This window comes from Cyprinodon tularosa, unplaced genomic scaffold (assembly GCF_016077235.1).
Source record: "Cyprinodon tularosa strain WSP-4 unplaced genomic scaffold, ASM1607723v1 ctg813, whole genome shotgun sequence".
NCBI lineage: Eukaryota > Metazoa > Chordata > Actinopteri > Cyprinodontiformes > Cyprinodontidae > Cyprinodon > Cyprinodon tularosa.
Window position 1 is genome coordinate 124,673 of NW_024039578.1, and position 141,031 is coordinate 265,703.

Sequence of the window (141,031 nt, forward strand, 5' to 3'; positions counted from 1 at the left end):
GAAAACCGATAGCCTGACTTCAGACTGCAGGAGCGTGTTTCCCTTTGAAAGGTGAGAAAGAAAAATGGATTTTAAAATGCTGACGCTTGGATCAGGCTTCATTTCAATTTAGTTTATTTCTATAGCTCCAATTCACAACACGTCATCCTAAGGCACTTTCCAGTTCACCAGATCATCCAGTCAGATTGATTCAAAGTTTTCTATCTAAGGAAAACCAGCTGATTGCATCGACTCATTGACTCTTCAGCAATCCCTCACACTACACTGCAAAAACGATCTAGAAATAAGTAAAAAAATGTTTAAATTAAGTGTATTTACCCTTAATTTGAGTAGGTAAATAAGATGATTTGCCAATGAAATCAGTATCTTTAGTCTTAAAATAAGATAATTAGAAAATATGAACTTGAAATAAGACAATACAATAGTTTTTTCTTATTTTCAATGTAAATTGCCTTGTTCCATTGGCAAAGTGTCACTTTCATCCTCAATTCGAGAAAAAACGCACTTATTTTAAGAAAAAAATGACTTGCTTAGATTTTCATTTTTTGCAGTGTAAGCATGCTTGTAGCGACAGTGGAGAGGAAAAAATCCCTTTGAACATGAGGAAACCTCCAGCAGAACCAGGCTCAGTGTGAGCGGCCATCTGCTGAGGCCCACTGGGGTTCAAAGAGACAGAAGCAGACATAGAAAAAGAAGCATAGATACAAAAGGCAACTGTCAACCAGCTCCACAGGCGGCCCCGTCCAGGAAACACACAGCCAGGCAGACGAGCTCCGAGCCAGCTCCCATGTCAGAGGATGAAGAGAGCACATCCAGTTAGTCACAGTCAGAGAAACAGGACTACACTGGAAAACAGGCCAAGCTCCAACATCTAGAAGCAAAGGTGTTGATGGCAGCAGCACAGCTGATATTTCTCTCCAGGATGGAGTCACAGCCAAACAGGAACAGACCAGATGAAGCTACTGTGACACACAGAATAAAAGCTACCTTTATAAATGCATGTCAGTATTCAATATAAAACTGTACACAGATTACTTTATTTCAGACAGAAAATCAACCATTTCTAATCTTAAAGTTTCTCCAATGTGTGAAAATGTCTGGCAGACAAAAGGCATTTTATTACATAGTTATGCTTTAAAGTTTTGGAGCTGAAATTTTTTATTTAATTGTTTATTATCCTGAAACTTCTTATAGTTTTTGAAATAATTCAGGAAAGAGAAACTAAAGACTTATGGAATGTTGCCTCATATCTTAAAATTAAATTACAGCTCAGAAACGTGTTGTTTTGGAAAAGCAAATACATTTTTTTCTCTGAACAAAACAAAATAAACTATATATGAAATATATATTGAGTTTTTCTCTATTTACTAAAACATTTCACAAAGTTTTAACCTTCGTTATAAAATGTATATACTTGTATTGTGTTTACTTTCGTCACACAATAATATATTTATATTTAGTGTATTTTTTATTTATTTGTATTCCTTGTGGAGCCTGTTTCATTATTTAGTGCCTGTAATAAAAATATTAGAAACAAAAAATAGATTGAATCATTTTTATCATGTTATTGCTCCAAGCTGCGTGGTGGCTGTTGTTGCCTAGCAACAAATTCCTGTGCTGAGGGCTTTGCCTGTTCTTCCAGCTTCTCACAGGGTACGGTTTATTTTTAAAAGAACACATTTCATCTCATTGAAGGAGCATCAGAGCAGAAGCTGAAGTTCAGGTCTGTGCAGATATGGACCCACCTGATGACCTTTAGACGCGGGTCTTCCTTCCAGAACCAGAAACTCAACTGAAGGGTTTCTGTTGGTTGATGTGCTTCTGTTCTCCAGCAGAAAGGAGAAGAGAACCTGAAGGACGGCGTCTGCAGACGGCGGCAGCCGTGGTGCCGAGGCCCTGAGTCTTATCAGAGAGGTCACACCAACAGATCCAGAGGGGAGGAGGACGGTTCTGCTCATGTCAGGTCATTAAAACAGCTGATTATTTTCTTCTGATGCTTCATTCCTGCAGAGCTCCGGGTTCCAACCATCCAGCTCCCAGAGCGTCTTCTGCTTTGCTTCCAGATCAGCAGAGTAAAATCGCCTGGTTCCAGCTTGATAATGACCGTCTGGATTTGGATCGGCTTGGTGATAATCCAGCTGAGCTCAGCTCAGGAACCGGACCAGAACAGAGAGGCTCAGGATTCGGACCGGATGAGAGGAAGAGGCTTCTCCCTGCAGGTGTGGCAGTTTGTTAAAGGTGAGAAAGAAACGCCTCCTGCAGAGTTCTGGGTTTTTATCTCGGGTCGGGCCCACATCAAAGAGTTTATGCTGTTTATTCCAACAACTGAAGCCATGAAGTTCGGACCTCCTGCTCCTCTAAGACAGACGGAACCAACACTGAGCAAAGAAAGCCGGTTCTGTCTTTAATCAGCCTTCAGTTCTGGTTCTAACAGCATCGGATTAGAACCAGTCACTGTTCAGATTAGGAGATCTGTAAAGAACCGTGGAACAGTGATGATACCTCCATAACTTTCAGACCTGTTGGCAGGGGGGGGGCCATCAGAACGCAGAACTCCACCAGCTTTAAATCTAAAAACATTTACCTTCCTTTGTAAAACATCAGATGTTCAGTCAGATTTGATTGGAAAACATCTATAAAAAAAACTATTAAAAACATAATTTCTCCAGCATCCTCAGTCTGGAATTTACGGAAGAGGATTAGGGCCAGAGGAAAAAATAAATAAATAACTGTTTTTTTAATTTTATTTCAGTTTAGTATGGGAATTCTGACTTTAATCTCAGAATTCTGACTTTAATCTCAGAATTCTGACTTTTTTTATTGTCAGAATTCAGACAGAATTCTGAGATTAAAGTCAGAATTCTGAGATTAAAGTCAGAATTCTGACTTTTTTCCCATGTTAAACTGAAATAAAATTTAATAATCAGTTAACTTTTTTTTTTCCAGTGGCCCTAATCCTCCTCCGTAGGAATCTGAATCAGTTCTGACCTACGTCATATGTTCTTGTGATGATTCTCAGTCATCCAGGTCATAGTCATTCCAAAACAAGTTTAAAAAGTAAAAAAATAAAAATAAAAAAATAAACACTGGACTTTGTTTTCAAACTATGAAGACGTTTTGTTTCCCATTCATGAAGCTTTTTTAATTCAAAATGTCTGCCGGTTTTACCAGCATGGGAAAAAAAATGTGGTGATCAAATGTGATCATAAGATCCACATGTGATCAAAAGTTTTATTAAACAAACTGATGTCATTTTGAATTGAAAAGTCTTCCTGAATAGGAAACAAAATTTCTTCAAACTTGGAAAATGAGGCCCAGTTGTTTGTTGTTTAACTTTTTTACTTTTTTGGTATGCCAGCCTCTTGTCTTCCAGGATTGTCCTGATTTAGCTCCACCCATCTTCATTACCTCTGACCATCATCATCATCATGTCCCACAGCATGATTCTTCTTGTCTTTACTCAGGTCGTTTCTTCGCTCTATTCTTTCTCCATGAAGGAGATTAGATTTCACCATTAATAGTTTCCTATATAACGATATAAAAGTAAAGATCTGGACAGACAGAAACTTTTTTTTATTTTTTCTCTAATTCCTGTGATTTTTGACATGCATTACCTCTGCTATCCACCTGGTGGCTTTTTGACATCAATTCCTGTAATTTTCTGTCTATTCCTTTTGTTTCAGACTCTGCAGGTGATGCAGACTTCAAGGCGCCGCAGTTTCTCTGCAGCAACACGTCTCTTTCTGTTCGCTTCTCCCTCATCAGACACTCTGACCTTCGTCTCCAAGGTGATATCATGAATGCAAATTTCTTAAAATAATAACTGATTGGAAAACAGCAAACATCTAGATTTCCCAGAAACATTTTAAAGCTGATGTAGGAGAGCAGTTTTTCAGGTTCTCGGAAGGTCTTTTAGAGGAGGGATTATTATATTTATTTATTTTTTAGGGATTCTATCTGCTGATGTGTTTGTTTGGACAGTGAAAGGACAGACCCATCATGGTACACTGATCAATTCAGAGTATGTTTGATAACTTTTAATGTTTGGGGTTTATTATTTATCTCTGGGTTCGTCTCGAGTCATTTAGCAGAACCTTCCTGGGTCAAAATAAACAGAGTTTGATCAACATTTCAATTTGATCCGTGACTTGTATAAATATTAGACAAAGCTGAATTGGATGTTTTTTCGACACACCTGATCTTAATAACCATGTGATTAGCAGCTCTTAGTGGCTGTTAAATGGTAGCAATCATTAGATCTAGGTGTGCTGGAGCAGAGAAATGTTTATATGCATGGCAAAGCTTCTGAGTTAAACATTTATTCATTCTGATAATCAAGAAGGACCAAGGCTCTATCGTTGTTATGTCAGAATAATTTCATTTTTCTGACACGTTCGCTAACTAACGCACATAAACCTTTAAAAAAGTCCCATGAAGTTGACATGTGAAACCCAATAAACATGAAGTTTCCATACCTAATAACTCCAGGACTCTGCACATGTCTTACATGTGAATCAACAAGTTGAGGTTTGAACCGACAACCATTTAGCTGCAGGGGAAAGTACTGTCTTCTTTACAGATTCGACTGCGGTCCATATCAGTGTACAGAGGCACATTGATGGCCATATATTTAGTTTATTCACTGCAAAAAATCTAAATCTTGATAAGTCATTTTTTCTTAAAATAGGTGCATTTGTCCTTGAATTGAGGAGATAAAAGAAACATCTTGCCAATGGAACAAGACAGTTTAGATTTAAAATAAGAAAACACAATTGCATTGTCTTATTTCAAGTGACTATTATCTAATTATCTTATTATCTTATTTTAAGAGTAAAAATACTGATTCCATTGGCAAACTATCTCATTTAACTACTCAAATCAAGGGTAAATACACTTAATTTAAAATTTTTTTACTTATTTCAAGTGCTGCCAAACATTCTGGAGCGTATTAATGTCAGTAGAATTGCCCTGTCCTCTGTTTGTGTTTCAGTCTTGGTAAAGACAAAAGATGAATTAATAAAACTCGACTTTTTTTCCAAGTTTGAAGACGTTTCGCTTCCCATCCAGGAAGCTTTTTCAATACAAAAGCTTCCTGGGTCGGAAGCGAAACATCTTCAAACTTGGAAATAAAGTCCAGTGGATTTTTTTTTTTTGGCATGACTATGACCTGCATATCAGTGATATTAGCCTCAGAGGATGCAGAATGCTGATGCACGTCTTTTAAAAAGTACAAGCAAGTTGGATTATATTTCCTCTATTTCAGCCTCATTACATTGGCTGCCAGTACATTTTCAGCCTGGGTGCCATTCCGAACTTAGTCCCGCCCACAACGTTTGAGGTCGGGAAGTTCGGTCTGGCATTGCTCTACAGTAGCGCGAGTATGCTAGCACAATATCTGGCGGGCCAATCAAATTGTCAGGGCGGGCTTTATACGATGATGGACAGATGATCAACAGTAACGTAATCAACCACGTGACCAAAGCGCGCTTGGGTGACAACAACAATGGCTGCCGCTGGAGAGTTGAGGTGTGTAGATTCTGCTATTAGGTCTGTTCTAGAAGATATCGACAGCAAATTAATTTTAAAAGAGGAACAGAGAAACGCGATCAAGGCTCATCTTCTTATTCTAGGCATTTTAAAATCCTTTTATGTGCTTTTTCTTACTGGTCTTGCCCCACCCCTACCTGCCTGAGCTGCTTCTTCCCTACACAGCGTCTCGCTCCCTTAGATCAGCTCAAAGCTCAGAGGAGATCCTGCTTTTTCTGCTGCAGCCTCTAAACTGTCGGATGACCTTCCCTTGGCTGTTAGACAGGCCTCCGAACTTTCTAATTTTAAATCTCTTCTTTAGACTCATTTCTTTTCCTTACCTTTTAAAACAACCTGAGATATTGTCTTATTATTTTATTATAGCTTTTTATATTATTGCTACTTTTATACACCACTATATCTATTGTTTTTCTCATTGATTATTTGTGTTTTATGATTGTGTATAGCCCTTTGGTCTTGCTCGGTGTTAAAAATGCTTTATAAAATAAATTTGCATGGTAGGAAATGAGCTTCTTCATATGGTTTACCGCTTTCTTCTGATGAAAGAAATCCAAAGGCCAAACAAAACAGGCTTTATCCCTTCTGGATTCTGAACAGAAACCTGGAAGATAGGATGCATTTTAGATCACAAGAAGAAGAACGTCTCAGATCATTTGAGACTTAAGGACATAATATTGATCTTGATGTGTCTCTACAGATGGAAGAAGGTTGCTGTTGCTGCCTGACGGATGTGCTGGTTCCATTCGGACCTTTAGACTGTGGGTTCTGTTGGAGCTTCCCTTCTCCTGCAGCCTCCTCCTATCACAGGTAAAGCAGCTGCTGCCCTCTTTCAGGTTCAGCTGATCGGATGCTCTGATGTTTCGTAACGTCAGGCTCTGGGAACCCGAACAGGAAACGGAATCAACGAAAATCTCAGTCAGGATAACTCAACCATGATCAGCAGGTTCTATTGATGAAGAGGTGTGAAGAAGATAAAAGTTAGAATACGGCAAATCTTCACTTTATTAGGTAACATTTTAGCGACACAGAGAAGCGACCCCCTAAAGATACATACAATTATTTCACTCAGAGTTTATATATAAATATTCCGTAAGGCAATAATTTTGAATAAAATTTCTATTAGAACTTTTTTTTTTACATTAATGGAACATCTATTTATTTAGTTGTGCATTTTATGAAGAATTTAAATGAGATCTAGATCTACTTATTTTATGGTACAATTATTTATTTTATAGGACAATGGTATTTTTGTTTCATGATATATTTTGGTGCCTGATTGTGAAAAAGTCATATTGTGAAACCACCTTTGGGAACCCTGATATAAAGAGCCAAAGGGACAAAAAGAAATTTCATAAGAATAAATTACCATTTTCTATAGCGATGGTTCCAGACCCTGGTCCTCGGGCTCCTTGCCTGCATGGACATGTCTCCATTCCAGTGCCATGATTTATTTAAAGGTCTGACCCAAAATGCAGAAGACCAACAGAGAGACCAGGGAAAAGTTTAACTGGTTTATTAAGAATATGGTGATAAATCCAGTGCTGCTCAGAACACTGTCAAACTGGAACTGGAGGGTGAAGGAAAGACACTGCGGTTAGTTCAGGCTCAGTCAGAAATTAGATTCTTAGGCTTGAATTGGAGGAATAGGTTGCAGACTTACTTCTCCAGAAAATGTGTCCTTTATGGATTCCAGTCTGTGTGGGATGGTTCCAGTGATTGTCTTGTTTGGTGTTGGGCGGACAGGGTTTAGTCAGACTGTGGTTGTTCCTTGGTGAACGGAGAAGCTGACTGCCACTCAGATTTCCTGTGGTACTTGAACGGGCTGCGGTGCAGATGTAAACTTTGCTTGGTGTGAAGCTCAAACGACCTCTTGGGGAAAATGGATCCAAACTTCCTGTTTGGAACCCCAGCTCAGTTAGAAGCTCAGTTGATCGTTCCAGAAAGAGAAGGCCCGAACAAATCCAGTTTGCAGGATGACTTCCTGCCGAGAGGCAAAGACAAGAACAAAGTTAAGACTCATTTTGACAAAAACTCAGTTTGACTCAACAAAACTCAGCTTGGCTAGAGAACCCAAAACTGGCAAACAAAAACTCAGGTTAGACTCTGCTAAACTAAGCATGGCTAAAGTACCCTGTCTTGGCAAACACTCTGGCGTTGAGGTAGGGGCAGTCAGCAGCTTAAGAACACTCCACAGGTAATGAGGCAATGAGCTGCAGGTGTGCAGGGAGACCCAATGAAGACCGGGCCCCACCTGGTGGAGGAGGAAAGGAAACACAAAAACAGACCACACAAACTGGATTCCAGAAAATCCAATTTAGATTAATGCATTGCCTCCTCAGCAACCATCAGGGGCTGCAGAAGCCTGTTAATCTCCAATTAATTAAAGTCAGACACATGGCAGCAAAGAGACACCTAAACCATGCAGGACAGGGCTAAAGTCACTGAAACCACCACACACTGTCTGACTATTGGTGCTGACAAACTTGGTTCTCTGTATTGCAGTGTGAGATCAAAGAAGCACAACATCCAGCTCTAAATGGATTTTAAATTTTATGAACTGACCTTCTGAGTCTTTCCTTTATGATTTTATTTTCAGATGTCCAGTGGAAACTCATTTTACCAGCTGTCTCTGCTCTACTACGATCACCTGCTGAAGAAACAAAAAACAGCTGTTGCCACTTGCAGGAATCCTACCGCCGGCCAGCATCTAGCCTCACCAGATATGAGCCACCAAAATAAAGATGTTACCGTAAAGCTACCTCAGGTGAATTCTTCACTCGAAGAAAGAGAAGGTGGACGAGAACGACGACCAAGAGCTCTGCTGGTCAACCCTGTTAGGTCAAGCAACAAGACATTCACAGTTACCAGTTTTAAAACTTCAACCGCCTCCCCTCCTCAATCTCCACTCAATCCAAGTGCCACTAACATACCGACCTCAAGGTCAATGACGCATCTTTCTATGTCTTTATCTACCTTGAATAATAATCGCACTATGACTACATCAATAGCGGCCAAAGCTGAGGTAATGTCCACCACAGGCTCAACTTTCCCCTGTAATCCCTGTTCAACAGACTCTCAGACAACAACCTCTAGTTTTCCTATGATCTCAAACTACTCTTTGACCAGAAAAGAGGATCAGAATGCTGACAAGCATGATTTAGCTTCAACTACCATCCATCCAATCTCTACCAGTAACAACTCAGTAGACTCTGAAAACTCCATCATATCCTCCGATGATCAAACTAGCATCTCTGCTGAGCCAACTTTGACCAAAGCCTCCACAACCAAAACTACAACCACATTAAGTAAAACCAGTGATGAGTTGAAAACTTTTACATTCCCCTCAAACAACTCGATCCTTCCCTTCAGTCACATCAATAACGGCCAGTCTGGCATAAGTAAAGCTTCTCATTCTATCCCTGTTGACACCTCTACAACTGGCCATGTTACTGGAAGCAGTGGAAAAGGGCTCCCAACCAAACAAGATGTTCCAACTACAACTTTAAGGTCCATAATACTTAATTCCATTCATTCTACTGAAGCTCGAATTAGCATTAAGCAAAATAAAAAAAGTAGAAAGGTTCACATAAAAGCTAAACAAGGCCTAAATAGTGACTCTCAACCTATAACGGCAAGTTCTAGTCTCATGAGATATCTTACCACCCCTAGTTCCACCGTTATCAATCCATCAAACACTTCTGATGATGGCGGTACACCAAAGCCAATCATAACATCCCCAAATAAAACCTTTGATCAGTTCTTCTCCAGTTTACCTTCCAAACCCATCACACCATCCCACTCCATCGGTGCTGAATTAACCAACACTTCTAACGGTAACTACCCTGACATTCTAGCTCAGGATAATACCTTTGGGAGTAACATGACGGCCTCTACACCTGTTTCTAGCAAAGACGGGATAAGCATTGGTTTGGTAAGAGGTCCTGAAGCAACGACTGAGGGTTATGCAGCCCTAACCCCAAGTTATGAATCTTTGACATCAGAAATAAATATCATCAGTAGGGATAAAGAAAGAAACAGTCCTAGTAGAACCACTCCCAATGCAGCGACAACCCTAACCTCAACTATCTCCGAAAAGCCTTTAGCTAAGACCTCTAAATCTCTGGTTGCTACAGCTAAGCCTCTGCTAAAAACTAAACCCAAACCGACTACCCCCAATTTACGCTATTTCCCTCCTTACAACTCCACAGCAACAAATGTTGCTGTTTCTAGCAAAGACGGGATGAGCATTGGTTTGTTGGCCTACAATAAAATCACAAACAAAATCCCAACTGATGCTAACTGGAATCCCCCATTACCCAGTTTGCCTCATATTGACCCTACAAATAAGATGGTGGTTGCACCATTTAATGTTATAACAGAGGCTCATAGTGAGAAAGTTAAAAATTCAAATTCGGACTCAACGCAAAACAAAACCAAATGTTTTTTCTCAACGTGTGCAACTGATGTCCTGAGAGGGATAAGTGACTCTGATTCATTGGACTCTACAACAAATGATATTACAGACGATAAACCAAACGCTGTCAGCACAGCAACTCACAGTATTTCTCCAAATGTAAGAGGTCCTGAAGCAACGACCCCAGGTCCTGCAGCCCTAACCCCAACTTATGAATCTTTGACATCAGAAATAAATATCATCAGTAGGGATAGAGAAATAAACAGTCCTAGTAGAACCACTCCCAACGCAGCGACAACCCTAACTTCAACTATCTCCGAAAAGCCTTTAGCTAAGACCTCTAAATCTCTGGTTGCTACAGCTAAGCCTCTGCTAAAAACTAAACCCAAACCAACTACCCCCAATTTACACTATTTCCCTCCCTACAACTCCACAGCAACAAATGTTGCTGTTTCTACCAAAGACGGGATGAGCATTGGTTTGTTGGCCAACAATAAAATTACAAACAAAATCACAACTGATGCTAACTGGAATCCACCATTACCCAGTTTGCCTCATATTGACCCAGCAAATAAGATGGTGGTTGCACCTTTTAATGTTATAACAGAGCCCTATAGTGAGAGAGTTAGAGATTCAAATTCGGACTCAACGCAAAACAAAACAAAATGTTTTTTCTCAACGTGTGTAACTGATGTCCTGAGAGGGATAAGCGACTCTGGTTCATTGGACTCCACAACAAATGATATTACAGACGAGAAACCAAACGCTGTCAGCACAGCAACTAACAGTATTTCTCCAAATGTAAGAGGTCCTGAAGCAACGACCCCAGGTCCTGCAGCCCTAACCCCAAGTTATGAATCTTTGACATCAGAAATAAATATCATCAGTGGGGATAAAGAAAGAAACAGTCCTAGTAGAACCACTCCCAATGCAGCAACAACCCTAACTTCAACTATCTCCGAAAAGCCTTTAGCTAAGACGTCTAAATCTCTGGTTGCTACAGCTAAGCCTCTGCTAAAAACTAAACCCACAGCAACAAATGTTACCACCTTTAACAGAGGAAATGTCAAACTGTCGTCAACTGCTGCCGGTCAAAAGAAAACATCTAAGTACAAGATCAAAACTTTAAATCTTAAGTCCACCGCTGTGCCACAGACATCGACTACTGACCCTCAGGCTACTCCCATTAACAGTTCAGCTGCCATCCTCTTTCCCACAGGCTCTAAAGTACCCCATATCCTCAGTGGTAAAAAAAAACCAAAACACACCAGAGTTAATTCAACAATCCTAGGAACAACCATTAAAGACTTCACCAATGCAACAAAAAGTCCTCTAGTCTTAACCACTGCCATTCCAGCAGTTATGTCTAACCATGAAAAAACAACTCCATTTCAGTCAGATTTTACTTCTTCCCATAGAAAAAACACCAAAACTCCAAGTGACAGTAAAAGTAAGCTCACTACCCAAACCATCCATAGAGATACCTCTAAACTTACTCCTGCCACCCAGGATGTCATTGCCACATCTGGCTGTAATAACGACACAGGTCACTCCGCTAATGTTCTACGTGAATCTCTATCCCCAAGCTCACGTACCAAAAATCTGATTAACAAATCAAAGAGGTTGTTTGCCCAAATTTTCCGGACAAACAGAACAAAACCCATTGAAACGCAGCTACCTTCCAATAGGCCAGGTTCCACCAATAAAACCACTATTTCGTCTGGGAACTTTTTAAGGGCTCCCGCCTCTAACCCATCAAGCACTGAACATCTTACAGACAATACCAGCTCCTTAAAAATCACCAAAACAAACAGTTCTGACACCTTGAGTACTCAGGCAAACTGCTCAGTTGTGGAAGACGACAAGCCTTCCAGCTCCCATCTAAAGGCGATGGCAGGCTTTCTTCTAGGCAATCCAGGCCCCTCCTATGGTCAGCCATCATACCCCCTTCAACCCAGATTACAAGGTAATTTCAAATCGGAACAAATGAACCAAATCTATCCTGTTTTACCATCTCCCACAAATTATGACTTTATGCCACTAAGTCCCACTAATAGGGAGGCTATGTACAATATTAACCTAAAAAATCCAGCTTTGTCTAATGCTAGACCAGCTTTCTTTGCTAAGCACGAGCAACCGCTTCCACCTTGTCCTCAGCCTTCCTCTTTAGGGTTCCCTCAACCACACCTTCCTCATTTGAACACCTTCCACCATGTATACTTAAGGCCTCGTCAATCTTTGAATTCTGAGTCTTCTATGTACCGGTGGCCAACTTCCTCTCATCAAAAACACTCTCTGCCGCTCTACCAAAATCCCCTTCATCCATCCATCCATCCATTATCTGACATGCTTGTCCCAAGTGGGATTGCAAGGGGTGCCTATCTCCAGCAGTCAATAGGCGAGAGGCGCAATCACCTGCATACCTTCATTAAATCTCTTCGTACTTCCTCCAAGCCTTCTCACCAGGATCTTTCTGGATCATCCCACCATATCTCCTATGGTCTACCTCACACTGGTTCATCCAGTCCATTTCACTACGGCTTCTATGGTCCTCATTACGCTGCCTTTGCAGGAACTTCCCACCATCGCTTCCATGCTCTACCTACCAATGGCCTTTCCAATCCAAAGATCCAATCTCACAATCGCATCTCTGGTCCTCCCAAAGCTGCCTTTCCAGGAGCGTCCCACCATCAGTTCTCTGGTCATCATCAGTCTGCTTTTTCTTGGCCACTTCTTGCCTTGTCAGGAAGGCCTCGACTTTCCTTTGCCATCCCGCAGCGCTTTGCTCGGCCTCCCCCGCCTGCTTTTGTCAAAGTTCCACAGCGCCTGATAACAAAACTGGCCGATGGAGGCATCAAAACCTGATCGCTGGTAAATGGGAAGATACAAAATCAGACCATCATCAACGCGTTTTGTTGAATACATACAGTATTTTCTCCTTTATATTCAGAACTTCCCATCCAGATCCTATTAGTTCAGATTCATCACATCTCTGGTGGGTTTGATATATTTTGAAATGATGCTTAAGATTCATGTGAACTACTGTCTTTACAGACATCCATAAATAAACAATTTAATTTTGACGCAATGACAAATTCTGTTTTTAAGAGAACATGAAAACATTTTATTCCTTTAAAGTCGTAGGGAAATCATATTTAAATGTCAAATCATTCTGTCTTAAATATTTATATAAATGTACTCTTTATCAGACGATATCGTGCCAAAAGTTAGAAAATTTCTATTTTCAAAAAAATCCTGTCTTAAAATCTGTGGCTGTTATGCAGGCCAGTTAGTTCTACGTCAGCCTGAACACCTAAATTCAGCCAATCATATATCAACGGTCATCTGTCAATCAAATGTTTTCGGTCATAGCATCTTGATTCATATGTCGCAGCTAATATACGCAACGGTTGGAATCAGAAATCAGAATCCTTTCCTTTCCCATTGAGTTGCGTCCCAGTGTTCACGGGGATGGACGTCTGTGTCTTCGGCAGGCGTAGAGCTAACAGAACTGGCAGCGTTGCGAGGCAAGGGCTCAAACATGTACGGCTGGAAGCCTTCTACACCAAACCAAGCTTCTGCCGCCCTGGCGTCCTCTTCCACAACATCTTCGTCCCCGCTTTCCTCCTCTAAATAAAAAATGGATGACGGAGGAGACTCATCCACGACCTCCGACACTAAACTCTCCTCCTCTTGCATGTTTCCTCTGTCCATAGCGTTCCTTGACAGCGTCGTTTCTAAGTCCCCAATTTAGTGCTACTTGGTCCCAATGGAATTTCCCATTGGGAACCTGCTAGCATTAAGATGCTAACTGGTTAGCAAGATTCTACTGACAAACCGGCCACAACCAAACTAGCTTGCGAACCTTCTGCCACAACAATCCTGCCCCCTTGATAATGGACCAATCACATTCACTTTATTCACTCGTGTAAAAGTCGTGCACAACTCGGGAGAATTCGTAAATGCAGCGGTTGGAACAGCCGCTTCCCTGCGACTTTATCAGTCATGTAACCCTTTGACACCCATCGTTGCAATTATGCAACAAACCCTTTTTATTAACCAGATATCATGTCCATTCCCTCAGTGCCAGTTATTACATTCAGTGAACAGGAACCTTTGGCAAACTCTTGTTTCTAACTGGCCCCTAACAGTGTATGTTATGATATATGCACACACACTTATATACATATATATATATATATATATATATATGTATATATATATATATATAATCTGACGTCAAGGGGTTAACCCCTCATGAACAAGGCTTGTTCCTCTATGAAGACATGTACTTTTCTTTTTAAACGTACTTTGAATTGTCAGAATTATTTTACAATTTTCTTTCTGATTTCATTGTTTTAATCTCTTTCAAATGATCCCCCTACATGCTGTCTTCCTAAACATTATTGTGATTAAATTCTTCTGTAAACATTGGAATTTTACTGCTAATCCATCATTTCTGCTTTCTTTACAATAATTTGTCCAGCTTTTGTCTTAATGAAATAAAAACGTGTGGTTTCAGTCATGTCGTTGGTTTTCTATGTTTGGATATAATCTGTGATTCCAGGTTTCGTTTTAGAAGTATATCGGAAAACAGTGACAGGAAACTTCTGTAACACTGAATTTTAAGTTTTAGTATCTTAGATATTTCTTTTAGTTTTGTGCCTTTGTGTCATTTGGGAAAAATTAAGGAATAAAGATAACGTGTTTGGTTCCTAAAGACAGGTTTACTTGATTTAAACTGAACTACATTGATATTTGCAGTTTTTCCATTTATTTCTTTAAAAAGCTCTTATCATCAGGCAGGGCCACCAATGTGCCTAACCCTATCTGTTATGTAGCATTTTTAATCTTTTATAAAATATTAGACCAACACTTTGGTTGTGAAATCATCAAGTTGAGGTCATTGGAGGAAAACCGTGGAACACAAACAGATAAGCATTTATAATCAAAGCAGTTTATTTATAAAACAACATGTCCTCTCAAGGCGCTTTACAGATTAGATATTCTGACAGAGTGAAACATTCATCCCTGCATAAAGGATATTATACAACCTAATTTCATTGAAGTCAAGATGTTTAAAACGTAAATTAGATCAGAATACAAATTTCAAACTGACAAATGTTTTGATTTATAACATATATTGAGTGATTTTAAAATTGTTTGCAACAGGATCCATCTACATGTTTAGCTATGCATAATTTTTCCTTTACGAGTTTGGGGAATTATTGGTAAAGCTCTGTAGGTGGAGTTCTGTCAATTGCATGTTTGATGAACAACTTCCGTATTTTGTGCTTCACAATGTGCTCCATTTCTACTGCAGCAAGGTCTGGACTGAGGAAAGCTCAGTCTAGATGGGAACTCTGACGCCTCGTTGTTGGAAGGTGAGCAGAATAAGATTCTGCATTGTCTCCCTAAAAGAAGATGATGCTTTCAAACCTGGATGTATCTTTCAGGATAAATGATGCATTCATGGATGAGTCAGTTACTCCTTGGTAAAGGCACCATCACACCTCCATACCACCACAGATGCTGGATGATCGTAGCTTTGAAAACCCAGGAAGTCCTTCTTTTTGGTCCTGAGGACATAAAGTTCATAATTTTCCATAACTATTTAAAATGTGGGATCTTCAGATCAGAACTGGCAGCGTTTCTTGGTGTTGATTTAAAGGGAAAGTCCAGTCATATTTAGAATTCAAACTTCTGAAAGGATTTCAAATATGAAATTATTCCATACTGTTCATTAAATGATAAGTGTTTTTAAGATAAATTTTCATTTGAATGTGCTTTACTGGAGGCATCCATGTTTCAAATTTCAATAAAAAAATTTGAGAAGCTGGAGAAACCCTGTATATATGTGGTAAGGCTGAAGACCAGTCCAATACCTGATCCTAACCCAGGTGGACCAAAAACCTGAGATCAACGCATCTAACAGGACTTCATTAAGTTCCTGTTGGGACCAACTTCCAGTATGGATTCTAATAAGGGTGCTGATGAAGGTTCCCTGTCATCCAGGTCATAGTCATTCCGTAAAAATTCAAAAAATATCCACTGGACTTGATTTCCAAGATTATAAATCTTCCAAGATTTCAAATCTTGGAAACCAAGTTTTTTAAATTTTTACGGAAATCCGAATTAGGGCGTCGCTCCGCCCCTGCATTTCGATACTGTTACATGATGCAGCAAACCCTCCCAGACCATCATACTGCCTCCACCATGTTTGACTGTAGGTTTGTTTACCTTCCATACAGGTCAGTTTGTCTCCTCAGTTCAGAGAAGATTCCAGGGTCATTGAAATGTTTTTTGGGCCAATATCTGAACACTCCCTCTTCCTGGTTGACCTTTGACCTTAAGATGTGTATGTAAACAGTATAGAAACAGTATCACTGTCATCCCCCCACCCCCACCCCCCCGATATCATCTCCAGCTCTGTGACCAAAAACTAAATCTGAGACACTTTAAATTAGATTTATTTAATGTCTGTTACCATAGCAACACGGTGAATGTTAGTCAGAGAAGAAATTACAGTCATGATAAAAAACAGCTGATCCAGACTGGAGCAAGCTGGCTAGAACTGGTTCAAACCGGTTATGAGCCCTCTGCCTACGTTGTGGTCGGCTCCAGGACGGCAACACCCCCTTCGTCGTCATGTCAACGGCTCTCGTCCTCCTACCAGGGTGTCAGTTTTTGATTAAGGCAACATGTAGAGCAGACCTGAGGAGGCGGGGCCTCAGGTCTGTGGGCGGAGCTTGGGCCTCACAGTTTGGCCTTGTTCATGCGCCCCATCAGCTTCTCCAGTTTGATGGCGAGCGTCATGTCCCCTTTGATCCGCAGCTTCCCGGACATGAAGGCCATCGTGGGCTTCAGCTTCCCTGAAAGCACACGCCCATATGAGGCAGTCATTGCCATGGAAACGTCGCCATGTCGGGTCATCGCTTGAGTCGCTGACTCACCTGAGAACATTTTAGTGAAGTCACTGGAGTCCATCGTCATAACGACATCAGCCTTGACAGGGGGTTCGCCTTTCCCTGCGCTCCCGGAGCCGCTCTTCAGGTCAAGGAACCAGACGCCGCTGTGTTCTCCTGAGAACGACATGAAGATATGAAACATATCCATATATGGGCGTGTGTGTGTGTTGACTTCCTCCTGTTACCTGACAGGTCGAAGCGGTAGATGCCCTGCGTCGATTTCACCACGTCTTCATTCAGGACTCCTCTGATGACGTCAAAGGTGCTTTCTATTGGTCCACCAGAACGGGGCGTGTCTGAGGACGGGGGTTTGAAGGCCGGCGTTGCCCCTGGAAACCAGGAATAAGAGATTAAACAGGGCGGCAGGTCCTGTAGTGCCATGCAGTGTGTAGTACTGACCGTGTTCCTCCATGTGTTTGACCAGATTCTCTGGAGCTTCATCCAGGAAGAAGTCCGGCAGCAGAGGGTGGCCTACGGGCCAATCAGAGCCTCTGTCAGCACCAAAGGTAATGGAGGGGGACACAGCTGAGAGTTTGTTCAGTTTCTCTGGACTCACCTGGCTGGACGGCGTACTGGTCAAAGTCTTTGACGCCGAGCTCCCTGAGGACATCCTCGTCCACCAGGAAGCGACCCGTGTAATCCTTGGGTTTGGTCAGGATGGCGTAGGCGGCGTCTGCTATAATATCCGCCGTACGACACTGTTTTCCTACACCTTCCCCTCCCAGCATGTCCATGGCCGCTGTCTGGATGGCTAAGAGAACAACAAACAGTCAGTGTGGGCGGGGACTGTTAGCATGTAGACTACCTTTAAGCTAAGTGCTGCTTAATAAAAGAAGTTCTGGTATTTGAACCACCAACCAGTTTTAGGCCAGAGGGCGTTGACAGCAATTTGACCTCTGAACTCTTCGGCCATCCCAAGGACACACATCGACATCCCGTACTTCGCCATCGTATACGCTGCAAACCAACACAATACGACACATTGACGATGGTAACAACAAGACGAGAAGAAGATTTAGCTGCTTTCACTGGTTACCAGTATGATTCTTGAACCAGACGGGGTTCATGTTGAGTGGCGGTGAAAGGTTCAGGATGTGGGGACTGCGGCTCTTCAGGAGGTGAGGGATGACGAGCTTTGATCTGAGAGGAAGAAACAGCTGTTAGAACATTAGCAGGTTATCGTTAGCATGTTAACCGTAGCTCTTTAACAGTAGCTCGAAAACTAAAACTTGTTAACAGCAGCTCATTAACCGCAGCTCGTTATCCGGAGCTCGTTAACAGCAGCTCGCTAAGGAGCCTCCTAACTGCGGCTCAATAACGACAGCTTGGTAACAACTGGTTGTAAGCAGGTAGTTAAAGGATGCTACCTAAAAGCTACTGGTTTGCAGCTCGTCAACAGCAGCCCGTTAACACCAGCTCGTGAAACGCAGCTCATTAATAGCAGCTCATTAACCACAGCTCTTTAACAACAGCTCGTCAAACGCAGCTCGTTAACACCAGCTCGTTAACACCAGTTCGTTAACACCAGTTCATCCAACACAGCTCATTAATAGCAGCTCGTTAACCACAGCTCGATAACACCAGCTCGTCAAACGCAGCTTGTTAACACCAGCTCGTTAACAGCAGTTCGTCAAACGCAGCTCGTTAACACCAGCTCGTTAACACCAGCTCGTTAACAACAGCTCGTCAAACGCAGCTCGTTAACACCAGCTCGTTAACACCAGCTCGTTAACACCAGTTCATCAAACACAGCTCATTAATAGCAGCTTGTTAACCATAGCTTGTTAACAACAGCTCGTCAAACGCAGCTTGTTAACACCAGCTCGTTAACAGCAGTTCATCAAACGCAGCTCGTTAACACCAGCTCATTAACAGCAGTTCGTCAAACGCAGCTCATTAATAGCAGCTCGTTAACACCAGTTCATCAAACGCAGCTCGTTAACACCAGCTCGTTAACAGCAGTTCGTCAAACGCAGCTCATTAATAGCAGCTCGTTAACACCAGTTCATCAAACGCAGCTCGTTAACACCAGCTCGTTAACAGCAGTTCGTCAAACGCAGCTCATTAATAGCAGCTCGTTAACACCAGTTCATCAAACGCAGCTCATTAATAGCAGCTCGTTAACACCAGTTCATCAAACGCAGCTCGTTAACACCAGCTCGTTAACAGCAGTTCGTCAAACGCAGCTCGTTAACACCAGCTCGTTAACAGCAGTTCGTCAAACGCAGCTCATTAATAGCAGCTCGTTAACACCAGTTCATCAAACGCAGCTCGTTAACACCAGCTCGTTAACAGCAGTTCGTCAAACGCAGCTCATTAATAGCAGCTCGTTAACACCAGTTCATCAAACGCAGCTCGTTAACACCAGCTCGTTAACAGCAGTTCGTCAAACGCAGCTCATTAATAGCAGCTCGTTAACACCAGTTCATCAAACGCAGCTCGTTAACACCAGCTCGTTAACAGCAGTTCGTCAAACGCAGCTCATTAATAGCAGCTCGTTAACACCAGTTCATCAAACGCAGCTCATTAATAGCAGCTCGTTAACCAGTTCATCAAATGCAGCTCGTTAACACCAGCTCGTCAAACGCTGCTCATTAATAGCAGCTCGTTAACACCAGTTCATCAAACGCAGGTCGTTAACACCAGTTCGTCAAACGCACTGGTTCCTTATAAACCATTACAGATAGTTTCTGATTTAATAAGTAGCGCTGTGATAGTAATTATAAACATTGGATTTTATAAATGTTTAAGATAGCATGTACAGCTATAACCAGTGAGTATTTATCTGATCTGTAGTGATCTGCTGATTTAGCTCATTGTGCGGCAGGTTCTAGTCATACGTCAGGTATGTTCCTCTCAGGTTGATTCCCAGCATCAGGTCCACCTTCTTCATTGGCGTCTCCAGGGTTCCTGTCAGACTGATGGCGCTGGCGTTGTTCACCAAGATGTCAATGCCTGCCAATCAAACACAGCTCCTGTGTTGATGTCACAGCTAAGATAGATGACATCAGAGTATAGCTGAACCAATCAGGAAGAAGCCGTTTTACCTCCAAACGTTTCCACGGCTTTCTGAACAGCCGCTCCGATCTGCTGCTCGTCCCGGATGTCCACGACGCAGGGCAGCGCCTTCCCTCCGGCCGCCTCCACTGGGACACAAACACACAGAATCGGGTTCAGGTCATCAACAGAGATGCTGGAGCTGCGACACTCAGAGAGCGCTAACAGGTGGTCAAAGACTGTTGCTCACCTTCGTCTGCGGCGGTGAAGATGGTTCCAGGAAGCTTCGGGTGAGGCTCAGCCGTCTTGGCGGCGATGACGATGTTGGCCCCATCACGGGCGGCTTTCAGAGCGATGGCTTTCCCGATGCCCCGGCTCGCTCCTGTGATGAAGAGCGTGCAGCCGGCGAGCTTCCTGAGAGACAGCGGCTCAGTAAGATCATAACCACTAATAAATCATCCACTTCCTCTAAGCTCCTCCTCTTTTTAGTTACAGTTATGGCGTTTCTAGAGTTGTCAAAAATATCAATACCCCAAAAACTATCAATACTCAAACTCTAATAACAATAATTGAACCTTATTGATCTCACATTGGAGAAACCTACCTCTGCATTTAACCCATCCCCTTGGGGAGCAGTGGGCTGCCATTGTGCGGCATCTGGGGTTAAGGGTCTTGCTCAGGGGCCCAGAGAGGCAGTGGGTTTCAAACTCACAACCTCTGGATTCCAAGCTCTATACCCTAACCACTAGGCCGCCACTCCCTCTATTAAATTAGGATATGAAACTAATTTCTCATGGTAGAGATACTGAAGACAAGTGTGGTTTGGAAAGTTTTGGTTAATTTTAAAAACTTTTTTACTATATTTCAAAAAAATCTTCCAGCCATAGGTGGAAGCCATGATGATGCTGGTAGGGGTGAGTATAGTTATGGGTGTTGCAATACAATACTTGGGTCACGATACAATATTATCACTATATTGCAATATCACTCTAAGATGTGATATTATTCCTGCTATTAAAATTGAATGTATCAATAAAAATAAACCTCTATATATGTTCATCTAATGATATTGATCATTTAGATATTTTGGCATCCATGTTGTTTGGGGTTTGAATCAGTTCCCGTCTTCCACTGCGACCGCCTGAACTACAGATATAGTGCTGCGCCGCACAGCAAAAGGGCTCCACAGCGCCATCTGCCAGAGTGGCGGTGCAAAGGTCGCCCATTTTCCCTCCGTTTTAGGTAAAAAAAATTTTGCTTTAAAAAAAAGATAATAGGAACTAAAAGATCAATATTATCGATATTATCAGGCAGCCAAAAATCACTATAATGCAAAAAAATGAATTTTTTTCTCCACAACCCTAGATGTTGGTTTCCTAGCTCTGCACTTATCTACCAGTCGCCGTTTGTGATCAAATTCAACCTTGCAGACCGGATTTGACCACTGTCGTCACACAGAAGCACAGAAATAAAAAGCAAAAAAAAACAAAAAAAAAAAAAACATGATCGTTCATGATTTGATATTAGGAGCCTCCTGTGGCTTCAAACCGAAAGAGGAAAAACATCCTCAACATAAATTCTAATTAAAAATTTGTATTTCTGGGTTGAAAGCGTTAATTTTGTTTTACCCAAAATTTAACTTCCTTTGCATGGAAACAAACAGAAAAATAATAGTTAGTTGTAAAGTAAATCACTGATTCTTGAAACTTTGGCAAAAACATGTCCCACTAAGAAAAGTGCTAATTCTGTTGGAAAGAAATAACATTTTCATGAATAAAAACAATCAAGGTTATAATCAGGGGGTCCTTTGCACAAATGCAAGGTTCTTTTAAAGTTTATTTTATTTTATTGTTAATTTAATGATTATATGCTGGCCCATTGCCTATAAAATCAGTTGTCCTTGGATAGGAGATAATCATTTCAACTTCATTAAAAAAACAAAAAGTAATAATTGAATTGAATAATATCTTTACCAAATGAAAGGGTACATTTTAATATGTATTTAAAACTACAAACAGTGAGTTTTGAACAATAATAACCATTATTTTGTGATTGCTCAAAATGTGTCCCACATATTTGTCACCACCGTCAGATATTTATAAAACGCAATAAAATCAGGCAACTAAAAGGTCAACTACATGCCTGAGGACCCCATTTTCAAATCTTCAGCTCTACTGGATGCCTTAAGGTCACTCAAGCTCCTGTAGGTTTGTTATTTTCTCTTAAACTTGTTCATATTTTTGGACACTGCTAATGTCACAACCATAACATGTCAACACCGTCTCTTTTGTATAAAAAATATTAGATTAGATTATGACATAAATGTTTACTTTTTAAGAAGAGGTCTAAAGTAGCTAGCAACAGAGGGGAAACAAGATGGCTAATGGGAACAACTCATGCATATCATGTGAAAGAGTAGGATTTTGTCACCACCGTCAGACGTCACCACCGTCAGATTTTCTGTCTGACGGTGGTGACAAAAAACTACAAATGGTTCTCGATGGAGGCTAGAAAATAATTGTTGATCTGTAATGTTTCATTAACTTCTTTTATATTTTTATTTATGTAATTCCGCCTAGATTTCTTCCATATTGTATAACCCTAGGGGATGGGGTGTGCCTTCCCTGTCTCTCAATTCACTATTATGCCATGTTCATTTTGTTTACATCATTTGGGATGCACATAGTGCACCTACTACCTACCTACATAGCACATAGTATACAATATTCCTTGTAAGCTATGGCAGGGCAACATTTAACCAAATCTAACATTTACTGTAATTCCCCCCAATTTCATAGTCATTACACTCAACTTTGACTTTATGTATTTTAGGAAGTTATGGCTAGGAAGCAGCTATCTGTGAAGGAAAGAAGGAAAAGAAACAGGGAATATCAAAAGAAGTGTGAAGGCCTACTGACAAAAAACCTACATATATTCAAGCAATTACTCAGAAGGTTAAAAATTTCTACCATAATGCAGCACGAATGACAACTGACAAACAGGACACAATCACACGCAAGAAAATAAAGCATCAGAGAATGATTCTGACTGATAATGATATTTCTTAATTGTACCTTATATTCCTTGAAAAATATTTGTCACAGTGCTCATGATTGTTATTTTTTGGACCAAATAGTTAAATAAAGTTAATAAGCAAGAAACCATTAACTTGAATTGTATACAGTTTGGAATTGTATGTTGAAATGAGGCCACTGTCAACACCGTCAGTTCTAAAGTCACCACCGTCAGAGGGTTTTTATTCGTTTTAAATGAATATGCTTGCAATATGTTTCTTCAGTGCTGTTCTCTCATTAAAGTAATGGTCTCTTTTAATACAAAAATATGTTTGTTAAATAAAAAAACATGACTTTTTCTATTTAGGCTTAAAGTAAACGTTATCTGATGTTAGATATTTTAAAGGACTACACGTGAAACAGTTAAAAAAAATTAACAAAAATGAATATTCAACATTTAACAGCATAAATGTGTGCTAACAATGCCAGATAAAGATTTAAAAACTCTAAATACTTATTAGACCAAATAAATAAAAAATAATTAGCTTTTTATTGTGTCTGATGGTGTTGACAAAAACAAAGTAATAACTGGAAAAATGCCTATTTTATGAAAGAAATACAAAATGAGGAGGTTGCACCTGTACACTGCTTAACAGCCAAGACCTTGGTCTATAACAATATACCTTCAGATTTTGTAATCCAACTAACTTTTTATTTTCAAAATTAAAACCAGTTTTATCCAAATTCCCAAAAATCAGTGAAATATGTGCTTCAGTCAAAGGTGACGTGTTGCATGACCACATGATGTCACATGGGCTGGTGGATGTGACCTCATTGGCTGAGCCTTTGCTGTTCGCTGCGCCCAGAGATGCAACAGCATGAACGGAGTTTGTATTAAAAACATAATTTACACTCAGTTGAAATTAAATTGCATTATTTATTGCATTTTTTTTTTTTTTTTTATAAAATAAAAACTAAGTTATTTTAATGTGTTTAATATAAATAATGATCACAGGTTAGGTGCTTTATTACTAAAATGATAACTGAATGAAGAAAACTTAAAATATTCGGCCTGTTTCTATGGTCAACAAATAAATTAGGACCAAAACATTATGTTTATAAACCTTAATAAAGATTTAAGATAAAATAAAGAAATTCTCTGGTGTATAATGTCAAAAAACATTCATTATAGCTCATGTTTTTTTCTTTTAAATGAAAAATATCATAGTTAAAACAGAAGTGTAAAGGTAGAAAATGCAATAAATAGGTGCAACAATCAATTGCTGTGTCTGTAGCAAAGCAAGTCATCAACAGAAATATGTATTTAGTATTACGTCAGGTACAGGGTTCAAAAGGGGTCAGGACCAATTCTACAAGGGGAACCGGCCCCTTTTGGCCCCCATTTAGAACCACCCATGTTTTAGACGTGTGATCTTTATATTAATCAATCCATCCATTCTATCAGGCTTTATCCCTGATTGGCACCAGCCTGGATCTATGGGCAGACACCCTGGACAGGTCTCCAGAATTTATAGAAGCCAATTAACCCATCAGTCATTTTTTTGGACTGTTGGAGGAAGCCGGAGTACCCGGAGAGAACCCATGCATGCACAGGGAGAACATGCAAATTGCATGCAGAAAGATCCCGGACCACGAATCGTACCCGGAACCTCCTTGCTGCCAGGCAGCAGTGCTCCCCACTGCTCGACCGAGCAGCCTGCATAATTATCAATATGGTTTATAATTATATATTGCTCTTTAGTTACATTTGGTTTAAAAAAAATAAAAAGAAAGAATAAAGTTTAGCTTTAATTCAGCAAAGAAGGAAGTATGGGGACACCACAGAGCAAAGGTTCACCAAAGTAGATAGGACCAGAAATCAGGAATAAGCCTCAATATGAACTAATAGATTAGAATCAAATAGTTGATGTGTTTCCCCAGAGTTTCTGCTCCCCTTAGATCTGCAGCAGTTTCTGGGACAAAGCAGGGGAGCTATTCCTCCACAGAACATCTAGTCTCTGCTACCTTATTCCTTTTTAAAACACTAACTTTGTCACTGCAGTGGTTATACACTTAAAGTGGTTTGCCACAAAACATAAGAAAAGAGGAAGGTGCGGCTATTGCATAATAATAATGGACTCTGGACAAGAGAGGCCATTAAAAACCCCGGAACCAAACCTGTGTCTAGAACAGGCAAAGCAAGAACTTTAGCAGGAGTCCAAATAGAAGTTATTTGTTGATTTTTTTTTTTGTGATGTAAGTAATTCTTTCATAGTAAAAGCCTCGACAGAAACCCATCTGTCCACTCTTATTTTGAAGGAACTGCTCCTGACTGACAGCTGCTAAAGTTATTAATATCTCGGTTTTAACATTATTATTATTAAACAGGCAGTAAAATATAACATAATAATTTCTCTCTCAGATATGCTGTAAAACTACAAGAAGATATTTAAAAAATCCTAAGAGCTGCTAACCACTATGCTAACCGAGACAACCTGAAGCTACAGCTTAGCCCGAACTCCATTGAGAACGCGGACGGTTTAACTGCTTTGCTCATAGGTCTATCAGCAGAAGGAGCAGGACGGATTCAAACTCAGGGTAATATTCAGAACCGATCCTGCTTCGGTTCGGTTTTAGAAAACTTCAGGATTATGCAAGTGTTTTCCCAGGAAAGCCGATAATTTATCCCAGCAGCGCAGCAGCTCGGTAGTCTGCTCCCCCTTATTTCTGACTGTTTTTCGGTGCAGTTCTGTGTGCGAGCAGAGACTCACCCTGTGTTCTGCAGCATGTTTATTAAAGGTGAGACAATCCAGCAAACAGCAGCAGCGACTTTTCGTCTTTCACCTTTCACCCACTTCAAAGATACAAGACCCGTCGAGCCGGATGTTACGTATCATTCACCTTCCAATTGCTAAACTGAACAAAGATCGTGTATTTTTTTCCTCCGTTTTTATCCTTCCAAAGATCGTCTACAAAACAAGAGGCCTGACCACATAATCTTTAACCTCCCTCTTCTTCTGTCATTTGATTGGCGGGTCGCAAACAACTTATAGGTGCATACTGCCACCTACTGCACAAGAGTGTATAGCCTTATGGTTCCACCTGCTATATCCTATCTTATTTTTAAATTTGTATTATTTAAAAATAAAAATAATGCTTTATCAATTTTATAATTTCCCCCCAATCTCCATCTGCCCCTAAAATTCCTTTAATACTCAATTTTCTACCATTTTCAGAATCAGAAATACTTTAATAATCCCAGAGGGAAATTACTTTTGTTACACGCTCCAGTTACAGTTTTATATGATATATACACACATCCAACTATACAATATAATAAAGACAAAAAATAAGAATAAAAAGAGATAAAGTATATACACATATAGCTCTTCTGTATATATATATATATATATATATATATATATATATATATATATATATATATATATATATATATATATATATATATATATCTTTAAATATATCTATGCATATGTAAAAACTAAATCCAAATAAAGTCTAAACATGATGCACATTTCCTTTTCCCCCACAATCCTCACATAAATCATTATTTTTGTTCCCTAGCATAAACAAAAACTCATTGAAGTAGGTATATCCAGTTCTTAGTCTAGTGGAAATTATCTCTTCTTTTCTGCTTCTTTCTCCATAATTTTTAAGTGTTACAGATTTTTGAATCCTATATAAGCTTCTTCCTTTCTCATCTTCATCCCATATTTTTTTGCCTATAATCAGGAACCTGACAGAGTGAAGCGATTTAAATTCCTATGAATATGGTTTCCCAATGGGAAACCATATTCATAAGAATTTAGCTATTATCCACTAGTAGGTTAGTGCTAGTAGGTTCCCATTGGGAAACAAATAAAAACCCTCCATCTTTAACTACAATAGAAAAACCTACTGTCATCTGTTTTTTATACACGAGTGAGGCTTAGTGGGAACCTACTACTAAGTTGCTCACTGGTTAGCAAGATGCTTCCAACAAACCGGCTACAACCAAACGTGCTTGTGAACCTTCCGCCACAACAATCCCACCCCCTTGATAATCGACCAATCACATTCACTTTATTCACTCTTTTAAAGCCGTGCACCACTTTTTGCACGCTGAAGCTGCAAAAAGGATCCCATCTCAGTCAGGAAAAACAAACCAACAGTTCAACACACGGCAAATTCCAAACCTTTAGAGAAATGTCCAAAAATTGAAGAAGACTCACTAATTGTTAAAAAAGAGATTTTGTTCTATTCATGGTGGAAGTGATTAATTGTAGTGCACAGACAACAAGAAAAACCGAAAAAATAAAAAAAATAGTGAAGGCTGCAGAAAAATATCTGGATGTGAAAGATTTGAACTGGGAGATGGTTGGAAGCATGATGGGAGGACCGATGGGACCATCAGAAACTGGCAGAGTGACAATGACTTTAAGTTAAATTAAAATTATAAGGGCAAATTTAATTAAAAAGTATTTATTATGTTGGGTTAAGTTACACATGTTTGTTTGTTTATTTTGTTTCTGGGGTGAATCGTTTCCTGTTTCCTCGCTTTACTCCATATCAGTTGGTGGCGGTAATGCACATTTCACAAGTTTGCCAACTGCCATAAAACCTCATAAGAAGAAGAAGAAGAGAATTCGGAAATGCGACGGTTGGAACAGCCGCTTCCCTATAACTTTAAAGTCAGAATTCTAATTTTTTTCCCCATATTAAACTGAAATAAATATAAGATCAGTTAACTTTTTTTTCCCTCTTCCGTTGGGAAATATGGGGGAATATTAAAGAAAAAAGAAACTGAAAGATTTAAAGATAACTTCTCAAGGTCTTTAAAGAATTGTGTGTAGGTGGACCACACAGAACTATCAAGACATGATTGTTGTTTGCTTTCACAGAAGGATGAGGATTTTGACTGAGATAGAAATAAATTCATATGAACAATGAAACTTGTTTCTTTATCAAAATCTTTCTTAAAGGGTAGAGCATGGTAGATGTTTATAACTTGGTTTAAATCCAGCACACCGTCTCTTATAACATCGACACCTCTCTGTCCACAGACACTGATACTTTGTTAATGAAGCCATCCAACAGCTCTACCTCCTTAGGAGGCTGAGATATTTCAACATCACTGGTATTAATAATTACTGGTCACATGTAGAAACCTTTCTCACCTTCAGCAGTACATCCTGACAGTGTTGTTGTACTTGAGATCGGTCTTGGTCTCGAGACCATTTCTTGATGGTCTCGGTCTCGTCTCGGACTTGACCGCATTTGGTCTCGGTCTTGTCTCGGTCTCGGGCGCTGAGGACTTGGCATTTTATTTCAAGACCAGTCAAGACCACAACTGTGGAAATAACACTAATCATCAGAATATTATCAGTTTCTTTAAGATCCTTCTTTTTATTGGATGCTTGGATTCAAATTCAAGCAATAACCTGTCTCATTGGTAAATGCATGTTGTTTTTTTGTTTGTTTTCTTTTTTGTTTTTTTTTAACACTGTCCCGCCCACCCCCTTTCACCTGCGCGCGGGCTGCAGCACTTCGATTGAAAGTCACAAGTGGTTGTCTGAGAATGGGATAAGATGTCAGCCAAATCATCGGTTATAAAATTCGGCTATTTAAATCCCAAAGAATACAGGTGCTGGTCATAAAATTAGAATATCATGAAAAAGTAGATAGATTTCAGTAATTCCATTTAAAAAGTGAAACTTGTATATTATATTCATACATTACATACAAACTCATATATTTCAGATGTTTATTTTGTTTAATTTTGATGATTACAAATGACAACAAATGAAAATCTCAAATTCATCATATCAGAAAATTAGAATATTGTGAAAAGGTTCAAAATTGATGGCCCCTGGTGCCACACTCTAATCAGCTAATTAACTCAAACCACCTGCAAAAGCCTTTAAATGGTCTTTCAGTCTAGTTCTATAGGCTACACAATCATGGGGAAGACTGCTGACTTGACAGTTGTCCAAAAGACGACCATCGACACCTTGCACAAGGAGGGCAAGACACAAAAGGTCATCGCTAAGGAGGCTGGCTGTTCACAGAGCTCAGTGTCCAAGCACATTAATAGAGAGGCGAAGGGAAGGAAAAGATGTGGTCGAAAAAAGTGTACAAGCAAGAGAGATAACCGCACCCTGGAGAGGATTGTGAAACAAAACCCATTCAAAAATGTGGGGGAGATTCACAAAGAGTGGACTGCAGCTGGAGTGAGTGCTTCAAGAACCACCACACACAGACGTATGAAAGACATGGGTTTCTGCTGTCGCATTCCTTGTGTCAAGCCACTCTTGAACCACAGACAGCGTCAGAAGCGTCTAAAGAGAAACAGGACTGGACTGCTGGTGAGTGGTCCAAAGTCATGTTCTCTGATGAAAGTAAATTTTGCATTTCCTTTGGAAATCAAGGTCCCAGAGTCTGGAGGAAAAGAAGAGAGGCACTTCATCCACGTTGCTTGAAGTCCAGTGTAAAGTTTCCACAGTCAGTGATGGTTTGGGGTGCCATGTCATCTGCTGGTGTTGGTCCATTGTGTTTTCTGAGGTCCAGGGTCAACGCAGCCACATACCAGGAAGTTTTAGAGCACTTCATGCTTCCTGCAGCTGACCAACTTTTTGGAGATGCAGATTTCATTTTCCAACAGGACTTGGCACCTGCACACAGTGCCAAAGCTACCAGTACCTGGTTGAAGGACCATGGTATCCCTGTTCTTAATTGGCCAGCAAACTCTCCTGACCTTAACCCCATAGAAAATCTATGGGGTATTGTGAAGAAGAAGATGCAATACACCAGACCCAACAATTCAGAAGAGCTAAAAGCCACTATTAGAGCAACCTGGGCTATCATAACACCTGAGCAGTGCCACAGACTGATCGACTCCATGCCACGCCGCATTGCTGCAGTAATACAGGCCAAAGGAGGCCCAACTAAATACTGAGTGCTGTACATGCTCATACTTTTCATGTTCATACTTTTCAGTTGGCCAACATTTCTATAAATCCTTTGTTTTTATTGGTCTTCAGTAATATTCTAATTTTCTGATATGATGAATTTGAGATTTTCATTTGTTGTCATTTGTAATCATCAAAATTAAACAAAATAAACATCTGAAATATATGAGTTTGTATGTAATGTATGAATATAATATACAAGTTTCACTTTTTAAATGGAATTACTGAAATCAATCTACTTTTTCATGATATTCTAATTTTATGACCAGCACCTGTATATTTGTAAAGCAACATTGAGAAAAAAGCGTACAGCGCCATGTAAGTTCTACAGTGCTTCACTATCAGAGACGGTAGGGACTACGTCCGACTTATTACTTAAAAGATGTTTATGTTTATTCCAGCTCTGTGTGTTAAATATCTAGGTGTTTTTATGTGGTTGTGGGTCTTTTAGATAAATTTTAGTGATTTTGATCATGTTTCACCTTTTATTGTCACATACTGGCGCTGGTCTTGGTCTTGATTCGGTCTCAACTTCCCTCGGTCTTGGTCTTGACTCGGTCTCGGACCCTAAAAGTCTTGGTCTTGTCTCGGTCTCGATACACTCTGGTCTTGGTCTTGTCTTGGTCTCAGGTTAGGTGGTCTTGACCACAACACTGCATCCTGATACAACTTCATGTTAGGTACCCTGTCTGTGTGGTTTGTGTTTTGTGCGTTTGTCTTCATTCCTCCACCAGGCGGCGCCTGGTCCTGATTCACCTCCTCACACACCTGCTAAGGGTTACCTCATTAACGGAGTGCTCTTAAGCTGCTGACTGCCACTACCTCGACGCCAGAGTGTTTCCCAGTTTTGGGTACTCTAGCCAAGCTGAGTTTTCCTGATTCAAACTGAGTTTTTGTCAACCTGAGTTTTAATGTTTTTTTTGTCTTTGCCGCTCGGCGGGAAGTCATCCTGCAAACTGGATGTTTCGGACCTTCTCTCCCTGGAAGGATCAACTGAGCCTCAAAGTGACCTGGGGATTCAAACTGGAGGTTTGGATCAGCTTTTCTCCAAAGGATCGTTTGAGTTTCACACTGAGCAAGGGATTCATCTGCACCACAGTTTGTTCAAGTACCGCAGGAAATCTGAGTGGCAGTCTGTTTCTCCGTTCTCCTACAAACAACTGCATTCTGGGTAAACCCTATCCGCCCTCCATCAAATGAGACAAACACTGGAACACCCCACACCGACTGGAGTCAAAGAGTCAACCACTTTTCTGGAAACGTGAGTCTGCAAACCTTTTCTCCTCTTCAAGTTCGAAAATCGATTTTTCCCGCTGAACCTGAACTAACCGCAGTGTCTTCCCCTCACCTTTCAGTTCTGGTTGAGTGGTGTTCAGAGCAACACTGGAATCTCCACAAGCTTCTCAATAAACCTGTTAAACCCTGGTCTCTCTGTAATGGTTTCTCTGCATTTGGGTCTGATCTTTAGTTAAATCATGACACTTCATCTGCAGCTAACAGAAAATAAACCCCGTGTAGAAACATAAGGCTGAAAAAAATCAGTAGAAAAACAATACAGAACATCAAATCTTTAAAAACACATTTACAGCCTTCAGCAGAGGAAGAATTTAATTAACCAGCAGATTTTTATCAATCAATATCTGTATTTTTCGTGTATCTTTATGGGGTCCCATTAGTGGCAAAAATATATTTGTTTCTAAGTATGTGTTTTGGTGTATATCTTATGTGCTAAGATCTCAAAGGAGTGAATCAGAACCTCTCTGTAAATCTCCTGGAGAGGCTTGTTGTGCCATATTCCATTCCACATTTCATCTTGACAGGATGACCAGAGGAGAACATGCAGCTTTGGTGAATAACAGCTAGAGGACTTCTGCTAAATGTTTTATTCACTTCGAGGATTTGCATTGTGAATTGGTCTGAAAACATTCCAATTTCTTTAAATTAGTGAAAATCTAGTTTGATCACATCCCAATTATTCCAGATAAACTTTGGTTTCAAACACAGAATCCATCTTAAACTGTAAAGTGTTTTTCAACCGTTTTCCCCTTCCTCTTTGTACATAGTAGTTAGTTTAGTTAAGTTTTACTAGTCTTAGTTGAGAGTGTTAAACTGAAATATGTTTGACTTGGAGCTGAATTATTTTTGTTAATAAACTCTTATATTTTGAACAGAAGTTGTGGTGAATTTATTCCATGTATGTGCAGAATTAATTGTTTGACTATGATTAGAGCTCGAATCACTCTTTCATCTATTGTTCTAACACACAGTTAGTAGGACTGGGTGGCATAAACACTATATAACAGCTGAAAAAATGTCTGATTAAATAAGATATTTTACCACCCCTACCGGGGAGGGCAATAAACATCTTAAAAGTATCAGAAATATAAATTTCCAGCTGGCTGGGAATTGAAAAGAACATAAAATCACAAAAGGCTAATCCTGAGTCTACAAAGGAATATGAAGGAATATGGCTGTGCAAAGAACTTACAGTACATCTAACATCCAACATGATGGAGCTTGAGATGTACAACAAAAAACATAAGGGACACTAACTAAAGATTGTTGAATCATAAGCACCTAACACGTAACATATGCACTTCGCATAGAAATACACACATATAATTCAATTCAATTCAATTCAGTTTATTTATATAGCGCCAAATTCACAACACATGTCATCTCAAGGCACTTTACAGTTCAACCAGATCATACAGTCAAATTGATACAAAGTTTTCTATCTAAGGAAAGGAAATATAAGAACGTGCTCCTTACATAAGGACATAGCATAAACACCTTATTTGGACATAAGTGCATAACACATTCACAAAAATGCAGACAACATATTTATGACACTAATGGAACCCCATATCTCTGTGTTGCGTCTCTTTTCGGTGTCTTCTGTATGTGTTGAAGCTAAAGGCTAGTTTCTGTCACCCAGATAAAGTCTCTATTCTATTAATGTTTCTATTTATGCATCTATTATTCAACAGCATATTTCTGTTTTTGCTAAAGAGCAAAAAATGTTTTTCAAAACAAAATGCCAAATGCATGTAAGCAGATAATATTAATGTTTACAGTGTCCTGTTTTAGAATTGCCTCTCCTCAGTGCGGAAAAAAAAACAGGGCCAATCCTTAAAAAAAGGGCGTTGCCTCATGTGTTGAGTTGTAAACTCAGGAAGTGGAGAGGAAAGACTAAAGTTTGAAGACTGTCTTTATGAAGTTCTTCCAGCTGCCTCTAGAAACATCCGATCTCCTTTAATCCCATCACAGGTATGTGTTGGTAGATTATGTTTCTGCCATTTCTGTTATTCATAAAGCTGATTCATATGATAAACCATATACATATAAATATAAAGATAAAAGCATAATTGTTTTTATTTAATGATGATTATAGAAAATAAGTGAAAGATGCAGGTTAATAAGTGAAACTGGTTTTGAAATAAAGTGACTTATTTCCAAGCAATCGACGTGTTTAACAGTTCATGTTGAGGTTTTCTTGCCCTGACTTTTAGTTTCACTTTTCCTGCAGCGTCGATAGACTGTAAACAAGGATCCATCAGTATTCAGTCTGGATGTAAGGCGTGTGTGTGTGGGGTGTGGCAGTGTCATGATTTTGATCGGATTTTTCCCCCAGAGCCCCGGATCTTATGGAGAGATTTTTGTGTCTTCGGTTTGAGCACGCAGGAACCAATCTGAGCCCGCAGTGAGACAACATGCGCGGTCTGACTCGAGCTGATTTTTGAAAAAATATTCATTCGCTGACACCCCACCCGCGTCAATAAACTCTGTAAATTGACTGAATTGTTAATGCTATGTTAGTGCAGATTTATGAGGAAATAAATATCATTTGTGCTACTTTTGTTTAAGATTATTTTTAGGTCATCCAGAGGTCACGATCCCCCCATTTAAACTCAGATTTGAACCAAAGTGGTCTCCTTTATTTGTGCTTCGTTTTTGCTGATTTGTGCCGTTAAAACTAATATTTGTGCTGCTTGCATTTCCGATTCAAACTATATTCACTATACTATCAGACGATGATCACTACCGACTACATTTATTACACATCTACAACAAATTTCCCCTCCTGCTGTTTGTTGATTCAGGCCTTTTTTTATCCTGTAAATTAGTTATTAGTTAGTCATTTAGTCTGGAACAAAAGTAAACTATATGTCATTGCCAACACTGGAAAGAAGGGAAGTCTTTTTAAAATGTTTCTACTGATAAATGATTGACATTCCCCAAATTAATATGAACTAAAAACAAGCTGTTTCGAAGAAACAGCAAAGTGGGAATGCTTTTAATTATGCGGAATGAAAAAAGAAAAATTAGCTACAGAAACTGCATAAAGGAAAAGAAGCAGAAAATAGCTGAAAAACATGAAAATGTGATAGTAATCAGAAACTTCAAACAGCAGAAAACAGTAGAATCATCTGAAGATTTTGTAGGGTAGAATCATTTGGCAGCATAATGGCAGAAACACACTCATCTTAAAAGGAAAACATTTAAAGTTCATTAACCAGAAGAAAAAGTCCAAAAGTATCTGTTTACCTGGAAGTTGACGGAAGTAAAGCATCTGCTAACCTTATTAGCAGTGGAAATTTTAGAGCTTCATAAAGAACAATGTACTTAGGTGTGTTGTCAAGAGGCCTTGGTAGTGTAATTTGAAGAAATTTGTTGAGTTCGGGTCATTTATTGTGCCGTATGGTTCATAGTTGTGATTGTGCATAAGGAAAAGGCTTTTTTTTTTTGTAGAGTCCCTATAGTCCTATTTTGAAAGTCTACCATGGAGGTGTGTCAAGGGAAGGGTCATGCCCAGCAGAGATATAGAATCCATTTCCAAATGTGAAATCGCTTGTTTTCCAGGTTATTGTGTGAATAGATGCTGTGTTAGAGCGTAAATGGGAGACTTTTATTGTAAAGAGTCTGATAGAAACAAGCTGGTGGAGATTGGGTCATAATGCCGGTTCACCCAATAACTTCCGGTTGAGTGGACGCTGGCGTGATTTCTGGTGCCGCTACTCTCCGACAGCTGTGCTCTACAATTTTTGCGAATAATTTCATGGACTAAATGAACAATCCTCCACAACCCAACGCTTGGAGCTACTCTGAAACTTTGTTACGGATACTCTTCATGCTTCGTCAAGTTTCGGCAAAAGTGTAATCTTACCTGCCTCTCTATCCAGCCCTTCGACCCCCCGGACCAGCTGCTGCTACAAATGATGTGGCCTCCACAGATTTTCACCTGGACCGTAATAATCCTGATCTTCATGTTGCCTCTTCTCCGTCCTGGATTTGGTCTAATCCAGTACACCGCAACAGAGCTCCTCCGCATCCGCTCACTTCTGACTGAACCTCCGCCAGCATCTTTAAACTTCTACCCTGATATTGCTCTCCTACCCCGCCGGAAATACACACACCGCGGATCTCGCCGACTCTTCCATCCCAGCGACTCCAAACCTGTTAAATCCTACTGGTCCTCAACTCGCCGCTCTCAACGTAAATCCCATCGGACTGTGAACCACAGCGTGCTAGCCAGCCCAGCTAGGTCGGCTAAGCCTCCAGTCAAACTCCAAAACATCACCCTCAACTTCGGTCTCCTCAATATCTGCTCGCTTACAAACAAGCGTCATCTCGTCCAAGACATCCTTGTTGACCGTGAACTGGAATTTCTGATTCTAACGGAAACTTGGCAACAGCTTAATAACTATTCACAACTAAATGACTCCACTCCACCCGGGTTTGTTTACCTTTGCCAGCCCCGCGTGACGCGCCGAGGAGGCGGTCTCGCGGTACTCTACAACGAGAAATGGAAGGTGGTTCCCGTCACTGTGCCTTCCTACAACTCATTTGAATGCCTGTCCTGTACACTCTCTGGCCCTACACCTACCATTGTTGCGGCCGTCTATCGCCCCCCCAAGCCATATAGTGACTTTTTAAATGAACTAACAGATCTTCTAACCCTCCTCTCCTCTCTCTCACCCAATGTAATATTGGTGGGGGATTTTAATATTCACATGGACAATTTTAACCTTCCCCTCGCCAGAGATTTCCTATCTTGTCTGGACAATTTTGGTTTTGATCAGTTTTCCAATTTTCCAACTCACTCTAAAGGTCATACTCTTGACCTAATTTGTTGCTCTGGTCTTACCCCCTCTAACTGTTCAGCTGATGATCTTCACATATCTGATCATTTCCTCCTTTTATTCAGCATTTCCGCCCGTCTCTTCACAGCAAAGACCCCACGGCTCCTTTCATACCGGAACATTAAGAACATTAACTTGGACACTCTCTCTTCACACATCCTAAGAACTTTAATCCTGGATTCTTCTTCCTCACCGGATGAACTGACATCTCAATACAATAACTGCTTAAATGATATTTTGAACCTCCTTGCCCCAACAAAATCCCGGACTGTCACCTTTTCCCACTCCGCCCCCTGGTTTACCCCTGAACTCCGGACCATGAAGGCTAAGTGCCGTCAACTTGAAAGACTTAAAAAGAAAACCGGTTTAACAATTCACAGTGAAATGTATATAACTCAGATAACTCAATATAAAGAACTAATCACTATAACTAAATCCACTTACTATTCCAACCTGATCTCCTCACACGAAAGTAATTCTCGGACTTTGTTTTTGGTGTTTAACAATATTTTCAAATCCCCAGCTTCTCTTCCTCCCCACCTATGCTCAACCGACGCCTGCAATTCGATTATGCAGTTTTTCAATGATAAAATCAAAATAATTCACCAGTGCCTGCCTCCTATCCTGTCACCCCCTTCCCCTATAACCCCTTCACCCTGCCAGCCTTTTTGCAGCTTTTATCTCCCTACCCTCTCCGATATTTCTGATTTTATCAACAAATCTAAATCTTCCACCTGCCCACTTGATCCCATCCCGTCTGCCCTGGTTAAATCCTGCCTTCACGCTCTCCTCCCCTTCATAACTGCCATCATCCACTCCTCTCTTGGTTCTGGAATTGTTCCATCTCTTTTCAAAACTGCTATTATCACTCCTATTGTGAAGAAACCTGGACTAGATCCCAACAATTACAATAATCTCAGGCCAATTTCAAATTTACCTTTTATTTCAAAAATATTGGAAAAAACAGTCGCTTCTCAACTTCATTCTCACTTAACTCACAACAACCTTTATGAACAGTTCCAGTCTGGCTTCCGTCCCCGTCATAGCACTGAAACCGCCCTCTTAAAAATAATCAATGATCTTTTAATAGCAGCTGACTCTGGTCTAATTTCCATTCTCATTCTTCTTGATCTAAGTGCAGCCTTCGACACAGTTTCACACTCTACCCTACTCCATCGACTTTATACAATTGGCATCACTCACACTCCCCTAGCCTGGTTTCAATCCTATCTTTCTGGCCGCACTCAGTTTGTTCAGATTAAGTCATATCGTTCCAACTCCTCTCCAGTTACCACCGGTGTTCCCCAAGGCTCTGTTCTAGGACCCCTACTTTTTATCATCTACATTCTCCCCCTTGGCAATATCTTTAGGAAATTCAACATCAATTTTCACTGTTATGCGGATGACACCCAGCTCTATCTTTCCTGTAAACCAAACTCTTCCCTCCCACCTCCTTCATTAATCTCCTGCTTAACCGAAATAAAATCCTGGTTCACCTCCAACTTTCTTAAACTGAATAATGACAAGACCGAAATCCTCTTAGTGGGAACAAAATCTACTTTATCCAAAGCTGACAGTTTCTCCCTTTCATTTGACAACTCCATAATTTCCCCCTCACCTCAGGTCAAGAGTCTGGGTGTCATCCTTGATAGTACCTTGTCCTTCTCCTCTCACATTAACAACCTTACCCGTTCCGCTTACTTTCACTTACGCAATATCAATCGCCTTCGCCCCTCTCTCTCCACTAGCTCCACCTGCACTCTTGTTCATAGTCTGGTCACTTCCCGCATTGATTACTGTAATTCTCTTCTTTTTGGTCTTCCTCAAAAATCCATTCACAGGCTTCAGTCAGTACAAAACTCAGCAGCTCGCATCATTTCTAGAACCCCTTCTTTTCATCACATCACCCCAGTCCTGCAGCAGCTCCACTGGCTACCTGTGAAGTATAGAATTCAGTTCAAAATCCTCCTACTTATTTTTAAAGTTATTCACAATCTCTCCCCTCCATACCTTTCTGATTTACTTCAAATTTCTACTCCCTCCCGCACTCTTAGATCTTCTTCTACCACTCACTTAGTTGTTCCTTCAGCCCGTCTTAAAACCATGGGGAGCAGAGCTTTTTCACGTTCTGCGCCCACACTCTGGAACTCTCTCCCCTCTGACATCTGCAAAACAGAGTCTTTACCCGTATTCAAATCCAAACTCAAAACCCACATGTTCAAGATTGCCTTTTCATTATGATTTTATATTACTTTCCTCTGTGTAATTTGTGTTGTTTCTTTTAATTATGACGACTGCTTTTTACCATTTATTGTTTTTATATGTACAGTGACCTTGAGTGTTTTGAAAGGCGCTTGAAATAAAATGTATTATTATTATTATTATAATGCTGAGCCATTTTCAATGCACTGTCCAGCGTCCGGCGCTGCATCCAGCCGGACGTGTATTTGCCCTCCTTTACCCCCAGATTCCACATACTCCGTCAGCGCTCCGCTCACGTACGTCGTGCAGAGTACTTGTCTGTCATGTAAATCAATGAGATCTGTTCCACATCCTCCGCTCGTCACCGCCCAAGTACGTCTTCTCCGTCCTTCACCGTCAAAATACGGAACTGAACTATTTTTGCTCTGCTCCGGTCCGGCCAGATCAAGACCCGCAATTGCAATCGCACCAAACAGGAAAAAGAATGTAGAGAAGACCCAGTTTGTCAAATTAAATTATAGTAAAAACAGGTCGGTAACTAGAAATTAGAGCATAATTCATGTATATTTCCAAAAACTAAGAGCAATTAATTAAATAATTGGTTGCAGACTATTGGTGCTTCAACAGACCAGGAAGAAGTTGTTAGATTCTAGAGCAAATCTCACAACTTTAAAAGAAAATTCTTATTGCAGGAATGGATGAAGAGATGATGAGTTTTGAAGCAGAGAACAAACAGAGTTCATACAAACTATGGATGATCTTAGTTATTCCTGTTACAAAAATCCACAACAGAAAGAAAATATTTGGGCAGAAACAGAATATCTGCTGGATGATGATGGGGATCTTTTTCAATATGTCATATTAAATTAAACGCTCACAGGGTTTATACAGGAATGAGGAACTCTAATTTAATGCTCTTTTAATGCTATTAGAAATAATTTTAATGCCATCAACAAGTATCATGTACACAAGTTATTAGTTTACATGAAATAAGGAGCTGTAAGAACAGTTCCATGACTCAAGTTTGTATGTGTGTATATAGATAGATAGATAGATAGATAGATAGATAGATAGATAGATAGATAGATAGATAGATAGATAGATAGATAGATAGATAGATAGATAGATAGATAGATAGTCACGAATTCCTCGTTTCCAGCCACTTTTTGAAATTTGTATTGTCCTATTCTCTAGCTCTTTCTCCGCCTCGAGCTTCTTTTCCAAACAACTGCTTTATGATAAATTGCAGCAGTTCTGCGCAAGTCAATCGTGTCAAAAAATTGTCACTTTTTAAACACCACAATGTATTAAATAAATACAAATGCTGGGAACCAATTGTTTTTTACATCTCTTTAATATTTTGTTCTATTCAGCTACACAAGCATCATCTTTAAACTACTAAGAATTGTACTATAAATTTGACTTTACTCGATTCTTATGTACACCTTAGTAATTTATTGATATGCCATACAATGTCCTCCTTTTTGGTGTTATAGAAATGGCCACCCTAGGTAAAATCTCTTTGAAGCTCGGTTACCTTGACAACACTAATGAGCCTGTCAGTGACAGAGAGAAAAGCACAGCAGTATCGTTCCTTTGTTCTCAGGCTTTTTTGAATGGGAAAAACAGCTCCGAAAAAACGAGTGCTGAAGACAAACCGTAAATGATATCTAAAAGATTCTTTCAGTCTAAGCGACAGCTGTCCTTTGTCTCTGATTGGGGTAACTTTAATGGCTGTAGCTCATTCACAACCTTAATGGCAAGGAGAAATAAAAAGGTTTGTCACTCCTGCTGGTCTCATTAAATAACATGCAGCTCAATGGTAGAGCAGAGCTCTCAAAAACAAAACTTTCCCTCCGAACAAATGAGCGGTGAGCCAAAACCGTAAAAGGTATTCAAAAAATGATTTCACTGTTGGCGTCAGCCATCCTTCGTCTTCCACTGTGCCAACTTTCATGTTTCGACTAAAAACTATTCGGCCACGGTGACGATGTTGTTTTTTCTGAGTATGAGGATTTTTCTCAGAATAAACGTTTTCCTATGCCCAAACAAGTCAGCTAAACAGCTAAACCATAAATGATATTGAAAAAATTCCTTCAATTTGAGTGCTAGAAGGGTCTGGAGATGTTCTATACCAAGTTTCATGTTTGTACAACAAACAGTTTAGAAATGGCAGCGATACGAAAATATATGTTGTTTTGGATTTTCAGATGTGATTTGGCAAGTCTCTCATTGGATTTCTATTGGGGAAGTGTGGACTACTTCTTGGTCTGGGCCAAACCGCAGGAAAACCGTAAATCCCACACAAATGAGGGTTACATTTCCTGAATCCTGACAAAAGTCCCTGCGTTTTGTTGTATAATTTATTTCAATTGAGTGAAAAATGAGGGAGTGAGAACAATTTGTTCGGAAAAACCAGAACAGCTCAAAAGCTAGACCACGCACTCTAGCAGTTGAAGAATTCCGTCCATAGACTTCCATTATAAATCTGAAAATCTTTAAATTTTCTTTTAAAGTTTGAAGCTTCACTGAAGCAAAACTGTAAAAGTTAGCAAAAAGCTGAGTTAAACAGTAATAGCAGAAAGATACGGAAACATTTTAAAAGTTGAATGGTGTTTCTAGCTGAAAGTATGCTGAAGTAGTTAAAGGTTAAAGATGATGAAGTTTTAGCTGAATTTTGCTGAAATCTAATTCTACATGCATTTCAATGGGACAAAAAAAAAAACAGAAAAAAGCTGAATATCGCGAAAACTACAAAAAACATCTTTACCAAAAGACATAGACAGAATTCTCCCTGAACAAGCTAAACGTTTTGATACCAAAATTTTTGAAATTGGTTGAAAACTGCGGGACTAGTTAGAGTCAGAAAAATAAAAAGAGAAAAACAATAAGTGGGAATGCATAAGCATTACATTTATCCTAACCCTAACTATTAAATGTATAGGCCTATTCCTAAGCTTAACCTAAATCGTATTCACTCCTTACCTATAAAGAGATTCTATCTGTTAAAAATGTGGGTCCACCCCACTAGGAGGAGCCTTCGGTCCCCATAAGGTCTGTTAGGGTTCAGATGGTTAGTAAATATACCAGTATACCAACTTTCCTGAAGAGGTAACATAAATAAGTACATACTTTTCTCTATCTTTGCACAGCCTTTCCATTGACCATTCATTTCTAGAGCCTAACAGTGACCCTTACCTTAACCAGGTTCATACCTAACCCTAAACCCAACCTAAACTCAATTCACACCTTAGACCTAAGTCCCCACAGCCGGCACTCTGGGACCCCTGACCCCAACACTGCTCCCCCAGCAGCCCACTAACCAGTCCACTGGTTAAAGGGGGAGATTTCATTTCTCCACTGAGAAATTCAGTAAGAAGGACTGTTCTAACTCTACGCTATTTCTGACATTTTGAATTAAAAAAGCTTCCTAAATGGTAATAGAAACGTCTTCAAACTTGCAAAGCAGTGGATTTTTTTTTTGTGTACTATTTTGGAACACCTAATAAAACATTAATTTGTTTAACAACAAAATTGTTCCCATGCTAAATAAATAAAAACACAGTTTTGTGATAAATTCTGTATTTCTTTTGCATTAATTTATCTTTGATCAGGTAGTAATGATATAAGTACTATTAATGACATTAGGCCAGATGTGTGCGTAAGGCTAATCTTTTTTAAGTAGAGCTTTTTTATATATTTATCTGCTTTTAAAGGACTAATTATTTAACTGATCCAGGCACATCACACCAGGAGGAGGCCCAGGACACGCTGGAGGGACTCTTTCTGCCGACTGGAACACCACTAGTCTTTCTAGACACCCAGAGCTGGAGGAGGTGTCTGGGGAGAGAAAGTCATGGAGTCTCTGCTGAGGCTGCTGCCCCCGTGACCCGAGCCCAGATAAGAAGAAGACGACGAGTACAAGTAAATATATAAAAATAATTTACATTTCTTTTTTAAAAGCATTGTGTCCTGGTTTCATTTACAAAATTTGAGTATGTGCTAAATATTTTAGATGTTTAATTCATTTTTTAATGTAATTATGTCTGTTTTTGTACAACTGAGTAATTTTTTGTTTATCTCTGCTTATTTATGTTTTTCCTTCTTCTTGCAACACAGATTGCTTTTTGTACATGACCATTGAAGTTTATTTTGGAAATAGCAATAAATATTGCATATTAATAAATGTTAAATTTAATTACATTATAGAAATTACATTTGGGAACAGCTGATGATAAATACACATAGAAAAAATAAACAACCTTCTGGAGCTGTACTGAATCAGATCTCTGATATCAGATGGAGCTTGGCCATTTAAGGCTTTATATGTGAGAAGGAGGATTTTAAATTCTATTCTGGATTTAACAGGAAGCCAATGAAGAGAAGCCAGGTTAGGAGAGATATGATCTCTCTTTTTCATTTTCATCAGAACTCTGGCTGCAGCATTTTGGATCAGCTGAAGGCTTTTAACTTTGTGGACTTCCTGATATTCCTGCAATATTCCTCAGATGAAAGAAGGAAATTCTAGAAACCTCTCTGATCTGGGATTTAAATGACAGGTCCTGATCAAAAACAACACCAAGATTTTTATTTTATTATCTGAAATCAGTTTAATCCCATCCAAATGAAGTGACTGACTAATTTCTTTCTTTTTCAAAGACTCTGGTCCAAAGACTATAACTTCTGTTTTGTCTGCATTCAGAAGCAGAAAGTTAAGAGTCATCCAGGTTTTTATGTCTTCAGACATGCCTGTAGTCTATGTAATGGGTTAGCTTCATCTGGATTATAGACAGATATAGCTAATGATTTTATTTTTAATAGAATTAATCTTATTTATAAAGAATCCCATTAAATAATTACTGCTAAGAGCAGGTGGAAACGACAGTTCAACAGAGCTATGGCTCTGGGTGAGTTTGGCAACTGGATTAAAAAGAAATCTAGGATTTTTCTTATTCTCCTCTATTAATGAGGATAAGCTGCTCCTGCTTTACAAAGGGTCCTCTGATACAGCAGTAAAAGTTTTTTCCAGACTAGGTAGGATTCCTGTAGCCGTGTAGTGCGCCATGTTCTCCATTCTCTTATGTGAACACAACCCAAAAATAGTCATTTGAAATTTAAAAGTTTTAAAAGTTAAAATTAAATCCATATATTAAAATTTGAACTTGCAATCATGGATTTAAATAAGTTATAGTTCATCTGGATTACCTTTCAGAATATTTTTCCCCTAAAGTCACTAATGCAAAACACTTGGTTAATTAGGCTGCAAATTTGCTGCAAAACTGCTGTGGATTTATTCCATCAGTGAATTTTACTGTTTGACCATAAGAGTTTAAATTCTCTGTTGTCCCTCAAGCAGCTATCTGAGGGTTTTCACAGGACAAAGTATGATAGATATTCAATATTAGCATTAATGCAGTTAATCAGAATCAGGTCTCCACATCCTACCACCCACCATAGGACAATCCTATAACCTGGTCACCATGGCTACCAGGCGCCTCCTTAAACAGCAGTAGTAGCGCTGTAGTAGAGGTAGTGAATATTACTTTAGCGATAGTTTCAAGGTGTTGCTTTATTGTATATCTCGTACCGTGTCTTTTGGTTGTGCTTTTGTTTTTTCATCTCGTTACAGGTGATGAAGCAGACTGAAAATGTTTTGTCATTGTCTCCTTCCTATCTCCCCTTTCTTTCATCTTTTCTCTTTTATTTTTTTTTTCTCTTTTTTCCTTTTTCTTCTTCTGTTTTTCTGCTCTACTTACATTGCAGTGTCCATATAAACTGTAATACTCCCTGCATAATCATAGTAAAGCAATTTATATGCATGAAACAAGTGGAGCAATATGGCAATTGCCGTACTGCTAAGTAAAATCTGTTGGGACCTTTTTGGCATCAAGACAATAATTCTTATTGCCACATTGCCAGACAGGACACTGTTAAAAAAATAAATAAAAAAAAAGAGGTAGTGAGTTCTCTGATATTTGGTCTCTGTGTCTTTATGGACTGAGTCTATTTCAGATTTCTTTTCTCTATGATTTGTTCTTTCAGTGGACAGAAGGACTGAAGACGTGATGGAGCAGGAGGACATCCCACCTGAGCAGAAGGAAGAGATGTTGAAACAAAAGAGAAGTGGCAGTATGGACGCCCCACCTGAGATGGCTGACTCGATGAACAAATTGATAGCAGCTGCAGCTGAATTCATAGAGCAGTCTGGCAGAACTGAACCCGAAATGAGAGACATTGTGAAAGAGTTAATGAAGATTTCTGAAGAGGTGAAAACCGTACAGCGCTTTACCGACGCCACGAGAAAAGTTGGAGCTTCTGTCGGAGGTGCAGCACTTATAGGTTTATTTTTGGCTCCGTTCACTGGAGGTTTGAGTTTATTTGTTCCTGGAGCTTCTTTGGTTGCTGGTGGTGGTACTATTGTTGGATCAAATGTGGTAAAAGTCTGGAAAGAGAATGAAAAGGTGAATGAAGTAGAAAAATGGGGGAAAAAATTCATGGAGCTGGTGGAACCTCTGAAAGAGAAGTTGGAAGAGATAAAGATAATCAGTGCAGAGTTGGAGCGACAATCATCTGAAGTTATGGCTGAACGCGCTCTGAAAGATGTGGAGTTGCTTAGGTTTCTGCTTAGAAAGTGTAAGGAGCTTCAGAAAGAGAGTGAGCGGGTTTTGGGTCTACTTGCAATAGTGCTAGATGGATTACGCAAAATCATTCTAATGCTTTTCAGCATCACTTCAACCCCTACAGAAGATGAGAAGCTCAGACAGGCCATCATCCAGACAGCTGATCAGAGTCAGGAGGTTATAGATCAGTTTGTTAAGATGAGATCGAGCCTCATCCAGTTTAGGGAGGGAAACTGATGACCTGAGGAATCAATTGTTCATCTGTTATTTTTATGACTTTTATTTTTAAAAGACAGCAAAATGTTTTTGTACAGAAAATGAAGCCACAAGGAGGCCTTCACTTCTAAGTTAATCATCACAACCGCAAAAACCAAAAAAATCTCTGCCTTTTTCTGCTGCCCGCCTTCAAGTGTCATGAAGGGAAACCTGCCATTTTTAATGCCAGAAATATTGATGGTAAAATTCAGCGTTCAGGTTAAATAAAAATGGATTAACCTTTTCTGACAAAGGGGTCCACACTTAGATGGGTAAGTGGATCATTCTTAACAGAGAAAGTCCTGGTAGTGTGCATTAGATGACCCTAATGAACTCTGTATATTATCTCTATATGTCTATAGCTTGTGACTTTTCTTCATGTACAAACATGTGTAATGATGTGATGATGTGGTATGAAACTCTGCAGTTGTATAAAAAGCTTATTTTAACTGCTTCCTGAAGATAAAAGGCCTGGTAGGCCTACCACATGTAACCTGAATCATTTCTCTGGTCTGAGGAAGATTATATTCTGTTAAACCTGTGTAACAGGTGGCGCCACCTGGTGTCCACAGCCTGAGCCTCCATTAAAGGCTTCATTTCCTGGGTGAGACCAGGTGTGTGTTGGTTCCACGCTGTTTGCTGGCTGTGGGAGTTTTGGAGGAAAAATGTTTCAAATTGATGTTTTTAAATAAGTTTGTGCTGATGTGGTGTTTTTATAGCGGGTTATTATTATTAATGATGTTCCATTGGTAGCGTTACCTTGGCGACGCCGCAGGTAGGCTGATACATTGGTCTTTAGAATCAGATTGAATTGTATGTTTTTGTTTTTTGTATTGTTTTTATTTGGTAGTGCTGCACTAGATTCATTTCATGTTTATATCTATATCAAGTTTGACTTTAGAGTGCTGGTTTAAGAGATGCAAGTATGCAGTGTTTTTAAAGTGTTTTAGATTGACTTGATTAAAGTGATTTAATAAGAATTTATCAATTTTTGTATTTTGTCTTTTCAGTTTTATCACAGCTTCCTGCCATCCTCTTTGAGCTTTAATTTTCTTTATTGTTAGTCTGCCCAGTTTGGATTGTTTGTCTCCTCTTAGTACTTGTGAGGGCGGGCTAACAACCTTCCATTTATTCTTGTTTTGTCCTCCATGTGTCCTAGGATCACTTCCTAAATTCTTCCATCTCTGTTAATCTTGGGTATCTGAGACCCGATCCTGTTTGATCTTGAGGTTGGAAAGCATGTGATTATTTTGCAGTGAGTCGGGGGGTTTTTTACGTTTGCAGTGAGGATTGTAAAGGTTTATGCGTGTTTATGCGCCTGAAGTGGTTTTTAAATTCGGTTGAACATGATCAGATTGACAATGCATTGATAAAGTTAACAGGAAACCCTCTTCTGTGTAACAATAAATAAAGTTCTAAGTAACTTCATTCTGGTTGTTGTTTATTTCCCCTCGGCTTGATGGAATCATAACACCTGCCATCATATTTTATAGTAATTTAATATACATTTATATACATTGGAAAGTGTTATTTAAAGCGTTTGTTCCCAGTGATCTCTTCTCAGGAAATAATCAGGGAGAGAAAGCTTAAAGGTATAAGCACTATAGCTGTCATTTATATTGATAACAAGAACGATACTATAAGCAAAAAATAAATAAAATTCAATTCAGTTTTTTTTTATATAGCACCAGATCATTCAGTCAGATTGATTCAAAGTTTTCTATCTAAGGAAAACCAGCTGATTGCATCGACTCATTGACTCTTCAGCAATCCCTCACACTAAGCATGCTTGTAGCCATGGGCGTAGGTTTGCATAGGGACCATAGTGACATGTCCCTACCAAAGTTTTGAACCGTCCTAATTGTCCCGACCAATAATTGGATGTGAGCAACATGTTTATAATTTACAGCAGTGGCTCTTTTCCTCTCGCAGCTCCTCTGCCTGGTCTCTCCTGTCCCTTTCACCTAGCAGCGCATTGAACTGTGCTGCGCTGTTTAACTCCACTCTCATTGGCTGTTCTGCCTTAGGTCCCGCCTTCTCTCTTTCTGATTGGCTGTTTTCTAGTCCGCTGTGCTTGGAGCACAACATTGAAAATTTATTCACACTAGAATGCAGCGGTTACTACAATTAATATTAGACTATGAAACTAGTCCCAATAAAAAAAATGAATATCATGTACACTAAAAAACAAAAACCTTTTTTTTTCTTTTATAAAACGAAATATTCTGAGTCAGCCAGGAGTTCTGAAGACACAAAATGGGCAAATAAAGGCTGTAAGCCATCAACATTTCTGATTCTTAGCCACAGCCACCTAAAAAAGAAAATGTGACGGTTTCCTTTTTACCAATATTTAGTTGCTGTTACTGGTTTCATTTTTTGATGACTCTGAGGAAGTTCAGGTATAATTATTAGCAGGTGTTATTTCTCTTATAGAGGAAAACAACAAGAAATGGCGGCTAAACATCTGCTGTGTATCGTTTAAAAAGCATAATTAGGGTTCCAAATAATAATAATAATTTAATTGACTATTTATACTTCTAGAAATAGGATAAAGAGAAGAACAAACAGATGAAGAATATTAACATTGATTTTATCTTACATAGATTTCCACACAGTCTATAAGTAAATTAGTACAAACATTAATGTCTGGTAAAAATGCTGGAATCTGACTGTTTATTTTGGATATTATTAAATTACAGATAAGATAGTGTTATATTGTCTTTTATAATTGTTAAAAGTGATTTTATATTTTAATAAACTTAGGCTCATTCTCAGTGTTGTGTTTGTAGATGATGCCACTAAAAAGAAAATATACATAAGGAGCTATTTATACAGTCAGACAGTAGCAATATAGGACAATGATAAAAGGTTGTGTTACATTTAATCCTTTACTATTAAAAATGCACTTATACATTATATGATTATAGGAAACACAGATATCCAGCAATAATGATGCAGGGCAGCTTGTAGGTGAAGCAGCTGCCATTCAGTGCTTCAGGTGACGTCTAAATAAACCAGGTGAAACTAAAATATTTCCACATGAGGAGTTCTGGATGGAGAATTTTGATTATATATATGTATTGTAGTTTTACAATTTTGGTATAATTACTGATCTAAGTGGGTTGCTCTGTTGGAAAAAGACACATTTTACATTTATATTATGTTTTAGAGTCTTTATACTCCAGTTAATGATGAATCAATTATTAAATTAGTTGACGATTATTGAAATAATCAATTAATGCTTCAAACATTGATAAACAGCATCTAATGAGTGTAGTGTTTTTTTTTATTTAATTTTTATTAATGTAGCAAAATTATGCTTTTCTCTTTTAACATTGAATTCCTCTTATCAGTACGGATGCTCACATCGAGCATAAAAAAGGGCGTGCATATTGCATAGCACCAATGACACCCGACCAATCGTGTCCCTACCAAAGTTAAAATCAAACCTACGCCCTTGCTTGTAGCGACAGTGGAGAGGAAAAACTCCCTTTGAACAGGAAGAAACCTCCAGCAGAACCAGGCTCAGTGTGAGCGGCCATCTGCTGAGGCCCACTGGGGTTCAAGGAGACAGAAGCAAGGATATCAATATCCTCCTCGGTGTGCCGCTAAGGAGCACAGACAGGATTCCTTTACTTTCTTTGTTCTTTAATCGTAATCAGGCGATATACAGCAGCCTCTCCATATTCACACTGATACAGATGTCAGCATAGGTGAAACACTCGTGAATATTATTGTGTGGTCGACAAAGGAAAGTAATAAACAAATCAAAAATGCCTGCTGTGTGAACTAATAAAAACTAATAGAAAACTACTTAGATTATCATTTAACAACATTTGCATCAAGAAAGTATGATTACTTATCATAACCAAAGCTTAAACACTCTTAACATCTGTGCTTAACAAGGTTCACTAAACAAACGTTGCATCGGATGTGATCAGCATTAGCCTGTAGCTTCCATCATAGAACACTCTTAAATATTACAAAACTATCAATCATATAAAAACATGGATTCAACATGGCGTATTTAGTTTCAAAACATAACATTTATGTCACTCTGATCATGTTACACTAACGTTTTGTCATCTACACACACAACTTCAGCTGCACATGCTGATCGGCTCCATCTTCAACTCCAGGGTGTTGATGGCAGCAGCACAGCTGATATTTCTCTCCAGGATGGAGTCACAGCCAAACAGGAACAGACCAGATGAAGCTACTATGAGAAAAAGCAGAGAGAGCAGAACGTTAGAGATTGAACTAACAGATTCTACAAAGTGGGAGAATAGAGATAGAATGAAGCAGAATGATGAAAAAGGGGTCCCTATGTCCTCCAGCAGTCTAAGCCTATAGCAGCAGAACTATAGAGATAGCTCAGGATAACATGAGCCACTCTAACTAGAAGCTTTATCAAAAAGGAAAGTTTTAAGCCTAGCCTTAAAAGTAGACAGGGTGTCTGCCTCACAGACTAAAACTGGTAGTTGGTTCCACAGGAAAGGAGCCTGATAACTAAAAGATCTGCCTCCCATTCTACTTTTAGAAATTCTAGGAACTACTAGTAAACCTGCAGATTGAGAGCAAGTGTATAATATGGATTCCTGTCATTTTAAATTAACAGGAATTTCCATATTTGTTCATGGTGATTTGTGTGTCAGACCATGTTGAATTAAATATTCTGGTGTTGCAGTGAAATCCTGACCTTCGCGTCATATTCAAAGGGACTGATGATGCTTTTCCAGGTATCCACCGGTATCTGGGGGACTTGAGTTTATCTGCTTAAACCAAGCCTTAGAAACTTTAGCCGTTATCTATGACAAAACATCGTCTTTTAGAGCACCACTAAAAAACTGCAGACAAGGAACTGTTTTAAACAACTGAGGAAAATCTCTAAACTTAGAACAATTGTGTCCAGACATGATCTTGAAATGATTATCTACGCCAGGCATCCCCAAACTCGGTCCTAAAGGCCCCCTGTCCTGCAGGTTTTAGAGGTTTCCTTGCTCCAGCACAGCTGATTTTAATTGAAAGCTGATTAAAAGGCTTTTGGTCTACTGCAATCATTATAACCAGCTGTGCTGAAGCAGAGAAACCTCTAAAACCTGCAGGACAGCGGGCCTTGAGGACCGAGTTTGGGGATGCCTGATCTACGCCTTTGTCTCCTCCCGTCTAGACTACTGTAACATGTTTATTCTTGTGTCTAAACAAAAAGGAGTTTTCTCGTCTTCAGCAGGTTCACAATCCGGGTGCCGACCTTCAGGGTCTTTCACAGCCAGATTCCCTCCTACATTAGAGACTTGTTGTGTCCTTATACCCCTTCTCTTGGTGTCCGAGGTCTCAGGACCTGAACCTTCTCATGGTCCCTCGTACTCGTTACAGGACCAGGGGAGATCGCTCCTTTCAGGCCGTGGCGTCTGCGCTCTGGAACCATCTTCCTCTTTGCTTGCGCTTACTTGATTCTGTTGATGTTTTTAAGAGTGAACTTAAAACCTATTAGAAAGCATTTTAATTCCAGTAGATTAATGGTTGTTCTATGACCATGTCTTTTGCGACTGTAAATGTATTCTTATTTTTATTGTAATATTGTGAAGCACTTTGTGACGTCCATGTCAGTGAAAGATGCTATATAAACATTATTTACTTCGAAACATCATTTTTTAGCCAAAGTCAAACACGAATCATTTCACTGATTTCCAATGAGAAAACATCTTCTGTGATTTGAATATATTTCCTCTAATTCTGCAAATAATATCACCTCAAAATATTAGTCTAATGAAACTTAATTTAGACATTCTATTACTTTATTCAGCTAGATTACATAGAAAAATACATAATGTTTTAAAAAAGGAAAGCTTTACATTGCGTATCCTGTTTTGCAGATATTTTATTAGACCAAACAAAGATAGAAACAAAAGTTAGTTTGTAGAAAATCTGACTTATAAAAACAATTATCTGTTGTGGATTTCCTTCAGATTTTGTTATGTTTGTGTCCTTCGAGGTACAAATGTTTTAGAACATGCCTGCGGTCTGGTTAAGCCATTCTGCACATGAATTGTCATCTGAAAGTAAATAAATAAAATAAAAATAGAATAAAATACATTTATTCAAGAAGCAATTTTCTTATGTGTTTATTTTAATAACCTCAAAATTGATCTTTTTCAGAAATAAAAGATGGAGAATATTCACCTCCACACCAAAAAAAATCCTTATATTACGATGTTTATCACGTTATATTAGTGTTTTAAACCTTAGTGAAATAAAGTTTGTTTTATGGAGGACCATATTTACCATATTAAAAAATAAATACAGAAATAAATAAATGCTCAGTAAATAAATAAGCATACAATTATTTGCCCCCAAAAATACAATAAACAAATAAATGTAGGTAGAAATGAAAATATACAATGAGACATAAGTTTATATCTATAATTAGCTTCTTTATTTATTCACCTTTGTAATAATTACCTTATTTATTTATTGTTCATTTTAATATTATATACTTATACTTATTTTTTAAAGTATTTATGTGCATGTTAGAATGTTTTTGTGTGTTTTATTCTTCCTTTGTATTTTTTAACCCTATTTATTTCTTCAATGCTATTTATTTCTGCTCATTGGTTGGTTAGCATTTTACTGCATCGGTTGAATACTACATTTATTTATTTATTGAGAATTTATTTATTTCTGTATTTATTTTTAAATATGGTAGAGCTGGTCCTTCATATGTTTTAGCTTCATAAAAACAGCTCAAAACATGTCAGCATGGTGTACTATGGTTAGCTTACATGACAGTAAACACATGAAATGATAAAAAAAAAACAAAATCACAAAAAAAAATATTTAACTGGGAAATCTTTCTCTGACCTGCAACCTGAGAAAAGGCGGAGTCGTCTCTAGTATTCAGCAGATGTCACCTATATTTCTCCATTAGCTTACTGACCATTTTGGACTTTAATGTCATCTTTAATGTTTATTTAATCCTGTTTTTGTTTCCGTTCCGAGGCATCAGCAGAGTGACGTTTATCTTCAGTGAGAAAATGTATGTGGTTTTCAATCAGATCATTTAATTTGTTCGTGGAATAGAAAATGTTGGAAGCCAAAAAGTTTTACAGGTTTTCGATTGAAAGCATCTTTCTTGAAAAGATCTATCTTTTCCAAGAAGATATTAAAGTTATAAATTAAGCTAATTGTTCTTGTAGATCAGGTTTGTTTTATCCATTTATTTAGGGAAGAAAACCTGCTGAAGGCTTCATCTCCTGCTGAAGGTGGGGAGACAGAGCCAACAATGAACAGTCATGTTTTTGGACTGTGGGAGGAAGCCGGGGTACCAGGGGAGAAACCCCCGTACACAGAGAACATGCCAAACCTCATGCGGAAAGAACCTGTACCAGGAATTGAACCTAAAACCTTTTTGCTGAAGGGCAGCCGTGCCACAAACTGTTCCACAGACGTGGTGTCGTCCTTTTCTCCGGTCTGATGAAAACAAAATAAAATATTTAAAAGGTAGTCCGGCTAGAGGATCTTTAAACCGTTTCGTTCAACTTTCTGTGGTTTTGGTTAAGATGTCAGAAAGTAAAAAGTAAGAATAATATAAGTGGAGAGCAAGGGAGAGAATTGGTCCGAGCAGCCAGAGAGGCAGAAGTAAAGGTAGTAACTAGTTACATTTACTCAGTTACATTCAGTCATGTAGCATTAAGAAAGAGTACTTTTAAAAGTAGTTTTACTTTACATTATTTTTCCATTTTACTTAAAGGAATAGTACACCCAAAACATGATTAGCCTTCATTTTCTACTCACCCCAATGCTGAACAACACTCTGGAGTACTTTTTTGATATCTCAGATGCATCTGGAGATCTGGGAGGCTTCTTGCTGTCTGCTGACATTCAAATAATGGAGGTCTATGGCGCCCGAGGCAGAAAGGTCCATAAAAGTCCACAAAAAACGTGTCAATATTCCTCCATACTGCTCGTCCAATGTATTCCTAGTGTCCTGAGTGGGTAGCGTCCATAATTTACTCGAAACGAAGTCATTTAGAATGTTGTTAGAGCATAAACAGTAGTGTATAGGATTTCCTAAAAGCGCGTTCACGAGTCTACGGAAACCGCAGCAGACCAAACCAGATGAAAGTGCGCATTCAGCTCGGCAAAGAACTCATGCTCTTCCTCAACACTGAAGTCCTCAGACATTTTTCTTTCGTTGTTTCTTTCTTTGCACAGGTAAACAGCACATTTCTTCTTCTACGCTTGCATTATCGGCAGAGCAGACGCTGAATCCGCACTTTCATCTGGTTTGGTCTGCCGCGGTTTCCGCGCTTTCAGGAAATCCTATACACTACTGTTTATGCTCTAAAAACATTCTAAATGACTTCGTTTCGAGTAAATTATGGACGCTACCCACTCAGGACACTTGGAATACGTTGGACGAGCAGTATGGAGGAATATTGACACGTTTTTTGTGGACTTTTATGGACCTTACTGCCTCAGGCGCCATAGACCTCCATTATTTGAATGTCAGCAGACAGCAAGAAGCCTTCCAGATCTCCAGATGCATTTGAGATATCAAAAAAGTACTCCAGAGTGTTGTTCAGCATGGGGGTGAGTAGAAAATGAAGGCTAATCATGTTTTGGGTGTACTATTCCTTTAAGCACTAATATTTTGAGAGTATCACTGAACTGAGTAACATTTCTAGTTACTTTACCCTCCAGGAGTGACAAGATGAAAATACTTTAGCGAACAGACGCACTGAAGCAGAAAGTCTTCTATCCCTTTCTGACATAAAGTCAGTGCTGACTGTAAAGGTTTTTTTTTTTTTTTTTTTTTTTTTTTTTTTTCTAACTTATTTGCAAAAGTGTATCTTTTGCCCTAATTAGTTTTTTTTTTTTTGGAGTATTTTATTTATTTTCTATTTGAGATTTTTGTTTTTTACTTTGAATTACCAGCATTGTCCAATAATTTCAATCTAAACATAACATTTGATTTTAGGCGCCATCAATTACTCAGTGCTTGATTAGCCGCTTTACCAAGATTACTACTTTAACCAGAATAAAGTAGAGGTACTTTTACCTGAGTAACTTTCTGGGCACTCTTTGCTACACTGAATAAATTTTTTTTTACCAGAAATACATGAGGTGAGTAATATTTTAAATTATATAAATATGGTTTCAGATTCCAACATGTTATTGTCATTTTTGTTTCAGATTACTTCTCATTACTCTTTAATTTTTCTTTATTTCTTTGTAATTTCCTTTTTTAAATTAAATTTTAGTTTTTTTTTTTAGCAAATATTTGACATTATTTAATTTAAAAAAAACTCAGCTTTGTTAAAAAAGAAGTTAAATGTTATATAATTAATTTTAAATACAAGGTGTTTCTTCATATTCTTTATTTATTTTATACACTGAAGTTCTGCCTGTATTGTTATTATATTTTTTGCTGCTATATTAGAAATAAATTTATTTAAATACATAATTTATTTTCTCCTTTTTTTTAGATTTTTATTCTTTATTGTTTTAATATGAGGTGTGTCTGCTTGCCGCCATGTTGTTTAGTGACGTAACCAACCAGGAAGTGAGCTCGCGGTTCTCTGTGGAAGCAGCTGAGCCTCACGGACCAAAACAACTCTTCCTCCTCCTCATCATCGCCCGCCTCCTCCTCTCGGACCATGGACCGGTGAGAGCAGAGTCCGTCCCGAACCAGTCCGAACCGCCCCGAACCCTGCGTCTCGTGCCTCCCGCTAACCGAGCCCCACCTGCAGACCCCCTCCCCTCCCCTCTCCTCTTCCTCCTGTCGGTTCTGTTGACATGTTCTTGTTGTTGTTGTTTACCTGTTACATTTGCCTCCTCGCGCTTTTTTCTGCGGCTCTTGCTTCTTTTTAGGTTCGGAGTTTGGTGGCCAAACATCACAAGGCTCACGCTGATTCAAATCTCGCGATAATTCTCCGTTAGATGAGCTTGTAAAGTGTGGTCAGGGTTCCAGTCAAGCTGCTAAACCAGTTTAAACCAGTTACACCTCATATTGATTTAATATTTCTTTGGAAGGACATAAAAGACACTACCATCAGAATTGTTCTGGTTTAAAGTCGTAAGGAAATCATATTTGAATGTTAAATCATTCTGGCTTAAACATGTATATAAATGTACACTTTATCAGACCATATTGTCCTCAAAAATTTCTATTTAAAAAAAAATCCAGTCTAAAAATCTGTGTTTTTTCTTGTTGTCTTCTGCAGGCCAGTTAGTTCTACGTCAGCCTGAACACCTAAATTCGGCCAATCATATATCAGCGGTCATCTGTCAATCAAATTTTTTCGGTCATAGTATCTTGATTCATGTGTCGCAGCTAATATACGCAACGGTTGAAACCAGAATCCTTTCCTTTCCCATTGAGTTGCGTCCCAGTGTTCACGGGGATGGACGTCTGTGTCTTCGGCAGGCGTAGAGCTAACAGAACTGGCAGCGTTGCGAGGCAAGGGCTCAAACATGTATGGCTGGAAGCCTTCTACACCAAACCAAGCTTCTGCCGCCCTGGCGTCCTCTTCCACAACATCTTCGTCCCCGCTTTCCTGCTCTAAATAAAAAATGGATGACGGAGGAGACTCATCCACGACCTCCGACACTAAACTCTCCTCCTCTTGCATGTTTCCGCTGTCCATAGCGTTCCTTGACAGCGTCGTTTCTAAGTCACCAATTTAGTGCTACTTGGTCCCAATGGAATTTCCCATTGGGAACCTGCTAGCACTAAGTTGCTAACTGGTTAGCAAGATGCTTCCCACAAACTGGCTGCAACCAAAAAGCTTGTGAACCTTCCGCCACAACAATCCTGCCCTCTATATAATCGACCAAACACATTCACTTTATTTACTCGTGTAAAGTCGGACACCACTCGGGAAAATTCGTAAATGCAACGATTGGAACGGCCAATTCTCTACGACTTTAATGAACCTGATCTGATTCGGTTCTGAGAGCCCAGTATGGGTGGGACCTCATTAGGTGGTTCTGTGTGTCCCTGAATGAAGGCAGCTATAAAATGATGTTTTTATTAATGTTGCTGGACTTTGTTGATGTCTGGGTCTGAGCACCACGGCTTACAGACGCAGGAAACAACGACACACGTTGAGGTTCATCGTACTGCTAAGCAGATTATTACTGAAATAGTGCGGGACGGTACTGACGAACTAGTACCATGTTAGCGCGGTTCGGTCCGACGCGGTTTGGTTCAGTTTTGCGTGCCGTTTACACTCACAGTTAACTCGGTCACTGTCGTCAGACCGATATCTGCACGGTTTCAGAAGAATAGTGGAAATGTGGCTAATAAATGTCCTTCAACCTGAGGAGAACCTGGTTGACTGAAGGTTCTCCTCCCTGTCTGATCAGTTTAATTAACCACCTGTTGGCCATTCTGTGTTTACCTGCAGGAGTTCACATTCCCTGCTGCTCGCTCTGAGAACATGAGCTCCGCCCACCTGTCCCCAGGTGAGTCGTCCAATCCTGACCTTTAACCCCTTCCTGTCCTAACTGCAGTGAGCTCCACCAGCTCTCTTTGTTTCTCCAGTGGATGGCACTGACAGGCTGTGTGTTTCTGAGCGCGCTCAGTGCATCCCTTCTCCGGTCCTTCACCTACGCCAGCTACCTGCAGACATCTCTGAACAGGAAGTGGTCGCCTTGGCGCATCCTTTTGGCACAGTCTCCAAACTGATCACACTGAGGACCAAAAACCAGGTAACTGTTCCCTTTGGACCCAAGTCCTGGTAGTTTTGCAGCGGATCCATCCTCCCTCCTCGTTCTGATTAGAAATCCACTGATACAGGTTTTAAAGCTGATGCCGATTATTTCGATAATATGTGCTGCCGATATTTTTGGCCTATACTTAGAGACGACATTGCTTTATCTTCCTACATTTAGACGCTGAAGATGACACAATGATAACAAATGTCACATAATTCTTAGTTTTTTTTCCAGATGTGCGGGGGACCACTAATTATATATATTGTATGAAATAGTGTTCTATCAAACTGGTCCTATAGTCACTCTATTACAGATGGAGTAATGTAACTAAAGTAATCCTTCCCTGGGATTATTAAATTATTTCTGATTCCTGGTTGATGGGACAGGTGTTGTGAATGAAACGGTGTCCAGCTTGAAAGAGCTCCTGTGTGTCGCTGAATGTGAGCATTGATGACTGAAAGACATCTTCTGCCTCCATTTATCTGTTTACTACAGTCTGTTGGATTCATGTTAATGTGTATTTAAAGACATTTCAATTAAAGGAAAATATTTACGCTGGGAATATAAAAAAAAAAATTCTAATTAACCAAAGCTTTTGCGAGCCCCATGCAGTACCTCTGTGGACCCCCTAGAGGTCACCGAACCCATGTTGAAGACCTCCGGTTTAGTTTATTCCTTTATTTTTGTACGAAAAATAAACTTTAAACTAGCTCAACGGGCGTGTATCCTGTTGAGGTAAAACAATTGAATTACTTACTTTATGGAGTATTTTGAAGCGTATGTTCTGACCTTAAACTTGTTTTTTTTGTAGATGACTGTACCACACCTGTTCAGGTAGTTTAAAGTATTTTTCATACAATACTAAAGAAATAAACATGCTTGTGTAGTTCTATTTTTTGATTTTTATATATTAGTTTAATTATCAGGGACAGTAGGCCTACAGATTGATGAACATTTCTGTAAACGTGTCAGTATTTGCTATGAAGCTAGTTTTCAACTGTCGTCGCTGGGCAAGGTGTATAATGCCAACAACAATTACAAATAAATAAAAGTTGGCCTAGTGGGTTATAGCAGTGCGTGTTTGCTCTGAGAAGGTAGCAAGTAACCAGTTCGATCCCCACAGCCGGTGGTCTGTCAGACCAGCATACAGAATCAGAAATACTTTAATAATTTCACAGGGAAATTACTTTTGTTACACGCTCCAGTTACAGTTTTATATAATATATACACACATCCAACTATACAATATAATAAAGATAAAATAAGAATAAAAAGAGATCAAATATATCACTTTACTTGGATTTATCACTTTACTTGGATTTATCACTTTACTTGGATTTTCACTTTATTTTGATTTAGTTTTTACATATGCATAGATATACGTACAGATATATATACAGAAGAGCTATATTTGTATCCAATCCAATCCAATCCACTTTATTTATATAGCACGGTTTAAATAAACACAAGGTTTCCAAAGTGCTGCACAAAAAGATAAAATAACTAAAATAAATAAAAGTAATAAAATAAAATAAAATAAAAGCACTGCCCGCACAGGATAAAAATATGCATGTGTATACATAAAATCAACATGTGTACATAAAATCAACATGTGTACATAAAATCAACACTCTACATGGTGTTAAAAGCCAAAGAAAAGAGGTGGGTTTTAAGAAGAGTTTTAAAATGAGACAGAGAGGTGGCCTGTCTAATGTGCAGCGGCAATGCATTCCAGAGTTTTGGAGCTGCAACAGAAAACGCTCGATCCCCTCTGAGCTTAAGCCTTGCTTTAGGCACTGTCAGGAGCAGCTGATCAGCTGACCTGAGAGATCGGCTGGGAGTGTAGGGGTGCAGAAGCTCAGAGAGGTAAATTGGGGCAAGGCCATTCAAGGCTTTAAAAGTAAATAAAAGAATTTTAAAATTAATCCTAAAATGGACGGGCAGCCAGTGGAGTGAAGCTAAAACAGGTGAAATGTGCTCGTACTTGCGTGTGCCAGTTAAAAGACGTGCAGCAGCATATATATTTTATCTCTTTTTATTCTTATTTTATCTTTATTATATTGTATAGTTGGATGTGTGTATATGTGTGTGAGTATTCTGATTCTGATTCTGTATGCTGGTCTGACAGACCACCGGCTTTGGGGATCGAACCGGTTACTTGCTACCTTCTCAGAGCATAATTGTTGTTGGCATTATTCACCTTGCCCAGGGACGACGGTTGAAAACTAGCTTCATAGCAAATACTGACACATTTACAGAAATGTTCATCAATGTGTACTGTCCCTGACAAATAAGCAAATACATAAAAATCAAAAATAGAACTATAGTTTACAGACAGGACAGACTATTTACCGCTTTGTTTCAATGAAGTGGATGCTAACAGTTTATGTTGGGATCGAACAATCGTGATGGGAGCTTCAATGACCGTCTGAAACCGTAGCTCACCACAGATATACGCCTGAGAGTGGGCAGAAAAAGATCGCTAACGGGACGAAAACGTAGGACGGCCTTACGTAAACACATCACCAGAATGATTGACAGTTAGGTGGACTACTTATTTAGATGATCCACCTGGAAATAAAAGATGGTCCTCTATACCTTTAAAAGTGGGGAAAAAAGTTGTGTAAATACTTAATTAATTTTCTCTAGTTTTGGACCTGTAGAACTCTATGGTTTGGTTTCTCAGGCGTTCTTAGAAATGGCATCAGAGGAAGCAGCCATTACCATGGTGAACTACTACACCTCAGCCCCGCCCACCATCAGGAACCAACCAGTCTACATCCAGTACTCCAATCACAGAGAGCTGAAGACAGACAATACGTCCAATCAGGTGAGAAGAACCCAGCCACGCCCCGCCCCATCGTCTCTAAACTGTCAGAATGGGGAGTGGGCGGAGCCTCTGTGAGTAATACAGTGTTGTTTCTTTTTTATTGACAGAGAGCTCAGGTTGCAATGCAGGCCATCAGCACAGCAGCACTGCATTCTGGGAACATGGCCTCAGGAGATGGGCGGGGCTTAGTTCCAGCCCCCAGCGCGGTTCTGAGGATCATTGTGGAGAACCTGTTTTACCCTGTGACCCTGGAGGTCCTCCAGCAGGTCGGCACCTGTTGATGATTTCAGTTCTATTCAGTTTATTTCTATAGCTCCAATTCACATCATGTCATCTCAGGTCACTTTCCAGTTCACCAGATCATCCAGTCAGATTGATTCTAAGTTTTCTGTCTAAGGAAAACCAGCTGATTGCATCGACTCATTGACTCTTCAGCAATCCCTCACACTAAGCATGCTTGTAGCGACAGTGGAGAGGAAAAACTCCCTTTGAACAGGAAGAAACCTCCAGCAGAACCAGGCTCAGTGTGAGCGGCCAGTTTGTTGACCGCCTGCTTGAAGCAGCTTCCAGGAACAAAATAATTCTGTAAATGTATCCATGACGCTCAAATCTTTCCGCCACCAATCAGCTCCACGCCCCCTATAATCTGATCCGTGCATCAAAACCTGAAGGCGCAATAATAAATCTTAGTTTTATTTACGGCGGCTGCCAATGGTTGAAAGCAGGCATGAAGAGAGCTCAACATGAGGACAGCGGCCTTTGAGGACCCACTTTGGGGATTCCTACTCTGCAGCCTTTTCTTCTTCTGTTCTGCTAATTCCTGCAGTGCTGATTCACACCTTCTCAGCTCACTTTAGAAACCAAACAAAAACCACAAATCCTTCATTTTATTACTCAGATTTCACCTGTCCTGTTTTCCCTTCAGATCTTCAGTAAGTTCGGCTCCGTGCTGAAGATCATCACCTTCACCCGGAACAATCAGTTTCAGGCTCTGCTGCAGTTCAGCGACGCCGTGCACGCTCAGCACGCCAAGGCTGTGAGTCACTCACTCATGCACGTGTAAGCGTGTCCTACAGGTGTTACTGTAGACCAATCGGATGCCGGTATGTTTCAGTCTCTGGACGGGCAGAACATCTACAACGGCTGCTGCACGCTAAGGATAGATTTCTCCAAACTGAGCGCGCTCAACGTCAAGTACAACAACGACAAGAGCCGAGACTTCACCAGAGCCGACCTGCCGACCGGAGAGCTGGACCCGACTGCCACCGCCTTCGGTGGGTGGAGCAGATTACCTGCACAGCTGTAGTTCTCAGACCGACCACCAGGTGTCCTCTGTTACTCTCACTGTGTGTGGGCGGGGCTTACAGACCCCCTGTGTGTGTTTTCAGGTGTAGCTTTGCCGCCATATGGAGCAGCAGCGTTCCCTCCAACGTTCCATCAGCACACAGGTGAGTCACATGACCTGCCGGTGGGCGGAGCTAAAACAACACCTGCACTTGGAAAAACAGTCAATACTACTTTCTATTCACTGCAATATGTTTTTTTTTTTTACTTTCCAAATTAGGGCAAAACTAATGAGATGGAACAATTCTACGGAAGACCAAAACTGACAGATAAAAAAAGCAGGAATAACAAATAAACAAATAATTACAAAGATTGTTTTTTGTATTTAAAAATGCTTAAATCAAATAAGTTGAATCTATAAGAAAAATATGAAAGTCAATTAAATAACATGACTTGTCCAAAGTATTAATGTTTATTTTTAAAATGTAAAGAGTAGAAAGTAAAAATAATTTTAAAAAATGTGAGAAGTAGAAGACATTTTGCCTAAACAATAATTACTGCAGTAAAGTATAGATAACCAACATTTCTACTTAAGAGGACAAAAAATTCACACTTTACTTTACACCTCTAGTTAAATCAATACATGGTGTATTTTAAACAAGGGGATAAAACTAAACAGAAATATTTATCTTTTAATTGTAAAATTGATAATGCATTGGTTTCTTTGTTTATTTATTTGACAATATGTATTTCTTCTGCATTTTTATTTCTGTCAGTTTTGGTCCTCCATAGTTTCAGCCCTGCTTTGTAGAAATATTCACCTTGTTTGGTAAAACAGCAGAACAAACGCATGTATGGGAAGCATGGTTTTACTTTTACCACAGTTTGCTTCCATTTTCTGCACATTTGCTAATGAAAACAAACATGGATCCTGTGTATACCAAATGTATGCAGTGCAAACCCTGTAAACCCTGTAACCCTGTAGTCTTTAAAGTCGTTTTTCATATTTCTGTGGGTAAACTTTATTAAGTTATTTAGCTTATTTGGCCTACATTGACATTTAATAGCTTTTCATTGGGCCTATTGTCACTCAGGCTAAAATCAGCTAGCATTAGCTTATGTTGTCTTGATAGAACTGGAGTTTTACTGACCTTTATTACGTTGCTCCTTGTAAAGTTAGCTTAGCATACCAACAATGAGGGTCATTTTATTTATTTTTCTTTTTGGCTTTACTCTATGGTCTAGCAAAGGTGCAGGAAGTGATGCAGGGGTGGAGCCTGTTAGTGTTGCATTGCAGCCTGAAACAACTGAGACAGTTTTGGGAAAGTTTAAATTTTTTTTAGCTTTTTCGCATCCTTGAATAATTCATTATGTTCCATAAAATGTATATTTAGTTACCAGATATTTTTGAGAATCCATAAAGCAGCATTAATTTATTAACAATGACTTCATTCAGAGGCAGGCTTATAAGCTTCAATCAGTTTAGTTGCACTTTGTCATTTGAGCCACTAGATGTCACTAAAAGCAACATTTTATATACATATTTATTTTGTATATATATATTTATATATATATAGTTTTAGTTTTATGTGTTAGTTTTATATATATACTGTAACATCGTATATATATTCATTACAGCAGTACATTTTTAGTAGAAAGGATTTTTTTAAGGATTCAGTCACATTTTTCATATTCAAATTATCTTAGAAGAAAGTGGACAATATTTGCATTTTTTTACATTTAGTTTGAAAGTTTAGCTGAAAAACAATTAAAAAAGAAATACCTTTTAACTTAAATTTTTTTTTCATTCATTTGTACTGAAATATTTCTTACTAAAATGCTAAAACTATAACTATATTATGTAAAACTCACCACTCATTGTGCAATAGTGGGGACAGAACCATTTTAAAGCACTTTTATTAACTTTATTTCTTTATGTATAAATATTTCTGGATTCAAACTGATTTCATTGCTCCACCAGAGGGCGCCACAGTCTGCTTACAGTCTGTGTTTTTCTGCTGTTAATGAACTTTCTCCGTCCTCAGGTCTCCCCATGGCCACCGTCCCCGGCTCACTGGTGTCTCCTCCTCGCGTGGCGCTGCAAATGGCGCCCCCTGCAGTCCACTCAGTGCTACTGGTGTCAAACCTGGACCCAGAGGTGAGAGGTCACACTGCAACGCAGCAGCTGACCAATAGGAGCACAGCTTTTTGATCCATTGGTGTTTTTTTGTTCCACAGAGAGTTTCTCCCCACTGCCTCTTCATCCTGTTTGGTGAGAAGTCCTTCAGTTTATTCCCTGTGTGTCCTGCAGGGGGAGCTCAGCCTGCTGTCTCTGTGTATTTCAGGCGTTTATGGAGACGTCCAGAGAGTGAAGATCCTGTTCAACAAGAAGGAAAACGCTCTGGTTCAGATGAGCGACGCTACGCAGGCTCAGCTGGGTCAGAACCAGCACTTTGGATTTGTTAACTCTTTTCTCAGATTTAGAAAGAAAACTTAGTAAATAATTTGAACTTAAAGCAATAGTGGAGAATTTTTGCGACTTTTTTAAAAGTCACACGCTCTCCACTTAAAAAAAAAATGCACATGACCAACCCTGTACCTGCACGAGCCCATTTCTCAGCTAGTTCCTGATTGGCCCTCTGGTGTTGTGGCGTGGAATAACAGCGCAGACCACGCTTCAATATTGGGCAGAAATTAAAAATACCTGGGTCAAGCTGACTGAGACACACTGCTGCAGGTCTATAACCTGCCCTTTAGCCCTAAATCCCTCCATCACTATACAGAGCAGGGACTATATAGTGAACTTTATGGTGAACTCAACTTAACTGACCGTTCAGACGGATGATCACTGCTTTTTGCTCTGTTTGTCACATAACTCCTCCTCTGCACGGTGCCTGCGCCATCTTTGTTATTAGTCGCCGCTTTCGGGTAGAAACAGGCTATGGCAGCAGCGGGCCACTATGACAGCAAATCCCATAATGCTTTGCAAGGAGAACGCTTCTTGCAAAGCATTCTGGGATATATCTGCCTCTCCTGAGGCCTTTCTTTTCTTCTCAAACACTTCCTAGACAATTTTCTCTTATGACCCTCGGCTTTTTTCAAAGAACCGTGGTGATAAAGGTGAGCTTCAATGACCGTCTGAAACCGTAACTCACCACAGATATACGCCTGAACACTTTCAGAAAAAGATAGCTAACGGGTCGAGCGTGTAGGACGGCCTTACGTAAAGATATCACCAGAATGATTGACAGTTAGGAGGACCACTGATTGAGATGATCCACGTGGAAATAGAAGATAAATGTAAATTTTTTGTACCTTAACAAATTTTTCTATATTTTAAAACTTTATTTATTTGTTTATTTGATCAATCTTTAATCCGATTGTTTTAGTTGAACCAAAAAATTAGTTTGTTATATTTATGTTGTTTTCCTTTTAATTTCTAAGAGTAAAATTCAACAGAGGTTATTTTTTTCGCAATATAAATGTTTCTTGAACGACTGAAAATTGAAAAGTGTCTCATTTTAATTTAGCCAAATTTCCAAATGTTTTTTTTTTTTTCAGTTTTGCTCAGAAACTAAAATTTCTTTTCTTCACTTATTTTTAGATTCAGTTTGATTTATTTACTTTCAAATATTTAGATTCTTAGAGAAAATATTAGACCTGTGATGTTTTTCTCCTGACAGCGATGAGTCACCTGAACGGTCAGCGTCTCCATGGCAACGTGATCCGGGTGACGCTGTCCAAACACCCGGTGGTGCAGCTGCCCCGCGTAGGGGCGGGGCCAGAGGAGCAGACGCTGACGCAGGATTTCTCAGGCTCCGCCCTTCACCGGTTTAAAAAACCAGGTTCAAAGAACTTCAACAACATTTTTCCTCCATCAGCGACGCTGCACCTCTCCAACATCCCGTAAGGCCCCGCCCACTTCCTGCTCTTCCTTAATGTCCTGTCCTTTTTTCCTCCCCGTATCCTTCCTTCCTTCATCCTCCCAGTGTCCTTCCTTTGTCCTCTCTGTTTCCTTCCTTCCTTCCTTTGTCCTCTCTGTTTCCTTCATTCCTTTGTCCTCGCTGTGTCCTTCTTTCCTTTGTCCTCACTGTTTCCTTCCTTTTTTTGTCCTGAATGTGTCCTTCCTTTGTCCTCTCTGTTTCCTTCCTTCCTTTGTCCTCGCTGTGTCCTTCTTTCCTTTGTCCTCACTGTTTCCTTCCTTGTTTTGTCCCCACTGTGTCCTTGCTTCCTTTTTTTGTCCTCACTGTGTCCTTCCTTCCTTCTTTTGTCCTCGCTGAGTCCTTCCTTCCTTTATCCTCACTGTGTCCTTCCTTTGTCCTCTCTGTTTCCTTCCTTCCTTTGTCCTCACTGTGTCCTTCTTTCTTTTGTCCTCACTGTGTCCTTCCTTCCTTTATCCTCACTGTGTCCTTCCTTCCTTTGTCCTCACTGTGTCCTTCCTTCCTTTATCCTCACTGTATCCTTCCTTCCTTTATCCTCACTGTGTCCTTCCTTCCTTTGTCCTCACTGTGTCCTTCCTTCCTTTATCCTCACTGTGTCCTTCCTTTGTCCTCTCTGTTTCCTTCCTTCCTTTGTCCTCACTGTGTCCTTCTTTCTTTTGTCCTCACTGTGTCCTTCCTTCCTTTATCCTCACTGTGTCCTTCCTTCCTTTGTCCTCACTGTGTCCTTCCTTCCTTTATCCTCACTGTATCCTTCCTTCCTTTATCCTCACTGTGTCCTTCCTTCCTTTGTCCTCACTGTGTCCTTCCTTCCTTTGTCCTCACTGTGTCCTTCCTTCCTTTATCCTCATTGTTTCCTTCCTTCCTTTGTCCTCACTGTGTCCTTCCTTTATCCTCACTGTGTCCTTCCTTCCTTTGTCCTTGCTGTGTCCTTCCTTCCTTTATCCTCACTGTGTCCTTCCTTCCTTTGTCCTCACTGTGTCCTTCCTTCCTTTGTCCTCGCTGTGTCCTTCTTTCCTTTGTCCTCGCTGTGTCCTTCTTTCCTTTGTCCTCGCTGTGTCCTTCCTTCCTTTATCCTCACTGTGTCCTTCCTTCCTTTGTCCTCACTGTGTCCTTCTTTCCTTTGTCCTCGCTGTGTCCTTCTTTCCTTTGTCCTCGCTGTGTCCTTCCTTCCTTTGTCCTCGCTGTGTCCTTCCTTCCTTTATCCTCGCTGTGTCCTTCCTTTATCCTCGCTGTGTCCTTCTTTCCTTTGTCCTCGCTGTGTCCTTCCTTCCTTTCTCCTCGCTGTGTCCTTCCTTTATCCTCGCTGTGTCCCTCCTTCCTTTGTCCTCACTGTGTCCTTCCTTCCTTTGTCCTCACTGTGTCCTTCCTTCCTTTATCCTCACTGTGTCCTTCCTTCCTTTATCCTCGCTGTGTCCTTCCTTCCTTTATCCTCATTGTTTCCTTCCTTCCTTTGTCCTCACTGTGTCCTTCCTTCCTTTGTCCTCACGGTTTCCTTCCTTCCTTTATCCTCACTGTGTCCTTCCTTCCTTTATCCTCGCTGTGTCCTTCCTTTATCCTCGCTGTGTCCTTCTTTCCTTTGTCCTCACTGTGTCCTTCTTTCCTTTGTCCTCGCTGTGTCCTTCCTTCCTTTGTCCTCACGGTTTCCTTCCTTCCTTTATCCTTACTGTGTCCTTCCTTCCTTTGTCCTCACTGTCCTTCCTTCCTTTGTCCTCACTGTGTCCTTCCTTCCTTTATCCTCACTGTGTCCTTCCTTCCTTTGTCCTCACTGTTTCCTTCCTTCCTTTATCCTCACTGTGTCCTTCCTTCCTTTATCCTCACTGTGTCCTTCCTTCCTTTGTCCTCACTGTGTCCTTCCTTCCTTTGTCCTCACTGTTTCCTTCCTTCCTTTGTCCTCACTGTGTCCTTCCTTCCTTTATCCTCTCTGTGTCCTTCCTTCCTTTATCCTCACGGTTTCCTTCCTTCCTTTGTCCTCACTGTGTCCTTCCTTCCTTTGTCCTCACTGTTTCCTTCCTTCCTTTGTCCTCACTGTTTCCTTCCTTTGTCCTCTCTGTGTCCTTCCTTCCTTTGTCCTCACTGTTTCCTTCCTTCCTTTGTCCTCACTGTGTCCTTCCTTCCTTTATTCTCTCTGTTTCCTTCCTTCCTTTATCCTCACTGTGTCCTTCCTTCCTTTGTCCTCACTGTTTCCTTCCTTCCTTTGTCCTCACTGTGTCCTTCCTTCCTTTATCCTCTCTGTGTCCTTCCTTCCTTTATCCTCACTGTGTCCTTCCTTCCTTTGTCCTCACTGTGTCCTTCCTTCCTTTGTCCTCACTGTTTCCTTCCTTCCTTTGTCCTCACTGTGTCCTTCCTTTATCCTCACTGTGTCCTTCCTTCCTTTGTCCTCACTGTTTCCTTCCTTCCTTTGTCCTCACTGTGTCCTTCCTTCCTTTGTCCTCCCTGTGTCCTTCCTTCCTTTGTCCTCACTGTTTCCTTCCTTCCTTTGTCCTCACTGTGTCCTTCCTTCCTTTATCCTCACTGTGTCCTTCCTTCCTTTGTCCTCACTGTGTCCTTCCTTCCTTTGTCCTCACTGTTTCCTTCCTTCCTTTATCCTCACTGTGTCCTTCCTTCCTTTATCCTCACTGTGTCCTTCCTTCCTTTGTCCCCACTGTGTCCTTCCTTCCTTTGTCCTCACTGTGTCCTTCCTTCCTTTATCCTCTCTGTGTCCTTCCTTCCTTTGTCCTCACTGTGTCCTTCCTTCCTTTGTCCTCACTGTGTCCTTCCTTTGTCCTCACTGTGTCCTTCCTTCCTTTGTCCTCACTGTTTCCTTCCTTCTTTGTCCTCACTGTGTCCTTCCTTCCTTTGTCCTCACTGTGTCCTTCCTTCCTTTGTCCTCACTGTGTCCTTCCTTCCTTTATCCTCACTGTTTCCTTCCTTCCTTTGTCCTCACTGTATCCTTCCTTCCTTTGTCCTCTCTGTGTCCTTCCTTCCTTTGTCCTCTCTGTGTCCTTCCTTCCTTTGTCCTCACTGTGTCCTTCCTTCCTTTGTCCTCACTGTTTCCTTCCTTCCTTTGTCCTCACTGTGTCCTTCCTTTATCCTCACTGTGTCCTTCCTTCCTTTATCCTCACTATGTCCTTCCTTCCTTTGTCCTCACTGTGTCCTTCCTTCCTTTGTCCTCACTGTGTCCTTCCTTCCTTTGTCCTCACTGTGTCCTTCCTTCCTTTGTCCTCACTGTTTCCTTTCTTCCTTTGTCCTCACTGTTTCCTTCCTTCCTTTGTCCTCTCTGTGTCCTTCCTTCCTTTGTCCTCACTGTTTCCTTCCTTCCTTTGTCCTCACTGTTTCCTTCCTTCCTTTATTCTCTCTGTGTCCTTCCTTCCTTTATCCTCACTGTGTCCTTCCTTCCTTTGTCCTCACTGTTTCCTTCCTTCCTTTGTCCTCACTGTTTCCTTCCTTCCTTTGTCCTCTCTGTGTCCTTCCTTCCTTTGTCCTCTCTGTGTCCTTCCTTCCTTTGTCCTCACTGTGTCCTTCCTTCCTTTGTCCTCACTGTTTCCTTCCTTCCTTTGTCCTCACTGTTTCCTTCCTTCCTTTGTCCTCACTTTTTCGTTCCTTCCTTTATCCTCTCTGTGTCCTTCCTTCCTTTGTCCTCACTGTGTCCTTCCTTCCTTTGTCCTCACTGTTTCCTTCCTTCCTTTGTCCTCACTGTGTCCTTCCTTCCTTTGTCCTCACTGTGTCCTTCCTTTATCCTCACTGTGTCCTTCCTTTGTCCTCACTGTGTCCTTCCTTCCTTTGTCCTCACTGTGTCCTTCCTTCCTTTGTCCTCACTGTGTCCTTTCTTCCTTTATTCTCTCTGTGTCCTTCCTTCCTTTATCCTCACTGTGTCCTTCCTTCCTTTGTCCTCACTGTTTCCTTCCTTCCTTTGTCCTCACTGTGTCCTTCCTTCCTTTGTCCTCTCTGTGTCCTTCCTTCCTTTATCCTCACTGTGTCCTTCCTTCCTTTATCCTCACTGTGTCCTTCCTTCCTTTGTCCTCACTGTGTCCTTCCTTCCTTTATTCTCTCTGTGTCCTTCCTTCCTTTATCCTCACTGTGTCCTTCCTTCCTTTGTCCTCACTGTTTCCTTCCTTCCTTTATTCTCTCTGTGTCCTTCCTTCCTTTATCCTCACTGTGTCCTTCCTTCCTTTGTCCTCACTGTTTCCTTCCTTCCTTTGTCCTCACTGTGTCCTTCCTTCCTTTGTCCTCACTGTTTCCTTCCTTCCTTTGTCCTCTCTGTGTCCTTCCTTCCTTTGTCCTCACTGTGTCCTTCCTTCCTTTGTCCTCACTGTGTCCTTCCTTCCTTTGTCCTCACTGTTTCCTTCCTTCCTTTGTCCTCACTGTTTCCTTCCTTCCTTTGTCCTCTCTGTGTCCTTCCTTCCTTTGTCCTCACTGTTTCCTTCCTTCCTTTGTCCTCACTGTTTCCTTCCTTCCTTTATTCTCTCTGTGTCCTTCCTTCCTTTATCCTCTCTGTGTCCTTCCTTCCTTTATCCTCACTGTGTCCTTCCTTCCTTTGTCCTCACTGTTTCCTTCCTTCCTTTGTCCTCACTGTTTCCTTCCTTCCTTTGTCCTCTCTGTGTCCTTCCTTCCTTTGTCCTCACTGTGTCCTTCCTTCCTTTGTCCTCACTGTTTCCTTCCTTCCTTTGTCCTCACTGTTTCCTTCCTTCCTTTGTCCTCACTTTTTCGTTCCTTCCTTTATCCTCTCTGTGTCCTTCCTTCCTTTGTCCTCACTGTGTCCTTCCTTCCTTTGTCCTCACTGTTTCCTTCCTTCCTTTGTCCTCACTGTGTCCTTCCTTCCTTTGTCCTCACTGTGTCCTTCCTTTATCCTCACTGTGTCCTTCCTTTGTCCTCACTGTGTCCTTCCTTCCTTTGTCCTCACTGTGTCCTTCCTTCCTTTGTCCTCACTGTGTCCTTCCTTCCTTTATTCTCTCTGTGTCCTTCCTTCCTTTATCCTCACTGTGTCCTTCCTTCCTTTGTCCTCACTGTTTCCTTCCTTCCTTTGTCCTCACTGTGTCCTTCCTTCCTTTGTCCTCTCTGTGTCCTTCCTTCCTTTATCCTCACTATGTCCTTCCTTCCTTTATCCTCACTGTGTCCTTCCTTCCTTTGTCCTCACTGTGTCCTTCCTTCCTTTATTCTCTCTGTGTCCTTCCTTCCTTTATCCTCACTGTGTCCTTCCTTCCTTTGTCCTCACTGTTTCCTTCCTTCCTTTATTCTCTCTGTGTCCTTCCTTCCTTTATCCTCACTGTGTCCTTCCTTCCTTTGTCCTCACTGTTTCCTTCCTTCCTTTGTCCTCACTGTGTCCTTCCTTCCTTTGTCCTCACTGTTTCCTTCCTTCCTTTGTCCTCTCTGTGTCCTTCCTTCCTTTGTCCTCACTGTGTCCTTCCTTCCTTTGTCCTCACTGTTTCCTTCCTTCCTTTGTCCTCACTGTGTCCTTCCTTCCTTTATCCTCTCTGTGTCCTTCCTTCCTTTATCCTCTCTGTGTCCTTCCTTCCTTTATCCTCACTGTGTCCTTCCTTCCTTTGTCCTCACTGTTTCCTTCATTCCTTTGTCCTCACTGTGTCCTTCCTTCCTTTATCCTCTCTGTGTCCTTCCTTCCTTTGTCCTCACTGTGTCCTTCCTTCCTTTGTCCTCACTGTTTCCTTCCTTCCTTTGTCCTCACTGTGTCCTTCCTTCCTTTGTCCTCACTTTTTCGTTCCTTCCTTTGTCCTCTCTGTGTCCTTCCTTCCTTTGTCCTCACTTTGTCCTTCCTTCCTTTGTCCTCACTGTTTCCTTCTTTCCTTTGTCCTCACTGTTTCCTTCCTTCCTTTGACCTCACGGTGTCCTTCCTTCCTTTGTCCTCACTGTGTCCTTCCTTCCTTTGTCCTCACTGTGTCCTTCCTTTATCCTCACTGTGTCCTTCCTTCCTTTATCCTCACTGTTTCCTTCCTTCCTTTGTCCTCATTGTGTCCTTCCTTCCTTTATCCTCACTGTGTCCTTCCTTCCTTTGTCCTCACTGTTTCCTTCCTTCCTTTATCCTCACTGTGTCCTTCCTTCCTTTATCCTCACTGTGTCCTTCCTTCCTTTGTCCTCACTGTGTCCTTCCTTCCTTTGTCCTCACTGTGTCCGTCCTTCCTTTGTCCTCACTGTGTCCTTCCTTCCTTTATCCTCACTGTGTCCTTCCTTCCTTTGTCCTCACTGTGTCCTTCCTTCCTTTATTCTCTCTGTGTCCTTCCTTCCTTTATTCTCTCTGTGTCCTTCCTTCCTTTATCCTCACTCTGTCCTTCCTTCCTTTGTCCTCACTGTGTCCTTCCTTCCTTTGTCCTCACTGTTTCCTTCCTTCCTTTGTCCTCTCTGTGTCCTTCCTTCCTTTATCCTCACTGTGTCCTTCCTTCCTTTGTCCTCACTGTTTCCTTCCTTCCTTTGTCCTCACTGTGTCCTTCCTTCCTTTGTCCTCACTGTTTCCTTCCTTCCTTTGTCCTCACTGTGTCCTTCCTTCCTTTGTCCTCACTGTGTCCTTCCTTCCTTCCTTTATCCTCACTGTGTCCTTCCTTCCTTTGTCCTCACTGTTTCCTTCCTTCCTTTGTCCTCACTGTTTCCTTCCTTCCTTTGTCCTCACTGTTTCCTTCCTTCCTTTATTCTCTCTGTGTCCTTCCTTCCTTTATCCTCACTGTTTCCTTCCTTCCTTTGTCCTCACTGTGTCCTTCCTTCCTTTGTCCTCACTGTTTCCTTCCTTCCTTTGTCCTCACTGTGTCCTTCCTTCCTTTGTCCTCACTGTGTCCTTCCTTCCTTCCTTTATCCTCACTGTGTCCTTCCTTCCTTTGTCCTCACTGTTTCCTTCCTTCCTTTGTCCTCGCTGTTTCCTTCCTTCCTTTGTCCTCACTGTTTCCTTCCTTCCTTTATTCTCTTTGTGTCCTTCCTTCCTTTATCCTCACTGTGTCCTTCCTTCCTTTGTCCTCACTGTTTCCTTCCTTCCTTTATCCTCACTGTGTCCTTCCTTCCTTTATCCTCACTGTTTCCTTCCTTCCTTTGTCCTCACTGTGTCCTTCCTTCCTTTGTCCTCACTGTTTCCTTCCTTCCTTTGTCCTCACTGTGTCCTTCCTTCCTTTGTCCTCACTGTGTCCTTCCTTCCTTTATCCTCACTGTGTCCTTCCTTCCTTTGTCCTCACTGTTTCCTTCCTTCCTTTGTCCTCACTGTTTCCTTCCTTCCTTTGTCCTCACTGTTTCCTTCCTTCCTTTATCCTCACTGTGTCCTTCCTTCCTTTGTCCTCACTGTTTCCTTCCTTCCTTTATCCTCACTGTGTCCTTCCTTCCTTTGTCCTCACTGTGTCCTTCCTTCCTTTGACCTCACGGTGTCCTTCCTTCCTTTGTCCTCACTGTGTCCTTCCTTCCTTTGTCCTCACTGTGTCCTTCCTTTATCCTCACTGTGTCCTTCCTTTCTTTGTCCTCACTGTTTCCTTCCTTCCTTTGTCCTCTCTGTGTCCTTCCTTCCTTTGTCCTCACTGTTTCCTTCCTTCCTTTGTCCTCACTGTTTCCTTCCTTCCTTTGTCCTCACTGTGTCCTTCCTTCCTTTGTCCTCACTGTTTCCTTCCTTCCTTTGTCCTCACTGTTTCCTTCCTTCCTTTATTCTCTCTGTGTCCTTCCTTCCTTTATCCTCACTGTGTCCTTCCTTCCTTTGTCCTCACTGTTTCCTTCCTTCCTTTATCCTCACTGTGTCCTTCCTTCCTTTATCCTCACTGTTTCCTTCCTTCCTTTGTCCTCACTGTGTCCTTCCTTCCTTTGTCCTCACTGTTTCCTTCCTTCCTTTGTCCTCACTGTGTCCTTCCTTCCTTTGTCCTCACTGTTTCCTTCCTTCCTTTATTCTCTCTGTGTCCTTCCTTCCTTTATCCTCTCTGTGTCCTTCCTTCCTTTATCCTCACTGTGTCCTTCCTTCCTTTGTCCTCTCTGTGTCCTTCCTTCCTTTATTCTCTCTGTGTCCTTTCTTCCTTTATCCTCACTCTGTCCTTCCTTCCTTTGTCCTCACTGTGTCCTTCCTTCCTTTGTCCTCACTGTTTCCTTCCTTCCTTTGTCCTCTCTGTGTCCTTCCTTCCTTTATCCTCACTGTGTCCTTCCTTCCTTTGTCCTCACTGTTTCCTTCCTTCCTTTGTCCTCACTGTGTCCTTCCTTCCTTTGTCCTCACTGTTTCCTTCCTTCCTTTGTCCTCACTGTGTCCTTCCTTCCTTTGTCCTCACTGTGTCCTTCCTTCCTTCCTTTATCCTCACTGTGTCCTTCCTTCCTTTGTCCTCACTGTTTCCTTCCTTCCTTTGTCCTCACTGTTTCCTTCCTTCCTTTGTCCTCACTGTTTCCTTCCTTCCTTTATTCTCTCTGTGTCCTTCCTTCCTTTATCCTCACTGTTTCCTTCCTTCCTTTGTCCTCACTGTGTCCTTCCTTCCTTTGTCCTCACTGTTTCCTTCCTTCCTTTGTCCTCACTGTGTCCTTCCTTCCTTTGTCCTCACTGTGTCCTTCCTTCCTTCCTTTATCCTCACTGTGTCCTTCCTTCCTTTGTCCTCACTGTTTCCTTCCTTCCTTTGTCCTCGCTGTTTCCTTCCTTCCTTTGTCCTCACTGTTTCCTTCCTTCCTTTATTCTCTTTGTGTCCTTCCTTCCTTTATCCTCACTGTGTCCTTCCTTCCTTTGTCCTCACTGTTTCCTTCCTTCCTTTATCCTCACTGTGTCCTTCCTTCCTTTATCCTCACTGTTTCCTTCCTTCCTTTGTCCTCACTGTGTCCTTCCTTCCTTTGTCCTCACTGTTTCCTTCCTTCCTTTGTCCTCACTGTGTCCTTCCTTCCTTTGTCCTCACTGTGTCCTTCCTTCCTTCCTTTATCCTCACTGTGTCCTTCCTTCCTTTGTCCTCACTGTTTCCTTCCTTCCTTTGTCCTCACTGTTTCCTTCCTTCCTTTGTCCTCACTGTTTCCTTCCTTCCTTTATCCTCACTGTGTCCTTCCTTCCTTTGTCCTCACTGTTTCCTTCCTTCCTTTATCCTCACTTTGTCCTTCCTTCCTTTGTCCTCACTGTTTCCTTCTTTCCTTTGTCCTCACTGTTTCCTTCCTTCCTTTGACCTCACGGTGTCCTTCCTTCCTTTGTCCTCACTGTGTCCTTCCTTCCTTTGTCCTCACTGTGTCCTTCCTTTATCCTCACTGTGTCCTTCCTTCCTTTATCCTCACTGTTTCCTTCCTTCCTTTGTCCTCATTGTGTCCTTCCTTCCTTTATCCTCACTGTGTCCTTCCTTCCTTTGTCCTCACTGTTTCCTTCCTTCCTTTATCCTCACTGTGTCCTTCCTTCCTTTATCCTCACTGTGTCCTTCCTTCCTTTGTCCTCACTGTGTCCTTCCTTCCTTTGTCCTCACTGTGTCCGTCCTTCCTTTGTCCTCACTGTGTCCTTCCTTCCTTTATCCTCACTGTGTCCTTCCTTCCTTTGTCCTCACTGTGTCCTTCCTTCCTTTATTCTCTCTGTGTCCTTCCTTCCTTTATTCTCTCTGTGTCCTTCCTTCCTTTATCCTCACTCTGTCCTTCCTTCCTTTGTCCTCACTGTGTCCTTCCTTCCTTTGTCCTCACTGTTTCCTTCCTTCCTTTGTCCTCTCTGTGTCCTTCCTTCCTTTATCCTCACTGTGTCCTTCCTTCCTTTGTCCTCACTGTTTCCTTCCTTCCTTTGTCCTCACTGTGTCCTTCCTTCCTTTGTCCTCACTGTTTCCTTCCTTCCTTTGTCCTCACTGTGTCCTTCCTTCCTTTGTCCTCACTGTGTCCTTCCTTCCTTCCTTTATCCTCACTGTGTCCTTCCTTCCTTTGTCCTCACTGTTTCCTTCCTTCCTTTGTCCTCACTGTTTCCTTCCTTCCTTTGTCCTCACTGTTTCCTTCCTTCCTTTATTCTCTCTGTGTCCTTCCTTCCTTTATCCTCACTGTTTCCTTCCTTCCTTTGTTCTCACTGTGTCCTTCCTTCCTTTGTCCTCACTGTTTCCTTCCTTCCTTTGTCCTCACTGTGTCCTTCCTTCCTTTGTCCTCACTGTGTCCTTCCTTCCTTCCTTTATCCTCACTGTGTCCTTCCTTCCTTTGTCCTCGCTGTTTCCTTCCTTCCTTTGTCCTCGCTGTTTCCTTCCTTCCTTTGTCCTCACTGTTTCCTTCCTTCCTTTATTCTCTTTGTGTCCTTCCTTCCTTTATCCTCACTGTGTCCTTCCGTCCTTTGTCCTCACTGTTTCCTTCCTTCCTTTATCCTCACTGTGTCCTTCCTTCCTTTATCCTCACTGTTTCCTTCCTTCCTTTGTCCTCACTGTGTCCTTCCTTCCTTTGTCCTCACTGTTTCCTTCCTTCCTTTGTCCTCACTGTGTCCTTCCTTCCTTTGTCCTCACTGTGTCCTTCCTTCCTTCCTTTATCCTCACTGTGTCCTTCCTTCCTTTGTCCTCACTGTTTCCTTCCTTCCTTTGTCCTCACTGTTCTTCCTTCCTTTGTCCTCACTGTTTCCTTCCTTCCTTTATCCTCACTGTGTCCTTCCTTCCTTTGTCCTCACTGTTTCCTTCCTTCCTTTATCCTCACTGTGTCCTTCCTTCCTTTGTCCTCACTGTGTCCTTCCTTCCTTTGACCTCACGGTGTCCTTCCTTCCTTTGTCCTCACTGTGTCCTTCCTTCCTTTGTCCTCACTGTGTCCTTCCTTTATCCTCACTGTGTCCTTCCTTTCTTTGTCCTCACTGTTTCCTTCCTTCCTTTGTCCTCTCTGTGTCCTTCCTTCCTTTGTCCTCACTGTTTCCTTCCTTCCTTTGTCCTCACTGTTTCCTTCCTTCCTTTGTCCTCACTGTGTCCTTCCTTCCTTTGTCCTCACTGTTTCCTTCCTTCCTTTGTCCTCACTGTTTCCTTCCTTCCTTTATTCTCTCTGTGTCCTTCCTTCCTTTATCCTCACTGTGTCCTTCCTTCCTTTGTCCTCACTGTTTCCTTCCTTCCTTTATCCTCACTGTGTCCTTCCTTCCTTTATCCTCACTGTTTCCTTCCTTCCTTTGTCCTCACTGTGTCCTTCCTTCCTTTGTCCTCACTGTTTCCTTCCTTCCTTTGTCCTCACTGTGTCCTTCCTTCCTTTGTCCTCACTGTTTCCTTCCTTCCTTTATTCTCTCTGTGTCCTTCCTTCCTTTATCCTCTCTGTGTCCTTCCTTCCTTTATCCTCACTGTGTCCTTCCTTCCTTTGTCCTCTCTGTGTCCTTCCTTCCTTTATTCTCTCTGTGTCCTTTCTTCCTTTATCCTCACTCTGTCCTTCCTTCCTTTGTCCTCACTGTGTCCTTCCTTCCTTTGTCCTCACTGTTTCCTTCCTTCCTTTGTCCTCTCTGTGTCCTTCCTTCCTTTATCCTCACTGTGTCCTTCCTTCCTTTGTCCTCACTGTTTCCTTCCTTCCTTTGTCCTCACTGTGTCCTTCCTTCCTTTGTCCTCACTGTTTCCTTCCTTCCTTTGTCCTCACTGTGTCCTTCCTTCCTTTGTCCTCACTGTGTCCTTCCTTCCTTCCTTTATCCTCACTGTGTCCTTCCTTCCTTTGTCCTCACTGTTTCCTTCCTTCCTTTGTCCTCACTGTTTCCTTCCTTCCTTTGTCCTCACTGTTTCCTTCCTTCCTTTATTCTCTCTGTGTCCTTCCTTCCTTTATCCTCACTGTTTCCTTCCTTCCTTTGTCCTCACTGTGTCCTTCCTTCCTTTGTCCTCACTGTTTCCTTCCTTCCTTTGTCCTCACTGTGTCCTTCCTTCCTTTGTCCTCACTGTGTCCTTCCTTCCTTCCTTTATCCTCACTGTGTCCTTCCTTCCTTTGTCCTCACTGTTTCCTTCCTTCCTTTGTCCTCGCTGTTTCCTTCCTTCCTTTGTCCTCACTGTTTCCTTCCTTCCTTTATTCTCTTTGTGTCCTTCCTTCCTTTATCCTCACTGTGTCCTTCCTTCCTTTGTCCTCACTGTTTCCTTCCTTCCTTTATCCTCACTGTGTCCTTCCTTCCTTTATCCTCACTGTTTCCTTCCTTCCTTTGTCCTCACTGTGTCCTTCCTTCCTTTGTCCTCACTGTTTCCTTCCTTCCTTTGTCCTCACTGTGTCCTTCCTTCCTTTGTCCTCACTGTGTCCTTCCTTCCTTCCTTTATCCTCACTGTGTCCTTCCTTCCTTTGTCCTCACTGTTTCCTTCCTTCCTTTGTCCTCACTGTTTCCTTCCTTCCTTTGTCCTCACTGTTTCCTTCCTTCCTTTGTCCTCACTGTTTCCTTCCTTCCTTTATCCTCACTGTGTCCTTCCTTCCTTTGTCCTCACTGTTTCCTTCCTTCCTTTATCCTCACTGTGTCCTTCCTTCCTTTGTCCTCACTGTGTCCTTCCTTCCTTTGACCTCACGGTGTCCTTCCTTCCTTTGTCCTCACTGTGTCCTTCCTTCCTTTGTCCTCACTGTGTCCTTCCTTTATCCTCACTGTGTCCTTCCTTCCTTTGTCCTCACTGTTTCCTTCCTTCCTTTGTCCTCTCTGTGTCCTTCCTTCCTTTGTCCTCACTGTTTCCTTCCTTCCTTTGTCCTCACTGTTTCCTTCCTTCCTTTGTCCTCACTGTGTCCTTCCTTCCTTTGTCCTCACTGTTTCCTTCCTTCCTTTGTCCTCACTGTTTCCTTCCTTCCTTTATTCTCTCTGTGTCCTTCCTTCCTTTATCCTCACTGTGTCCTTCCTTCCTTTGTCCTCACTGTTTCCTTCCTTCCTTTATCCTCACTGTGTCCTTCCTTCCTTTATCCTCACTGTTTCCTTCCTTCCTTTGTCCTCACTGTGTCCTTTCTTCCTTTGTCCTCACTGTTTCCTTCCTTCCTTTGTCCTCACTGTGTCCTTCCTTCCTTTGTCCTCACTGTTTCCTTCCTTCCTTTATTCTCTCTGTGTCCTTCCTTCCTTTATCCTCTCTGTGTCCTTCCTTCCTTTATCCTCACTGTGTCCTTCCTTCCTTTGTCCTCACTGTGTCCTTCCTTCCTTTGTCCTCACTGTTTCCTTCCTTCCTTTGTCCTCACTGTTTCCTTCCTTCCTTTGTCCTCACTGTTTCCTTCCTTCCTTTATTCTCTCTGTGTCCTTCCTTCCTTTATCCTCTCTGTGTCCTTCCTTCCTTTATCCTCACTGTGTCCTTCCTTCCTTTGTCCTCACTGTGTCCTTCCTTCCTTTGTCCTCACTGTTTCCTTCCTTCCTTTGTCCTCACTGTTTCCTTCCTTCCTTTGTCCTCACTGTTTCCTTCCTTCCTTTATTCTCTCTGTGTCCTTCCTTCCTTTATCCTCACTGTGTCCTTCCTTCCTTTGTCCTCACTGTTTCCTTCCTTCCTTTATCCTCACTGTGTCCTTCCTTCCTTTGTCCTCACTGTGTCCTTCCTTCCTTTGACCTCACGGTGTCCTTCCTTCCTTTGTCCTCACTGTGTCCTTCCTTCCTTTGTCCTCACTGTGTCCTTCCTTTATCCTCACTGTGTCCTTCCTTCCTTTGTCCTCACTGTTTCCTTCCTTCCTTTGTCCTCTCTGTGTCCTTCCTTCCTTTGTCCTCACTGTTTCCTTCCTTCCTTTGTCCTCACTGTTTCCTTCCTTCCTTTATTCTCTCTGTGTCCTTCCTTCCTTTATCCTCTCTGTGTCCTTCCTTCCTTTATCCTCACTGTGTCCTTCCTTCCTTTGTCCTCACTGTTTCCTTCCTTCCTTTGTCCTCACTGTTTCCTTTCTTCCTTTGTCCTCTCTGTGTCCTTCCTTCCTTTGTCCTCTCTGTGTCCTTCCTTCCTTTGTCCTCACTGTGTCCTTCCTTCCTTTGTCCTCACTGTTTCCTTCCTTCCTTTGTCCTCACTGTGTCCTTCCTTTATCCTCACTGTGTCCTTCCTTCCTTTATCCTCACTGTGTCCTTCCTTCCTTTGTCCTCACTGTGTCCTTCCTTCCTTTGTCCTCACTGTGTCCTTCCTTCCTTTGTCCTCACTGTGTCCTTCCTTCCTTTGTCCTCACTGTTTCCTTCCTTCCTTTGTCCTCACTGTTTCCTTCCTTCCTTTGTCCTCACTGTTTCCTTCCTTCCTTTGTCCTCACTGTTTCCTTCCTTCCTTTGTCCTCACTGTTTCCTTCCTTCCTTTATTCTCTCTGTGTCCTTCCTTCCTTTATCCTCTCTGTGTCCTTCCTTCCTTTATCCTCACTGTGTCCTTCCTTTATCCTCACTGTTTCCTTCCTTCCTTTGTCCTCACTGTGTCCTTCCTTCCTTTGTCCTCACTGTTTCCTTCCTTCCTTTGTCCTCACTGTGTCCTTCCTTCCTTTGTCCTCACTGTGTCCTTCCTTCCTTCCTTCCTTTATCCTCACTGTGTCCTTCCTTCCTTTGTCCTCACTGTTTCCTTCCTTCCTTTGTCCTCACTGTTTCCTTCCTTCCTTTGTCCTCACTGTTTCCTTCCTTCCTTTGTCCTCACTGTTTCCTTCCTTCCTTTATTCTCTCTGTGTCCTTCCTTCCTTTATCCTCACTGTGTCCTTCCTTCCTTTGTCCTCACTGTTTCCTTCCTTCCTTTATCCTCACTGTGTCCTTCCTTCCTTTGTCCTCACTGTGTCCTTCCTTCCTCTGTCCTCGTCTTCCAGCTCTTCGGGCAGCGAGGAGACCCTGAAGGACTTGTTCTCCACCAGGGGGTTCTCTGTCAAAGCCTTCAAGTTCTTCCAGTAAGCACCAAGCAGACGACTAGTCAGCAGAGTTCCTGTTTCATGTCCGTCAGCTGTGATGATGTCACTTCCTCTGATCTCACAGGAAGGACAGGAAGATGGCTCTGCTGCAGCTGGCGTCAGTGGAAGAAGCCATCGAGGCTCTGATCGAGCTGCACGACCATCAGCTGGACCACAACCAGCACCTGCGGGTCTCCTTCTCCAAGTACACCATCTGAGCCCCGCCCCCTCTGCAGCTCAGCAGCCAATCAGACTGCAGGGCCTCCCAGCAGGCCTACACTGACCGATGCGGACGAACGGGTGGCCGCGTGTCGTCGAACAGGGCTCGTTGCCATGGTTACAGATGTTCCAGAGCACATTCCTGAGCAGCAGCAGAGCATCATGGGTACTGGAGTCCAGCGAGGTGAAACACAGAACCTGCCTTTCATCCAGAACCGGTTTGAAACGTCTGAAGCTGTTTCTGTTCCTGCTGAAACCTTTTAAAACAGTTTTTTTTTTTTACTTCTCCTCCACGTCCTGCTGCTGTCTGACCGGCTGGATCATCATCATCATTGTTGATATTATTCCTGCTGTCCGTCCACGTCTGTCTCCAATTCTGTTGTGCCTTATTTCTAGATTTTTTTACAGCCTGTAGGGGGCGCCTGTTTTTCCTGTGCTGGTGTGTTTCCGCTGTTTGTTCTGGGAGGGTTTTTTAATGTCAGGTGTATTTATACTGTATAACATGTGATCAGTGACGCCGTGAAGCCCCGCCCCCTTGTGTCTGTGTGTGAGCTGTGATTGGTTGAGTTTACATTTTAAAACCTGAGCAGTGGCAGATTGAAGACGTGAAAACTCTAAACCTTCAAATGTTTCATCACTTGATGTTCTGGTCCAGAACGGCTTAGATTGGACCAGAACATCAGCTAAACACTGAGCCGCAGTTTTTTTTTAGACTGTACAGGAAAAAACCAAGATGAGCTTTTTGTGCCTTCAAACTTGTTAATTTATTATGACATCACTTCCTCTTAATTGGTTTCTGTTCAGGCGTCAAATTTGTGTCACGAAAGGAAGAATCTGCAGCTCCAGAACCAGAGTCCAGAACCCAAAGTTGGGCCTGGAGGGCCGCTGTCCTGCAGGTGTTTCTGATGATTGCAGTTGAGCAAAAGCCTGTTAATTAAAATCTGCTGTGCTGGAGCAGGAATCCTCTAAAACCTGCAGGACAGCGCCCCTCGAAGACCGATTTTAGGGATGCCTGGTCTAGAATCTGAGATTGTTCTAGAATCCGGAGCTTTCTGAATGTGTGAAATCTGCCCGGCAACAGTTCCAGACTGTCCCGGCCCTCTCAGGGGTGCGCTTGGTTTGCTAACAGTTACCTTTAATGCTATAGTGTTCTGCTCAGACACATAGAGCCGCGCTGTGGGCACTACTGACCCTGTGGAGGAAGCTCAAACTGAAATCTCTGAGACGGATAGAAGACGGTCCTGAAGGAGCGGCAACCTGACGGGTCCGAACTTCTCTAGCGATTTCAGACTGACCCTGCTGACCTGGACTTGTGCATGCAGATTTTTTTTTCTTATTTAACCTCTTCAGATCAGTTTAAAGTCACCGAAACTGTCAATTTATGGCAACGGGACAGATTCCATCCTGGAAACAAGTTGGCACTGTAAGGATTTTAATCAACTTTCCTGCTGTTAAAGAGATTTTTTAACTTAATTTTATTATATAAGTAGACTTAATAGATCAGCCCCTATGGATCAGGCAGTCTTCACTGATCCCATTTTCTTAAATATCGGGACCAATACTGATAAACATTGGATCAGTGCATCTATGGTTATTTTTGCTGATCAGACGCTTTGTAAGATTCTAAAGAAAAAGATCAGAAACAATTTCAATAGAAATATGACTCTAGAACAAACAGTAATTTGAAAATGAAGCTCAGATTTAATTTATTAGCCTTTTTATCGTCACAGTTAAGCTTTGAAACCATCTTATAGCCCTGAATGTGACGCAGCTTTCTGTCTGAAATTATTTTATTTATTTCAGGACCTTCTGAGTTCAGCTTAGAAAAATGTAAAAAAAAAAAAAATACAAATAAAAACTTAAGTTCTCTAACAGTCAGAGATTAAATATTTTTATAAAAATAAAGCCAGTGAGAGGTTTAGATGACAAAAAGGATTTGATTACTATTTAGATCCTTTGGAGCTTTTTTTTTCTGATTTTATTTTGAAAGGTTTTAGTTAGAAGAATCCATAAGGCTGCATTCTATCAGCAATTTGACCCCATCTGCTGAGCTTTTATTTTGAAACTCTCCATGTTTCCGGATGTATGTGCTGAATGTATGGTGGTTGTGGGCGGGGCCTTGTTGCATGATGGGGAGTAGGGGGGGTGGGTGGGTGGGGGTGGTGCTAGACTCAAACACAAACAGTTTGTTAAATCTTTATTTATTCTGGAGGTGTGACAGAAGGATGGCGCATGAATAAATAAATAAACCTTACAACCAATGGCTGCTGTCCGTCTGTCCAAGCCCCGCCCCCAAGCTCACCTCTCAACGAGTCAAGTGCTGAGTGGGTAAGGCTGAGATTGGTCCGCTTACAGCAGGTGTTTAGAACAATAAAATATGAAAAATACAAAACAAACGGCTTCAGCTGGGGTTCATCAGACACCTGATGATGTCATCACCAAACCCCGGGCCTGAACACACACATCCATTCAAAAACCTGATGGACTCTGCCTGCAGAAATGTTTCACCTTTTTTAATTTTTTAATTTTTTTTTTTGGTCCAGTACTGGTGAAATGTTTTGACCGTCAGAATAAAGAAGTTTTTTTTTAAGTACAGTGAGGCAGGCTTCTGATTGGTCGACCCGCTGGAGGCGGGGCGTGTCCTCTGGTCCGGGTTCAGGTTAACAGGACTCAAGGCGGCTCTTTAACGAGCTCATCTGGTACCTGAACATCCCTGAATCAGAAACCATCACAGTTTGTTCAAATTAGTCCCGACCTGATTCATTTAAAGAAAGGAATCAAAGCTGTCGTTTCCATATTAACAAAACAAAAGCTTAAACTTGGATGTTTTCCACCAAAGTGCTTCTTTGTTCTCTTTTTTTTTTTTAACATTAAATCTTAACACAGAGCTCTGATTGTTGGATCCAGATCGCAGACGGATCTGATTTGATACGAGACTTGGAGTGAGACCGTTTCTGTCTACGAGTCCTGATGAAACCTGTGACCCGTTAGCTGATAAATAAACCAAACAAATAAGCTGCACAGGTCTCAACTCGACACCCGGCTGATTAATATGTTGCATGTTGGATCGGTTGCCCACGGCGACCAGAACCGAATGCTGCGACATGTTTACGATGAACCAACAGCTTAAAACCTGCTGGTCACATGACCACCAGGTGGAGACGTCCCTGAAGTCGCCAGCAGGGGGAGTCGGGTGATGCGTTATCTCTGCTGTATAAATAAGAGCTTTGTTGCTGCTGTGATTTCCTGTTTTTCAAAGTTAATAAGTGGAGGACCAATGAGAAGCCAGAGCTGTTAAAGCTTTGTCCTCATTGGCTGATCAGAGATCTGGTTATTCAGTGCGATGCGTCACTCTCTCTCCTTGTTCGGTGCCTCTGACTGACTCACTCACCTTTTTTTTTTTCCTGTTGTCATATTTAGCACCAACATAAATAGTTTATAAAAACACACTCACTCACACACACACACTCACACGCCTGTCTTATAAAACAATCAGTCTCTGTCTGCTCCTCCTCTTTGTAATGATGAGGGGGGTGAAAGCCGAGCGGCCGGTCGCTGCGGTAACTACACGTCCAGTATCTCCTCGGCGGTGCCGCCGCAGCGCAGCCGGTAGCGACCCGTTCTCCAGCTGATGGTGGGGTCCCACAGAGCCGACAGGAAGATCTGCACGGCCATGGACTCTCGGATGAACCAGGCCACAGCGAAGTCCAGCTTGGAGAAGCTCAGAGGACCGCCCTGCAGGCGACCAGAACCGGTTCAGTCTGAGAACTTTCCATCTGTTAAAGTGCAGACGGTCATGTGACCTACCTGGACTCCAGTGAGCTGGATGTAGTCGGCGATGAACCAGGCCAAGCAGTGACACATGAAGAAGACCATCATGTCCCACCTGAAACAGAAACCAGTCAGGTTGGGTCTCATAAAAACAAACTTGGCAACTTGGAAATGCGCCCTTTTTCACGCCATCTGTCACATACGGTCAGGCATTTTGGAAGAAAGGAGGAGAAAGCGACACAGACGGAGACCAAGTCCTCTTAGACATTTGATATAAAAAAAAAACATCAGAGCTCCGCATCATTATACACATCTGTTTTTATATATATATATATAAATATAAATATGGGTCATTCCATGAAAATTGTTAAGTTTGGGTCCATAACATTCAAAGAGGAATAGGAAGCATAATAAAACTGTCAGTAATACTTTAAGTGTCTAAAGCCATTGATTCAAGTTTATTTTGTAGCATGAGGTCAAATTAAATTGAATAATAAATATATATTTTGCACATTTATAACTTTTTATGTTAAACTGCAATAATTTTCTCATGTCCGCTCTGACCATTTTTCTCATTCGTGTAATGTGAAACTTAAGAAATATGAAATAAATCTCAAAAAAAATTTTATTGTTATGGTTAGAAATACTTTCCTCTTAATAGGAAATGCGTTCATTATATTAAAATGTCATATTTTTTTATTGAAATAGCATGATTTTTCTATGTCCATCAATTTCATATTCCACCCCCGTCACACCAATGTTATTTTGCGCCAAAATGCAATACACTTCCTAGAAGTGACATCACTAACATGAAGTGACATCACTAACATGAAGTGACATCATTCAAGAGTTTAAAGAAGAGAAGTCCAAACAATGGTGAGTTCTGTTTTTTTTTTTGAGAACATTTTTGGTACATTTTTCCTTCAAAATCCTTTCTGTTAACCGTAGCATCTCCACCCCGTCACACACAAAAAGTGGGGAAAACAATTTGTTCATCAAATTTTGAAATTATATTTGTATTAATCATTCATTTTTCATTGTACTTCAACGCTAACGGCACCATCGGGTTTTAACATATCCAGAAATTGAGCCATCTTGCTTTAGATTTTCCAACCCGTCACACTAAAGCCTGTGACGGGTTGGAATCATTGTGATAGGTGGCAACGTTCTTCATATTGAATTAATGCTGTACACATAATAACATAAAAAAAAACCACTTTGAACACACTGTTGGTTTTTTTGGAAAAAAAAAAGACACTTTCTGAAGTGAACAACATTTTGTTTGTCTTATTTTTATCTAAAATGACCCTTTAATTTATTAAATTAGCATTTCTCCATTCTCTAGCGTTTTTTCTGAACATACGGCTTAACGATCAACCGGAAGCAGTTCCACGCAAATAAATTGCGATATAATAAATCTGACGAAATTGTTTTTATAATCTTTTTATTTTTTTAAATAAAGCATTTTAAATGCCACAATAATCACTCAATCAATTGATTTTAATGCCAATTAAGGCCTCTCTCATGTTATGAATTCAGTTTGTTACTAATGTTTTTCGTGTAGATGAAGCAAAGTGAAAAAAAGCTCCTTTTCCCATTTCGGAGCAGGAAAATGAGACGGGGAGCAATGAATGATCCTTTGAACGCAAAGTGAAACTAGACACCTCTCTGTGTGATCCGATTACAGGGAAACAGCACGAGCGTGACCTTATAAATAGAAAATGTCCCCCATGTCGCAGCCTTCTGGTGAACAGAGAATTTATCCCACTAACAATGACACGTAAAGCTCCACCTTTAGTAAGAAAGCTCAGAGAAGCATAATTAACTGCGGATCTTTTGAAGACTTTGAGCTAAAGGGGTCAAATAGATATATATAACCAGGGGCGGATTTAGGAAATTCAGAGCCCTAGGCAAAGACGCGCCTCATCAACGAAGCTGGCAGGGAGTCAGACGCAGCACTGCTGATGCAGAGCGCTATGATCACTCCTCTGAAACAGTTTATTAACGCCTAAATTAACTTCAAATGAAGAAACCTGCGGGAAAAAACATGTTCAGTTTGTAGCACAGACCTGAAAAACGCTAACATCTACTTCCAGCCGCCACCAACAGGAGGGGAAAACCCCCAAGAGGCGAGCGGGCCTGAGGCAGCTGCTGCTGGGGATTCCCAGTGACAGCGCAGCGCCGGTATGTGGGGGTCTGAGCGGCTCCCACAGAGAAATAATCTTTGAAGGCAGGATGGTAATCTGGATGAACTGACTGCACAGACCATGTTTTCAGGAGGACTTTTTTGTTCATTTTAATACCAATTAAGGCCTTAGTTTTATTTTAAAGAATTCAATGCCTTTTAAGACTTTTTAAGGACCTGCGGGAACCCTGACGAGCATCAGAAATGAAGCAACGCACGTGTTTTTGCTGCTTCTCCTGCTTGCTAGCTGAACGCAGCATAACAGTGCTTTATATTCACCAACACTGAGTGAATATATCATTTACATAATTGTTCAAAAAGGATTTAAAAACTTAACACACTCGTTTATTTTGTGTTCATTTCAGAGTTAGATTCTCTGCCTTTCCTTTAGTAAATGTGACGCCACTGGCTACAGATCAGTTGATGTTATTATTGTTAGTCATATATTATTTATTTATAGACTGTCCTGTTAAACTGGTAATGTTTAAGGAGTTCAGTCCATTAATCTAAATATCATCAAACATAAAAAGAAGTAAAGCTCCAGATTTGTCTCCTTCATTTTGTAATCTGTGCTTTAAATAAATCTAATGAACATGAAGTCCTGAACAAAGCATCTTGATAATATTTAATCTTATCATTTTCAGAGATTAGGAAACATCATAAGAACATAACAAACTGATATCAAAGTTTCTTATCTGTGAATCCTGTCGGCTCAACCAGCCTGAGGAGTCAAACTTCAAACCTCCGCTGGAAACAATCACTCTGGAAAGTTTTCCATAAAGCTGAAATTATCTCTGATGTTATTCCAAATGATTTCATGATGTAATCTGTGATAATATTTCCTTTTTAGCAAACACCCAATTAGCCAATTAATTCTGCCTCAGCTCTCGTACTCTCTCTCCCCTGTGGTTGTCTTGGTAACCGCGATGTTGTTGCTTTGGGCAGTTGGGGGTGGGGGGGTGGGGGTCTAGAGTCTAAATCTGAAATATTCAACACAGTTTTATTGAAACATACTAATCCCTAAGGGAAACTAAATGTTGCAGTAACTCATGAGGAGTTTAACATTTTCTTGAGAATTCCAATTTCAGCTTTTATTCTTTTAGTTTAGTTTCGGCCCAATCTTTGACTTTCTGACCAAAGATCCTGAATCATTCCTGGAAACTGCGAGGTTTTACTTCCTGTTGCTCAGCTGCTAACAGCAGTTTAAGCTCTGCCCACAGATGCTGTGTGATTCACTGATCCTGTTTCATGTAAAACGACCCCTAGGCTCAGAGGGACCAGCGGATCACTGCCGCCGCCATATTGGGAGAGGCATTGGCTCCTCTTCTGAAATAATTAATTCATTATCTAAATCTGCTCGTTCATGGCACACTGTACACACTGCACCAGAAAGGCTACGATGTCTTGGAAACTTTCTGCTACGTTTCAACTTGTCAGAAAGATAACTCAGAATATCTGAATTAAAATAAATAAATAAAAAAATGTTGAAGATATCTCTAATTTTTGGACAATGTCTCCCCCCCCCCATGAACGAAGCTGGTGCTGAACTGGACAGCTCCTTCAGTGACAGACTGCTGCACCTTAAATGCACCAGGGAGCGTTATCACAGATCCTTTCTCCCAGCAGCTGGAAGACTCTAGAACCACCACTGTTCCCAACAACCTCAATGAAGTTTTTAATTTGTTAAAAAAACTTTACAGTGCAGGATTTTATTTATTTGTTTTTAAATTCCTCACTATGATGTTATTCTTATACAGTATTCTAAGGTCCACATTTATGTGACCATTTTTTCTATAATCTTTTTGCTGCTGTAAACATCAGAATTCCCCTATTTTGGGACAATAAATGGATTTTCTTTTCTGTTCTATTCTTCTTGAGATATCTTCAAAGGAATTTTAAGTCGCCAATAATGCAATTCTAGATCTGTATAACATAGATTTGTATAATCATTTGCTATTATCTGCAATTTAACTACCACTAGTTAAATCCTGCTTTCAGATATCTTAGAACACATCAGATATTTTCGATAAATTGATTTATGACTTGTCAAAACGAAAGAAAGATATCTCAAATGTCCTTTGCAACTCTAGTCATAATTTAACTGTTGATATCTGAAATTTACCTTTCAGACAGTCAGTGATGTTCTGGAAGGATCTTAAACTGTAGACACATTTCAAATAAAAGATAAATCTGTCGTCGTTTAGATTAGTCAGAATTGAATTAAAGATATCTGAAATTGGTCTAAATATAACTACAGATATCTTAATTACTGTACTGACCTGAATATGGGATAAACCTGATTATAAGACGACGAGTATTTAGGACCAAAAAAAGACCAAAAAGACTATTTTAAGAAACAATTTTATATTGAAGTGTTTATAATTTCACATATATTAATATTGCATTGAAAGATTTGTGCAATTAAACTATAAAAAGTAAAAAGACACAGTAATGACAAATTTAATAGAAATGATGCAACACTTCAACTCGAATGCAATCTGAACTTTGCTCACGGAACGTCTCAAAAACCTGCATCAGGTTTTTCCTCAGAGACGTCCTCTTCCTCGCCGTCACTCCGACCCTCGACCCGCAGCTCGGCTATATTTGGATACGTTTTCTTTTGCTCTTCGTGTTTTTTTGGGCTTTATGAACGTGCCATATTCTGACATTACACTCCGTAACGCCATATTTTTTTGCTGTCTGACAGGATTCCTCCGCTGCGTTGACCACCATTCATTTATGATTGGCATCATAGCTCCGCCTCAAATTTATCTGACTTTTGAACGCCTCCATTCTGAGCAGAGACTCTCCTTTTGTTGCATTATTGTCACTTCTTCTCTGTTTTAATAGAAAGATGACCCCAGGCACAGTGAGGTCACTGGCGCCCTCTGCTGTTGCGTTCGTGTCGTGACCCCAGACGACTGTCAGCCTATATCGTCGGTTAGACGGCGATTATTAGACGACGCCACATTTTCACATTATTTTTAACAATTCGTTAACTAAGTCCTTTATTGAAGATATCTGGAATGAAATAGAACCTGATTTTAGGATAAAACGGCCTTCCGTACCTGAACACATGATGCGCCGCCCAGCCGATGATGAGGCTGGCCAAGAAGCACTCTGACACGGGTTCCAGGACGGTGGCGGGAACCATGTTGATCCGCAGCTTGGTCCACCTGTTTCAACAAATCTTATTAATGCGTCGTCCTGAACAGGTGGCCGACGAAGCGGCGGTCTGCGGCTCACCTGATCATCCGGGACTGGAACTGTCCAATGGAGTAGGAGCCCGAGTTCTGCAGCGCCACCTGTGTTGCCATGGAGAACTTCCATCCTCTGGGAAGGAAAGAAGAAACGTGTCATGACCGAGGAAGAAAGCGGTCTGCGGCGTGCTAATGCTAATGCTAACCTGTCTGCGATAGCCTTGGCCATGAAGTAGTCCTCAGCGATGTACTGAGCGAAGGCCACCAGCCCCCCCGCCTGGTCCAGGACGTCCTTCCTCATCAGACACGACATCCCCGTCACGCATTTGATCCCCGTAACGTTGGCCGAGATGTAAGAGCGGGGGTGGGACGTCCCGAAGTACACCTGCACACAGGTGAGCCGCGTTAGCAGGAAGCCCCGCCCACGTTCAGCCCACAGAACCTGACCTCACCTGCTCCAGAGTGGCGGCGAAGCCTTGGCGGTCGGCAACGTACGGCAGGCCGTGGACCAGACCCACCTTCTCCGTCATCTGGTTGGTCAGATCCGCCAGGGTGTCGGGTTTCACTGTGGAACAGAACAGGGTCAGAACCTCCCACTGGGGGGCGGGGCCTGAGAGAGGGAGTGAAGCTGAGGGCAGGTTCTACCAGAACCAACAGCTGATTCTGGTATAAAAACCCAAATCCTCCATCTGAGCGAACAGAACCGGCCAGAATGGACCCAGGCAGCCCTATGATCCAGTCCTACTGAAGCCAGGTTCTGCTCAGAGTTTAGCATCAGCGTCAAGCTGACCCGGTTCTGGTTCTGACCTCTGATGCCGCTGTCACAGATCCACACCAGCCCGTATTTGGCGGCTTCATATCCGGGCATCAGGTTGTTGATCTTCGGGTTGATTCCGACCTTCTTCCCACCTGAAGAAGAACAGGAGGGTGGCGTGAGGCTGGGGGGCGGAGACAAGGCAGGAAACAGGAAGTGACGCTTCGCCCCACTCACCGATGAAGAGTCCAGCGTCCACGTTGGGATATTTCCCCAACAGCTTCTTACAGACGTCCACAGCCGGATCGTCCTGGTCCTGGACGCACAGCAGGATCTCATACTGGAACACAGACAGAACCAGTTAGAACCGGATCGGGTGGTGTGTGCGGCGGGGCGGCAGGGTCGGTTCTGCTCACCTTGGGGTAGTCCAGAGTGAAGAAGGTCTCCAGGTTGGAGATCAGGTTTGGGTCGACGCCCTTCAGCGGCTTCAGCAGAGAAACTCCGAGGACCTGAGCGAACGGCTGCTTGGCCTCAGATCTCTTCTTATGGAGGCAGAGACGCCTGAAACGCAGAGGTCAAAGGTCAGCAACCGGTTAAAGGCCGCAGGCGGCATCCATGTTTGGCTAAAGCCACTGGCGGTTGAGTGGAAGCCTCGCTGGCGGATAAAAGGTCCGCTTCTGATCTGACCGGCCTGGGGAGCTACAGCAGGAGATGATGAGCCCAGAAGGTTCCCATCAGCCCAAATTAGAGGCTCTTTAAATCTGCAGAACAGGTTCAGTCTGTGTGAACATTCAGACCCTTCTGATGGATCAGCTGAAAGCACCGAAAAAGACAACAATCAAAACCTAAATCATTCAGCTGTTTTAATGGCTGCCTCTCATCCCTCACTGATACTCGTCTCTAGCTGTTGAGCGGTGCGTTCAGGCTCCCTGGACCAGCTGGATTTCAGAGTGCTGGAGACGTGAGGCGTTCAAGTCAGCAAGAAACATCAACTTTCATTCTAAAGACTGGGGCTGTGTCTGAACACCTACCCCAGGGGGCACCAAGGGGCCCTAAAGGACCACATGGGGGGCCCTCAACCCTCAACGCCGTCTGAAAACAGCAACTCAGCAGTGGGCTAAGTTTTGAATTTTATTTTATTCTGTGACTCTTCTTTTTAATCATTTATAGAGCATTTCATCACAGTAATCATATAGGGCATTTTAGCATTTATAGAGATTTTAAAATTATAATGTTTAAAGGAAAATTAGAAATGAAAAGTTAACAATAAAAATGTGTTTAATTTGGTTGAAGTTTAGGTGAACGCTGACCCCTCTTGTTCATAGGTCAGTGTTGGTAGCCTTTCCTATGATTCAATAGCCATGAAGTAGCCCTCAGCCTTGAAATGGTTGGTGACCCCTGACCTACCCTAATTAATACAAAGGGCACTGGATAGTGGTTCTGCCATTTTAAATGAGTCCAACTGTCTAGTGGATGCAAAGTTTCCTACAATGCACCTTTGGAAGTAGGAATAATCCATGCATGGACGTAGGTTTGCATAGGGACCATAGGGAAATGTCCCCACCAAAATTTTGGACCAACCCATTTGTCCCTACAAATAATTCGGTTTGAATAATGTTTATATAACATGTTTATAATTTACAATTGAGCGTGTTGGATCACTGTGTGAGATCACAGCCAATTCTTTTTCTCTCCGGATCTGCCGCTCCGTCCTGCTGCCCGGTCTTTCCCGTCCCTTAAAGTCAGTAACTGGGCTGTTTAGCTCCACTCTCATTGGTTGTTCTGCCTCAAATTCCGCCTTCTCTCTTCCTGATTGGCTGTTTTCTAGTCCGTATGCGTGTGCTTGGAGGGGGAAATAAGAATTTTATTCACGCCAGTTACTTCAAATAACATTAGGCTATGAAACTAGTCCTAATGAACAAAAACTTAATTCTATCTAGACTAACACAGGCGAAAGCTGCTGATTGCTGATTCTTAGCCACAGTAAACTGAAAAAGAAAATGTGAGTTTCCCTTTTAACAATAATTCATTCCAGTTACTGTTTTCATTTTATGATGTCACTTTGAGGCAGTTCAGTTATAAATAGAAGGTGTTATTTCTTTTATAGAGTATAACGACACGAGATGGCGCCTAAACGTCTGCTATTTTTTGTTTAGAAAGCATAATTACGGTTCCACATAATATTGATATTTCTTTGACTATTTCTACTTTTAAAAATGGGATAAAGCCAATAACGAACAGAGGAACACTATTTACATTGATTTTATTTCACATAGATTTCCACACGTCCATAAGTTAATTAGTACAAACATTGGTAAAATGTTTATTTTGAATATTATTACATTACAGACACAATGGTGTTATATTTTTTTTTAATAATTGTTAAAAGTGATTTTATATTGGAATAAATTTAGTCTCATTCTTAGTGTTGTGTTTTGTAGATGATGCCACTAAATGTAAATAGAATAAATGTATTTGCGTCCCTTGAATGTGTTATTTTGCACTGTTTCATGATACAGAGAGAGCATTTAAAAAAAAAATAAGAGTGTTTCACCTGTTTACCTTTGCAAAATTCTACATCTTTAAAAGAAAATACAGGATAAATCCACATATAATGGGCATATTTACTATATTTGGTTAAATTGGCACATTTACCTACTTTCTTAGTCGCTGGTAAGTTTAAATGCAAACCTTTTCAAAGTGGGAAAAAGTCCTAATTCCACATTAATCAGAGCTGATGACGCTTCAAACATTGATAAACAACATCTAGTGAGTCTAGTGCTAATAAAATTTGTATAAATGTAGCAAGAAATGCTGCCGTTCTCTTTAAACGAAATAAACCCTGATGCTCACGTCAAGCATAAAAAAGCATGCATATTTTTGCATGGGTAAAATTACATTAATGAAACTTGGGACCAAACTGGAAATCAAACCTACGCCCTTGAATCCATGGTCACTAGATGAGCATAAATATGCCAGGATGGACTTCAAATCATGGGATTTGTTGTGACAGTGGCGACTGATAAAGATGGCACAGGAACCGTGCAGGGAGGTGGAGTTACGTGACCAGCGGGTAGCAGAAAGTAGCGATCATCTGTCCTGATGGTCAGTTAACTGAATTCACTATAAAATGCACTATATAGTCCCTGCTCTATACAGCGATTTAGGCATTTAGGGGTTAGGGTGGGAGTCCGGACACTGCCTCAGTCTATTACCTCTTTCCCACTGGACGAAAAACCTGTTTAAACCCGGGAACAATCGGATTTCAGTGGCAGTGGGAACAGCTTACTGTGGCGTCTCTACCCGGGTCAAACAACTCACCCGGGTTAAAGTCGCCTCGGCTCTGATCTGAGCCGGTTTGACCTGCCAGTCTATGTGATACCCTTGAGCACATCATACGGACGGCACCACACCGCTTCTGATCTAACAAGCCGAAACGACTCTGTTTACATTCGATAAACATGGAGCAGCTCTGGTAATTGACAGATTAATCTCGCTTTGGAAAAATTAACTTGTCCCATCAGCTCAAATAGTCAAAAAGAAGAAGATGCCAAAGAAAGAAAAGGTGCATGGGGGAAAATACAGAGAGATTAAGACAGATAAAAACACACTGACTACGCTGAGTTCATTCCATGTTAACTCTCCATTGTTTACTTTCCTGATTTCTGTCGCACTGGTGACATCATAAAAGCTAATGCAGCGTGATGATGTCACCAGACACGCAGCGGCGGGGGACAGAGGCCAGGCAGCTGCCAGGGGTTAGACCGGCTTTGTCTGCCACACTGGGAAAGGAGCTAATTTTGCCGATTGTTAGCAGGTCGACCCATGTTTGAAAAACCCGCGGTAACGAGCTATTTTCAGCGAGAAACAGGCTTAAGCTTGGAAACAAAGAATTTATGAACCAGTTTTTTGGGGTTTTTTTCTATTCTTGATGGGAAACTTTACACGTTAAAAACGTCATGATCATAATGGAGCTTAGACCGCCATGCATCCTTCACTGGGTTTTAATCCAACTTTTTATATCTCAAATTGAGCAAAAATTGAAGTGAAATCTACATTTTTACTTTACTGGGAATAATAATTAATAACAGTTGAAAATAAAACAGGTGTGCCGCTCAGGTTTCCACGTTAAACTGGATCTGGACCGCTCACACTGAGCCTGGTTCTGCTGGAGGTTTCTTCCTGTTCAAAGGGAGTTTTTCCTCTCCACTGTCGCTACAAGCATGCTTAGTGTGAGGGATTGCTGAAGAGTCAATGAGTCGATGCAATCAGCTGGTTTTCCTTAGAAAACTTTGAATCAATCTGACTGGATGATCTGGTGAACTGGAAAGTGACCTGAGATGACATGATGTGAATTGGTGCTATAGAAATAAACTGAATAGAATTGAATCTTCTTGATGCCCTCCAGGACTGGACTGCAGCGCTGTTAAAATAAATAATATTTATTGTTTCTATTGCTATTCATCACATTTAGAGTCTGAAACCCTTCATTAGACGAAGCATCAAACATGGGATCAGACGGGTAGGATCATGTGACAGCCATCACCGTTAGCAACAGAGCCAACATAACCTGCACGCCTCGCTGGGGTCAGACTACGGAGCAACATTTTAAAACGTTTTAAGGAAAAAAAGAAAATGTTTTTCAAAAATGGAACAAAACACTTTTTCTGAGACTAAATTATTATGTGTTTGCAAAAATCCAACCAATATTTTTACAGTATGCGTTAACAATTTATTTTCTCACATTTATTTGTTCATGTTTTTTTTGTTTTTTTTTTGCCAGATATTTTTTTTTTATTTTAGGCAAGACTGAATTGCGATCTTTTCAAATTTTGATTTACAGATTTTATCCTCCACACCTTCCGGTTGCGCTGTGAGCAGACCAATAGGAAGGAGTTGTATCTGCAGGGATGTTAGCAACAGCGATCCTATTGGTCCATAGACAGACCACCCAAAAATAATTATATAAAAAGGAGTAAAACGCAAAAATAAACCTTATAAATGACTCTCATATGCAACACTACAAAGACAATAATTTGTGCAATTTACCATTTGATATCCTGTGCAATAGCCTTTTTCTCTATATCTGACACCCAGTGCAATAACTATATTATATGTATATTAGGGATGGGACGGTTTATGAAAACCGTCCGAACCATTGGGTTCGACTGTCTCGGTTCGGTTCGCGTGTGTTGCGTTCGGTTCATGCGCTGCTCCTTTTTCTCATAGAGGAAGCGTTTACACTCCAGAGCAGAAGGTGGCGATACTGCGACCAAAGCCAACCACCAGTAGTAAACAAGAAGAAGAAGAAGCGAAGCAGCTTAGCCGGGTGTAGCAGAAAAAAATCAGTTGTTGTGGAGAATTGTGTGGGTATGGCGAGTGGGAAAGAACAGGAGTTGGAAGACGCGCCAACAGCACTTTATAGGTCTGCTGTATGGGACCACTTTGCATTTAGAGTGACCTACGATGACGGCGGGAAGAAAGCTGTGGATAAAAGTGCAACAGTGTGCAAGCATTGTGCAACACGTTTTGTTTATGCTAACAGCAACATGTCATGCTAACCCCGAAATCCCTCATACTCCATCCGCCCCGCTGCGCTCCAGACCGGCTGCTGAAAGCAAAGCCTACAGCCTCCACTGTGGCTCCCGTCCGCTCCGCTCTGAGTTCCTTGGAGATCGTAGAGAGCATGCACCAGATGATTAAATTCAAAGCAGCAAAACATGCGGAAATGATCCAGGGTTTCCGCGGATCATTTAAAATAATTACAATCCATTATTTTTTGGGGGATTTTTTCATTAATTTCATAATTGTTATATATATATATATATATATATATATATATATATAACTATACCCATGCAAACACCCATTGCAATAACCCTGTATAATAATACTACAATAACATTTTTTTTTTTACTATATATGCTGCACTGTATGTATCTCATGCAACTTTTTCTTGCTTTGGCACCTTCTTCTTCTTCTTCTTTAAATATTTGAGCTGATGAAACGAGTAAATTTCTCCACTGTGAAACGAATAAAATCAATCAATTGATCAATCAATCTCAAATATGTTATTTTATTGAGATTTTTTATTTGAAATGCGTTTGTTGCTTTCAATAATACTGGATGAACCAAAGCTCTGCTAACAGCAGGAAGTCTCAGTAGAAGCAGAGAGCTACATCACAACCAATAGCCTGACAGCATCTCAGAGCGACAGACCCTGTCTGTTAATGATAGCTCTACATCTTCACTCACTGGAAATCACACGTGTTTCAATCATTTTATTCAGGTTCCTGTTTAAAATGTTAAATATATATTCAGTGAGTATTTTATACTTAGACGTTGACTCAACTTTGGGATTACTCCTTCAGGGAAATTCTGGTTCCAGCAGCTTATAGTAAAAAGAGTTAAAGCAAGCAGAGTTTATACAGGAAGCAGTGACTCTAATTCCTGGTTTTCCAGCCACTTTCGTTAACATTTGCATTTTCTCATTCTCTTGCCTTTTCTCCGCCTCAACCTTTTTTTCCGAACATAAAGCTTTACGATCAACCCGGAAGCAGTTCCATGCAAACACACACAACCAGTTACATCTGATATTCTATATCTGACTAAACTGTTTTTAGAAACTTTTTTCCCCCTAAATAAAGCATTTTAAATGCCAGGATAATCACATTTAATTAATTTTAATGCCAATTTAAAAAAAAATAATAACTTAAGGACTTTTAATGACCCTTGGAAACCCTGAGATGCCATTAAAGATAAAAATATCATCCATCTTCAGTCACACTCATCCCCCTAGACCCCGGGCCGGGAATCGAACCCCAAACCTTCTTGATGCAAGGCAGCAGTGCTACCCACAAAATAAAAAAAAAAGGAAAAACTTATAATGGATACAGTTGGAACAATAAAATGATGCACTATTTAAATTCAAAACATTATCCCTTCATTGTATGGAAAGATCCCCTTGATACCAGAGAAACTAATATATATTTTTCATATTTCTGCAAAATAATTAATTGTTAATCAGCAGATAAAAAACAGTCAACTTTAGATGAAATCGTCAATCACTTGCATTTCTAAAAACAACCAAACCCGACCAACAGCCTGCGAATAGAGTCAAACAGGACAAACAAGGTCCAGATATCAACCAGGCGTATAAATATGACCCCCCATGTTAGAGAGGAGGAGGAGGGCGGGGTTGGGGGGTGGGGGGGGGTTTGGCTCCTACAGCTCCCTCCATCCCAGCAGGATGAAGGGTTCTGATCTCCTGGGAATGACTCTTCAGGATTCCCAGGAATGCTTCACCTCCTGCTGCAGTCATGAGACCCTCGCAGGTCTGAGGGCCTTAATCTGCTTAAAGCTCCTGATGATGATGATGATGATGATGATGATGATGAGGGCTGGAATCTGGAGAAAGAGCAGCTCTTTGTGGGATTAAAGAGCAGCAGGACATCACGAGACCTTCAGCCTCACGAGCTCTGCTCAGGAAACCATCATAGACCAGTTAGACCAGCCGCCATCTCAGAACTAACACCAGAACATCTCCAGATCTGAACCCAGAACATCTCCAGATCTGAACCAAGAACTAACACCAGAACATCTCCAGATCTGAACTCAGAACCAAGACCAGAACATCTCCAGATCTGAATCCAGAACATCTCCAGATCTGAACCCAGAACATCTCCAGATCTGAATCCAGAACATCTCCAGATCTGAACCCAGAACATCTCCAGATCTGAACCAAGAACTAACACCAGAACATCTCCAGATCTGAACTCAGAACCAAGACCAGAACATCTCCAGATCTGAATCCAGAACATCTCCAGATCTGAACCCAGAACATCTCCAGATCTGAATCCAGAACATCTCCAGATCTGAACCCAGAACATCTCCAGATCTGAACCAAGAACTAACACCAGAACATCTCCAGATCTGAACTCAGAACCAAGACCAGAACATCTCCAGATCTGAATCCAGAACATCTCCAGATCTGAACCCAGAACATCTCCAGATCTGAACCAAGAACTAACACCAGAACATCTCCAGATCTGAACTCAGAACCAAGACCAGAACATCTCCAGATCTGAATCCAGAACATCTCCAGATCTGAACCCAGAACATCTCCAGATCTGAACCAAGAACTAACACCAGAACATCTCCAGATCTGAACTCAGAACCAAGACCAGAACATCTCCAGATCTGAATCCAGAACATCTCCTGAACTGAACCCAGAACATCTCCAGATCTGAATCCAGAACCAACACCAGAACATCTCCAGATCTGAACCCAGAACATCTCCAGGTCTGAACCCAGGACCAAGACCAGAACATCTCCTGCTCTGCTGATTTGATTATTAACCCCGGCATAATGACGTCCTAATCCGATCATTAAATATTTTGATTTAACGAGATTCGTTAAAAGTCAATAAATTAAAGCTACTGAAAGGAGGCAGATTAAACCGGAACAAACTGCTCTAAATTCGGCTATAAAAGTCCCAGCAGCCGCTGGGCTGACCAACAGAACCGGAACCGGGCCACCATTCAGCGGGATAAGTGACCCGGAGTCTGAAGGTTAGAACCTAACCCGGTTCGGACTGCAGTAGCCTGGTCGGCTAACCGGTCCGTCCGCAGCTGTTAGCCGTTAGCTTGGGTCGGTCGGTCGGTCACTCACACATAGATGATGGACATGAAGTGCATGAGCCACAGCACCACGAACAGAACCAGGCCGAACACCGAGAAGCCCTGCAGGGCCACATCCAGCGGGGCCATGCTGCTCCGGAGGGGGCGAAGCGGGGCTGGGGGCAGGCCGCCTCGGGTCAAGCTAAAGCTCCGCTCGGACAGGGACCAGCTGACCGGCCTCACAGCGGAAACAACGGAGGGAAGAGGCGGGTGTGTTCAGGCCAGAGACCAGGCCTCCTGCCGGGGGAAAGGGTTCAGGAACCAGTCCGGGGTTCGACGTTCCTCCAGCCGGGATTCCTCAGGCCGCGAGTCCGATGGGCCCGGAGGTTTTGGAGGTTCTGGTTCCGGCTCGCAGAGCTGCTTTCTGTTGTCTGACTGTCAGCAGACCGACCAACGGTCAGCTGACCAATGAGGAAGGGGAAGGAACAGACGGTGGAGCCTACCGGATATCAAGAGGGCGTTTCCGTCTTTTTCCCTTTCAAAATAAATGTTTAAAAAAAAAAATTTTCATCAACTATTTGGTTTTATTCGAATATTTTACTTTAGTGTAGATCCACTATAAAATGAGTAAATGAAACAAACATTTTACAACAAATTCTACCAAAAATAATCAGAATATTTATCATCAATAATGTAAATATTTAAAAGTGAAAAAAGTGATTATATGTGGAGCAGACAGAAAATATGGCAGAGAACAAACACAACCAAAACTTTCCTTAAAAATACCAGTAAAACTGAAACTTATTGAAATAACAATTCTTAAAGTTCCAAATATACATGCTCTATTCTCAATATATAGAGCTTTTACTGTCTGATTTCCACATAAACCCACCAGTGGGTAGCTTTGGATTTAGTGCCTTGCCCAGGGGAAGACTGACATCCACAGGAACCTGGAACACTCCTCCCATTGAGTCACGTTTACCTTTTCCTAAGTAAACAGGCTTCCCATTAAGGCCGACAGGTGATTGTGTTTACCTGAAGGCCCTGAAGGCAGCATGGAAACAGGTTGCATCACCAGGTGAGTCACATAAAGTTAATCAAGCTCAGACAGGTAACAAGTGTTTCAACACCTGAAACTGTTTGTTTCCATCAAACACATGCTGGAGCTCAGATCAGACTCGACTCTCGACTCCCCGGCCCACATTCAGACCTTTCTGACCCAGACAAACACCTGCAGCCAGTTAGAGGTGAACCTGCTGGAGCCCAGGTCAGGTTCTCCCCCTACTCTGCAAAAATAAAATCTAAATAAGTCCTTTTTCTTAATATAAGTGATTTTTTTCTTTAATTGAGGAGGAAAGTGAGAAATTTGCCAATTGGACAAGACAATTTATATTTTAAATAAAAGAAAACAATTGCATTGTTTTATCTCAAGTATCTAATAATCTTATTTTAAGAGTGAAAATACTCATAAAATTGGCAAATCATCTTATTTAACAACTCAAATTAAGGGTAAACACACTTATTTGAAGAGGTTTTTACTTATAGTTTTTTTCCAGTGTAAAAAGGTCATACTGGGACAACACTGGGTTGATTTAACCTTTTAACCCTTCATAGGGCACTCAGTGAAATACTTCAATAAATCAAAATTTCAATCCAATAATGTTATTGGAATCCAGGACAATACTTATTACCTTTGTAACATAAAAAAATCTGGATATTTTTATGGCAAAAATCAGTGTCATTGTAACAACAAGAACTTCCCCGAATATATATAAAAAAAAAATAAAAAAAGTGTTTCTATAAGAATTTAATGAAAAACACTCAGAGTGAAAGAAACACATTTTTCTTGGTCCAACATAACCTTAGAGGCATTAATGCTGATACTGGCACTGACATTTTTTAGTTTATAAACCTAAATATAATTGTTAACTAGGCTTATTTACTTTACTTTTTAACTTTTTGCCTTTTTTTCTTCACTTACCCTTTTTCCCCAACTTAATTTACAGTAGACTGGAAAAAATAGAAATCTAGATAAGTAATTTTTTGTTAAAATAAGAAGATAAAAGAGTCATTTTGGATCAAGACAATTTAGATTTAAAATAAGAAAACACAATTGCATTGTCTTATTTCAAGTCCATCTTATTTTAAGAGTAAAATACTCATTCCATGTTAAACTATCTCATTTACCTGCTCAAATTAAGGGTAAATACACTTAATTTAAGAAGTTTTTTACTTGTTTCTAATTAATTTTTCCAGTGTAGGTAATATATCATTCAAGAGCTCATCTAATTGGTCAAATGCAAAAATAAGATGTACGGCCATGCAGCAGGATCTTTCCATTTGTAAGGGATATGCAAGTCATGAGAAACGGTACCTTGCCCTATAAAAGGTTAACTGATAACCAACTTTCATTGCATGAAGACCAAAAGACTGAGAATTTGGACCCGAGTTCTGATGTTAAACCTTAAATCAACAGGAGGAGCCGTGGAAAAATAACCCTGTAATAACTGTGTTACACATGCGTGACGTTACATGGCTGGTCAGGATGACATCATCCTTTCCGTCTTCCTGAAGCAGCACCGGCTTGTATTGGAAACGATCTGATCAGAGGTCAGTTTTCTTCCGGTTAATAATCAGCAAACAAAGGCGAACCGTTTTCTGTCATAGAATCAGTGGATTCTATGGAAGCTGAAGCAGGACACTTCATGGAGTCACTGGATTCCCTCTAATTTCATCTCTCTGAATGCTGTGATTAACACGCTTTCTGCATCGCTCTGCAACACAGCAGCACCATCAGAACTTTAACTGGATCCAACATGATGGCTACTGGAGCTGGAGATCCATCAGACTGGTCTCTAACCAGTCTACAATAGTTCTGTCCTCTGGTTCCTGTCTCCTGATATAAATACAATTTTTTGATTAAATAAAATCTTAAAACTATGAAACAGAAATAAATCATATTTTTCTTCTTAGTGGTTTTTAAGCAAACAAGCATTGAAAAATTTATTTCCTGAAACTAAAGAGGCCTTCCTAGTTTCAGCCTCTCACCACAGGAAGGCATGACCATATATGGAACTTCATACAAATAGTTCAGGAAATAAAAAGCTTTTCTACCTGGAGACAAAACGGATGGAGTGAGAATGACATAATTTTACCAAATAACTTGTAGGAAGGGAAAAAAGGGAAGCAGAGAGGTTGGAAGAGGCTGCATTTCAACATCCAACAAAAACCGCCTGTTAGAAACAGCAACTCCCTAGAATCAAAGCTGATGATGTCACAACACATGAGCAGCAGGTGAGTCAGCAGCCAGACCATCACGTCACCAGTAGCTGTAGGACAGACGATCTGCTGACTGATCCTGAGCGTTTAGCTGAAACTCATCCTTTACTCTGTGACTGACTGCATCTGCTGTTTTAATTCTATTCAGTTTATTTCTATAGCGCCAATTCACATCATGTAACTTTCCAGTTCACCAGATCATCCAGTCAGATTGATTCAAAGTTTTCTATCTAAGGAAAACCAGCTGATTGCATCAACTCATTGACTCTTCAGCAATCCCTCACACTAAGCATGCTTGTAGGGACAGTGGAGAGGAAAAACTCCCTTTGAACAGGAAGAAACTCATGTTAAAAACTCCAGTTTAATGTGTAGCATGAAGCTATGTTTACACAAAAATCTGCAATTGTTCTGCATATTTAGTGACCCACCCGGGGGGGCGCTACATGCATTTCACCGCAGACCTCTTTAGGTTTAGGTTTTATTTTTGTGATGTAAGTGGACGGACTGGTGAATCACCAACCACATCCAGGTCCTGATTATTTACCCAACCAGAAAGGTTCAGATGTTTGCTTTGCATCGCTGACCAGCCGCATTTAGTCTGAACATAATCTAGTTTTACAGTCATCTTATTTTTTGTTACGAGAATTAGAGCATCTAAATTATTTTCTACTACTGTTCTTTACTATTTTCTGCTTTACTACTTTATTACTCCGTTTATTTAGGGACTTTCTGAATCATTTCCATTTTTATGAAGCTAATCTTGTTCCATTTTTCTTGCAAAGGACAGATTTTGTAAACAGGTGGGAAAAATGCAACATTTAAAAAATGATTTTTCATGTTTTTTCTTATAGATTTTGACAAATTTCATTCTTTTCCTAGCCCATTTCTATTGGTCTGCTGGATGTTATCAGCAACAACATCTTTATTGGTCAAGGAGGAGAGCAGGAAGTGAAGAAAATGTGATCCGTAAAATGCTATTTGAAAAGAATATATATAATGCTCTGAACTTCCATATCAATGCGTTTCTCCCACCGTGTTTACATTTGTTCACTGCTGCTCAGTTACTGTCTGAAAGCTGTAATAAACTTAGGGCTGGGTATTGTTCAAAAATTTTCGGTTCCGGTACCAATACCGATACCTTCACTTCGATACCGGTTCCTGAACGATACTTTTTTTGATACCAGTTTTATAATATCAATTCGAGAAAAAAAAGAAAATTACACAACATAAAAAAGTACAAATCTTGAGTTTTATTTTAAGCTCTGTTTTTTCCATTTACATTTTTCCTCTTACATAAAAAAAAAATTCAGTGTCTAATATTCACTGTTACATTGTGAGGACCTTTTTACTTAGCAGTTTTCCTTTAGAAAAATGACCATGTCTGACAAACAAGCCCGTTGAATGGGATCCTATTGACAGCGCACCGCTGGTATGGGGGGGGTCTGAGCGGCTCCGACAGAAATATTGAAGGCAGGATGAACTGACTGCACTGATTACGTTTTCAGGTGGATTTTCCCACTTAAAAACATAATGAAACTACTTTATTCCCACTGATCACAGCAAATATAGCTGCAAGGCAAATAAAGGATAGAGTATCTCCGCCCAACGCGCGTCTGACCCACTTTGCGACCGCGCAGCCAGAGCAGCAAAGCTTCTTCAGCCGCGCGTCAGAAGCTGGTACAAGCAGCAAAAAAGAAGCAGCAGACGTGATTTTGCTGCTCCTGCTGCGTCCAGTTTGAAAGCAGCATTCTCCAATAGTGTCTCGCATTATTCACTCCGCCCTGGCTTTGCTCTGCCCACGGGCTGCTGAGAGGAGGATGGTCGCGCCGGCTGCGGTCCGCTCTTCTTGCAGTCAAACACCGAGCAACTTTCCGGTCTTAAATTGTCTCCGTGCACGATGTATTGCATTGTGCACTATTAGCATCAGTCTTAATAAAGTGAAGCCGCACTTTTGACCTGGGGGGCATTTTAAAGGGGTTCCACGACGCTCACAACCAGTTCACAACAGATACACATGAACCCTGGCTGTAGGCGTGACCACCTGTGTATTTTTCCTGGATGACGCAATCACGTTAAGTGTTACAGCCAATCACCGAAACTTGGTACCGAAAGACGAGGCGTGTTTCGGTACTCTGTAGAACCGAAGCATTTCGGTCGGTACCATAAAAGTACCGAAGTTCGGTACCCAGCCCTAAATAAACTAAATGTCATTTTGTATACTTCATGTATAAAATGACAATAAAAGTTGTTAAAATCTAAGGCTAAATGGACCGTAGACGTGGGAGCAGTGAGCCTCCTGGGACCGGCTCCAGGTCGGATCCGGCCCAATCATTCCTGGATCTTATTTTTGATGGATTTCTCTACCAGCCTGAAAATAAATGAAACGGAGCCGTTTTAAAGGTAAAGGCTCTTTATTTCTGACACCTGAACCCGTCCAAACCAGAACAGCATCAAACTGGGCCGATCCCAGTTTGGTTCCTATGTCATTCCCGGCTGAAGGTTCTGGTTCCTCCTCATGTCGGACTCTGAGCGGCTCCGCTCTGTGACCAGTCACATTCCGGGTTCTCCTTCCAGCTGGCCTCCTGGGTGTCGTAGACCTCCTGTGGATCAGAACCGGTCAGAACCGATCGAAGGCTCCGGGCTCAGCAGAAAGCCCGGCTCGGTTCCTACCTTCTTCCAGATGGGGACGCTGGCCTTCAGGTGGCTGATGCAGTACTGTACGGCCTGCTGGCCGGCGTGGCGGTGCGGAGACGAAATCGCCATGACGACGCTGGCCTCGCCCACCTTCACCCACCTGAGGGAGGAAGTGAGAAGGTTGAGTTGCTGCGGCAGAGGCGGTGACATCACGGCGGGCGGAGCCTCACCCCAGGCGGTGGTGGATGCAGACGTGCATCAGGGCGGGCCAACGCGCCCTCATGTCCGCACACAGCCTGGAGAACTCTGATTGGACCATGGGCTCGTACGCCTCGTACTCCAGACCAATCACCTTCCTGCCGTCCACCCGGTCCTCTCGGGTCGTACCTGCAGACATCAGAGAACACCTGTGGCCACCGGTTTGTTTTGAAGGGACACTTCCTGAAACGGGTCAGGTGACGCCTAAGCCATCGGTTCAGACCGACCCTGCTGGACCTGCTGGTTCTGATCCGTTTCCTTTTTGTTGTTCCAAGCTTTCTCTGGTGATGAAAGAAGGGATTCTCTAAGCAGTCGGGTCACCTGATCTGAACCCGATCTGAACCCGATATGAACCTGATTAGAACCCGATCTGAACCCGATCTGAACCTGATCTGAACCCGATATGAACCTGATTAGAACTCGATCTGAACCCGATCTGAACCCGATATGAACCTGATTAGAACTCGATCTGAACCCGATCTGAACCTGATCTGAACCAGATATGAACCTGATCTGAACCCGATATGAACCCGATCTGAACCCGATCTGAACCAGATCTGAACCTGATCTGAACCAGATATGAACCTGATCTGAACCCGATATGAACCCGATCTGAACCCGATCTGAACCTGATCTGAACCCGATCTGAACCCGATATGAACCCGATATGAACCCGATATGAACCCGATATGAACCCGATCTGAACCCGATCTGAACCAGATATGAACCTGATCTGAACCCGATCTGAACCCGATATGAACCCGATATGAACCTGACCTAAACCTGATCTGAACCTTATCTGAACCCGATATGAACCCGATATGAACCTGACCTAAACCTGATCTGAACCTTATCTGAACCCGATATGAATCCGATATGAACCTGACCTAAACCTGATCTGAACCTGATCTGAACCCGATCTGAATCCGATCTGAACCCGATCTGAACCCGATCTGAACCTGACCTGAACCCGATCTGAACCTGACCTGAACCTGATCTGAACCTGATCTGAACCCGATCTGAATCTGATCTGAACCCGATCTGAACTCGTTCTGAACCCGATCTGAACCCGATCTGAACCTGACCTGAACCTGATCTGAACCCGATCTGAACCTGATCTGAATCCGATCTGAACCCGATCTGAACCCGATCTGAACCTGACCTGAACCCGATCTGAACCTGACCTGAACCCGATCTGAACCCGATCTGAACCCGATATGAACCTGATCTAAACCGGATCTAATGTTTAATAATGATGCAGACAGACAGACTTTAAGTGCAACTTCTGCTATTTTAAAGACTAAAATACATAAAAAAAATATTTACAAAATGAAATGGTTATGCTGAAGAAGCACTTCTCTAAATATTTTTTTTTTCAAAATAAAATCAGTAAACAATAAAACGGATCCTTAAAGTGGCGGACAAAGTACTCAACTAAAGTACCCGAGTAAAAGTATTGATATGGTCAAATCTAACTCCAATACCCCCCAAGTTCACCTCCCCCGTTCTACCTAGAAACACAGAGACGGCTCCGCAGGAGGGGCTGCTGACAGAGTCCACCACTTCCTGTACCGACAGCCAATCACGGCTCAGCCTGAAGACGTCCCTGGGTTCCTCCGTCATGTCTGTGAAGAGACGCCGGCGATCAGTCGTGATTCGGAGCCCGAGGGGCCGTCTAACTCCTCCCTCACCGTCTGCTCTTTATCCTCCACTCAGCGGCGGCACCACCGCCACCTCGTCTCCGTCTGCCAGAGTCACCTGCTCGTCACCGATGGCAACGTACTGCTGGCGCACCGCCAGGACTACGTGGCCCTGGAGTTCCTTTAGCCTGTACGACGACAACAGCACGCGTGTTAGAACCGTCCCATGTTGAGCCGTCACCTCATGTCCCAGCAGCTGGTACCTAGGCTGTTTCCGTAGCAACAGAGCCCACAGGTCTCCACTGCTGATTGGTGTCGGCACAGCGACAAGCTCCTCCTCTTTCAGTCCGGTCAGCTCTGCGCTCTTGGCGAAGTACAGCACGGTCACCTGAAGAGGAAGAGAAGGAGACGCCATGGGGCAGGGGTCGGCAACCCGCGGCTCTTTAGCGCCGCCTTGCGGCTGCCTGGAGCTTTTTAAAAAATTCATGAAAATATTTTTTTGTTTGTTTGTTTTAACATAGTGTGCAGGAGGTCAAACAAATATTAATTAGGTTTTCCAATGCTGGAAACATTTGTATAATAAATGTAAACAGAGATCAGTGGTTATATCCTGCAGAACGTTTCAGCGCGGCGCAGCGCCAGGCAGGTGGCTGCTGTAAACAAAGCGGCGGGCGTGTCTTAGACCATGAATCCCAAAGGGAAAAAAGGAAGATAACTGATGAGAAAAGGGAATTCAAAGAAAAACGGAACGAATCGTTTGCTTTCATTATCAATGCGGAAAGATTGCCTGCATGTTTGCTTTGTAACGAGGTATTTCCAGGGAAGGCTAAATCTGCAGCCCACCACCAAATATGGGAGGGAGAGAAAAAGTGCAACTGCAGAACTTCTGGATAAATTACCGTATTTTAGCGACTATAAGGCGCATAAAAAGGGGGAAGTGTGGGCGTGGCTTGTGTATAAAAGAACAGGTATGTGCTTTATGCAGAACATTGTTGTCATAGCAACCCTGAAAATGGCAAAGAGACACTCCTACGAAGCACAGTTTAAACTGAAGGCTATCAGCTACGCAGAGGAACACGGAAATCGAGCAGCAACAAGAGAATTCAAGATTAATGAATCGATGGTTCGCAGGTGCCGCTCACTTTCGACATCCCGGTGAATCACACGGTGGAGAAGAAGGGGACCAGCACGGTAGCGATACACACAACGGCGTATGAAAAGGCGTCGTTTACTGTTGTGCTTGGCTGCCACGCAAATGGACAGAAACTGCCGCCTATGGTGATTTTTAAAAGACTTTTCCTAAAGAGACTTTTCCAGCTGGAGTCGTTCAGATACAGATGATGACTTTGATGGGTTTGATTAATACTTTGTAATAAATACATGAATAAAGCTCAATCATACTCAGTTTTGCTCCCGCTCTATTTTTAAATACGCAGTAGAGGTATTTAAACGTAGTAGAGGACATGTACCTGTATATAAAACCTGCGCCCTATAATGCGCCTTATGTGTGTGTTAAATACAGTAATGGCACACATAACTTACCTTATGCTAAGGAAAATACGGTAGAGGATAGCAAAGATAGATTTAAGGAGTAGATTGCATCTCCAAACTCCACTACTGTTGCTGGTTTGGTTGCAAGCCTAGAAAACCTTTTATAGATCGAACAGGTGGCGCTATGATGCAGGGATGGGAACTTTCTTCCATTTTTTTTCCCATTTCATCAAAATAAAAAATATCAGCAAGGAGCGCTGGTGACGGAGGATGTGGGATTTCAGGGTCAGAGATGCTCTGCTCTGATGGATGATGGATGGACTCAATCAGCTCCTCCCAACAGAAACACGTCCACCATAGAAAGATTCCCTCATTGCGTTTCTATAATTTCATCAATGCAACAAAACCTAAGGATAAACATTTAATCTATCCATTTTCCACCAAGCTTTATCCCTGCTGGGATGGCGAGGGGTGCTGGTGCCATCTCCAGCTGGCTACGAGCGAGAGGCTCGCCAGTTAAACATTTAACCATGAATACTTATTATATTTTTAAGCCCACTTAGTCCGTTATAGCTGGCTAATCTACTTAGAGCCCGTGTTGCTATATGAGGCTTATAGAAGACTAACATTTTTGCGGCTCCAGACGGAATTATTTTTTGTTTTTTTTGCTTCAATGTGACTCTTTGAGCAGGTTGGGTTGCTGACCCCTGATCTAGTGATTCTCACCACCCCAGAGCTGCTTTAAAACATTCAGCTTGTGTGCATTCCTGACTCTCAACCATCACAGCTTTTTCTTCCACTCAACTTTCCATTAAAATCAGTAGTTAATACAGCTGGAATAATAAATATCATAAGTATAAGGAAACACCCAGATAAATGTAACCCAGTAGAGGAAGGTGCAACGTTTAGAAAGCAGTGATACCAAGAGGCCGAAGCTCCATGGAGACCTACAGCATGAGGAACATAGAACCTCATTAAAGAGGCGCCAGAATTATCATCCAAGGAGCCGAAAGTCAGCAGGAATCTAAAGTTATTCCAAAATGAAGGAAGCCTGTATGGATCCAGCAACATCGATGCGTCGGTGCATGCGTATCGGTGCGCATGTCGATTCAAGAAAGTCATGTGACCGATACAGGAGTTGTTTCTGACTGACTGACTCACTAAACTACGATTAAAAACCTATCTGTCAACATGATGCATCTGCTAAAAAATAATGTCTCTTCTTATGCCGTTTATCATTAAAATGATCAAGAATTTTGGAGCCTGAAAGGAACAGGAACGTTTCAACCGTTGTGTTTTTATTTTAATTTTCTCATTGTGTCATCCTTTTCTTCTCAGTTATCAATTAAAGTTAATTGAGATAAGTTGACTGATAACTGAGATTTTCATGTTATGATAAATGTTTACATTATTTATTGGCTGCATCTAAAAATATCAAAGATATTTTTATTTTAAACATAGATATGAAATAATACAATATAACCTACAATAACTTAAGTTATATCGTACAACTAGCTCATCAAATCAATCAGATCTCCTGCCTGTAGTGTCTTTAAATGTCCAGCAGGGGTCAGTATCATTAACCCATCATTACTGTATAGATTGCTGTAAATATTTACACTTAATGCAACTTTCTTTTATTATCAGACAATCTTGTTATAAATACTCCTGAGTCTTTGTACTTAATTTGTGCTAGTAGAAACTAGCAAGAATGTTTATTTAATTTGGCCAGGGATAAAAAAAATAAATAAATACTTTTTTGCTATAATTTAATAAAACATATTATTTATATTTTTCACACTTAGAATTCATCAGTTTACTAAAGATTAATCCCTTAAATTGTAGCTGAGTTCAGTCCAGAGAGGTTCTGGTGGTCTTTAGGGGCCCCTGGGGGCCTCACATGACCCTGCCTTCACAGTTAATGGGGGTGTGACCTGATTAGCTCCGCACGCGGACTTTGAGATCTCGTGCTTGGCATCAGGGACAGACGCGCTGTCCGCTACCGCGCTTCAGAACTTGGTTCGGATTTTACTAAATTTAAGGATTTCTGCTTTTCCTGAACACCTGACATAGAACGGAGGTTATCATCATATTAAGACGATGACCGGATTCCATTCGGCATGGAAAGTCCTTGTTAATAAACCTGTTCTTACCTCCCTTACATCTCAGTTTAAAGACGTTTTTGTCATACGAGACGTTAAATAGCTGCTAGAATTAGACGAAAAGTTATAGGAGTCTGGTATGAAAAGCTCACCTGTGCAGACATGAATCCGCCTGCAGATGACAAAACACACCTGAGCAAACTCTGATGACAAACTCCTTCTGCTGCTTCTTCGCCGTCTTCTTCTGGTTCTATCGCTGTTGTTAACCCAACTCTATCGGTGCATTACTGCCACCAGCTGGACATATGAGCGAACAGCAGTTTAACAGAGGAAATTCAAAAGTGTACTCCCTAATAACTATCTATCCATTTAAAAATTAATATAATTTGATATTCAAATAAATTTAAATCAGTTCCACAGATATTATTTCTAACAGTGAGGTTTTTCCTTCCTGGTTTATAAAGTCTACTGTACGGATTGATGGAAATTAGAGTGTAGTGATTATTTTTTTTACAAAACTTAAGAGTTATCTGGGGTGTGCTTTGGTGAAAGAAAAGAAAAAGTGATCAAAACAAAAGGTGAATTTAACTTAAATAGTCACTTGATGTACCGTGGATTCTGGCTTACGCAGTCCAAAAGATCAAAATGCAGTTCTTTGTTTTATTCCTGTGTTCAGACCAAACAGGTTAGAGGCTTCACGGGATTCTGCTTTTGCTCTTACCTTAATTAATGCACCTGTTAATTGACTGACAGACTGACAAATGATGACAAAACCGGCTGACTGGGACTGGAAAAAACCACATGACCACCCATGTGCATTATGAGCTCCCTAAAACCTACCTATGAATACTGTGAAACACCTTTATTTATCCCAAGCTAAAATTAATTAACTAATTAAGTGAATCACTTACCAAAAACCTATTCCAAATAACAGGGCAAACTAAATAATCCAAATTCTTAGATTTACCTGAAAATGGCAAAATAGCTGAGTCGATGTGAAGAAGAACAAATGCAAATAGAGCCGGTGAATGTAGAGCAATTAAAACATTTATTAAAAGAAAACCAAAACAAAGATCAAAGTTACACGGATGCAATAATGACGGCCGCCGCAGTGAGATCTGAGACGGGACGTACTGTTTCACGGAGAAACCTATTCCTTTCATTATAACCATCCCCAAACACCTGATTGATTATAGCTCTATGGTTGCAATCATACTGGATTAAATGTGAATATATATTTCAATTAAACATCATTTTACTTCTGAATAACATTTAATTCCACAGCTGTTATTTGATTAAAATGTTTTATAGCAATCCCATAGTTTATTAAACGAAACTTCAACCATCAAAGATCCACTTTCCACTGCTGCACTGTTGGAGAATTTCAGGCCTATTTATCCAGTTCAGCAATAAATACAAAGATCCATGTGATTTGTCTCCCCCCCTCCTGGCCCTCCCCAGTGCATGCTGGTCCCATCCCGAGCCTTAAAGGTCCCATAATATGCAACATTCACTTTATAAACATTTTGTAACAGTAATTTTTGTTCTGAAGCCTGAAAAAACCCGTTCCCCTCTATTATTGCCAAAAGCCTTGTTTTGGATTTCTTCTAAGCCAAAACAAGGCTTTGTTTTTGGTCGGCTCTATAAAGCCTTCAACTCCACGCTAACTCTGACATTTTGAATTGAAAAAACTTCCTGGTTGGGAAGAGAAACGTCTTTAAACTTGGAAACAGAGAGAGTGAGAGAGAGTGGGAGGAACGATTTGCTGGATTTAGCAACAAAAGTGCTAAGTTGGTAACACTGCAAAGAAAAGCAGAAAACTAGCTCCACATAACAGAAGTGCTGAACACCACTAGGGGAGGCAAACATGAACACATATGGTACCAAACCATATTACTACGAATTAACATCTATGGACTGTATCCGTCACAAAAACATAAAGGGATAAGGGATGCTTCAGAGAGGAGATATGGAGGGAAGAAAGAAAAGACAACGGCAGACTGAGAACGGACAAAGTCCCCGGATGCTGTTCTGGCCCCTCCCTCTTTACCCAGCATGCATCAGGGCAGACTTGTCCGTCCTCCAGACCTACAGCTGTCCCAGCATGCACTGTGGCAGCAGCAGCTTTCAATGGAGCGCTCACAGAGTACGAAGTTAAAAGTTCTCTGTTCTGTTGCCGTTGTTCAATAAAAGTATGTTTTACGTTCAGTTAAGGCGAGAACATTATACTTTGAAGGGTTCCCATATGGCCAATTTACCGATTTTATGCGTAATTTAAAAAGAAATTTCCGAAGTTGAGAGGACCGCGGCAACCACCGGTGCTAACACTAGCCCGCCTGCAGTAGCCGGGGCTAACGTTAGCCCATCTGCAGCGGCCAGGGCTAACGTTAGCCTGTCTGCAGCAGCCAGGGCTAACACTAGCAGCCAGGGCTAACGTTAGCCTGTCTGCAGTGGCTAGGGCTAACGTTGGCCCGTCTGCAGTAGCCAGGGCTAACGCTAGCAGCCAGGGCTAATGTTAGCCCGTCTGCAGCAGCCAGGGCTAACGCTAGCAGCCAGGGCTAACGTTAGCCTGTCTGCAGTGGCCAGGGCTAACGTTAGCCTGTCTGCAGTAGCCAGGGCTAACGCTAGCAGCCAGGGCTAATGTTAGCCCGTTTGCAGCAGCCAGGGCTAACGTTAGCCTGTCTGCAGTGGCCAGGGCTAATGTTAGCAGCCAGGGCTAACGTTAACCCGTCTGCAGCAGCCGGGGCTAACGTTAGCCCATCTGCAGCGGCCAGGGCTAACGTTAGCCCGTCTGCAGCAGCCAGGGCTAACGTTAGCCTGTCTGCAGTGGCTAGGGCTAACGTTGGCCCGTCTGCAGTAGCCAGGGCTAACGCTAGCAGCCAGGGCTAATGTTAGCCCATCTGCAGCAGCCAGGGCTAACGTTAGCCTGTCTGCAGTGGCCAGGGCTAACGTTAGCCCGTCTGCTGTAGCCAGGGCTAACGCTAGCAGCCAGGGCTAATGTTAGCCCGTCTGCAGCAGCCAGGGCTAACACTAGCAGCCAGGGCTAACGTTAGCCCATATGCAGCAGCCAGGGCTAACACTAGCAGCCAGGGCTAACGTTAGCCCATATGCAGCAGCCAGGGCTAACACTAGCTTTTCTTTTAAATCTCTTTTAAACACTTAATCTCTCTGAGAATCCCGTTTATTTATTTCTGCTTCATCTGGAGAATTTCCGTTATGTGGAGAGTTTGCAGCTTTTCTTTCCTTGCCGCTCTTTTTTCTACTTGAATTATTTTTCGTTTTTGTGTTTTCTGTGTGTTTGCATTATTTATGTGTTTGCAGTGCTTGTGTTCTAGTGCTGTTTCTGTGTTGGCCAGTCAAATGTTTGGGTTTGCTTGAATTTGCTGTGAATTCATGTATTTGCATGGCATTTGTATCGCTCGGCCCCTGGGAAGCAGAGGAACCCTCTCAAATGCTTGTTTTTTCCTCTGTCTCTTTCCTATTACGGTTTCCCATCTCTTCTGGAGCTAAGGGCCGCTTTAATCCAGGTGACGACCCTTCTCTCATTCAGGACACTAAGGGCCTGTAAACTGCAGTGAGGTATCCAGGAGATCTCTGCGTCCTTCATCCAGCAGGTTGCGAAGCTCTTCGAACGCAGTGGTTGAGTTCTGCAGTTCCTGCTGCAGCTTGTGGATCAGAGGTCCACAGTAGAGCCTGAAAAAAACAAAAATCACTGATTTAAAACATGGTTTTGTTTTGTGACGACAGATGGGACTGCTGGGAGGATCTTTACCGGTAACACTGAGGTTCTGGCAGGGGGCGGCCCAGCAGCTGGTTCAGATGGAGGCTATGCCTCATGCAGTTCTGCCACTGGCTGAATGCATGAGCAACTTCAGGCTGCAGAGAGCAGCCTTCAGACTTTAAACCGTCCAACTTGGCCTTAAACTGATGTTCTAAAGCAAAGATACATTAGCTGCTGATGTACAGTCATTCATTTATTCATTCATTTAATCATTCACTACTTTGTTCATTCATTCATCCATTCATTCCTTTGTCTGTTTTATAATGTATTCATTCATCCAGTTTTACTTTCATTAATTTTTTTGTTCAGTAAAGGTGATAGCTACAAGTTGAACTCTTCCTGGCCAGTTAGTGATTCACTCGCCTGCTCTCATTATGTTCCATGTTTGTCAAAGAACACTACTGCCACCTACTGGTTTGTGACGTCACGGTGCGGTATCGGCTGTTGATCAAGTCCCAGTGCTGTATCTGGTGTTTGTCACAACGCGCTATTATCCAAGTCATCTTGAAAACATTCTTCTTCCAAACAGTTGCCAAACTCACCCAGAGCCATAGCTCTGTTGAACCGTCCATTCCACCTGCTCTTAGCAGCAATGATTTTATGGGATTCTTTATAAATAAGATTGATCTTATTTTTAATAAGATCATAAGCACTCCTCTATCCGCGATTGTACCTGAGGTAGTCATGGAATCTGAACCGGGTTTAGACTGCTTTGATCCAGTTGAACTCTCTGAATTAGCAAAATTATTGTCTTCATCTAAGCCTTCAACTTGTATGTTAGATCCAGTTCCAACCAGGTTATTTAAGGAGGTATTCCCTTTGATCTCCTCCTCCATTTTAGATGTGATTAATCTATCTCTGTTACAGGGATATGTACCTAAAGCTTTTAAGGTTGCTGTAATTAAACCTCTGCTTAAGAAACTGTCTCTTGACCCAGATGACTTGGTCAATTATAGACCTATATCCAATCTTCCTTTCTTATCCAAAATTCTTGAGAAAGTAGTTGCCAAACAAGTCTGCGATCACTTCCACCATAATGAACTTTTTGAAGAGTTTCAGTCTGGCTTTAGAGCTCATCATAGCACTGAAACAGCTCTGGTGAAAGTCACTAATGATATTCTCATGGCCTCAGATAATGGACTTGTATCTGTGCTCGTCCTGTTGGATCTTAGTGCTGCATTTGATACAGTTGACCATAATATTCTTTTAGAAAGACTTGAATATTTTGTTGGAATTAAAGGAACAGCACTAGACTGGTTTAAATCTTATCTATCTGATCGAATTCAGTTTGTTCATGTTAATGATAGATCTTCAACACGCTCAAAGGTTACCTGTGGAGTACCACAGGGATCAGTGCTAGGACCAATTCTCTTTACTTTATACATGCTCCCAATTGGTAGAATTATTAGACAGCATGGGATTAATTTCCACTGTTATGCTGATGATACCCAGCTATATCTGTCTATAAATCCAGATGAAGCTAACCCATTACATAGATTACAGGCATGTCTTGAAGACATAAAAACCTGGATGACTCTTAATTTTCTGCTTCTGAATGCAGACAAAACAGAAGTTATAGTCTTTGGACCAGAGTCTCTGAAAAAGAAACTGATTAGCCAGTCACTTCATTTGGATGGGATTAAACTGGTTTCAGATAATAAAGTAAAAAATCTTGGTGTTATTTTTGATCAGGACCTGTCATTTAAATCCCAGATCAAAGAGGTTTCTAGAATTTCCTTCTTTCATCTGAGGAACATTGCAAAAATTAGAAATATCCTGTCCAGGGGTGATGCTGAGAAACTAGTCCATGCATTTGTTACTTCAAGGCTGGACTATTGTAATTCTTTACTATCAGGAAGTCCACAAACTGTAGTTAAAAGCCTTCAGCTGATCCAAAATGCTGCAGCCAGAGTTCTAATGAAAATTAAAAAGAGAGATCATATCTCTCCTATCCTGGCTTCTCTTCATTGGCTTCCTGTTAAATCAAGAATAGAATTTAAAATCCTCCTTCTCACATATAAAGCCTTAAATGGCCAAGCTCCATCTGATATCAGAGATCTGATTGTTCCTTATGTTCCTAACAGAGCACTTCGCTCTCAATCTGCAGGTTTACTAGTGGTTCCTACAATTTCTAAAAGTAGAATGGGAGGCAGATCTTTTAGTTATCAGGCTCCTCTCCTGTGGAACCAACTACCAGTTTTAGTCCGTGAGGCAGACACCCTGTCTACTTTTAAGGCTAGGCTTAAAACTTTCATTTTTGATAAAGCTTATAGTTAGGGTGGCTCAGGTTATCCTGAGCTATCTCTATAGTTATGCTGCTATAGGCTTAGACTGCTGGAGGACATAGGGACCCCCATTTCATCATTCTGCTTCATTCTCTCTCTGTTCTCCTATTCTGCAGAATCTGTTAGTTCAATCTCTAACCTTCTGCTCTCTCTGCTTTTCCTCAGAGTAGCTTTGACTCGTCTGTTCCTGTTTGGCTGTGACGTCATCCTGGAAAGAAACATCAGCTGTGCTGCTGCCATCAACACCCTTGTTTATAGATGTTGGAGATCGGCTTGTTTTCCAGTGTGGTCCTGTTTCTCTGACCGTGACTGAGTGGATGTGCTCTCTTCGTCCTCTGGCATGGGAGCTGCATTGGAGCTCGTCTGCCTGGCTGTGTGTTTCCTGGACGGGGCCGCCTTTTACAGCTGCTTTTTGTATCTCTGCTTCTGTCTCCTTGAACCCCAGTCGGCCTCGGCAGATGGCCGCTCACACTGAGCCTGGTTCTGCTGGAGGTTTCTTCCTGTTAAAAGGGAGTTTTTCCTCTCCACTGTCGCTACAAGCATGCTTAGTGTGAGGGATTGCTGAAGAGTCAATGAGTCAATGCAATCAACTGGTTTTCCTTAGATAGAAAACTTTGTATCAATTTGACTGTATGATCTGGTTGAACTGGAAAGTGCCTTGAGATGACATGTGTTGTGAATTTGGCGCTATATAAATAAACTGAATTGAATTGAATGTTGGCTACATATTACGTGTTTTTTCTCTGGCCAGAAGTTTGATGGCAAATCCTCCCTCTTCAAGTTGGCGATCCAACGACCAACCCGTCCGTGGAGGATCAGGAATCAGAAAGGTGGAATAACTCTTTTTTTTCACTTTTACCCGATGTATTCCAGCATCCAGCTGCCATGCACGTTGGCATTGTCAGTTTCACTATAGCTCTGGTGAATTTCAATGGTGAAGTCCTCTGGAAATCTTCAATAATTGTTGTTGATTGCAGATGTAGTTATTTTGTTCATTCATTAATTGTTTTTGTTCATCATTTGAGTTTCTCTTGTTTTATTTATTAACTATTATCCTTTACAATCTGTTTATTTTTTGTTCTATAGTTCATAGAGGTCCAGCTCAGTCCTGGGCTGTCCTCTGGACTCTGTACAGCAGGTGGGGGACAGGAGGGCCCTGTCCAAACTCATTGTTACGCCCACCAAGGACACAACATATTTGAGGACACGAGACAAAAATGAGGGTTCAAAAAAAGATGTTTTATTAATAAATTCTCTCCGTTTTAGTTGTTCTTGGTTCGGCTTCTTCAGATGTTCTGCGAAGAGAAAAATAGTTAACGGCCCTCAAATCCCGTGCCCCAAAAAAATAAAAAAAGAAACCCAAAGTAACAACAGAAAGTTGGACCTGGCAGGCCGATCAAACAGAATAAAACGGTACAGCAGGGGGCCAACCCTATACAGGGCCGTCGAAGCCCCTACTGGTACCGGACTAAAGGTAAAAAATAACCTAAGCGAAAGAAAAAATCGAAAACAGGACTACCGGTCCCGCCAGGCCAAAAACCTCAAGAAAAAAGTAAGAAAAAGTTAACAAAAATACCACATGGCAGGCTGGAACGTCCGCTGCAGGCCTCAGCGACAAGACAAGTGCGCACCGCGCACAATGGAGCAAATGAAGCAGGTGGGAAGTGGCGTCCAAACGAGGTTGGAAAGGAACGCGCAAGGAACGCGCTAACGTGCTGAAGGCCAGCCTATTTATAGGCGGACGACAGCACCACAAATTAACATAATTGATTTACTAAAAGAATCCTAAAATATATTAACAAAAGGATCCTTCAACTAAAGTTTATAAGCAAACGAAGAAAAGAAATGGACAAAAATCATAATGTGCCTGGGGCACATAACACTCATGTCTATGCTGGACCATGAGGACCACCCCCTGAAGGACACTCTCTCTGCTCTGGAGAGCAGCTTCAGTGAAAGACTGATACACCCTCGCTGTATAAAGGAGAGATTCCGCAGATCCTTTCTTCCCGCTGCTGTCAGACTGTACAACCAACAATGCTAGCTCCGTATCAACCATATGTCCACCGTCACTTTACCTGTTATTATTGCATATCTACTGTATACATCACTCATACCTATTTAAATCTGCAATAATTTAATACAATCAATCATTTGCACAGAACTTTACTGTTGTCACTTTATACCAGTGTTGCCTTGTCTGTCTGTATATACTTAATGTGTGTGTGTACATATATATATATATATATATATATATATATATATATATATATATATATATATATATATATATATATATATATATATATATATATATATATATATATATATATATATATATTTTTTTATACTTTGTATTCTTCTTCTTCTTTTTCCTACTGTACTGTGATGCAACGCTGCAATTTCCCCACTGTGGGACAAATAAAGGATTATCTTATCTCTTATCTTATCTTATTTTCTGATTTATTTATGTTTGTTTGTTAATTGATTGATTGATTCATTGTTGTTGTTATTTCATTCATTCACTCAGTGTATATGTTTATTCATTCATTCAGGGTGAAAAGTGACTCACCTGCTTCAGTTTCACCATACTGGAGTCTGTTCTTTCATTCATTTGCTCATTGGTTGATACATTCAGCTGGACACTTGCTCATTTCTTAAGAAACTAATTCATTCATTCATTCATTCATTCATTCATTCATTCATTCATTCATTCATATCAGTTGTTTGTCCCTTCATACATTTATTCATTCATCCAACTTAGAGAATTGAGCATAGTACCTTTTTGCTGCAAGGCATCAGAGCTACAAACTGCTCCACTGTGCAGCCACACCGATTGATTGATTGATTGATTGATTCACTCATTCATTTATTCATTCATTCATGTTAAATCCTGATGAGCGTAGACTCACCTGCATCATCCTCCCCATATAGAAACCCCAGCAGTAAGGCCTGCAGATAGAAGTTGTTTAAACCTCCTGGGCTGTTCTCTTGCCGGTACTGAAACCAGAACCGGGTCACAATGAGCGTTAGCTTCAGTCGGTCCGGAATGTTTTCAGGGCTGGAACACCTGAGAGCTTCAAAAAACACCTTCCGACGCAGATCCTCAGGAGCCTAAAGAGGGATTAAAATGATTTATTATTTCTGACCGATCAAACTTGAGAACAGAACTCCGCCCCATGAGAAGCCCTGGATTAATGATCCGTTCCATTGTTTCTGTCCTCAGCATCACAGATCAGCCCATCATTCCCAAAGAAGAAAGCATCAAAGGTGACATAAAACCAGAGATTAGAGAACAACAAAGACAGAAGGTCTGTGAGGTGACATTCAGGACTGGATTTAGGAAATTTCGGGCCCTAGGCAAAGACAGGCAGGGGCCCTCTGAATTGAGAAGACAACACATCAAAGAGACCCATTTTACAGATAGAGAAATGTTAATAGAATGGACATCCATTATCTGTTCTAGGTTGTGTCCCTCTCTTCTTGTCCCTTTTCTTCTTGTTTTCCTCTCTATGTTTTGTACTCAGCTGACTTTTCATGCTGTCTCTAAAGGAATGAAAGATTTTTTCCAAGCACTAAGCTCACTTAGCTGATTGCTCCTTCCTGTGTTTCCAAAAAGGCCAAAGTAAATAACCCAGTCCTTCTTTTCACTGTAGACAAGCCATGATCTGCTTATCTGTTCTCCATTTTTCATTTGGATGAAATAATAGCTGCATGAATCATGACAGCAGACAAGATAGAGGAGAGCAGGAGGCGGGGTTACCAATCTACTGGCTCTGGAGAGCAGAGTTCGCTGCTTTTAGATGTTGTCTCCAAAGTCTCCAGTAGCAGAAAAAAGTCTCTAGATTTGGCGCTAGGAGCTTTTTAGAAATCAAAGTGCTAGAGGGGTCTGAAAAGTGGCTAAATATAGCGACTAAAGCGCTAAGTTAGCAACACTGCTCTTTGCATGGTTTGTTTTCAAATGGTTTGCTGCTGTCTGTTTGGACCTTTCTGAACATGTGCAGCAAATGGACTGATCCAATATGGTGGACACTGAAGGGGGGGGGGGGGGGGGGGGGCTGAGACACACTTAATATTATCAGCGTTCTGATGGCATTTTAGCCAAAGGATTTTTATCAAAACAAAATCAGTGAGCACAAATAAAGAATGTTTTTTTTTAACTCCCCCCCCCCCCCCCCCCCCCCCCCAGTGACACTATATTTCACCTAAAAAGAGTTTTGTTAAAATCAATCCTTATCAAATAATGCAATAATGTTCCGACTCAAGATTGGCTAAAGACTTGTGTGTCTTTTTTGTCAGACGGAACTGACTTGGTACCATCAGATGATCTCTCTTGTAAATCTGTTGAAACACCGAATACAGTGGGGCCAAAACTGTCACGATTGTGTTGGATGTTTGTGTGAGGACCCGATATAGAGGCAGGGAGGCTGAGGTGAGTTCTTGCAGATTTAACGGGATAGCACAGGTAGCAAAAACATGAATCCAAAAATCCAACTAAAAAATGTTAAGTAAAACTTTGGATCATTTAACCGTGCCGAGCTCGGTTCCTTAAGACCGTTTACACACCACACTAGCACGGTTCCTCGCATTCTATCGACGATCTACGGTACTACTGCTCTCAAGAGGTAAATAAGCCAACCAACATGGCGGCGCCCATAACATTCAGAAAGTTTCATTATAATTGTGATATTTCATTGTTTGCCGAGAGTTAGGCAAAGAAGGCAGCCTTTGGTGAATTTACTTGACAGAGTTAGCTTTTGGGAAGTGGATACGACAAACGATAGTCTAATCAGTGCTTCCTGACGCAGGAAACAACGACAGACGTTGAGGTTCATCACACTGCTAAGCAGAATCATCAGTGGAAATCGTAGGGACAGTTGAGAAGATAGTGTTTCCATGAATGTCGGAAATTTCCTGATTACGGAGGCTGACTGTAAGGAGATGACGCAGTCGGCTCATGCGCTCTTTGCTTTCTGAGAACCGAGCCAGACCTGAACCACACCGAGCCCTACTGATGAACTAGTACCATGTTAGCGCAGTTTAGTTGTGTCTGGCATGGTCCGGTTCAATTCTGCGTACAATTTACACTCAACAGTTATCGTGGTCATCATGCAAGGACCGATCTCGGCACGGTTTCAAAAGGGAGTAAATGGTAGTGTGGCACAAATGCCATTTTTTGCCCTAATACCGATACCTGGCTGTGCAGTATTGCCTGATACCGATACCATCTGTTTGAAATTGATTTGTCTGTGTATATATGAAGAACTATATACTAATGGGATGTAAAATAATTGCCATCATGGCTTTGTCAAGCTGCTGCCTACCTTTGTGAAGCAGGACTAACACAAAGTGAATCTAGTAGAATTTTATATTGTCTACCTGGAATGGGTGACAATAGTTGAATAAACTTTTGGCTCTCAAAAAGGTATAGGCGCCCTATTTGTTGGTACTCGCTGATACTGACAACACCATTTTAGTGCAGTGTTGGGGCCCTGCCCGATACTGGTATCGGTATTGGTGCAACACTAGTAAATGGGGCTATTATCGGTGGTCTAAATGAATCTTTAACATTTCTACCTCATTTAGATGTTCCAACTTCAGCCTCTGCAGGTCCTTTGGTGTCACGCTTGGTGTGATAGGAGTCACTGCTTTGGGACACAGATCCTCAGTGCCCCTCCTGTCATATTCTGTGAATGGCTCTGAGCCAACCAGCAATCCATAGAAGAACTGTCTGATACGATGAGAAGCTTCGTAGCTGCTGGGCTGGGAAAAATCCTCCACCAGTGGAGTCAGCGTCATCGATTTATCAGCCACAATTGTGACAAAAGAGGTCAGCCTTCCGTTTTGAACTTCATGGATCATCCATTCCGGCAGGTCGGGATTAGGTGGTTCAACTAAATCGTAAGTTTGAGCTGAATCTACAAACTTTTTCACTTCCTCCTTTCTGGTTTCACCTATCAGCTGTAGAGCTGCTCTCACAGCCTCTTCTATTGTTCTCGCCTTGTATTGGCTTAAGAAATTCAGGATGAATCGCTGCCGATTAGCATGGTAACCTCCAGGCTGCTGGGGTTGATGATATAATCTAGTTAACACTCCCTTGTCATCTAAGCGTGAGTAATCATTGCCTGATATTGCAGCAAAGATGGGCATCTGCTTACATTTTATCTTAAATATTTCACAAAAGCGTGAGATTCTGTAGCGCTTCGCTAGAATGGCTCCTCCTTCTACATTTTCCCAATTAAATTGATCAGTGTAAAGGAACCCTTCCTGTATATCAAAGATGTAGAAATCTGAGTCTTTGGACAGAACTGGACACTTCCTCTCATTGGCCCACATGGCAGCTGTTTGGTCAGCCTCCCCTAAACACTGCTGCATCTCTATGTTCATTTCCTGAAGAATCTGGATAAAGACGTCTTTGGCCATAGGAGGTAGGATGTTATCCCAGCTCCCAGCCTTAGACTCTGAGATTCTTTTTGCCTTTTTAAGTTTTTCTTTCATCCGATCTTCAATGGTTTTCCCCTTCATTGCCGATGAGCCTCCATCCAAAACCACCAGCGCTGTGATATTACATTGCTGGAGGTTGGAGAAGAACCGTCGAACCAGCTCTCTGAATGCAGAGTAATCTCCTCCATGTTGTTGGTCCAGCTTTGGTTTGGAGTTAAAATACAGATTATAGAAGAGATTGGGACCATCAATGACGACTGAGCTGTCTTTGAATTTTTCATCTTCTAAGATGTTTGACTCTTCAACCAGTTTTTTCATGTTACTAACGCCCATGATCTCTGAAGGCTTGTAGAACAGGGATGTTGCTGAGTGTGTTGAGGGATTCTTCTCTCTATAAACATATAAACAAAACAGGTTAACCAATTTGGAAGGGTTTAATGTTCAGGTGGGTTAGGGGAGTTATAACTCTGGACCCTGGACAAGTCACCAGTCCATCACAGGGCAACATAGAGACAAACAGGACAAACAACCATTCACACACACTCACGCCTAAGAAGAATCTAGAGAAGCCAATTAACCTAACAGTCATGTTTTTGGACTGTGGGAGGAAGCCGGAGTACCCAGAGAGAACCCACGCATGCTCAGGGAGAACATGCAAACTCCATGACTCCCCCAGAGCTAACCTGTAAGGATGACTGGAGTAGTGTTTATCAAATTGTTGTCCCAGAGGTTTATCGCTCTGAAATACTTGGCTTTGCTCATGACCATAGCCTAGCAGGACATATGGGTGTAAAGAAGACTCTAGATAGAGTAAGGAGACACTTCTATTGGCCTGGTTTAAAAACTGATGTTGCCCAGTACTGTAAAACCTGTCATGTCTGTCAAATTGTGGGTAAACCTAATCAGACGATTCCCAAGGCCCCTTTACATCCCATTCCTGTTGTAGGTGAGTTTGCTGTAAGTTATAGGACTGTAAGGTACTGTTTGGGTTTATCACTGCTCTCAACCGGGAGTGTCGGCCAGAACACTACTCAGGCCAGGATTTCAATCAGGACTAGATGTTAGAAGAAGGTGCAGCAGGTGGAGAATGAAGACATGAGCCAGGATCCTTTAACTGGTCTGTATTCCAAACTCAATTTCGGATTCCAATTGATTAAATGAACATAAGGTATTTCCAGGTAGGTACGTGTGTAAGTGTGTGTGTGGTTTCCTAAAACAAGACAAGAAAGATAATTCAAATTACCCTATCTTTACATATCACACCATAGATAAGCTAAGGAGAAAATAATTAAACTCTTAAAAGTTTTACCTCTAATATACTGTTATCAGCAAACAACAAAGTTAGCTAACAATCATGGCTTGGCGCCATCTAGTGGATGCGTAGGTTCGCCACAACACTCTACAATACACACACACAGCAGATAACCAAGACTTATCAACAGGTAACTAAGAACGAAAATAACTCATTTAACTGCAATAAACACTCAGACATTAAACTTACTCGTCAGTGACGCACACTTATTTGAAGAACACACATATTTCCAAGTCCTTTCCCTGTGTTAGCTCAGTGGCTCAACTGCCGAACTTTTCAACCGGCAGCAGCAACGGTCGTCACGGCAACGTGATGACGTCACTGCTTCCTAACTTCTGCATGCCTTAAGGGCCAAAATAACACTGCGCAGAAACTACAGAATATAAACAGCAGTACCTAACATCGAAACCTAAACTACTTAAGGGTCTTTTGTACACCTGTCATTGGGGAGTCATTTGAGCACATTGTGGTTGATTGTGTGGGTCCACTCCCGAGGACCAAGTCTGGAAATCAGTATCTACTGACAATTATGTGTATGGCAACACATTTCCCAGAGGCTGTTCCCCTCAGAAAAATCACTGCGACCACTGTTTCTAAGGCGCTTATTAAGTTTTTCACACTGTTTGGTCTTCCAAAGGTTGTTCAGACTGAACAAAGGAACAAACTTCATGTCTAAGGTGTTCTCTCGTAGTTGTCTATAAAACACTGTACTTCCTCTGCTTATCATCCAGAGTCGCAGGGAGCCCTAGAGAGGTTTCATCAGACATTAAAAAACATGTTGAGGGTCTACCGTGAAGAGTTTGAAAAAGAGTGGGATGAGGGAGTTCCCCTCTTACTCTTTGCAGTCAGAGAAGTGACTAGGGTCACTAGGGTTCAGTCCAGCTGAGTTAGTGTTTGGCCATATGGTACGGGGACCACTGAGACTTTTTAAGGAGAGATGGTCAGAAGAGTCACCTTGTCAATCTAACCTCTTGCAGGTGTGTGTAGTTTCAGGTCCAAACTCCAGAGGGCTTGTGAACTTGCTAAGTCAAACTTATGCAAAGCCCAAGACAAAATGAAACAAAGGTTTGACAGAAAAGCTAAGCACAGAGTGTTTTCTCCGGGGGAGAGGGTGCTTGTTCTCCTGCCACTTCCTGGGTCTACTTTGCAGGCTCAATATAGTGGGCCTTTTGTGGTCTAAAGTCAGGTCAGTGAGACTGACTATTTGGTTAAGACCCCAAACAGGAAAAGGAAAACACGTATGTGCCATGTTAACCTTCTGAAGCCATATTTTGGCAGAAAAAATGTCCTCTCTGAGCCCAAGCCTATTTCTGTGCTGACCACCGCAGATTCAGAGCCTGAGGACGTGTCTGGTATGGTTGAAAAATCAGTTCCTGAGAGAAGGTTGCCGAACTCTGAGCTTCTGTCTAACCTAAACGAAAACGTGATGACATTATTGCTGTACTCCACAGGCATCCTGAGCCCTTCTCAGATGTACCATCTTGCACCAGCGTCCTACAGCATGACATAGATGTTGGTGACGCTGCCCCTATAAAGCTACATCCATATAGAGCGAACCCTGAGAAGCACCAGGTTATGCAAAAGGAGGTACAGTACATGCTGCAACATGGTATAGCTATGCCCAGTTCTAGCTCATGGAGCTCACCATGTCTGCTAGTAGAGAAATCTGACAAGTCACTACGTTTTTGTACAGACTTCAGAAAAGTAAATTCAGTCACTAAGCCTTATTGTTATCCTCTACCTCGATTAGACGACTGCATGACTTTTGTCACTAAACTTGACCTATTGAAAGGTTATTGTGAAGTCCCCTTGACCCCTAGAGCACGTGAAATCTCAGCCTTTGTCAACCCTGATGACTTTTGTGAATATAGGTGATGGCATTTGGCATGAAAAACGCCCCCGCCACTTTTCAACGCCTTGTAAATACTGTGATGAGAGGTGTTGATGGTTGTGAGGCTTATCTAGATGATGTGGTCATCTGTAGCTCAACTTGGTCCGAACATGTTTCCAAACTTGATGACGTTTTCTCAAGGCTGGTTGCTGCCAATTTGACTTTAAATCTAGCTAAGTGTGAATTTGCCCAAGCTACTGTCACTTATTTGGGTAAAGTCGTCGGTTGTGGACAGGTTTGCCCAGTTGGGGCCAAAATAAAGGCCATTGTTACCTTCCTAGTACCAGGCGTGAGCTTAAGCATTTTCTCGGTATGGCATTGTTATGTGCTTCGGGCACATTATGATTTTTGTCTATTTCTTTTCTTTGTTTTCTTACAGACTTTAGTTGAAGGATCTTTTGTTAATATATTTTGGGAGTTGAATAATTCTTTTGGCCAGTTAATTACGTTAATTTGTGGTGCTGTTGTCCGCCTATAAATAGGCTGGCTTTCGGCATGTTGGGGCGTTCCCTTCCATCCTCGCCTGGACTCCGCTTTTCCACCTGCTTCCACTCGTTCCACCGTGCGCGGTGCGCGCTTGTCTTGTCGCTGCGGCCCGCAGCGGACGTTCCAGCCTGCCATGCGGTATTTTGGTTAGCCGTTGCTTGCTTTTTTTCTTGTGGTTTTGGCCTGGTGGGACCGGTTGTCCTATTTTCGATTTTTCTTTTGCTTAGGTTATTTTTGTGCTTTAGTCCGGTACCAGTAGGGGCTTCGACGGCCCTGTATAGGGTTGGCCCCCTGCTGTACCGTTTTGTTCTGTTTGATCGGCCTGCCAGGTCCAACTTTCTGTTGTTACTTTTGAGGTTCTTATTTTTTGATTCCTTTGGGGCACGGGATCTGAGGGCCTCTAACTTTATTTTCTTCGCAGAAAAATCAGAAGAAGCTGAGCCAAGAAAACTAAAGAGGAGAGAATTTATAAATAAAATATCTTGTTGAACCCTCATCTTTTTGTCTCGTGTCCTCAAATATGTTGTGCCCTTGGTGGACGTAACAGGCATTCATAATCTGAAGGCTTTGTTGGCCAGTACCCCTGTCCTGACAGCCCCTGATTTTGGTCAGCCCTTTAAAATTGCAGTAGATGCCAGTGAGGTTGGTGCTGGAGCTGTCCTCCTGCAAGACAGATCAGGAGTTGAGCATCCTATCTGCTACTTCTCTAGGAAGTTTAAAATCCATCAAAGCAGATACTCTACCATAGAGAAGGAGGCTTTAGCTCTAATCCTAGCACTTGAGCATTTTGAAGTGTGTGTTTCTTACAGCCAACCTGTCGTGTTCTACACTGACCATAATCCACTGGTCGCTCTTGGTCGCATGAAAAACTCCAACCAGCGCCTTATAAGATGGAGCCTGTTTCTGCAAGGCTTCAGCCTGGACATCCGCCACATCAGAGGACGTGATAATGTCCTTGCAGACGCCCTTTCAAGGTCGTGAGTTGCCCACTGCTTATGATGCATGTTGATTGATGTGATCAACCTGCTTATGGGAGGGGGTGTTATGTATAAAGCTGTACTAAGCATGTCTTCAAGTTCCAGGTTTTCCAGCCTGAACCCTTATTGAGCTGGAGTCTTTAAAGGTCTGCCTTGGCTCCACCCTCTCTCTCTCTCTGTCTCTCTCTCCAGCCTGGCAGCCAGAACAGCAGCAGCTGCTGCTCACTACCACTTCCTTGTCCCCTTTTTGTATGTTTTAACCCCTAGTAACAGGTAAATAAGATGATTTGCCAATGGAATGAGTATTCTTACTCTTAAGACAAGTATATAATATGTACTTAAAATAAGACAATGCAATTGTTTTTTTCTTTTTGTAAATTCGCCATCGGCAAAGTGTCTCACTGACTAACTGACTAGAAATGCAACCTAACTAGGTTTCATTTCTTTGCACAGCAAACGCAGCGGATCTTCTTTTATGTAGGAATGAATGACAGCCGGAGTTGAGGAAATCCTCCTCTGTCTGACAATGTCCTCAGTTAAGGTCAGCAATATTAGTTGTATATCTCCCTGCTTGATATTTGTAATACATAATAGTATATTGACCTGTTAAAGCTGATATAAATTCTAGTAATCCCTCTGCCCTAGACTCTGGCTATATGTACCCTTTTTCACTTTGAGCACCTTCCATTTCAGGGGTAGGGTGGCCATTTCTATAGCACCAAAAAGGAGGACATTGTGCGGCATATCAATAAATTACTACGGTGTACATAAGAATCGGGTAAAGTCACATTTATAGTACAATTCTTAGTAGTTTAAAGAGGATGCTGGTGTAGTTGAATAGAACAAAATATTAAAGAGATGTAAAAAAAGAATTGGTTCCCAGCATTTGTATTTATTTAATACATTGTGGTGTTTAAAAAGTGACTATTTTTTGACACGATTAATTTGAGCAGAACTGCTGCAATTGATCATAAAGCAGTTGTTTGGAAAATAAGCTTGAGGCGGAGAGAGAGCTAGAGAATAGGACAATACAAATGTCAAAAAGTGGCTGGAAAAGAGGAATTCGTGACATGGCTGCAGCCTGTCGAGAGTAAAGATTATTTCACCATGTTATCTATCTATATATATATATATATATCTATATATATATATATATATGTAGATATATATACACAAACTTGAGTCATGGAACTGTGCTTACAGCTCCTTATTTCATGTATACTAATAACTTGTGTACATGATACTTGTTGATGAAATTAAAATTATTTCTAATAGCATTAAAAGAGCATTAAATTAGAGTTCCTCATTCCGGTATAAACCCTGTGAACGTTTAATTTAATATGACATATTAAAAAAAATCCCCATCATCATCCAGCAGATGTTCAGTTTCTGCCCAAATATTTTCTTTCTGTTGTGGATTTTTGTAACAGGAATAAACAGGATCATCCATAGTTTGTATGAACTATGTTTGTTCTCCGCTTCCAAACTCATCATCTCTTCATCCATTCCTGCAATAAGAATTTTTTGGTCCAGTTATTTAATTAATTGCTCTTAATTTTGGGAATATATACGAACTATGCTCTAATTTCTAGTAACCGAACTGTTTTTACTATAATTTAATTTGACAAACCGGGTCCTCTCTACATTCTTTATCCTGTTTGGTGCGATTGCAATTGCGGGTCTTGATCTGGACTGACGGGAGCGGAGCCAAAAAGAGCTCAGTTCCGTATTTTGACGGTGAAGGACGGAGAAGACGTACGTGGACAGAGACGTGCGGAGGAGTAGTGGAGGATGTGGAACAGCTCTAATTGATTTACATGACAGACAAGTACTCCGCACGACGTACTTGAGCGGAGCGGAGCACTGACGGAGTATGTGGAATCTGTGGGTAAAGGAGGGCAAATACACGTCCGGCTGGATGCGGCGCCGGACGCCGGACAGTGCAATGAAAATCCGGACTGTCCGCCCTAAAGCCGGACAAACGACCGCAGGTGTCCTCTACAGCAATATGATGCCAGCAGTATTCAGGTTTCCTCTTTAATCATTTTTGTTGATTATAGCCTCTAAAGCTCTTTGATATGCATGAGTTGTTGCAAATAATCTATAATTATAAATATGTCCTTGACCTTACTTTATTTGCCTGACTCAGAAAAGACTTACTGCAGAATTTTTGTTTGATTGTTTGGCTTTTAATTCTATTCCTTTTTTTGTTTGTTTGTTTTTTTCTTTTGATTGTTTTGTTTTCTGTTCCATATTTTGTGATGCTGTTGTTTGTAAAAGCTGTTTAATAAATAAAGTTCACTTACCTGCTAAGCCCGTCCAACAGAAAGGTGAATTGAGTTAAACAGGATGACCGACTTGTTTTGGTATCTTACCGTTTGGTACTGCCTCCTTCCCTTATTTCTGTCATCTTTAGCCAAAATGGACCAATGAGAATTTAGAAGTTTATTTCCTGATAAGAGGAGGAGGCTAACATTTGGTCACATGATTCCTCAGAAATTGAAACCTAAGAAGCAGATCTAAGCATATAAGATTTCATTAAAAACAGCAACAGCTCCAGGTTCATTACCAGATTCTAACCCAGACAGTGAGTCCAGAAGCAGCAGTGCATTCACCATGGACTCCATACAGACCAGTGTTCCTGTTTATGAACACTGTTTACAGTTAGAAACTGTTGGTGAGCATGGGTTCTGAGCTTAGTCTGAAACACATCAACTGAGGTCATAGTATTAGAGCTGCAGATAGAACTTATTCTTCAAGTTACTATGATTCACCTTTGTTTATTTGCAACCATGCATTCCAATTAAATGTGTCCTCTGCACCTAACCACACCTTAGCAACAGGTGAGCAGCTTGTATCCCTTGAAGCAGTGACGTGTGACGGGGAGGCAGAGCCTCACCAGTCATCATGACAAGGAGATTCTGTGATTCAAAGAGAGATGTGATTCAATATGTCCACTTATCTGGTCAATAGATGTGTTTTCTGCTTGTGTAGAAAATACCCAACTGACATTTTTTACACAACATGACAGACCAGTCTAGATGAGGGTTATGGCTGAGTAACCAGTTAAATCCTAGGACCATGGTGGCCAGAGATGGTAGGTTCTACAGGTTTGGCCCTAAGCATGATTCTGTGAAGAGGCTTACCATCTAAAGGCCTGGTTATCCTCCCTCAGCAGTGAGTCACAATGAGCTTGTTGCAGATATTTTTGATTTATGCCCAATATTGAAGCGTGGTCTGCGCTGTTATTCCACGCCACAACATCAGAGGGCCAATCAGGAACATTAAACATTAACGGGAGCAGACGGGAGCGGGAGCAAACCAATAGTAACTTCCGCTCTGAGTTTTTCACCAGCGCTCAAAAACAACAAGAATGGCAGTGGTGCAGGAGCGGGAGTCATTCTGAATGGGAGCGGGATGGGAGTGGGAGTAATTTCACCAGGAGTGGGACGGGACAGGATTTAGATTTCTACTCTGGCCCGGGATCGGGACGGGACACCATTTTTTTCTGCGGGAGTGGGACGGGACAGGAGTGAAAATCCACTCCCGTGTCAGTCTCTAGTCTAGATACTGCCGAGGCGGTGAGGAAGTAGGGGCGAGTTTGTGCGACAACGGAGGGACATGAGGGCCAAAAAGAGCGGGGATCCAGGTAGAAAAAGGGTCAGAGCGTTCTCGCGCACCTCGTTCTTCTAGCTGGTCCATCTTCACCAGTCGTTTTCCAAAATGGCGGTCATGCAAACAAAACAAGCCGGTAAGATACCAAACAGGACATATGCATAGAGTAGAGCTGATGTAGAGTTGAGGGGGCGGGGACGTCTCCGCGTTCAATGCAAAACCTACGCAGACGACCTGGTTTCGAAGTATAAATCAACCTTAAAGGAATAGTACACCCAAAACATGATTAGCCTTCATTTTCTACTCACCTCCATGCTGAACAACACTCTGGAGTACTTTTTTGATATCTCAAATGCATCTGGAGATCTGGGAGGCTTCTTGCTGTCTGCTGACATTCAAATAATGGAGGTCCATGGCGCCCGAGACAGAAAGGTCCATAAAAGTCCACAAAAACGTGTCAATATTCCTCCATACTGCTCGTCCAATGTAATCCAAGTGTCCTGAGTGGGTAGCATCCAGAATTTACTCGAAACGAAGTCATTTAGAATGTTTTTAGAGCATAAACAGTAGTGTATAGGATTTCCTAATAGCGCCCCCATGCGCGCTCACGATTCTACGGAAGCCGGCAGACCAAACCGGAAGGAAGTGCGCATTCAGCGTCTGGTCTGCCGATAATGCAAGCGTAGAAGAAGAAATGTGCTGTTTACCTGTGCAAAGAAAGAAACAACGAAAGAAAAATGTCTGAGGACTTCAATGTTGAGGAAGAGCATGAGTTCTTTGCCGAGCTGAATGCGCTGGTTTGGTCTGCCGGCTTCCGTAGAATCGTGAGCGCGCATGGGGGCGCTATTAGGAAATCCTATACACTACTGTTTAGGCTCTAAAACGTTCTAAATGACTTCGTTTCGAGTAAATTCTGGATGCTACCCACTCAGGACACTTGGAATACATTGGACGAGCAGTATGGAGGAATATTGACAAGTTTTTGTGGACTTTTGTGGACCTTTCTGTCTCAGGCACCATAGACCTCCATTATTTGAATGTCAGCAGACAGCAAGAAGTCTCCCAGATCTCCAGATGCATTTGAGATATCAAAAAAGTACTCCAGAGTGTTGTTCAGCATGGAGGTGAGTAGAAAATGAAGGCTAATCATGTTTTGGGTGTACTATTCCTTTAAGGCCAAGAGGAGCAAGGCTGTTGTTGTCGGAAATTTTAGATATCTCTAATTTCATATATTGATTTATGCTTTTAACTCACTATAAAAGTTTTTCACTTAGTCTGTTTCACCTGCAAAGCCACACAATTCCTGAGTGAGGGGTGTTTGAGGACAAGACATACTTCTTCCCATAACAAGCCAGATCCTTTGTCAAGGTTTATTCATAACATGTTACTGTTTAACCAAAGTGTCTGTAATTGGTTTTGACTCTGATTACTTTCAATTATTCTAAATAAGGGGGAAGGAACGCTGTCCAGATCACAACAGGGCTGATTACCATGCAGGGAAAAGCAGTGCTTTTAGGGGCTAGACAGTTTGCCAGAATCTCTTTGAGGCAAACCAATAGTTTTTCTCCATGGCCTCTCCAAACTCCTCTCAGGTCAGAGTTTTTGTGTCTGTGACGGCCCGGGAAGCAGCACCATACCTGCTTGCTGGTTAAGGAGTCCTGCAAGCCAGCCAGGCTTGAAGGGACCCTTCATCAGCTTAATAGTCTCCCTTACTGCCGGTGTGCATTACCCGGTTCGGGAATTGTCGCCACGACAGGCACCACAGACCTTCCAGCCACAGCCAGGGGCAGCCGTATTAGCATCGGAGACTGAGGCCCCGTCCACACGAAGTCAAAACGAACATGAAACGCTAATATTTTCCAGAACATTTGTCTTAAAGACGGAGACGTAAAATAAATGTGATCGTCCACACGAATGCATGAAAACGCTGCAAAATGTATGCCAGGCCTGTAAGTGGCGCTGTGGTGCCAAAGCAAAAATAGACGACTAAATGTTGGGCATGCGCACTAATATTTATTCATGGTTGCCCTGCGGGTCTATTTTCTTGGTTCAGTCAAATTCAGGTGCTGAACTATGTCGTCGATATTGCTCTGTTCTTCCTAGAGATATTCCAGAAGAAGAAGATTCTGTTGTAAGCCCGACAGCAGGGTGAGTAGCATGAGCAGCAACCATTCAACACAGTACGGCGCCATTGTTGTTGTGATACTGTGTCGCGCATGCGTGTTTAGAGGCGACGCTATGACGCATGCGTGTAAAGAAAAATATGCGGTTAGAGCTTAAAGATGGAAACGCGAAAAGGCCGTTTCAAAATCTTCCCACTCTGAAGGCTTAATAAAAAAAAGATCGTTTACAGACCCCCGAAACGCCGGCTTCGTATGGATGAGAGGCTGGTTTGGTGAAAAATTTGTGCGTTTAGGCCAGGGTTTGACTTCGTGTGGACGGGGCCTAATTTTCAGCCACTTTGTCACTCAGTTCAGAGAACTGTTTACTCGTTAAAGGATAATTCCTGAAATCTTTCAGTATGGATCCAGAAATCTTTAGCTTTGTTTAGGAAAAGCCATCATCCACTTGTTCAAACCCAAGCAGGAGGAGTGGTGGCCTAGTGGTTGGAGCGTTGTGCTTCGGTCCCTGAGGAAGACCCTTAACCCCACACTGCTCCCCGGGCGTCGCACAATGGCAGCCCACTGATCCCCAAGGGGAGGGGTTAAATGTAGAGTTCATTTCGTTGCTCTGTACTTGTGACAGTATATTTCAGGTATTTTTACAAAATGCTGTTGTGGTTAATTTATACTACATTTTGAAGTCTGAATTTATATCGTGTTTTTACAGCCGTTCTTCTGTTGAGCTGTGATGGGGACCAGTGGGATCATTAGCACCTTCAAAGCAGCCCAAATGTTTCTAATCCTTCCTAAGATGTGTTCGTCCAGAAAATCCCGTCTCTGACGTCCACAGACGATTCCTCAGACCTTCTACATGGAGTTCACACTCTGAACTGAACTGAGGGACCTTATATTGACTGATGTCCCCCTCCTGATAGTGTCCACACAGCTGTAAAGACCTTCTGGACCAACTGGAAGGAAGAAAGTTGGGCACTGATATCTTTATGTTGATTTTTTATTTTTTTTTCCCTGCAGCAACTGATTTCTTGCTCCCTCTAACTGGTAGTCTGGAAGAGTCTCCCTCTGGGAAGTCTGACGCCCGCAGACTAAGCCCAGCCGGCTGTTGAGGAGTGGACCTCAGAACCAGGGGGACCAGGTCTGAGATCACACCCCAGGCGTTGCTGCTCTTCTCTGGTTTTTAATTTTTTTCAAGGTTTTAGAACCGCTGCATTGAATTAAATCCACCTGTTTGCCAACAAATAAACAAACAGCCTGTTTAATCAGTGCAAAAACTTTATTAAAACTGTAAACTTCCAAATAAGGTGGGCAGCGTGGCCGGCTTGGGGTGGGGCTTGTAGCCGATCCGCTCATTGATGAGCTCCGTTCTGGAGGCGGCCGTGGAAGAAGCAGAAGCTCCGCCCCCAATCATATCCACACCAATCACAGAAGCTCCAGCTCCTGACCCCGCCTCCTCCCGCTGTCGTTTCCTGGCCTGGAGAGAAAGCAGACGGACATGTTGGTATAGACGGCGCGGTCCGGATCAGAACATTACGGGTCGGTGGGGATAAAGCCATCGGCTAAAACCTCAAGCTCCTTTTTAACGCTCTCAAATTCCTCTGTGTCATCGATTTTCAGCTCCAAACGGGTCGGTTTCCTCCTCAGCATCTTCTCACCGATTGGTCTCCACCTGAAATAAATAAATCAGGCTAATCAAAGACGATTTATGTTCCTGAAATCTATGTCAGCAGGAAAAATCCTTCAAGGTTAGATGATTTAGGCTTCTGTAGCCACTAGATGTCACTGATGAGCTGCTCCTCACTGATTGGTCAGGACTGATGGGAATAAAGGTTCATTTAAAGACCCTACAGTCACAACAGGATTCAGGCTGAAACTGATATTTAAATTAAGCTGCCTATAATGTGGGATTATATCATAATCTGGTTTAACATGTATTATCTTTAATATTTAAAGTCGTAGGGAAGCGGCTGTTCCAACCGTTGCATTTCCGAATTCTCCCAAGTCGTGCCCGACTTTACAAGAGTGAATAAAGTGAATGTGATTGGTCAATTATCAAGGGGGCGGGATTGTTGTGGCGAAAGATTCGCAATCAAGCTTGGTTGAGGCCAGTTTGTCAGAAGCATCTTGCTAACCAGTTAGCAACTTAGTGCTAGCAGGTTCCCAATGGGAAATTCCATTGGGACCAAGTAGCACTAAATTGGTGACTTAGAAACGACGCTGTCAAGGAACGCTATGGACAGAGGAAACATGCAAGAGGAGGAGAGTTTAGTGTCGGAGGTTGTGGATGAGTCTCCTCCGTCATACATTTTTTATTTAGAGGAGGAAAGCGGGGACGAAGATGTTGTGGAAGAGGACGCCAGGGCGGCAGAAGCTTGGTTTGGTGTAGTAGGCTTCCAGCCGTACATGTTTGAGCCCTTGCCTTGCAACGCTGCCAGTTCTGTTAGCTCTACGCCTGCCGAAGACACAGACGTCCATCCCCGTGAACACTGGGACGCAACTCATTGGGAAAGGAAAGGATTCTGATTTCAACCGTTGCGTATATTAGCTGCGACTAGGGCTGCAACTAACGATTATTTTAAAAATCGATGAATCGGCCAATTATTTTTTCGATTAATCGATGAATCGGACAAAAAATATTTTTCATATTAACCTCTTTATTCCAAAATAAACATTTTAGACAGAGCAAACAAGCACACAAGTACAGGTTGCTCATTAACTGTACTGGTGCAATATGAAAAATAAATGTTTGTGTTAAAACTACGCAAACTTACATGAGAAATGTAGCTGTACATCCACAAAATATAGGCTACTTTGTTTCATAAAGCGCAAAAAAAGACATTTTTGTTTTTAAAAGCCGAAAGATTGTGGCGAAAGATTCGCAATCAAGCTTGGTTGTGGCCAGTTTGTCAGAAGCATCTTGCTAACCAGTTAGCAACTTAGTGCTAGCAGGTTCCCAATGGGAAATTCCATTGGGACCAAGTAGCACTAAATTGGTGACTTAGAAACGACGCTGTCAAGGAACGCTATGGACAGAGGAAACATGCAAGAGGAGGAGAGTTTAGTGTCGGAGGTCGTGGATGAGTCTCCTCCGTCATACATTTTTTATTTAGAGGAGGAAAGCGGGGACGAAGATGTTGTGGAAGAGGACGCCAGGGCGGCAGAAGCTTGGTTTGGTGTAGTAGGCTTCCAGCCGTACATGTTTGAGCCCTTGCTTCGCAACGCTGCCAGTTCTGTTAGCTCTACGCCTGCCGAAGACACAGACGTCCATCCCCGTGAACACTGGGACGCAACTCATTGGGAAAGGAAAGGATTCTGATTTCAACCGTTGCGTATATTAGCTGCGACTAGGGCTGCAACTAACGATTATTTTAAAAATCGATGAATCGGCCAATTATTTTTTAGATTAATCGATGAATCGGACAAAAAATATTTTTCATATTAACCTCTTTATTCCAAAATAAACATTTTAGACAGAGCAAACAAGCACACAAGTACAGGTTGCTCATTAACTGTACTGGTGCAATATGAAAAATAAATGTTTGTGTTAAAACTACGCAAACTTACATGAGAAATGTAGCTGTACATCCACAAAATATAGGCTACTTTGTTTCATAAAGCGCAAAAAAAGACATTTTTGTTTTTAAAAGCCGAAAGATTGTGGCGAAAGATTCGCAATCAAGCTTGGTTGTGGCCAGTTTGTCAGAAGCATCTTGCTAACCAGTTAGCAACTTAGTGCTAGCAGGTTCCCAATGGGAAATTCCATTGGGACCAAGTAGCACTAAATTGGTGACTTAGAAACGACGCTGTCAAGGAACGCTATGGACAGAGGAAACATGCAAGAGGAGGAGAGTTTAGTGTCGGAGGTCGTGGATGAGTCTCCTCCGTCATACATTTTTTATTTAGAGGAGGAAAGCGGGGACGAAGATGTTGTGGAAGAGGACGCCAGGGCGGCAGAAGCTTGGTTTGGTGTAGTAGGCTTCCAGCCGTACATGTTTGAGCCCTTGCTTCGCAACGCTGCCAGTTCTGTTAGCTCTACGCCTGCCGAAGACACAGACGTCCATCCCCGTGAACACTGGGACGCAACTCATTGGGAAAGGAAAGGATTCTGATTTCAACCGTTGCGTATATTAGCTGCGACTAGGGCTGCAACTAACGATTATTTTAAAAATCGATGAATCGGCCAATTATTTTTTAGATTAATCGATGAATCGGACAAAAAATATTTTTCATATTAACCTCTTTATTCCAAAATAAACATTTTAGACAGAGCAAACAAGCACACAAGTACAGGTTGCTCATTAACTGTACTGGTGCAATATGAAAAATAAATGTTTGTGTTAAAACTACGCAAACTTACATGAGAAATGTAGCTGTACATCCACAAAATATAGGCTACTTTGTTTCATAAAGCGCAAAAAAAGACATTTTTGTTTTTAAAAGCCGAAAGATTGTGGCGAAAGATTCGCAATCAAGCTTGGTTGTGGCCAGTTTGTCAGAAGCATCTTGCTAACCAGTTAGCAACTTAGTGCTAGCAGGTTCCCAATGGGAAATTCCATTGGGACCAAGTAGCACTAAATTGGTGACTTAGAAACGACGCTGTCAAGGAACGCTATGGACAGCGGAAACATGCAAGAGGAGGAGAGTTTAGTGTCGGAGGTCGTGGATGAGTCTCCTCCGTCATACATTTTTTATTTAGAGGAGGAAAGCGGGGACGAAGATGTTGTGGAAGAGGACGCCAGGGCGGCAGAAGCTTGGTTTGGTGTAGAAGGCTTCCAGCCGTACATGTTTGAGCCCTTGCCTCGCAACGCTGCCAGTTCTGTTAGCTCTACGCCTGCCGAAGACAAATGTTTGTGTTAAAACTACGCAAACTTACATGAGAAATGTAGCTGTACATCCACAAAATATAGGCTACTTTGTTTCATAAAGCGCAAAAAAAGACATTTTTGTTTTTAAAAGCCCCTAAGGGGTTCAAACAATAGGCCCCCCCATTTCAACAAATGAGTTTTTTTTAGACTAGAAGAGTTCTGCCTTTTAAGACAGGAAAGTATAGCAGTTAAAGTTGCTACTTGAGAAAATACTGAACCATAGAGATAAAAATAGCCCTGTGATTCAAATTTTAAAGTGTATTTTAAATAAAAATGAGAGAACTAGGGGTGCTAAAAAACACATCCTCCAAAGACAGATATTTACATGGGAATGTGGCAGATAATTAATTGACATATTACTGATCTTGCTGGATTTTATTCTGCTTTACTTCCATAAATTGCAGGATCTTCTTTACTTTATCTTTGCCAGAAGATTTAAACTTCAAAAGCCTTGCCCTAATAATTTGCAAGTTAATTTATTTATAAAGGCTATTTTCATTATTGTGATCAATTTGCGCCGTCAATCCCGGTGCATGCGCGCTTCATTTGCAGTCTGGACGCTGAGGGTAAACATCCTGCGGCTCTGACTGCAGCGCTGAGAGGGACTCCTGCGGGAGAGCGGGGTTGGGATGGGGGAGGCGCCCCGCGGCAGAGTAGGAACGATACATGCTTTCACGTAAGAGTCTCCAAAAGCCGCCAGTGACACCGTAAAAAGTCGGCAGATTTGTCGCTAGTCGCTTTTTTGAAAAATAGTCACTGGAGGGGTCTGAAAAGTCGCTAAATATAGCGACAAAGTCGCTGAGTTGGCAACACTGCGCACCTGCAGCGCTGGCTCGCTCTGCCGTAATTTTTTTTTCTTCCCCCGTTTCAGTCAAGTGGCAGTGATGACGGCGTCGGCGGATGACGCATTAATCGCGCGACACAACTAATCGATGATGAAATTCGTTGCCAACGCTTTTAAAAGTCGATTTTTATCGATTTTATCGATTCGTTGTTGCAGCCCTAGCTGCGACATATGAATCAAGATGCTATGACCGAAAAAAATGTGATTGACAGATGACCGTTGATTTATGATTGGCCGAATTTAGGTGTTCAGGCTGACGTAGAACTAACTGGCCTGCAGAAGATAACGGGGGAAAAAAAGTTTTTAAAACAGGGTTTTTTTTAAACCACAAATTTTCTAACTTTTGGGACAATATCATCTCATAAAGAGCACATTTATATACATGTTTAAGCCAGAATGATTTGACATTTAAATACCCCGCCCTGTTAATAATCGACCTATCACATTCACTTTATTAACCCGTGTAAAGTCGTGCACCACTCTGAAGTATTTGGAAATGCAACCATTGGAACAGCCGCTTCCCTACGACTTTAACTCACTACATTTTCTCAGCAGCTTGCCGAAAACTGCAATGATTACATGAGGAACGTTTACAAAACAATTAATGACCATCACATTAAGAGATGCTGAAAGCCATCTTGCGAGGGGCAACAGAAACATGAAGCAAACGGCTTTCATCCTGAAGGTCCAGACAGCAGAGACTGAGGGGGGGGCAAACTAACAGTCGGAATAACATCTGGACATCTTTTCACCAAAATAAACTTCAAAGGAGCGCCTCATCCATATAAATTGAACTAATATTTTATGGATAGGTGTGTTGCACATGAGCTGAGGTATCTTACCTGGGGCTAAGCCCCCCAAATATAGGATCCTAAACTCGGCCCTGGGCCTAAAGCTACTATAAGCTCATAGTTTAGACTATTTTAACCGTGGATGAAGCTACATATTATTAAGCCGGTTTCCTGTCAGCATGTAGTCAAAACAAACCCACTGATTTAATAAAAACCTAATCGGAACCAGCATCCTTCAGCCCATCTATTCGCAGTGTTTTTGATCAGGCAACGCTGCGGACACCTAAGGCTCTAAATGCGGACTGACTCCGGTTCGCTCGAGCCACCGCTGTTTGTTCTGACTGGTTTCACTGGTATCCTCAGAGGGTGGGATCAGATAGACCTCAAACCGTCACACTCACCTGGTTTTTGACCGACTAGTTAGCTGCTTTCTCTGCTTTCAGCGGGTAAACACAGACCGGAAGAAGAACATCTGACCCGGAAACCGACTCTACATCCGGTTGGTTCAGAGCGCAATAGCTTCGTTCTCCTCCAGCGGTGAGTTTAATAAACAAACTAATGGAACCATTTGACCACAGGACAGCGAAGGACCGTCTCTTATAAGCATATGTGCAAGAACCGAGAATTTCCAGAGATAAAGCTAAATTCGTATAAACGAAAAGTTTACGGTGCGCGTTTTTACGAGGAAACACGGTAAAAGCGTCGCCTTCAAAATAAGGATATTTTTCCGTGTTTTCAATAAGGCTTCCAAAATGGAAAATGTACAATTTAAACGTAATATCATACAGATCATTTAATCAAAAATTAACAGGAAGAGACAAATATTTACACCAGACCACTTATGGTGTGTAGCAAATGGCTTTTAGAACCTTTTTCCCATAAAGTATGTAATGATTCATCGTGATGGTTAAAATCTACTTCAAATTCTTGAAGATATTTGTGAATCAATTTAGTAAAATAGATCTGAAATTTTGACGTATTTCATGGATATAATTATTAAACATGGCGTTTTATTTGAATGTAATCATCACAAAACAAAACAAAAAAAACCTCCCTATTTGGTCTTTTAGTCTGAAGGCGTCTCTTAGACCGGATACCGTAATGGCGTGTATAGTTGAGCACATTGAAACCGCTCGTGGAGTGAAAGGAAAGGAAGGCCTCGCGGGAGATGGTTTAAAATGAGTAAAAACTAAAAGATAAACCTTCATTTAAACCGAGTCTTGGTTCTGGATTTAGCAGAATTCACTGGATCCAAAATCCAGGTTAGAAACTCTTCTAATTCAATTCTAACTTTGACTAATTCTCCTTTACGGTCTGAAACTCTCATATACACTGCAAAAACGATCTAGAAATAAGTCATAATGTCTTAATTAAGTGTATTTAGCCTTAATTTGAGTAGGTAATTAAGATGATTTGTCAATGGAATGAGCATTTTTACTCGTGAAACAAGATAATTAGATTGTATACTAATTATATATAATCACACAATGAAATATCTGTTTTTTCTTAAATGTAAATTGTCTGGTTCCTTTGGCAAAGTTTCTCACTTACTCAATTCAACAAAAAATGCACTTATTTTAAGAAAAAATGACTTGTCTAGATTTTGTTTTGTTTTTTTCCAGTGTAGACCTTTTCTATCAGACCCGGTTCTGGAGTTTAGTTTGACCAAACAGTAAAAGCTCTAAAACAAGAATAAAAAGTTGGATCAGCAGAAGAACACCATAGTTTTCCTTTCATGGATCCCCTGAAGGTTGTGTGGCTCATTGAGCAGTTAACGTCGGATTATTTCCTCAGAATCCAGAACCTTTAATCCAGAATCAGGGTCAGTCTGGTTTAAATAAGCCTGACCGAGGCTCCGTTTAGGTCCAGAGTTCCAGCTGCTGGTCCTGAGCAGAGATCAGCTGATCTGGACTCTGAAGGTTTTTAATAATGCAGATCTG

At 41.6% G+C, this 141,031-nt stretch overlaps 9 protein-coding genes and 2 long non-coding RNA genes across 13 annotated transcripts in view; 4 read left to right on the plus strand and 7 right to left on the minus strand.

Annotated features, from left to right (window-relative positions):
- The first annotated feature begins 1,585 nt into the window (after window positions 1–1,585).
- On the plus strand, window positions 1,586–8,945 carry LOC119774452. The gene is made up of 7 exons (XM_038271974.1): window positions 1,586–1,653; window positions 1,734–1,914; window positions 2,011–2,238; window positions 3,684–3,788; window positions 6,245–6,354; window positions 8,144–8,852; window positions 8,917–8,945. Exons 3-7 carry the CDS (start codon window positions 2,100–2,102, stop codon window positions 8,943–8,945), a joined length of 1,092 nt encoding a protein of 363 aa, XP_038127902.1. The 5' UTR covers window positions 1,586–1,653; window positions 1,734–1,914; window positions 2,011–2,099.
- LOC119774465 (mucin-6-like) lies at window positions 8,684–12,979 on the plus strand. The gene is made up of 2 exons (XM_038271985.1): window positions 8,684–8,848; window positions 8,903–12,979. The coding sequence occupies exon 2, from the start codon at window positions 9,194–9,196 to the stop codon at window positions 12,824–12,826; it is 3,633 nt and encodes a 1,210-aa protein (XP_038127913.1). The 5' UTR covers window positions 8,684–8,848; window positions 8,903–9,193; the 3' UTR covers window positions 12,827–12,979.
- Window positions 12,980–16,415: 3,436 nt separating this feature from the next.
- On the minus strand, window positions 16,416–25,870 carry hsdl2 (hydroxysteroid dehydrogenase like 2). The gene is made up of 11 exons (XM_038272011.1): window positions 25,712–25,870; window positions 20,177–20,340; window positions 19,977–20,075; window positions 19,770–19,884; window positions 17,966–18,069; window positions 17,788–17,886; window positions 17,486–17,680; window positions 17,329–17,400; window positions 17,115–17,258; window positions 16,915–17,043; window positions 16,416–16,833 (listed from the first exon to the last, which is right to left on the minus strand). The coding sequence occupies exons 1-11, from the start codon at window positions 25,726–25,728 to the stop codon at window positions 16,718–16,720; spliced, it is 1,254 nt and encodes a 417-aa protein (XP_038127939.1). The 5' UTR covers window positions 25,729–25,870; the 3' UTR covers window positions 16,416–16,717.
- Window positions 25,871–48,592: 22,722 nt separating this feature from the next.
- On the minus strand, window positions 48,593–55,268 carry LOC119774459. The gene is made up of 3 exons (XR_005279537.1): window positions 54,950–55,268; window positions 50,380–50,584; window positions 48,593–49,347 (listed from the first exon to the last, which is right to left on the minus strand). It is a non-coding gene; the product is annotated as an uncharacterized LOC119774459 (long non-coding RNA).
- LOC119774457 (polypyrimidine tract-binding protein 3-like) lies at window positions 54,646–80,626 on the plus strand. 2 transcript variants are annotated; one of them, XM_038271978.1, is made up of 14 exons: window positions 54,646–54,795; window positions 56,540–56,597; window positions 56,677–56,843; window positions 59,536–59,679; window positions 59,787–59,945; window positions 60,605–60,715; window positions 60,794–60,953; window positions 61,047–61,127; window positions 63,009–63,121; window positions 63,202–63,235; window positions 63,309–63,401; window positions 64,647–64,869; window positions 79,455–79,532; window positions 79,618–80,626. In XM_038271978.1, the coding sequence occupies exons 1-14, from the start codon at window positions 54,664–54,666 to the stop codon at window positions 79,748–79,750; spliced, it is 1,686 nt and encodes a 561-aa protein (XP_038127906.1). In that variant the 5' UTR covers window positions 54,646–54,663; the 3' UTR covers window positions 79,751–80,626. The 2 variants fall into 2 exon arrangements, with proteins under 2 accessions (XP_038127906.1, XP_038127907.1); XM_038271979.1 differs by having other exon boundaries at window positions 61,068–61,127.
- Window positions 80,627–81,935: 1,309 nt separating this feature from the next.
- Window positions 81,936–98,776, minus strand: ugcg (UDP-glucose ceramide glucosyltransferase). The gene is made up of 10 exons (XM_038271980.1): window positions 98,332–98,776; window positions 90,078–90,222; window positions 89,899–90,001; window positions 89,715–89,816; window positions 89,360–89,472; window positions 89,114–89,292; window positions 88,954–89,040; window positions 88,776–88,883; window positions 83,559–83,637; window positions 81,936–83,486 (listed from the first exon to the last, which is right to left on the minus strand). The coding sequence occupies exons 1-10, from the start codon at window positions 98,427–98,429 to the stop codon at window positions 83,316–83,318; spliced, it is 1,185 nt and encodes a 394-aa protein (XP_038127908.1). The 5' UTR covers window positions 98,430–98,776; the 3' UTR covers window positions 81,936–83,315.
- Window positions 98,777–103,950: 5,174 nt separating this feature from the next.
- Window positions 103,951–106,278, minus strand: LOC119774470 (molybdopterin synthase catalytic subunit). Of its 2 annotated transcripts, none has more exons than XM_038271993.1 (5): window positions 106,142–106,278; window positions 105,962–106,075; window positions 104,423–104,579; window positions 104,229–104,352; window positions 103,951–104,158 (listed from the first exon to the last, which is right to left on the minus strand). In XM_038271993.1, exons 2-5 carry the CDS (start codon window positions 106,071–106,073, stop codon window positions 104,072–104,074), a joined length of 480 nt encoding a protein of 159 aa, XP_038127921.1. In that variant the 5' UTR covers window positions 106,074–106,075; window positions 106,142–106,278; the 3' UTR covers window positions 103,951–104,071. The 2 variants fall into 2 exon arrangements, with proteins under 2 accessions (XP_038127921.1, XP_038127922.1); XM_038271994.1 differs by having other exon boundaries at window positions 105,962–106,076; window positions 106,145–106,277.
- On the minus strand, window positions 104,551–109,942 carry LOC119774471 (molybdopterin synthase sulfur carrier subunit). Its single transcript, XM_038271995.1, has 5 exons — window positions 109,836–109,942; window positions 106,354–106,478; window positions 106,142–106,278; window positions 105,962–106,075; window positions 104,551–104,579 (listed from the first exon to the last, which is right to left on the minus strand). The coding sequence occupies exons 1-3, from the start codon at window positions 109,845–109,847 to the stop codon at window positions 106,152–106,154; spliced, it is 264 nt and encodes an 87-aa protein (XP_038127923.1). The 5' UTR covers window positions 109,848–109,942; the 3' UTR covers window positions 104,551–104,579; window positions 105,962–106,075; window positions 106,142–106,151.
- Window positions 109,943–112,835: 2,893 nt separating this feature from the next.
- LOC119774480 (protein asteroid homolog 1-like) lies at window positions 112,836–129,204 on the minus strand. The gene is made up of 6 exons (XM_038272006.1): window positions 129,166–129,204; window positions 121,327–122,584; window positions 118,658–118,863; window positions 116,661–116,667; window positions 113,456–113,601; window positions 112,836–113,376 (listed from the first exon to the last, which is right to left on the minus strand). Exons 2-6 carry the CDS (start codon window positions 122,524–122,526, stop codon window positions 113,238–113,240), a joined length of 1,698 nt encoding a protein of 565 aa, XP_038127934.1. The 5' UTR covers window positions 122,527–122,584; window positions 129,166–129,204; the 3' UTR covers window positions 112,836–113,237.
- A 4,644-nt stretch (window positions 129,205–133,848) lies between these two features.
- On the minus strand, window positions 133,849–139,641 carry cdc26 (cell division cycle 26 homolog). The gene is made up of 3 exons (XM_038272001.1): window positions 139,493–139,641; window positions 134,158–134,260; window positions 133,849–134,065 (listed from the first exon to the last, which is right to left on the minus strand). Exons 2-3 carry the CDS (start codon window positions 134,236–134,238, stop codon window positions 133,871–133,873), a joined length of 276 nt encoding a protein of 91 aa, XP_038127929.1. The 5' UTR covers window positions 134,239–134,260; window positions 139,493–139,641; the 3' UTR covers window positions 133,849–133,870.
- A 563-nt stretch (window positions 139,642–140,204) lies between these two features.
- LOC119774449 overlaps window positions 140,205–141,031 on the plus strand; it is a 1,078-nt gene continuing 251 nt past the window's right edge. The window contains exon 1 of the long non-coding RNA XR_005279535.1: window positions 140,205–140,353. This is a non-coding gene — a long non-coding RNA (uncharacterized LOC119774449). The remainder of the gene's footprint in view (window positions 140,354–141,031) is intronic.

Coding starts and splice junctions, on each gene's coding strand:
- LOC119774465 (XM_038271985.1), top strand. CDS start 9,194: ATGAGATATCTTACCACCCCTAGTTCCACCGTTATCAATCCATCAAAC.
- LOC119774470 (XM_038271993.1), bottom strand. CDS start 106,073: ATGACGGAGGAACCCAGGGACGTCTTCAGGCTGAGCCGTGATTGGCTG. Junction 104,580..105,961: donor AGCCGTCTCTGTGTTTCTAG/GTAGAACGGGGG, acceptor TGATGTCTGCAG/GTACGACCCGAGAGGACCGG. Junction 104,353..104,422: donor TGCATCCACCACCGCCTGGG/GTGAGGCTCCGC, acceptor TTCCTCCCTCAG/GTGGGTGAAGGTGGGCGAGG.
- LOC119774457 (XM_038271978.1), top strand. CDS start 54,664: ATGTTGTTTAGTGACGTAACCAACCAGGAAGTGAGCTCGCGGTTCTCT. Junction 56,844..59,535: donor CACTGAGGACCAAAAACCAG/GTAACTGTTCCC, acceptor TTGGTTTCTCAG/GCGTTCTTAGAAATGGCATC. Junction 61,128..63,008: donor AACGTTCCATCAGCACACAG/GTGAGTCACATG, acceptor CTCCGTCCTCAG/GTCTCCCCATGGCCACCGTC.
- LOC119774471 (XM_038271995.1), bottom strand. Junction 106,279..106,353: donor TTGCTACGGAAACAGCCTAG/GTACCAGCTGCT, acceptor GTCGTCGTACAG/GCTAAAGGAACTCCAGGGCC.
- ugcg (XM_038271980.1), bottom strand. CDS start 98,429: ATGGCCCCGCTGGATGTGGCCCTGCAGGGCTTCTCGGTGTTCGGCCTG. Junction 90,002..90,077: donor TCACTCTGGACTACCCCAAG/GTGAGCAGAACC, acceptor TCTGTGTTCCAG/TATGAGATCCTGCTGTGCGT. Junction 89,041..89,113: donor GCCAAGGCTATCGCAGACAG/GTTAGCATTAGC, acceptor TTTCCTTCCCAG/AGGATGGAAGTTCTCCATGG.
- LOC119774452 (XM_038271974.1), top strand. CDS start 2,100: ATGACCGTCTGGATTTGGATCGGCTTGGTGATAATCCAGCTGAGCTCA. Junction 3,789..6,244: donor CTCTGACCTTCGTCTCCAAG/GTGATATCATGA, acceptor GTGTCTCTACAG/ATGGAAGAAGGTTGCTGTTG. Junction 8,853..8,916: donor CAAAACTACAACCACATTAA/GTAAAACCAGTG, acceptor CCTTCCCTTCAG/TCACATCAATAACGGCCAGT.
- cdc26 (XM_038272001.1), bottom strand. CDS start 134,238: ATGCTGAGGAGGAAACCGACCCGTTTGGAGCTGAAAATCGATGACACA. Junction 134,066..134,157: donor GCGTTAAAAAGGAGCTTGAG/GTTTTAGCCGAT, acceptor CTTTCTCTCCAG/GCCAGGAAACGACAGCGGGA.
- LOC119774480 (XM_038272006.1), bottom strand. CDS start 122,526: ATGGGCGTTAGTAACATGAAAAAACTGGTTGAAGAGTCAAACATCTTA. Junction 118,864..121,326: donor AGTTGGAACATCTAAATGAG/GTAGAAATGTTA, acceptor ATCCCTCTTTAG/GCTCCTGAGGATCTGCGTCG. Junction 113,377..113,455: donor CCAGAACCTCAGTGTTACCG/GTAAAGATCCTC, acceptor TGTTTTTTTCAG/GCTCTACTGTGGACCTCTGA.
- hsdl2 (XM_038272011.1), bottom strand. Junction 17,681..17,787: donor CGCCCTCTGGCCTAAAACTG/GTTGGTGGTTCA, acceptor TTGTTCTCTTAG/CCATCCAGACAGCGGCCATG. Junction 17,044..17,114: donor CTACCGCTTCGACCTGTCAG/GTAACAGGAGGA, acceptor TGTCGTTCTCAG/GAGAACACAGCGGCGTCTGG.